The 144,179-nt window shown below is 44.2% G+C and overlaps 6 protein-coding genes across 6 annotated transcripts in view; 4 read left to right on the forward strand and 2 right to left on the reverse strand.

Moving 5' to 3' along the window:
• Positions 1–11,252, forward strand: part of lrrc3ca (leucine rich repeat containing 3Ca) — a 14,864-nt gene extending 3,612 nt beyond the window's left edge. Inside the window, exon 2 of the mRNA XM_072667818.1 lies at positions 8,336–11,252. Within this exon, the coding sequence (XP_072523919.1) occupies positions 8,417–9,217 (801 nt within the window). The 5' untranslated portion in view covers positions 8,336–8,416 and the 3' untranslated portion in view covers positions 9,218–11,252. The remainder of the gene's footprint in view (positions 1–8,335) is intronic.
• A 19,881-nt stretch (positions 11,253–31,133) lies between these two features.
• On the forward strand, positions 31,134–33,757 carry csf3a (colony stimulating factor 3 (granulocyte) a). The gene is made up of 5 exons (XM_072667819.1): positions 31,134–31,270; positions 31,617–31,789; positions 32,021–32,128; positions 32,282–32,425; positions 32,768–33,757. The coding sequence occupies exons 1-5, from the start codon at positions 31,255–31,257 to the stop codon at positions 32,999–33,001; spliced, it is 675 nt and encodes a 224-aa protein (XP_072523920.1). The 5' UTR covers positions 31,134–31,254; the 3' UTR covers positions 33,002–33,757.
• A 3,658-nt stretch (positions 33,758–37,415) lies between these two features.
• med24 (mediator complex subunit 24) lies at positions 37,416–66,413 on the reverse strand. The gene is made up of 26 exons (XM_072667476.1): positions 66,331–66,413; positions 65,274–65,404; positions 65,015–65,097; positions 63,611–63,649; positions 61,976–62,049; positions 61,604–61,827; positions 60,496–60,607; positions 59,775–59,925; positions 59,012–59,125; positions 58,859–58,906; positions 58,375–58,457; positions 57,775–57,861; positions 57,379–57,490; positions 56,079–56,221; positions 55,825–55,862; positions 55,627–55,709; positions 52,328–52,506; positions 49,969–50,068; positions 49,699–49,874; positions 48,163–48,427; positions 47,853–48,034; positions 44,884–44,977; positions 43,559–43,658; positions 40,498–40,578; positions 39,630–39,778; positions 37,416–38,073 (listed from the first exon to the last, which is right to left on the reverse strand). Exons 2-26 carry the CDS (start codon positions 65,401–65,403, stop codon positions 37,957–37,959), a joined length of 2,964 nt encoding a protein of 987 aa, XP_072523577.1. The 5' UTR covers position 65,404; positions 66,331–66,413; the 3' UTR covers positions 37,416–37,956.
• A 2,033-nt stretch (positions 66,414–68,446) lies between these two features.
• samd14 (sterile alpha motif domain containing 14) lies at positions 68,447–80,931 on the reverse strand. The gene is made up of 10 exons (XM_072667686.1): positions 80,916–80,931; positions 80,497–80,556; positions 76,416–76,470; positions 72,215–72,372; positions 71,728–72,085; positions 71,390–71,477; positions 71,227–71,295; positions 71,005–71,143; positions 70,325–70,441; positions 68,447–68,644 (listed from the first exon to the last, which is right to left on the reverse strand). The coding sequence occupies exons 3-10, from the start codon at positions 76,456–76,458 to the stop codon at positions 68,486–68,488; spliced, it is 1,131 nt and encodes a 376-aa protein (XP_072523787.1). The 5' UTR covers positions 76,459–76,470; positions 80,497–80,556; positions 80,916–80,931; the 3' UTR covers positions 68,447–68,485.
• Positions 80,932–83,726: 2,795 nt separating this feature from the next.
• top2a (DNA topoisomerase II alpha) lies at positions 83,727–100,174 on the forward strand. The gene is made up of 35 exons (XM_072666993.1): positions 83,727–83,925; positions 84,820–84,966; positions 85,805–85,895; positions 86,581–86,644; positions 86,762–86,907; positions 87,032–87,129; positions 87,224–87,436; positions 88,315–88,488; positions 88,592–88,693; positions 88,838–88,975; positions 89,981–90,119; positions 90,237–90,394; positions 90,486–90,611; positions 90,705–90,815; positions 90,921–91,026; positions 91,219–91,328; positions 91,996–92,088; positions 92,186–92,300; positions 92,707–92,828; positions 92,928–93,076; positions 93,199–93,430; positions 94,069–94,203; positions 94,297–94,497; positions 95,036–95,231; positions 95,412–95,503; positions 95,945–96,088; positions 96,182–96,265; positions 96,657–96,866; positions 97,129–97,252; positions 97,494–97,655; positions 98,050–98,215; positions 98,304–98,365; positions 98,470–98,601; positions 99,450–99,694; positions 99,817–100,174. Exons 1-35 carry the CDS (start codon positions 83,899–83,901, stop codon positions 99,943–99,945), a joined length of 4,743 nt encoding a protein of 1,580 aa, XP_072523094.1. The 5' UTR covers positions 83,727–83,898; the 3' UTR covers positions 99,946–100,174.
• A 2,069-nt stretch (positions 100,175–102,243) lies between these two features.
• On the forward strand, positions 102,244–103,131 carry LOC140544350 (gap junction delta-3 protein-like). Its single transcript, XM_072667863.1, has one exon. It carries the CDS (start codon positions 102,244–102,246, stop codon positions 103,129–103,131), a length of 888 nt encoding a protein of 295 aa, XP_072523964.1.
• Positions 103,132–144,179: the final 41,048 nt, after the last annotated feature.

A 144,179-nucleotide genomic window follows, 5' to 3' on the forward strand; every position in this document is an offset into this window, starting at 1 on the left:
AACCCTGATTAGATGTTGACCGCCAGTCTTGAAATGTGGTGTCCAAAGTAAAAGACGTTAAGCAACCTGAAGCAGTTAGGTAACGTGTAGTTTGGACAGGGATTCTAATGGATTGACCTGGACTCACCTTCCTAAAGACTCGAGACTTCACTTTTACTTGGATCTCAGAGCCTGGAGAATACACTTGAGCTAGCAGCACAGATCATTTGCTCAAGTTGTCAGTCACACCACAGCGACTCAAGACTTAACTCAAACCCGCAGAACATTAAATCAAAACTCGACGAGATCTGTCACTGCATGTACTTAAGATTTTGACTTGAGACTCGAGGCTCAACTTAGACTTGTACCCCAGAAACTCAAGACTATCCACAATCTCACACTACAAAGCTTTGCCTCAAACTTGCATCCGGAATACTTAAGGTTGGACTTGGACTCAAGACTAACTCAGACTCAGATCTCAGAGACTTAAGACTGGATATTTTACTGTGGCTCGCACCCAAGAAACTTAAAATGTAACTCAGACTTGCATTCCAGAGGCACGATGTTCAAGACTACACTTGATTTTGCATGGCATGTGGCACAACAGAGACTTAAAATTAGTCTAGGACCCCCACCTCAGAGACTTGAGACTGCACTCGATCTCACACTCCAAAGACTGGATATTTGACTCGGACTCTCATCCCAGAGACTCAAAATTTGCATTCCAGAGGCACAAGATTCAGGTTGGATTCACACCTTAGAGACTCGTGACTTCATTTGACTTCAAATGGCAGAGATTCAAGACTACACTTGATCTTGCACCACAGAGACACCAAGATTTGACTTTAACTCGCATCCTAGAGACTCAGACTCCCACCTCACTCAGACTCCCATCTCACTCAAACTGCTTAATCTCATAGTGCAGAGAATCAAGACTACACTCGATCTCGCAGGGCAGAGACTCAAGACTACACCTGATCTTGCTAGGCAGATACTCAAGACTACACTCGATCTCGCAAGGCAAAGCCTCAAGACTACTCTTGATCTTGCATGGCAGATATTTGTCTCTGATGGCTCGAGATTTGACTCATAGCCCAGAAATGCCAGACTACACTTAATTTTGTTTTGCAGAGACGTGAGACTACACTTGAACTTACACCTCTAAGGATTAAGCAAAGCTCTGTAGTGACATTTATCAAGATCAGTCATTCTCAGATTAAACTACTATTCGCTTTAGCAATGGACAGGGCGTGTTTAGCAGGGAAATTAAGGCAGTAGTTCAATATTCTGCTTAGAGCTGTTTAGGGCTGCACAATATGGATAAATATATGGACTGTATTGAATTGAGTGCTCATTGAATCAAAGTGTCTGGTTTCATTTCGCTCAGTTGAGCTCAGATAGGCATTAAGGGACTGCAAATGATTGAGCTTTGTATCTGATTTCCACTTCAGAATATCCTCCCTTTCCTGCAGGCCATGCTTACAAATCTTTTTGGACGTAGGGTGCCCTTGGTGGCATTAAAAGCTCGGAGCTCTCAGAGGGACAGTAAAAGCTTCGTGACATCAGCAGATTAGTGTGCGGTTTTGAAAGAGGTTAGTCATGACCTCACCAAAGGAGTGTGTATTTTGATGGAGGTTGGTTGTGATATAACCAGGCGTCAGATGTACCATCGCACAAAAGGCCTCTAGCAGGTGCACAGCAAAGCACAACAATAACACGCAAAAAAGGTGAATTTCTTCATTTGAAAAATGTAGGGGTGTCCCAATCTGATTAAGCAATATTGCAATGGATCTAATCCAAGCATATTTTAATGGATCAGGTATTGGCTATTTTAATCCCAGTCCGGGTCTGAATCTTTGTTTTAACCACAGTGTTTAAAACGCCACCTGGTGTCCTTGAGGTGCCATCACCGGACATTATAGCCCAGCCGGCAGCAGCTGTGTGGACTGTGCAGATGCTCTTTTTGTTGAAAGGCGAGACTTTCTCCATTTACAGACGCTGTGTTGGATGTAAGGGATGTAACAATAGAACACACTGTATTGTATCTAACAACACTGGGTCTTATAGCCGCGTTCACATGACAAGTCTTGTTTATTAAATTCCGATTTTCTTCAGAATTTGGAAACAAACCTGTTCCTGAAACTGGCTGATGGTGACAGCACTAAGCGCATGCATACAGGCAAATCCAGTTTGAATGTTTATGTCTATGAATCAGCTATGTATCCGATCTAGGACAACATATGAAAGTGAGTCAAATCTGATTTGAAAGGATTGGATTTGACATGTCCATATATGTGTTACATTAGGGCAAAAATCTCTTCATCTCTGAAAGTCATTTCAGCCTGGTAAACATAGCACATAAAGCCCAGCTTTTGTTTCAGAACTTGAATAATGTGAGATTTTAACTCTAATAAACTGAACCTGGAAACAGACAATTTAACGTACTTCGTCAGAAATCACTTTGTTTTGCTGTATTGGATAATGCATCAAATCCAGATACCACTGTTGATTGATCATGAAAGTCTATGTTTAGATGCTTCAATTAAACAACGGCTCATTTTTAAAGAAAGTATCTCCTATCAGTATTGACAGATCCTCAAGATCAGTGTCGGAAAAGAGAAAGTGATATAGTGCCATCTCTGGTTCCACTTTTAAACTGTGCTGAAGGTATGTCGTTACGGGTTACGCTGACGGCTCATTCCGAGGATCACACCTTGCTCGTTCCTCCACTTCCAAAAAGCTTTTCCCTGAAGCTCTTAACTTCATTTTCGTCTGCCTCTTCTTTCACTGTAATGTAAGCTTCTCTCCTCAGATTCTCCCGTCTCCTCTCTCGGCCTCTCGCTTGACCCTTGAGTTCATCTCCTTTTGTATTCCCTTCATCGCTGTCCGCCCTGCAGCTTTTGTATCTCCTCGTTCTAGAGTGATCTGAGCAGAAAAGCAGATTCGGAGATGTGCATTAGGTATCATTTTGATGCTTAATTAGCTGTGACTATATCCGAGCTAACTGGTGACCTGGTGAACCACTAGAGGATAAAAAGAAATACAATTGGAAATTCGAAGGTCGTATGCTTATAATTTGGGTGACCGTACAGGTGTTAGGGGTCAAAGGCATTCAGTGGCACAATAGTTCAGCGACACAGAGATGAATGCATGTGTAAAAAAATAGCAGAGGGAAATCAGTAGGTTTGTGGATTGGATTAGTAACACTTAACGTAGGTGTCCACTTCAGATGAGCTACTGAGCTTATAGGTATGGGGTTGGATTCTAATCAGGACTTGGTATTATTACCGCAGTTAATGATATGCCATAGATAGGTTTGTCAGAGAGCTGTATTTTTGAGCTTTCTGAACCCAACTAACATCAGCTAGAGTAGCATCTAGCTAATCAGCCACAGTAAGTAATATCTAGTTAACATCAGCTACACTACTTCTAACCAACATCATCTATAGTAGTTCACATCTTGCTAACATCAGTTAGAATACATAGAATTATTCAACAGAATTATTTTAAAAAATAAACTCATGAAACAGGCCTGGACAGAAATGATGGTACCCATAACTTAATATTTTGTTGCACAACCTTTTGAAGTATTCACTGCAATCAAATGATTCCTGTAAATGTCAATGGGACTTATTTTGGCCCACTCCTCATGAGAAGACTGCTCCAGTTGTTTTAGGTTTGAAGGGTGCCTTTTCCAGACGGCATGTTTCAGCTCCTTCCAGGGCTTATAGAAGGCCACTTCAGAATAGTCCAATGTTTTCCTCTTAGCCATTCTTGGGTGTTTTAGCTGTGTGTTGGTCATTATCCTGTTGCAAGACCCATGACCTGCGACTGAGACCAAGCTTTCTGACACTGGGCAGAGATTTCATTGTACCCTGCACAGATTTAAGACACCCTGTGCCAGATGCAGCAAAACAGCCCCAGAACATAACAGAGCCATGTTTCCATGTTTCACAGTAGGGACAGGGTTCCCAGGGTACTTTTCTTGATATGCTTCATTTTTTCACCTGTGAACATAGAGCTGATGTGCCTTGGCAAAAAGTTTCATTTTTGTCTCATCTGTCCATAGGACATTCTCCCAGAAGCTTTGAGGCTTGTCAACATGTAGTTTGGCAAATTCCAGTCTGGCTTTTTTATGATTTGTTTTCAACAATGGTGTCCTCCCTGGTCGTCTCCCATGAAGTCCACTTTGGCTCAAACAACGACGGATGGTGCGACCTGACACTGATGTTCCTTGAGCTAGAAGCTCACCTTTAATCTCTTTAGACGTTTTTCTGGGCTCTTTTGTTACCATTCGTATTTTCTGTCTCTTTGATTTGTCATCTATTTTCCTCCTGCGGCCACGTCCAGGGAGGTTGGCTACAGTCCCATGAATCTTAAATTTCTGAATAATATGTGCAACTGTAGTCACAGGAAAATCAAACTGCTTGGAAATGATCTTATAAGCTTTACCTTTAACATGCTTGTCTATAATTTTCTTTCCAATCACCTGAGATAACTTTTCTTCGCTTCCTCTGGTCCATGTTGAGTATCGTACACACCATGTCACCAAACAGCACAGTGACTACCTGTAGCCCTAAATATAGGCCCACTGACTGATTACAAGATTGTAGACACTTGTGATGATTTTTATGTTGAACGGACCAATAGAAATGCTTTTCCCATTGACTTCCATTGAAAGGTGCCGTGGCTCTTTTCGCAGAGGCCTTGTTTCGTCTTTGGCTTATGTGCTTTCATCACCTCTCTACCTTCCCCCCCTCTCCATCTCTCTCTCTCTTTCTCGCTCGCTCGCTCTCTCCCCATCTCCTTATGTGGCCAGCCCACACTATCACTTGCAAAAATGTCATGACAGCACCCTGTTGTGTATTCATGAGTGTCACTTCTTTGCGGAGCGGGATGATGTTACCCTTTCAATTTATCAGGCCCTTCCGCACCCCCCTCCACCTCGCTCCTTTCCCCTCAGCCACCCGTTACCACCTATTCGCCACAGCTCTGCGGCGGCCCTCGGTGGGCCCAGGCCTGCCGGTACGACGTCTTTTGTTTATGTCTTAATGAAAAACGAGAGGCGATAAACATTTTGGCTCGTTTCCTGGCGGACCTTTGGCAGTGGCTGATACGCTAGTCCGTAAGGAGCTATAAGGTCGGGCCCTTGCTTTTCTGTCTGTCTCTCTCTCTCTCTCTCTCTCTCTCTCTCTCTCACTTCTTCTTTAGGCTTCATTACAGGGCCCATTTCCCTGGCATTCCATCAGTCGCTGTAGCACAATGCGTCTTATTAGCTCCCCCTCCTCCGTGCACAATGCTCCGCTTTAGACGACTCCCACTCGTTATGTGATACTAAGAGGTACTTAGAGATCGATTTCATTTTTAATCTGCGTGAGTGGATCTTGGGCCGGGTCTGGGGCCATTTTTGGTCCTTTTTTTTTTTACTTTGTCTCTTTCTTGCTCTTCCAAGATGTCATGGGACTTTGAATGATGCGGTAGCTAACTGTTTTTTGTGGCAGTAATTAGATTAAATGTGGGCGTAGAGTTCCAGTGCTTACCATCCTGTCTTCCAGTTCTGTTTTATCTGTGAAATCCGCCGTCATGTCATTCTCTGAGACCAGTGTAGATGATTCAAGCTGCATGCTGACCTGAAAAGAGAAATGTAACAATTGCTAAAGATGTGTACAGACGTGATTACTATCCTTTATGGCCTAGCAGTGCCCGTTTCACCTTTTTGGGGTTCTTCTGCCGGTTTCTGTTAGTAGTGGTTGAACCAAAACAAATGGCGTCCAGCTTTAAGGCGTTTTGCTGTTTTTTGGTGCCACAACCTGGAACAGAAACCATGGCGTCCCAATTGTCGAGTAAATGCTGGTGTTCTGCTACTGATTGCTAAATGCTATCTATTCAGCGGCTCTGTAAATGCACAGACCCACTGTTTTTTGTGTTTTCCATAATAATTCTGTTCTCCTTGGGTTCAATGATACCATCTTAGCTTATTACATTACAAACAACAGATGCTAGTTTAAGGCCAGGATGTCCCATTAGCTTAACAATGGAGTAGAGGAAGCTAGGCTTAGGTTGTAGTGCAATGTACAGGGGATTCATCAGGAAGCACAAGGGGTACATTAGGGTTCCTGGGATTAGTTTGAGCACACTTGTTATAATCTGCTTGAGCAGTAATGAGATCAGGTGGAAGCAGCTATTGGGATGTTATCTACACTTGGAGCAAGTCTTGTCTGGAGTGAAGCGATTATCAGAGATTACAGCTGGGCCTGCACTGCAAACAAAGTCTTGAATTAAGTCTAAATAAGTAATTTCCTATTATGCATCCATTTCGACACGCTAGTATCCAGCAAAAGTGCCTTATCCCATGGGGAAATCATATTTTAATATGCTTACAACCATCTCACAAATATGACATTTTAGGAATAGAAGAATTTTTGGGGAACCAATTTTGATCATTACTCTGTAGAGGGTATGAACAGGACGTTATCAGCAGCGGGTGTGGGGGTGTGTTCCTGCGGGAACATGACAAATACATGCTCTATATTTTGTGTATTCATGTACCTGCCCCCTAAAATCGCACTACTGCATGTACTAGTCACGTGACAGAGCCAACTCAAGCAGCTTATATAGTCGCTCGTCAATCGTCTTTCTCATCGGACCATAAAACCTTCCTCTAGGAGCATTCAGGCTTCCTTCTTGGATGGCAGCCTCTATGGATAATTGACTGGACTGAAACTAATTGATTTAAGGATTTACCGATCCGATCAAGTGGATCAGGATCAGGATATTTTAATGGATTGGATATTGGTTATTTTAATCCCAAACCAGTTTTGAGTCTTTGTTTTACCCACGCTGTTCAGAGCGCCATCTGGTGTCCTCAAGGCACCATTACCTGACATTACTCCCAGACATTTTCAGAAGGTAAATAAAATAGTTGAGGTTCTGCAATGTGGAACTATTTCACAATGGAACATGAAAACAGACCATAATATCTGACCCTTTCTCCCCAGTGGGAGAACCGGAGAACCGCTTGCCTTTCTCTGTTTTTAAACCAATGCTGAAGAACCCATTCAGAACTAAGTGGAAGCTAACCCTAATGCTAACACACACACATTTGCGAGAGAGACCCAAATCACATACAGCACATTTACAAACTATAAACCAGTTATTACACATCAGTAGACAACCACAGATATCAGTCCACTACACACACACACACACACACACACACACACACACAGGAAGTGATTAGACTGCTGATTGGTCAGGGAGGAGAATCAGACAGTTTAATCATTTTAAGAAAAGTCTCAACTAAACTAAATCAATCAGTCCAAAATGTCATTATTATAGAAACTGAAAATTGTGAAAACCTTAAACCCATTAATCAGCAGCTCATCTGATCTAAACTGTGTGACTAGATTATTTATACACCCAAAGATCAGATCTGATCAGTATCGGCTGATACTCAGCAATAAGAAACTCAGATCGGATCAGGGGGCCAAAAAGCCTGATCGGGACGTCCCCTCAATTGATCTCAAGACCTCGGCATCTCCTCAAACTAGATCCAGTATGTTTGCGGCCCCTGCCATCTCTCGTCAGACCTGGATAAACCTAACGCCTGTAGCAGAGTTGTGAATTAGGCCAGCACGGCAGGGATTTCAATCAGCCGACGACTCACTGGGAGAAAGTGCAACTTCGCACCCTGTTATCAACAAAAATGGATGTTCTTCTCATGCTCTTACACATCTTTTTTTTTTTAATGCTTTGCATGAAACCTTGTAGACCCAGCTTCCTCTCTGGCAGATGTTTGGTACCAGAACAGAAAGCAGACAGAGAGAGCAGATGAAAAAAAGGCAGTGCGAGAGAGAGTGAGAGAAGCAGGGAGAGAAATCCCTATTGCTTACAGCAATTAGAGCAGCTAGCCTCCATCTGTGCATGAAATAACACACTCCAGCTCGCAGGACATTTCAGCCATCAATCAGCAGCTTGTTATTCGGTGTGTGTGCGTGTGTGTGCGCTAGTAGGTATAAGGGATGTAATTTATTCTGTGTTAATTAGAGGGCAATCGAAGTAGGTTATGTACACACACACACACTCACACGCTCACCAAAAGAGATGCAAGACTGCCTGGTGGAATAACCGGCAATAGAAGGGCATCACTGCCCGCATACGAAAGTGGACGAGCACTGATCAGACTGCACGAATAGGCACTTATGATGCCAGGATTAGGGGCTAAACAGGTGGAAATACCAAGCAGGTTAATCAAATACTGTGACCTTTGGAGCAATTGATGTTCCGGCCCTTTAGTCTTCTCCTTGAACCGCCATATTCCACTTTAACCCATCATATTCTTCTTGCTTCTCCCCAGGCTTGGCAGTCGTAGGGGAGGTTGACATCCTCTCCCCCTACCAAGGTGGCGCTCTGAAGGGAGTATGCCCTCCATCTCACCATGCCGCTGTCGTCCTACTGGCTGCTCCGGCACTCCGTGGTCATGTGCTTGCTGCTACACAGCCTGGTGCTGATGACACTGTGCTTCCACCATGCAGCTACGTCCTGCTCGAAGCGATGCTACTGCTCCGAGAGCGAGGGCCCCTCCGGGGGCAAGACCATGCGCTGCAGCAACCTGCGCCTCACCGAAATCCCGCGAGACATCCCCAATGACACACGGCGCCTCTACCTGGACTACAACCTGCTAACCAGCATTCCTGCCAACGCCTTCCAGGAGCTTCCCCTGCTGGCCGAGCTCGATCTGTCCCACAACGAGCTGGCCCTCCTCGAGTCTGGAGCTTTCCGAGGCCTGGGTGCCTCCCTGCAATTCCTGGACCTCTCCTCCAACCAGCTGACTACACTCGACCCGGAAGCTTTCGAAGGCTTGAAGGCTCGTTCCAATCTGACAGGCAACCCCTGGCACTGTGACTGCCCACTACAGACAGCACTTCCGCGCCTTGATTTGGAGCCTGTGTCTCTGACTGGCATTGTTTGCCAGACTTCAGAGCCTGAGGACTCTGGTGCCCAAGGTGTGCCCTTCCTGCTGGCCAAAGACCTGGACCTGTGTGTGGTGCTCAAAAAGACCACTGACGTGGCCATGCTAGTGACCATGTTTGGCTGGTTCACAATGGTCATCTCCTACCTGGTCTACTACGTGAGGCATAACCAGGAGGATGCCAGGCGCCACCTGGAGTATCTCAAGTCTCTGCCCAGCAGGCAGGGCAAGTCTGAGGAGTCTTCCACCATTAGCACAGTGGTTTGACAGCAGACCACATGCTGAACACTACAGGCGGAAGCTCCTCAGGCACCCAAAGGGCAATGGGCACACCCAGCAAATGGGGTCACCAGGCAGTCTGGCCTGGTAGGGCATCTAGCCAGTAAGCAGATTAATGTCTGTGGAAAGGGCATGTCTGGTGGCCTGCTGATGCTCAACTACACACCCTCCAAGGTTCAGTTCAGCTTTGCAAAGCAGTCAAAGTAACCAAGCTCAATGACTGAACAAGAACGGAGACCTAGCAGCCAACGAACAACTCTGCAACCTACTGCAAGTCCTTCAACTCAGGCACCTAGGTAACACAGAGTCCTCCCCAGCATTCCTGGGGGATCTGCAGGCCAGCATTCAGGGTCTCCTCCAGGAATTGCGCAGCAGCAGGAGAACTGCTGGGCCATCTAATCTCGTCTAGATAAATAATTGATCCAGGAGCGGCCAGGCTCTGAGTCCGTGGCAGCTGAGTGGTCTGCCTGCACTGGACGCTTTTAAAGGAGGAGTGGTTGTTGCTTTCCTCGTCAAACCCAGCAGTCTTTTTTCGGAAAGGTCCCCATTTAGTTGCAGGAGCATGTAGCGTAAAGCACTCTCTTCCTTTCTTCAGGGTATTAACAAGACGAGTCCTGGTGTATTTCTCTGCAGGCTGCTAAATCAACGCTTACACCAGAGCCACACAAGCTCCCACATCAGTCATCTAAAAGGCATTCTCTATAATTAATAGCACCCTACTGTGCAAAAGTCCAAACGTGGACGTTTACAGTATTTTGTTCTGATATGTATTGTAATGGTTGTCAAGAGAAAGACCTGTAAGTGCTTTTATTTTTCCAAGGTCACAAACCCAACGGAGCTAATGATGTTGAAACGAGTGAGAGAGACCCACTGGTTCATTCTTTTCCTGATTATAGGCTATTTTTAAAGACTAATACCATGGGTGGCAGTTTTGATGATGTTAAAAAAAATGATTCCATTGAAGAAGCCTACATGTTTTGTGATGGTGACTTTTGCACTGTAGAGGACGACTTGACAACGTGAGCTCATGTAAAACATCCAACAGGGCATTTTATAGTTTCTTAATTTTGGTCACCATTTGAAAACGCCTCCATTCAGAACCCACCTGATTCAAACTCAGTGTCAGTCTACATTCTGGAGTGCTTTTTGGCTTCTGTAGTGTTGGTTGATATGTCATCTGTCCTACCTGGTATCACACCCGAAGTGTAAGCATGCTATTAAAACACTGTACCCGCTGAAACTCCATACCTACTACATGTATAAATGGCACTGCCGCTTAACTCACCTGTTCGTAACTCCACCTAGCACTAGCAAGGCTCCTGACAACTTGCGGATAAGGACTTCTCCTTCGATACATGCGAATCCAGCTACCTCCTCATTCAAAATGCAGCCGATGTGGCATCGCAGAGTCCTTCGGTTTATTGGAAAGCTAGCTTTGGCTACCTAATATGCTTGCTAATACGCGTGGTATGTTTGTTTGTCGCTTACAACGACTTGTCACATGTGTTCTTTGGACCCCATATCAAATGTGCAGTAAAGCAAAGAGAATTATGTGCTGACAACATACTAATTTTAGCTACAGTGACTGTGAACTACATTTCCCACAGTGCTGATCTCTGATCTTATGAAGTCACCTTCATGGCCACGGGCAAGTTTAACATAGGTAAGCGCACATTTCAGCCCGGTGCAGCATTTAGGTAGCGTGGTTCCATTTCGGAGTCGTGATACCAGGTTGCATCTATACCCGTATACCACAATAATAAAATATCATGACACTGGTTTTCAAATGTAACAATATTTTTAGCTATATATATATATATATTTTTAATAGATAACAAGCATTACATCCATGATATAGCATTGTCCTGTTTGCCAAGCGGTTTGTTTTTAGGTTTTTTAACTTTATTTTGCATTCACCCAGGACCTGTCAATCGATTGCAATGTATGTCATCCACTGCTTCAGATGATTTTGAAAAACCCATCAAAACCTTACTAAATAAATAGTAAGTTTTCTTTCTGAAAATCTGCCTGCTGTGTAACGTTAAACAAGATTCAGTCAACAAAGGCTGCTTTGGTCAATTTTGAGGTTACTTCACCCTTACCATCTGTGGCAGTAAATGCACTCCAATAATAATGAGGGGATGTGAGCACATGCACACCTGGGGCAGTAGGCAGCCACCTCAGCACCCAGGCAGAACAGTAATTAGGGGGTTAAGTGCCTTGCTCAAAGTACCTCAGCCACTAATGTACACTACTAGTTCGGGGATATTGAGCCAGCAACCTTTTACTCCTAAGCTTGAAGCTCTAACCTTTAGGCCACAGCTACCTGGATAAACATGTGATTTTTGTCAGTTGCCATAAATGGTGTCTTGCTGCCTTATAAAGTTGGGGTGGGGAGGAGGAGTGGCAGTTTAGTGGACGTGGGAATCGAACCCACAACCCACTATATTTATTGTCATTATAACTGTATAGTTCCACAGAATTATTTTATGTATATATCCCAGTTTGAAAAAGCTTAGGGTCCGCAACCCTGGAACAGAGAAAGTTAAAGGTCTTGCTCAAAAGCCCAACACTAGCAGTTTAGCTGGCATGGGTATTGAACCCACAACCCAACAGATGTATTGTCATTTCACCTACACAGTACAACAAATTGTTCTCATATATCCAAGCTTGAAAAAAGCTCAGGTTCAGCACTCCTGGAACAGAGAGAGTTCAGGGCAGTTAAGCGGCAGTTTCGCAGACCTGGGTGTCAAACCCATAACGCTGTGAACAGCAATCCAGCACTCTTACCATTAAACTACCACTGATGAGCATTGCTGCCACTAATTTTCCTTGTACGTTTCGTGGCGAGTTGCGCATACATAAACCTAGACCTCACACTAATCCTCCAAAGACTGTGATGAAGAATTTGCACTGCAAGACCACCTACATGCACTTATCTCAAATCAGAGCCTGTTGAGAATAAATTTGACTCAGGACTCGAGAGCAGTGGCTTATGAAAGGAATTAATTGAATTTTGCATGCGCTCGTGCTGGGGCTATGTACGCCTGACTGACAGAGACCTTTACTCTTGTAAAAAAAAAAAAAAAAACAGAGGACTACTCCAGCAGTATGGGATGTTATAGTTACTGTGGCGGGTTGCAGTTACTCAATGCACATGTCCTGACCTTTTTCCATTTGCTTAAAGCTTGTCAGCAGATTAGGACTAAGCAGAAGAACTACATTGTTTTAGGGTTCGTCAGATGAATGTGAGGGACATCAATACTTCAAAATCCCAATTATTATTATTAGGGCTGCCTCCTGAAAGTCAGGAGTCCCAAAGTTGGGATCCAGTCATTCATGCTACACAAGGCACAACCCAGCTCTCAGGCAGCAATTAGGGGGTTAGGTGCTTTGCTCAAGGTACCTCAGCCACAAATGTTCCCTTTGAAGGGGTGGGGGAAGCCCGAAGCACTAACCTTTAGGCCACGGCCATCACTCACATAAACATGTCAATTTGTGCCATGAAAGGTGTCCTGAAGCCTTACTTCCGAATCCCAATTCTTATTAATAGAGCTGCCCCCTGAAAATCGTCTGATCAATCGAGTCATCAGTCGGAGACCAGTCATTCTTTTTTGTAAAATGATATAATGATATAAATGGGGATGTGAGCACATAGACACCTGGGGCTGTAGGCAGCCACCTCGTATATAGCACCCAGCTCTCAGGCAACAATTAGGGGTTAGGTGCTTTGCCCAAGGTACCTCAGCCACAAATGTTCACTCCCCACCCCCTGCCAGTTCAGGGAATTGAGCCAGCAACCTCCTACTCCCAAGTTCGAAACTCTAATCTTTAGGCCACAACCGCTACTCATATCATGTCAATCGTTAGTTGGAGACCAGTCATTCGACTGAGATACTTCAAGTCAAGAAAGTCTTTTTTGTATAAAAAAGGGGAATTGAACCGGCAACCTTCTACTTCCAAGCCCGAAGGTCAAGGCCAAGGCCGCCCCACGTAACCAGATGGATTTGTGTCAGTTGCCATAAAAGGGGCCTTGTAGTTTTATAAAGATGAAGAGGGATCTACTGGGTTTCTGGGCAGCACAACAGTGTCAGATTACCTGGAACCATGGCGAATCGAACCCATAACCCAACAATGGCCAATTCCATTTCAACTGTCAAAATTCTTGAGTCGGGTACAGCCCTACTCAGTTTCCTCTCAAAGTGACAACAACAAAGGCTAACAGAGAAAAGTGCGCATATATTTCTGCAAGACAAAGTTTGCTACGGTGGTTCTGTTCCCGAGAACTGTTCTGCTTCCCAGCCCAGAGAGTTCCTGCTGAGGAAACTCCTTCTGTGCTGGCACGGAGATTTTCACACCGCACACACTCATACACAGACACATGCACACATTCGTCAGGGCCTGGAGCTGAGCATAAAGCTGTGAAAGTCAACCCCAAGACTTGTTAACTTGGTGCAAACACAGACACGGCAAACATTGCACACAGCCATCTGATAAGAACAGCAGAGAAGACGGTCTGGCCTCTTATTCGCAAGTACAGAAACTGACGTCCTGAACTGGGGTCAGAACCTCCAGCATCAAACGACTGCTGTGTCGTTTTAGACGAAGAAGGAATTCATTCTGGTCTAAGCTGTTTATTTTAGCTTCAGCTTGTTTAGGAGATCAGGTTTTGCTCCAGCAGTGATGGTATATATAATTTATTAGACAGGGGATTTGCTTCATGTGGAGATGAGGTTTGGAATTCAGTGTAGACACACTGGACTGTTTAATGTGTATTTATGTATTTTTCTTGAGTCTTTATTTGAAAATGTGGTTTTGAAAAAGACAAGTAATCCAAAAGTAATTGGAAGTAATCACCTTATATTACATTAATATTGTAATGGATTAGGTTCCATTTACATTTTGAACAGGTAATCAGTAATCTGTGACTGGATACAATTATAAAGTAGTCCCCCCAAACCTGGACACTGCCAATTACAATCTAGCTCTTCCAAACTCACCAGTCACTCACGCCATTAAGGCCATTGTGGCACCTGGTCCAGCATGTTATTATAATGCCTGAGTTTTACCATCGAAGAAAGGCAGGTTTACCTAGAATCTGTATAGTTTTTGGTCTTGTTCTCTATCTGGCTAGATATTTTTCTGGTCAGGGGTAATCAATCTGATGACCTTGTGATGTGCCCTACAATTAAGGCAACCATCCCGGAAACTGGAAACACCCTCAACCATACTGTAAAAGTTTAATTTTACATTGTTCTGGTACACTATTGTACCAAAGTAATGGAATCTGTCTTTTTCATGAAATACATGATGAATGCCATACACTTCACCTATGTCCTTTTTCCATTTCCCAGTGAGTCTCAAAATCTGACAAAGAAAGAATAAGAAGTTTTGGAAAGAATAAGAAAGATCTTTTATTGATCCACATGCAGTATTTTAGCCTTTTATAAAAATGAGTCAAATAAATAAATTTCAGGCTTCTGCAGATGGCGCTGCACGAGGGTGATGCGGCTATAAATAACAGCGGGTGTGCAACGTGACTCAGACATTGAGAATAGTGCTGTACATTGCAGTGAGTGTCTCGTTGGATGTGTGGAAAATAGGTCATAAAGCAGATGTTAATGACTGGCTAAAAGGCCATAGTGTGAATCTGCAGGTGTATGGAAGCATATGGTCATACAGGTCTACCAGCAGTGGCAGAAATCCCAGCCTACAGAACATTCTCCTCAGAATTTTGGCCGAAAGACGAAACTGACGGACAGGGACCGCTGACAGGTTCCACAGCTCGTGATTAAACATCGCTTCGTTTCTTAACAAGTATTGCTTCTAGAAATCAGAGCAGGTTCTTCACTACCAACATCTGAAAGAACTCCACAGGGAGCTGCAGATCAACATATGGAGCAGAGTGGCTCACAAGAAGCCTTCACTTCACTGCACTGTACTGCACTCTTCTCAATCTCTGTGTCCCATCGCACACACCGCAGGTATTTATAGCACGAGCATCCTTGTGCAGCGACATCTGCAGGAGCCTGAAGTTACTACCTCCTTGAAAATGCAAGGTGACTAATTTTATATTCGGGGAGCTTATTTATTTGTAGACTGAGTAACACAGTTCTCTTCAAGCCAGTGTTCAGGAACCTACAGAGTTTTGCTCCAACCCCCCTGGCAAGACGAAGGGTTGACGCATATGTCTGAACCATCTGAGAATCCCTGAGGATCAGTTTGAGAACCACTGACAAAAAAAAAGTAAAATGATTAGCATGTCAGTTTTTAAATGGTAAATTAGTGTATCACAGTATTCCAGTGGCTTAAAGCACACGGCCATCGCTGCTCTGACTTCAACTTGCCTAAGGTGTCCTCGTCTAACCAACACCAAGGAGGAGCTGCCTGTTAAGTGTGGCACGCTAATGCGTTTTTTATGCAGTCTCCAGGGAAGGAGCCTTTTACTGCGACTAAATTTGCTCCCTTTGACCCTCCCGCTGCTCTCCATAGCAACCCCTGAAGCTGACAGGCATCGGTGGATGTTAATCTGGGTCATGGCATCTGGCTCTGACGGGCTCGCTTCTGCTTCCGAGGAAAGCAGCCCTCGCCCTTCGAGTCGGCGGCCCTTTTTACCATTACCAACTTCCACTAATTACACCTGTCTTGGGCGTGTTGAGGACTGGCGTTTTGGTGTTAGCTCAAGGCTAAAAATAACGTAGCCTATCCCAAGCAGCATAACCCCTCCTCCAGCATGGTAGCACCACCTACCTTTGAGCCTTTGAGAGGTTGATGTGCTTTTCCTGAGGAAGCTAATTAAACATCATCAGCAGATCATTTATACTCGCCCCCGTGAAAAAAAGGGGACTCTTACAATGCAGGTCTATCCCCGGCACAACTTCAGGAACGGAACAACCGCCAGGCACTGTTCTGTTGGGCACAAGAAACCTTGTATGGAGCAATCATTTGGCTGGCAGCCACCGATTCAGTTGCCCAGACTACAGGCTAAGAGTCGGCGTGCCAAGACAAGCCGTCTGCTCAGGATTCGGCCCTCCCGGGTCTCCACGAGAGAGAGATTCCCTCAGCCCTAGAATGGATCTTCTCCCAGCAAACCTTTGGGGTCACCCTGTTGGCTATGGCCGTCTGGCAAGGCCATTCCCATGGGAACTGGAAACTGAAGCGGCAGAGGAAAGAAACATGACCTAGTCTAGTTACAGCGCTCGAAATAGAACCAGTTCCATCTACCAGGCTGTGCAAGGAAAGAAGCTAAGTGCTCGTGTATCAATTAGAGATTACTTAGGAGACGCTAAATGGAAGCAACAGGACATAATTGGGGGGGAAGGATGAATCTTGAATAAGGCTCAGGACGATCGGGCAGACGGTGTTTATCCGTGTCTGCCTGAGCGTGAATATCCAGTGGAGCGCAACCGACTTAAAAACAACAGACCGAGACGTCGTGAAATTATGATGAAGTAGCTGCCCTTTCAGAGGGGAGGCTCCGACTTCAGGCGTAAAGAAGGACTTGGCGACTCCTCTTGGAGATACACTATGTGTCCAAATGTTTGTGGACACCCCTTCTAATGAATGCATTCCGCTACTTCAAGTCACACCCATTGCTCACACAGATGCATAGGCACACAGCTTGTCTAGTCTCTGTAGAGCCCAGGAGAGGAGGGGTATAAAGCCCCCCAGCATTGAGCAACCACCTCGAATACCATAGCAACCTGATAGCAACCATATGGTGTACCACTGCAACCACTGCAACACCAAAGCATCTGCCTAACAAAACTATAGCAACCACCTGGAATACCATAGCAACCACCTAGCAAAACCATAGCAACCATCTGGAATACCATAGCAACCACATATCAAAACCATAGCAACCACATAGCAGCCATATGGGGTACCATAGCAACCACATAACACCACCACAACAGGGAACCACTTAAGATGCTTAACCATTCTGTACATCTTTAAAGAAATTCACTTTTCCAGTTTAATCAGTTGTTCCTTTTTCCTTCCACATTTCAAACACCCATTTCCTCTCCATCCCCCTCCACCTTTTTCCTTCTGCTCTCCTTCTTTCCTTATCCTTCCAAAGCTGCTATTACTCTCATTTTGTTAGATGCTCCCTGAAGTGTCTCACAGCGGATGTAAAAACATAGCAATAGCGTTTCTCATCTTCAGGCATCGGAAGCCCTGAAATCGCTAATTGCGTGAGCAGTCGGCCCTCGGATCCGAGCTGCCTCGGTGGAGTCAAGCCCATATAAAATGACACTTTAATGCCTTGCCGCAATATCAGACCATTTACGAGATGACAGCGTTGGGTGCAGCAGATGAAAATGGTTACATTTTAAAGAGTGTAATGTGCAAACAAATCTCAAAGTGATGATGGTGGTGGCCAATAACCTCAGCTGATTAGAGACGAGGCCCTGGCAGAAATGACAAATGGCTTTCATAACTGAGATTATTATCCAGGGATGTATTTACTTTGTTTGGAGTGGGAGCATCCCGAGGCTCAATTGCTAAAATGAAGGGAAACAAATCACTTGGTGAAAATATTGCTACAGAAGGTTAAGAGGATTCTCTTGACTCTGTGTATCAGCTTTGTAGTTGGTTATGTAAAATTGGTTCTGCCATCGGGAAGTTGCAGGTTCAGTCATCCGTGTTCGGGAATCCCAGAGAATGTAACTGGCCTCATTCTCTCTGGGTGGGTGGGAGGGTAGGATGACCCTCCTTCTCTCCCCATCACTCAGCATGGTGCTAGCCAGCTTAGCTGACATGACAGGCTTCAAGTGATTTGGTCGAAGCACATGGTAGCCTTCACCCTTCCAGTTCTGGTAATGACCTCTTGTCATAGGGGGGTCCTACCCACTGGGTGGGAAGTGGAAATGACCAAAAATTGGGGTGAATCTCTAGAATGAGTTGGAGTGTGAGAACTAATCATCCATCATTAATACCTGAACCTCTCTGAAGCTCTTGTGGGGCTGAAAACAATGAAATCGTCCACATAATGTTCTACAATCTTCCCAGAAGAAAACACCACAGCAACACTACAGCCACCATCTAGCCATCACTTAGCAACCACCTAGCAACAACTCAAAAAAAGCTGACAGTATACAGCTGTTGTTTACATCAGATGGTCGTTTCAGAGCTGTGTTCCAATTGGTTGGTCAGTTTTTAGTGTGTCAGAATGGACAGAAGTATTGGGACACCTGCTCATCCAAGGTTTCTTCTGAAATCTGCTTTTGTTGGAGTAACTGTCTCTACTGTTCAGGGAAGAAGGATTTCTACTAGATTTGGAGGAGCATTGCTGTGAGGATTTGATTGCATTCAGTGACAGGAGTGTTAGTGAGGTCAGGATGTAGGATGATCACCATCCCACCTCATCCCAAAATGGAGCCAAGACCCCAGGACCCCATGTACATTTAATCCCATCTGAATCAGGCAGTTCATATTGCCAGCATGCGAACGATGGCTTCGAAAGCTCTGAACTGCTCTGCAGTAAGAGAACGAGCGGCTTCGCTGCTGTCAGAGTCTTGCCGTGGGGGCTTCTGAACTTAAACGGCACTGCTGTACCGGCAGTCTGTCGCAGCACAGTGCAGCAAAGGAAGCTAAAACAAACAGAGCCGCCTGCATGTGACAAGCGAGAGCTTCAGCGCTGCTGAAATATAGATGGTAAGCCTTCCCTTGCTGACATCTCACTCTCTCTCGCACACACATACACACACACACACACACACACACTGGAACACATATGGCAAGGCAGCCAGGAGCAGAGGGAGACATGCTCAAGTGGAAACATGCCAACACACCCCAAACCAAACCTAACCTTTAGACACCCACATCTAACCCACCTTAACCTAAAAACACCCACATCTAACCCACCTTAACCTAAAAACACCCACATCTAACCCACCCTAACCTGAAATCACCCACATCTAACCCACCCTAACCTAAAAACACCCACATCTAACCCACCCTAACCTAAAAACACCCACATCTAACCCACCCTAACCTGAAATCACCCACATCTAACCCACCCTAACCTGAAATCACCCACATCTAACCCACCTTAACCTTTAGACCCCCACATCAAACCCAACCTAACCTGAAGACACCCACATCAAACCCACCCTAACCTGAAATCACCCACATCTAACCCACCTTAACCTTTAGACCCCCACATCAAACACAACCTAACCTGAAGACACCCACATCAAACCCACCCTGACCTGAAATCACCCACATCTAACCCACCCTAACCTGAAATCACTCACATCTAACCCACCCTAACCTGAAAACACCAACATCTAACCCACCCTAACCTAAAAACACCCACATCTAACCCACCCTAACCTGAAATCACCCACATCTAACCCACCCTAACCTGAAATCACCCACATCTAACCCACTCTAACCTAAAAACACCCACATCTAACCCACTCTAACCTAAAAACACCCACATCTAACCCACCCTAACCTAAAAACACCAACATCTAACCCACCCTAACCTGAAATCACCCACATTTAACCCACCTTAACCTTTAGACCCCCACATCTAACCCACCTTAACCTTTAGACCCCCACATCTAACCCACCCTAACCTGAAGACACCCACATCTAACCCACCCTAACCTAAAAACACCAACATCTAACCCACCCTAACCTGAAATCACCCACATTTAACCCACCTTAACCTTTAGACCCCCACATCTAACCCACCTTAACCTTTAGACCCCCACATCTAACCCACCCTAACCTGAAGACACCCACATCAAACCCACCCTAACCTGAAATCACCCACATCTAACCCACTCTAAACCTTTAGACCCCCACAATGTACCCACCCTAACCTGAAATCACCCACATCTAACCCACCCTAACCTGAAATCACCCACATCTAACCCACCCTAACCTGAAATCACCCACATCTAACCCACCCTAACCTGAAACCACCCACATCTAACCCACCCTAACCTGTACTTCAGCAACCAGGAGATCAGCTTTGGCCGGTATTACTGTTTTTGAAAAAAAGGAATAATTTATCCATGACAACAAAATGCCCATATTCTCATCAGCCTGGGGTGGCTTTGGTCCCCACAAAGAGCTGAACACCAGCACACACTTGCGCACACACACACACACACACACACACACAATCTCAACATGTACATCTTGTATTTGTGGCCAAGAAACATTAGTCTGTGATCCAGACAGCTGAATGAAAGAGTAAGCTAAGAGGCCTGAGTGTGTGTGTGTGTGTGTGTGTGTGTGTGTGTGTACGTGTCTGGGGGAGGGGAATGTTAGGACAGGTAATGTTACACCCCGCTACCAAACACACACCTGTTGCATCAGTTTCATTTACATTTTAGGGCAGCTCACCTTGCACAGAGAGCAGGTGGGGGGGCGGAGTAGAGTTCAGAAGCTGTGTGTGTTTGACTCTTGGCTGAGGGTTATATGACAGTGAGTGGTTGTTAGAATGTCTACTTAAGATCAACAGGACTTTTTCTCAACTGGTCACTTAAATACCCCCCCAACACCCCTCCTAACTCTGGCACATGTGAAGGACTGGGACATCTGTTAGTGCATTGGTTTCCAACCCTGGTCCTGGAGGACCCCCTGCCCTGCACATTTTAGTGTTGACCCTGCTCCCACCACACTTGATCCAGATAATCTGCTGATTAATAACAAGGCAGGACCAGGGATGGGTTGGGAATTGCTTCGTTAGACGGTGACTGAACAGTCGGTTTTTCTAGTCGAGGTGTTGGATGTGCAAGTATTAGGCAGTGTGGAGACCTGAGACACTTTGACGGGGGTCAAATCGTGGCCTGGAGACAGGGTTGCCCAGTCGGCAAGACTTGCAGGAGCTTGTTTAGCAGTGGTGAGTACCTACGTATGGTAGTCCAAGGAGGGGCAGACCACCAACCCGTGACCCAAGGTGCATCAATAACCACGGCTATTCTATTTGGGCAGACTTGACCGAAGCACTTCTGTGCGACTGTTGGAACATCACTGGAGCTCAACACGCTTGGAGGAGAACAGTATCTGGCTAATTCTGTTACATCAGTTAACAAAGGTAGCACTATGCTCAGTGATGGAGGAAAATGAATAATCCACCTAGACAGCACTGGGCTAGTTATGCGTACTGGGACTCCATTGGAGGGAGTGAGATGTTCTGTACTCCCCTGGGTTAGGGCATTCACGCAATTTTGGAGACATCATTTAGGACCAGGTAAACACTTTGGTAACGTGGTAACTGTATTCCCTCATGGCCCTTTATTCCCTTTATGTCCCTTATTACAGATTAAATTATTTTCAGGAGATGTCAGTTCCTCTGCAGAGAATTTTTTTCACACCCCCAACCTTCAGTCTTACAAGTCTTCTTCAGTCTTACAAAATTTTTATTCAGTCTTTAGTCTTACATGTCTTCTTAAGTCTCCAGTCTTTCAAGCCTTCTTCAGTCTTCAGTCTCAAGTCTTCTCCAGTCTTACAGGTCTTTTCCAGTCTTCAGTTTTACAAGTCTTCTTCAGTCTTACAGGTCTTCTCCAGTCTTACAGGTCTTCTCCAGTCTTACAGGTCTTCTCCAGTCTTCAGTTTTACAAGTCTTCTCCAGTCTTCAGTTTTACAAGTCTTCTTCAGTCTTACAGGTCTTCTTCAGTCTTACAGGTCTTCTTCAGTTTTACAAGTCTTCTCCAGTCTTCAGTTTTACAAGTCTTCTCCAGTCTTCAGTTTTACAAGTCTTCTCCAGTCTTCAGTTTTACAAGTCTTCTCCAGTCTTACGGGTCTTGTCCAGTCTTACAGGTCTTCTCCAGTCTTCAGTTTTACAAGTCTCCTTGGTTGGTGAGAAACATTTTCCTCTGGACTGAGGTATGGTGGTTGGTCCATGGTCAGTAGTAAATTGTTCTAAGGACAGCAGCAGCTTGATTGTTAAATTTGTGTTAGCTTTCTCAGCTTCTTCCTGATCAGCTCCACAACCGTTAATCTTCTCATGGTGGAAAGGTAGACACAAACACCTCAGATCTGTGTTGTGAAGCAAAAGTGGAGCTTGATCTTCTCTGTCTCCATGATGAACGCTTTGTGTTGTTTATCAGATGGCTGTAATTTTGGTGGTCTGCTGGGCCTTGCAAGAGATTGTTGGGGTATCTTTCAATCATTTTCTGAACTCTGGTTCTGTAAATCCTTGTTTTTTTCCCCACCTGATGATGAAGATCTTCCTTTATGGCCAGTGCACATGAGTGCAATTGCTCTCTAAAGGTCTATTCAACCCATCCTTAAACATTCTGTCTCAAAGAATGCCTCAGTTTCCAGAACCAACAGCACCCCCTACTGGACTGGACCTTAAATAAGCACCAAAGCCACATGGAGCAACCACCAGGGCTTTCTTTCCATCTCGGTCTCCCTCTCTTGCTGTCTTCTCAGAATGTGTACCATACATCGATCAGCCATAACATTAATAGTGAAGTTGGACACATTGATTCATCTGTGGTGGCATTCTGTCATGGTGCAGATACATTAGGCAGCAAGTGAACAGTTAGGTCTTGAAGATAAAGGCTGCTAACGTTAGTCTTGGTGCCAGATATTACAGGGCACCTTCTTTTGTGGAGTCCATGCCTCAAATGGTCAGATCTGTGTTGGCGACACAAGGGGGACCAATACAAGATTATGCAGGTGGTACCCATATGTAACAATGATATATATATATATATATACATACATACATACATACATACACACACACCCCATGTATTATGTTCACAATATTTTTACATAACATTTTTAGCTGGTTCTTAAAATGTATCCACCCACACCCTTATCCCGCATGGCTGATCGCAATTACAAACTTCAAAGGTCTCTTGAAGACTCTTGAAGTCTTTTACGAGGCCGCCTTTTTTATGAGCCAATTTTTTTGACCACAAAAATAACAGACGAGTGCCTGGTGGTCAAGCGGAGCCCAGACCACTGAAGCAGAGTCAGGTAGAGCAAGCTTTCAGAAGCCTAATGAGAAACTGCAGCACACCGCTCAGTGAGAGCCATCATAACAGTGCCATTTTTCCCATGCATATACAACAAATCTCATTGCAAATGAATAAGACTCTAATGCTCGCTTGTTCTTCCTAGCAACGGTAGCTATGGAAGAGCACGTTTGCAGATAGAACACGAACAGGTCAATTAGAGCTTCCCTGTGGCTCAGACCGGGTGGGAGTGGACAGCACTGGACATTGACCAAGGGCCCGGAGACACTCATTAATCTCAGGCCAGGGGTGGTCAGACTGGCCGTGGACCGGAAGCACTCCCCCTCGTGCTCTCATGTGTTGCACATGTGGATGCAGGTTACCATGGCAACCTCTGGACCCCTTCCTCCCCTCACTATTGTCTCACCATCGCTGCTTCCTTTGAAGAGAAGCCGTGTCTGAAGTGTTATGTCACACACACACACACTCACACACAGTCATAATGACAAAGCAGAAGACAGTGTCTACTTCTGTTGCCCCACACACACACACACACACAGCTCCTCCTCTGTGTGTGTGTGTCTTTCTCCTCTGGTCTGCGCTGAATTGATCTGCAGTAAATCCATCATCAGGCAGCACTGACCACTGCAATAAAACACTCTGAAACAAACACACACACACACACACACACACACAGCAGGTACAGTTTCATTAGGAGCTGTGTTTACCGTCTGCTTTCTGTTATTAAATTCAGCCCTGTTTCATCCAGTCTTGACTGAGGACCACCTGCTCCTATTATACCCTTAATATATAATAATAATGAAGGGAAGGGGAATGCAGACTTGCGGAGTCTAAAGGATCTTTTATGCTCAACATTAAATAAAGATGGGGCATTCTGTTCATATTCCACGTTTTCTGAAAGCTTATGGATAAAGACAGAACGGAGCAGTACCACTGGGTGAGGTACTGGCAGAGTAGCCAGTAGTCCATGCAAAATAACCCGACCTCTGTCATATAGACATGAAAAAGAAGAAACGTATAGCAGAATCTTTTTTACACCTTTTTTTTTAGCAGTTTTTGTAGTTTTTTGTAGTAAGCACATTATCGCCACCTCCGCCACAATTATGCTCTACTGGATTGCCATTGCAGGGGACAGAACTCTTAACCTCCTGACAGTGTCCAAGATTAAACAGTTGCACCACTCAGGAGCATCATCATCAGGCAGCACGGCGGTACCGCAGGTAAGCTACACAGCTCCAGGGGCCTAGGGTCATGGTTTAATTCTTATTCTGGGATAGAACTTACAACATTCTGATCACGTCAAAGCCTAGACAGTTGCACCACTCAGGAGCCCATCATCATGATCAGGCCTTTACTATACTGGGATAGAACTCACAACCTTCTGTTTATGCAAAACCTTACCATGACCCTAAGCAGGAAGAAATGGATAAAAATGCTACACATCCATTGCACAACTGACCTCTTGTGGACGCTCAGCCACTAATGACTGAGGCACCACCTGGGCTGGAACTCACAACCGTCCAACACAGTCAGAGGTGCACTGGACACAGATACAGGAGCAAATATTATAATAGTAAATAGGGCAGCAATGAGGCCCAGCTGCCACACAGCTCAAAAGGCCTAGGGTCGTGGGTTCGATTCAGATACCTTTAATGTACCCCCCGTCAGTAAAAACTTGGTAGGTGAGGTGAGGTGACCATTCAAAACTGCCCCTAGTTGTGAGTGTGAATGAGCTTGTACCTAGAGATTCCCGGAAGGGGTTTGGACCCACCGCCACTCTGACCCTAGAAAGATGATACATGCATTGCATGATGTCACATTTTGGGCACAGCCTACACAATCTGTAGCTGATACATACTTAATGGGAATCCCAGCCTGTTTAAATTCCTCATTAACCAACATATGGCCTAGACAACACTAGAGGGCGACAACAAGCAAGTCGTCGATGTATAGGTGAGAATGGAGATGACTAAAATAGTGAATTTAATGACAATTTTCCAGCCTTTCATGCAGGAATTTCCTTTCTGATTAAATTATTTGTTACCAACAGCCAGAACAGGCTTTATTTAGTTTTAGGCATGTTTAAACGCTGGCAGTGAAACTAAAGCTGTTCTATAATTAAGGAAGGAAGGCTTAACTTTTGGACCATCAGGCTAACCTCATTGCTGTAGCTGATGATGAAATAGCAGCGTCAGATCCCCAGGGTGTGGGACACCCTGTACTTCTAATGAAAAGATGTTCGGTTGGTGTAGTAAAGAACTGATTGGCTAAGTAAAGACACACGTCATTAGAAAGTCCCACAACTAAAGTTGACGACTAGCATCCGATCGACCTAGACGTTGGAATGGAGCGTCAGTTCTTCTCACTACAAGCGCTCTAATGACTCTGCAAATTGTGATGGAACTTTCTTAAAGGGCTCAAAGTATTTGCTCTCCCTGACCGGTCAGTGGTGTGACAACTCTGACTGACTCAACAGCCAAATAAAGAACAAATGCGGTCATCTTGGTTTCCGGGTCACACTAAATATAACAAGTACTCCCATAAGCCAATGAGCACTTGTGTTTAGAGATAGAGCTTTAGCTAAAATTCCATCTAAACGGACAGTGGTCTTTATCTCACATAACGATTAATGGTGAGAACGTTCTGAACAGACAACCTCGACAGTGACTAAGCAATCAGACAGAAAATTTCAATATCGCTTGCTTCTTTGCTTTGCCAAAAGCACCACAATATGAAATTCATGGGATCCATTGGCCACTTTATTAGAAACACCTACCTTGTGCTTTCACCCACTGGCCACTGTATTAGAAACCACAACCTTGTTCCTTCACCCACTGGCCACTTTATTAGAAACCCCTACTTTGCACTTGAGTGGACAGACATTGTAGCTGTTGCTAATTAAAGTGGCCAGTGGGTGGATGGACATTGCAAGTATTTCTAAAACAAATGAGCCAGTGAGTATACAGACATTGCAGGTGTCTAAAACGGCCACCGAATGGACAGTGTAGGTGTTTCTAATAAAGTGGCCAGTGAATGGAGGTAAGTTCACACTTGTGTTCTTTTCAAACAAGTTTCGTCAGATTATATGTTTAAAAGACTGTAATCTTTTAATCTAAATGTAATGACCTTTGCAGTGTCTCAAATAGATCTGATGACCTCATCATGCCCTGGGGGCGGGACAATAAAATATTAACCAATAACCTCACATAGTGCCTACCTCTTCCAACACCCCCACCTATTACTGTGATTTGAGAAAATGCTCAGCTAGCATGGGAATTCCTCTGAGACACATGGAAACTGCGTTACGGTGTGGTAGGAAAATTCGTAATTGATCACGACACCTACCTCCACATCTGACGGCGTGTATTACTGCTCCAGTTCCATGACATGCCTCCAATACGCCTGCAGAAACTAGGTGATTGTGAGAAGTGCCGTTGGTCATTGTTTCATGTGGTCTATTTGGTTGTTTCCAACACCACCAGGGGGCAGTGATAAGATTCACAGTATGTCCAACAGTGCCAGTGAATACAACAGCTGGGTGAATGACTTTTTACCGAGACGGATCATTGAGTCACGTTTCTCCAGCAATAACAGGCTTACAAATTCCAACAGCAGCAAGTGGGCCATTCTGTAGTGCAGCTTCACAGGAAGGCAAGAAAAATACTAGCTACGATTTCCAGGAATGGACCCTTCTGGGCTTCATAATCATTGGATTACTTTCGCACGCCGGAAGGCGATTGATTGAGCCAAGTCCGAATTCCGGAGTTAAGCTCTCCAGTTAAGAAGAATTCTCAGCTCAGTGCGGAGGAGGGGCAGGGTGTACAGGCCTGTTGTGTCTGGGCCAGTGAGACAAATGTGCACATATGAGATTGATAGATGCAAAACAATGTTGGAAAAATCCTCTATTATACATTTTACATTATTTATTTTAATATTTATTTTAAAACCAAGAATCAATCTATTGTCAGGTCCATTTATACAGTATTTAGACAGATTTTTCCAGCATTTTACTTCTGTACACCACCTCATTATATGTGATACGATGTGATGTTGAAGTGCAGATGTTGAGGTTTAAGTCAAGGAATTTCTTACTTGAGAATCAGTGAAGTGCCATCCTATCGGCTTTATTGCAGATTCGATGGAATCTGAGCAGGAAGCAGAGCTCTATACATCTGAGTAGAGCTCTGCTGAAAAAGCCTGTGAAAATGGCTTTAATTCCTAAACAGTTAATGTACTACTTTTTGCTTAGCCCCTCGGTTTAAAGCTGAAGGCCTGCCGTTCAATTGCATCTCGATTGCTTCATTTCAGATCCATCGAAGTGGTGTAGTGGGGCAACATGACAAATTGTGACACTGTCCAAATACTTATGGCCCTGACCATATCTATTGTTGATCAGTTAATATTTTCTCGCTGTTCCGAGAAGTCAGAGATAGCAGCCTAAGGCGCTACAACTATGCCCTGGGGGTCGCGAGTCTGAATCCCTAACCATGCCACTTTGCCATCAGCGGCCGGAATCTGAGAGGGCACAATTGGCCGTGCTCTCTCTGAGTGGGTAGAGGGCGCTCTTTTCGTTTTGAAGTTTTAAAATGACATTGGATGGCACTGACGGCTGTTAACTGGTACCAGCCCATTCCTCAGAGTGTTTCAGCTTCCCAGAAATGCCTTATTTGAAAAATTTATAAAAGGAAATTTGACAAACCTGTAATTAAATTATTTTACATTATAACATTTTTTTTTAATTCAAATGAAAAATTGTATAGTGCATACTGAGAAAAACATACGCATGATATAATGCTAAGGGCATCATTGAGGGCAAAGTCATTAGACCACAAGTTTCCTCAATGTGGGCATTTCTGAGCTATTTTCACCCTGAAGTACGTCACTGCTCTGAAAATGAAAGGAAGTTCAGTTGACATAGATAACCATGTGCAAATCTGAGACTTTTTGGCGAGACTCAAATTCTGCCTGACTCATCCAGAAACACAATCAGAAAATCTGAATATTTTAATTGCTATTTATGTCAATAATCTCAATTGTCCATGTAGAAAAATCATTTTTACAGTGGGAGATGGAACAGAACCTCAACCTCAGCAAGGTGAAAGCTGTCGGGGCCAGATAAGGTCAAATTATAGCAAAATACACATTTCACTCCAGTTCCATGGAGTAGGGCTACAATTCAGACCAAGTTAATTTCCATTTCCATTAAAGATGCTCTTCTACAGAGCGACTTACAAAAGCTTCACCTTAAGCTAGTTTGCATTGGTTAGGATACAGAAGATCCCTCTAAGCTTAGATACTACTAAATACAGAAGTCAGTATGGAGACCACAATACTCTACATACTCTATACTCTGCCTAAGTACTCCTGGAAGAGGAGGGTCTTGAGTCTGGGTTTGAAGACAGCGAGCAACTATGGACGCTCATCTTCCATGGATCTTAAAGGATGGTGGGTTGAGCCAAGTCGCACTTGAAGCTGGAAGGGTTCTTGGTAAAGAAGTTGTCCATGCAGATGAATTATTTATATCAGACTTTATCTGACAAACAACCATCTGAATGTTGGACGGCCAAAAAAATCCACAAACTCTTGTAGAGTTCCCGAAAGTCAGCACCAAGAATCCGCTTATTACAGTCCTGTACAGTCATAGGCTCAAGCAGCTTTCATTTTTCAACTCCACATGCAGTGGACCACCAACTGCTCTTCTACTTCCACAGAAGACTTCCACACCAGATCAAAGCAGTTTCCAGCAGACGTAGGCAGATTCAGTTGTCCTCTTGCAGCAGCTCAGCCTCAAGGCTCAAGACATCGATCAGAATCTGTCTCTGAACAACGCATCGTTGAATTCCTAAAAATCTAGGAGCCACCTCGGCAGAAATGGGCCACTCTTCCAGAAGAAGGACTGAGTCAATCTGGGTGGCTAAAACTGTTTAAGCAAGCTCTTGAGGTTGAAGCAACGGGACCTTAATGTGACTTGATTCAATTCATCATCCATCATCTCATCTGGTCCATTTGCTTGACCAGCATAATCAGAATAAGCATGAGTTTCCACAGAGTAGCTAGCCATCCTCCATCACCCAATGCCACCAGTAAGCAAACCTCCTCCAAGAGGGTTCAGATGTCCAGTGATGTGGATGTTGAACACTGACAGCCAGTTCAGTTGCATCAGCTAACAGATGCCAGCACTGGCTAGCACTGTCTGGAATGATGGTAGGAGGAGGGACATCCTAGCCACCCAGAGAGGACATGGCTACTAAACGGTGATTCCTGGAACTCCCAGCAACGGATGGCTGTGGGATTACCAGAGGTTGAACAAGCAACCTCCTGATTTGCTCTGGTTTTGATTTTGTCTGGCAAGACTTTAATACATTGAAGGCAAGATGAGCAAATCTCAGATAACCCAGAGCAAACCTCCCAACTGCTCCCAGTACCTGATCCATCATTTTCTCAAAGGTGGTACAAAAGCATACCCTGCTGGAAAATTCCACTCAAGACCAGCTTTTGCTGGTTGCTGGTCTTTGATGGTCAAGGTGGGTGAAAAGCTAATCATCCAGGTGAAAACATACACTAGCTAGTTTACCAGCATAGGTTATGTAGCATTGAAGTTGACCAAATGCTGGCCGACCAGCTTGGTGATGCTGGGCATACTGGTGAACCAGCATGGTTAAAGCTTGGCCATACTGGTTGTCTAGGTTGTTTAGGTCGGGCATATTTGTCACCCAGTTAAACCATCAAACTAAAACAAAAACAAAATCATATGTTGGTTAAAAGCTGAGCTGGTCAAACAGCTTGACCAATTTATCCCCTCCTGGAAACAGGGAAGACCGAGCTAATTTACTGGTACTGCTCGGACAGGATTTCCAGAATCCAAGCAGAACCTATTTACTGGAGTAATTAAAGAACCGGCTTCCCCCGTTATCTCTATGAGGTACTTACTCTGCAAACAGTCCAAAAGCTGCCTTCTCTCCTTAAACAGATACCCTCACAGAGGCAAACTCACTCCCTTGCTGGGAGGGTAAGTACTGCTCAGCTAGAAGTCCTGACTTTTCTCTTCAGTGGATCCAAAAAGCAGGTTATTGGTTCACTGGCACTGGTATTTTTTGCTGTTCCACATCCAAGCTAGGCAGGCAGTTCTCTTTAGCTTGTGTATTTGTTTAGGTGCCACTATGGGATTTGTTCAGCAGGGTGGAATACTTGCAGTCTTATCTACTGCTTGATCAGGTAAGGTTCATTCTGCCACATGGGTTTATTGTCAGCAGCTGCCAAAAGCAAATTATCTTATGCAGCACACATCTGCATGTCCTGACAGCTCTACCGGGATTAGAACTTCAGCAGTAGCTAACATGGGACATACAAGACGCTATATTTGCTTTTTAACTAATCCATTTAAGAACAATTGAGGCCAATATGGTCCTCAGGAACCCCTATGAGATAGGACACTTGATGTCTTAGGTGACTCAGAAGGTATATGTCCTAGTCATTAAGCCCTTCCCTAGTTATGTCTAGCTCAGAACCAAAAAAAAAAAGTGTCTAGAACAATGAACTACTCTCAGTTCTCAAAAATGTGAGAAAAGTTATTGAATGGTTACTTTGAAAAGAATACTACCGTATTTTAGAGTATAATTTCTTTGACTATATTTCAATGAAAGTAATGGCTATTTTTCTAACTTCAGCTATGTTCGTAAAATTGTGATTATAAGCCTTAAAAATGTAGCATTCTAATAAAAAAAAGACTCTAGAATGACAGCATATGAACTGAATGAGAAATTAGAGAAGTAGAGAAGAATAGTAAGTTTTTTAAAATAGTATTTTAAAATCAGACACTTAAAAAAAAGAAAAGGAAAAATTAACTAAACCACTTGGTTTGCTATTTGTTATATCTCACATTAATAATGATGACCCACTGGACAGAAATGCAATACTTTATCAATAACCTCAAGAAGGGAAAGAAAAAAGGTTGTTTCATCACTATGACATCAGGGAGTTTCCGCAGGATGGCTACTTAAACAACCACTCATCTTTACTCAGCCAGTATCTCGCCTGTCACTGAAACTTTAACAAGTCAGCCAAGCTGATATGCATCTCTTCCTCGGTGAGTATTTGATTTGAATTTGAAGTTTTCTGAACTTGTCCATTTTCTACCAAAGCTGGCACAAACTTTTACAGGGAAAACATCATTTTACTGGGTGTTCAGTTTTAATTCCTCCAACTATAAAAACTCTACTTTGAGAACTTTGAAAAAAAAAACTTACCATAGAAAAGACAGCAACGAGGACTTCTCCGCTAATGGAAGAAAGCACTTCACTCTATAACCCCAGCTGGAGATTCCAGATTCCAGACGAGTGTAGAGTGCCCCCTGCTGGAAGCCGTCTGGGCCTGGAGTGGGCAGGGCTCCTGCTCAACCAATAGTCATTGTGTCTCTGTCCTACATTTCTCAGGACTCCCCCTGACCTTGTGTGTCTTGAGCCTTGCGAGCTCTGCACCCGTATTGGAATCAAGGAGAGACATGCAGGATCCGAAATTTGAGGACGCTGTGGAAAACGGGCACAGCCTTATCAGCAAGATTCTCAGCAACCTTCCCGCGGTGCACAAGTCGTGGATCCACTCAGAGGTAAGAGAAACGTGGCGTGAGGTCCATAGTTATGATCCGTAGTTACGGCTTCGCAAAGCAGATATTCCTGTCAAGCTGGAGCGCGTCAGCCTTAAGGGAGGACTGACCGTCCCCTGCCCCTTCCATGAGACAGGGCTGGGATTTTGACTGGTTATCTGAGAAACTATGCTTTGGGGAAACCCTCCTCGAGTCCTGCCTAAACATGTTTTTTTTCCCCCCATTCGTTTACAGAGTCTGTCTCTGGACAGAAATGACTCAGGCAAACTCCAGTACCTGAAAGACATCCTCAACTTACCCACAGCGCCTGCTCTTAAGCCCCTCTCGGACGACTTCACACTGGTATGTGCACATTTTTCTTCGGTGAGGAAAGAATAACGCAGTCCCTGGATTAGCAGGTCGTTTGATCTGAATGCTTTAGGACATAATTACTTCAAAGTGTGTGTGACCTTTACTGCCCCATCCTGAACCTCGTGCCCGCCTCTCTCCCTGCAGGCTGCTTGCTTGGGTCAGATAGCTGAAGGTCTCAGGTTGCACCAAACCACTCTGACAGTGGTCAACAAGCTAGCGCTCGTCAAGTCAGAGAAGGTGGACGGACTTCTGTACGACATCCGAGATCTTCTAACGCAGGTTCAAAAGGTAAGACACCATTCAGGAGTTCCTTGCTTGGGATAAATTTAGAGACGTACAAGAATAGAACCAACCAAGCTACTGTTTCACAGTTCTGCACCTGCAACATTCAGACAGTCCTGCAGTAAATAGTAGCGTTTCTCTCCGAAACCAGCAGACATCCGCCTCAGGCACCTTCAAGAATTTAAGGGACAGTCGTTAAAGGCTTCCTAATCTTGTCCGTGAAACCCACTGCAGCAGAGGAACGGGGAACTGCCCTACATAAAATACTTTTATGGGACCATGAACATTCAGAAAGTATATTGTTCTGCGAATATACAAGTAAACCCTTTGTCCTCTGTAATGTTCCAGATGCAGAAGTTGACAGGAACAACGAGCGCCCCAGAAACCCAGGCAGTAGCAGAGAACCAGCTGCAGACGAACTTGGCTCCTCGACTACAAGATGAATATACGTCCCAGGTGGCAGCGCACCTGGTCCTGCTCCAACTGCGGGACTTCAGCCAGGACGTCAGCCGCAGCTTCCGGAGCATCATCTCCCTCTTATTTGCTGACCCGGACAGCCAGACCACAGTGGGATGGAACTAATGAACGCTTGTTAGAAGCTGCAGACGAAGGACGGTGAAGGATGTACAGGAGAGACCACGTTACTTACCGTTATTTGCCAAGCCGACCTGTGTCGGGCTGGTTTACTTAACACGTTCAGATACACAGCGAGAACCCTGCTGAAAGAAATACACTGTATCTTTGTTTTGATGTTTACTGGGAGAAATGCATGACACGTTGCGCAAAACTGTGAGCAAAGGAAAGGACAATGAGCTCATAGTCATTAGATGGCCACTGATGATCTCCGGGGGAAGGAACCTATGGCTTTATCATGTGACGATGAATGTTTGCACTGTTGCATTTTCTCGGCTCCAATCCACCTGATGCAGCTCAAGCCCTTCTTGATCTCCTACTTATTTATTGATGCACTGGTATTTATTTATTTTTAGAAACGTATGTGTACATGTATTTATTTATTGAATTAATTAAGAATGTTACCAGATTTCGTATTTATCAGATTATAAATGTAATTATTGATGTTATTTATTTCAACTTGACCATGACAGTGACTCATTTTTTTAGGAGTTCCTGCTGTGTCACTTCCTAAAATGTTCTATTTATGAGAACACTGATTGCACAACATTGACTACATTCAGGAGTTTTGTTTCTGGGGAAATTGACGCAATGGTTTTATTAAACACTTTGAAATGATCATGAAGTTTTTCTTAAGTTTGCTACATTCATTTGATAACGTCATATTGTAAGTATTGTTATTTTTGTTATTAAAAACTAAATAAATGGACAAATACCTATAATGCAATGTTACTTTGGTCATTGTGATTTTCTCTTGATGTTCACTTAGCTCTGGGTAACCATATAAGGCAGGGGTTCTTATGGGCAGCAATGTAGTAATTATGGGTAGTAATAAGAAGCCCAAAGTGGCAATATTTCATTCATTAGGATTAAAGATTACAACTATAAAAGCTTCTGAAGAGGAAGACGATATTTAGTACATTTCGCAAACTGACAGGAGTTGAGTAGTAACAGATCTTTTAGTACAAATAGGGAATAAATCTCAAGTCCACAACTGTTACAAGTTCTGTATTTTTTTTTTTTTTATCTAAATCTTTTGGCCGCCAACCTGAAGACCTGAGTCCTACTGATGCCAAAGCTTCTCTCTCTCAAAACTGTTCTAATTTTAAATAGGGGAAAAGAACAAGTTTCGTTTTCCAAAGATACTGCTGACGTATATTTGAAGAAAAGGTGGAAGCCGGATGGCATCCCCAGCATAGTACACATCCTTGTGACACTGACGTGCATAGGTCTTCTCCTTGATGTCCGTCAGCAAGAACATTTCGTCACAGGACTTGGCCGTGGATTTGGCAACTCCAGAGCTGGTATTTTTACGCCGTCCTTTTACCCTTTTTCATTAGGGTCATTTTCCACACAAGTCACCGAGTGCGGTCATGTGTTGTTCAGATGCCACTCACTTTCCTCCTGCTTTGGGGAAATCCCACAAAACCTTCTTAAGCTTTCCAAGATTTTGATAAATCGCATGACATTTTCATTGAAGGCCCTTCAGCCCAAGAAATGCTCATCTGTATAAATACTTGGTCTCAGAAGCAAAAATTTGGTCATTAATCAAATGCACAGTTTCACACTTTCCCCGAACATAATCCAACGGTCAAGATCCAGAGATCCGGGATACAGATGGAGATCTCGGTCCATACCCTATGTTCATTTCAGTTGTATTTGTGTTCTCTGAAATCTTATGGACACGGAGAGAAGGGAAGCGTCCCACTGGAAACCGTAGGGGCAGTGTAGCCAATAGTCCAAGCAAAACATGCCCACTGCCTTCACAACACAACACTCCTCCACCGTCGCCATGTTCGTTGCTGGTTATGGATCCCAGTCCTGTGTGTTCAATACCCTGGTCCACTGACCAGTCCCATAACCTTTTCTGCTCCAAGGGTGCCACAGCATGGCTTTCTCAGCTGGGATGTGTGAAGACTTCTCAAGCCAATTGGCTAGTGTCCCTCTACCATACTCATCAAGACAGGTTTCAGTTTGACTAACAGCAGTATTATCTACTCTTGGTCCGATCTGGTCACTTGTTCAGAACCGCTGCAATGTCACAAGATCTACTTCCCGGTTCTTTTTCCGCATGGCAGTCAGAAAAACCAAGGGTTTCCTCTGATGGAACACATTTTAAGGGCTTTATGGTAAATGGATGAGTCATGTCAGAGATGTAATATTAATGAGGCTCTCAAGACTGACTGATCAACGGGCTTTAAGAAATCTTCACACTGTAGAAAGTGTAAGATCCTTCAGGATCTTAAACTCAAAACTGTGAAGGTTTTTAGAAGAAAAAGGTTCATTGAAGGTTCCTCAAAGTACATTAAGAGGTTCCACCACAGTTATAAACTGAAGAAACCTCATCAATGATCTTTCACTTTGTAACAGTGTATGGCACTGGCATTGTCAGCGGTTCCCTTACATCAACCTCATCCTAACTTGACTTGCTTGTCTTGCTAGGAGACAAACCGATGAAGGATTTTAAGGCGACTGGGAAAACGATGGTCCAAGAAATCTCTGACATCAGCCTCTTCCTAGCTTTCATCTTCTGCTTTTAAAAGGTCATGAAAAAGCTTAAAAAACATGGTCTTAAGAGGTGTCCTTTCAAAATACCATTCCTATATATGAATAGAGGTGCTTTGGCTTTGTGCTATATGGACAGAAATATTGGGACATCTGCCCATTCCCTGTTTCTTCTGAAATTAAGGGTTTTAAAAGGAGCTGATCCTGGTTTTCTTGGAGTAACTGTCCCTACTGGCTTTCAGGACATTGACAGGACACTGGATAATCACCCATCATCCCCAACTCCCCAACTCTTTCAAGTTATTTGATGGTGCACCATCCATTATTCTAGAGGACACAGTTCTTCCAGTGCTCCACAGCTCAATCCTGAGGGGCTTTATACCCCTATAGCCCACGCCTGGCATTAGGCAGCATGGTGCCAATAGGTTCATGATGCTGATCTGCTCCAGAGAGTTCTATTCTATTGGCAGTGCATCTCTACAGGACATTTGCACATATACACATATATACACACACAAACACGTACATGCTACAGGTTACAGACAACACATGGTGAGTTTTTGGCAATGTTTCTAAGCTTCTACTTACCTTCAAAGGCAACTCATTCGTTGAGCAGTTTCACTACACATCATTTACCACCCTATTTACTTCTAGTAGGATTAGTCATTTTTTTGGCTTTTGCTAAACTTTACATCATATGAAAGTTTAATACAGTAACACAGTTTATTCAAACTACACTATTCATGAATAAGCTGAGTCAGCAACTACAAGTAAATGACTCATTAATTGGCTGAATTCCTTACAGGCATTCTTGCTCAACCACACTCGTCAACGTAGCACAAGATCTTAGACTAAATGGTTTCTAAGAACAGGTGGAATGAAGCAAGAACGCTTGCTTTACAGACATAATCAGTAAGTGTAAGTGTCAGTGCAAGCTAATCTCTCTGGTCTCATCTTTATACAATCTTCCATGGAAAGTCACATGTGGTGAACAAGCAACACAATTTCCACTGTCTTCAAAGCCTTTTATGACTAATGGATGAAAAATTGTACTTTAGCATAACAATATACAAAATTAGGATTCCTTTTTAAGACCCTTTAAAAATAAAAGAAAACTGTTACATCAGTGCTGAATGAGACAGTGTGAAAACTTCTCAGATAAAGTTATGTTTGAACCGATATTTGAACTGGTATTTTTGATTGACAAATGTTTTTTTTATGAAATTCATGTGATAAATTTGGTTAATATGAAGTTCTTTAGTTTTTGATTAACTAGTTTAAACTGATTTTTAAGATATATTAAGAAATTTGTTTTATTTTGACAATATTTGAACTAAAATGTATAATAAATGATTTAAACTGATATAATATTTTGAACAGAATTGCATGATTTTGACAGATACATTTGTTTAATTTGAAATTAGTTTGATTTATTTATGATTTAGTTTGAACCGATAAATGTATATTTGTGATTGATGAAATGCATGTTTAATCTGAAATTAGTTTTTGATTGACACATTTGAACCTTTGATTACTGTCACACAGCTAAATAGGTGACATAACTCATATCTTCAGAGGAGGTCGTGCTATAAACTCTTAAAATTGCTCTTTAAATGAGGCCATAAAAGAACAACAACAAAAAAAAAAACTTTTCTATACTTATTTACTATAGTTCTATACATTTTTTTATACTTATTTATTATACTTCTATACATATTTTTTTTATTAAATACCGATACAACCATCAATCGGGTTCTAGTACTGAATATATAAATTCAAGTCACAGAAAGTTAGTCAAATAGTCAAAAGAATAAATAAATAAAATGAAGGGAAAAAAACGAAAACTGAAGAACCCAAATATTAATAATTCCTCATGATTTATTGAATACAAAAAGCACAAAAAAAGAAATATATACAAAGATGAACCAGTTTTTAGTTTTGTTTCTTCTTCTGGTTGACAGTAAGCACTAGCTACTGCTGCCAAAAAACACATGAAACTCATCTCTCTTCACAAACGCGACCACATCCTTCAAATCAGAATGAGCTGTGAATCCACACCTTATGCACTGCCATGGGTGACTAAGCAGACCAGAAAAAATATGCTGATTAATTGAATCTACGCTTGCAAAACAAGTCAAAATTTAATATAAGGCAAGAGCAAGTAGGCTCAGCATCTTGTTCAACCACTCCTTGAAGCCTCCTGAAGCCATGACTGTTCTGACTGATATGCAGGCCGTCCCACCGAACGTTGGAAGCAGCTGAACAGGGGCTAAAAGGGTGTCTGAAGACAGATTGCGACTGTCTACGATAAGGGCTTGAAGGTTGCACCCAGTAAGGAATGAAGAAGACTGTGTGTGAGTGAGTGTGGGAGTGTTTGTAAGTATGTGTGTGTGTCCATACTACAGAGCAGCAATGGCTTTGGCTGCCACTCTCCTGCCCAGCGGAAGCGTCAGATCCGTGATCGACAGGACGACTTTAGGTTTAGCCAAGGCGCGCAGCTTCATGAGCTCGGACACCTACAGAAGATACAAAGAGAAAAGCTTAAAGATGATCCTCTGCTTGGTCATAAACATCTGACCTCTTTGCCAGGTCACACTTTGCAGACTCGTACGCTACTTTATCAGTAGCCTCACTCCCACTCAGTGTTGCTGAAGTTTTAAATGATACATTATAAACAAAAAAACATTCTTTATAACATTTTAAGCATGAAAAGTGTTAATAATAATAATATTAATAATAATAATATTATTCACAATTATCATTAGGAAAGAGTAGCCTGGTGTTCTAGTTAGACCCCTGGTTAACTGACCTCTACGATTATCAGAACTTAACCAGAAGAAACATAAATAATACTATTATTTGTTTTATATTTTCAGTTAAATCTCTTTATAATTCTATAGATAATAAATAATATTTGGTTTAATTATGTGTTTTTATCAAAATGGTTGTTACAATATGTTCAATTCAGCAGATAAATAGAAATTATGTCAATTAAATATTTCTTCAAAATTAACAAACCAGGTGGGGGTCCCAGTTCATATTTGCATAAAAACTATACACACACACACACACACTGCACAACTAATGTGTGTTTTCAACATTTCTAAGTTCAGCCATGTTCAGATCCTCCACTGCTGTGTTCTCTCTTCACTGGCTTCCAGTAGCTGCTGCCCAGGACATCAGATTCAGACCCCTGACTCTGGTCTACAAAGCAGAGTCTGGACCAGCCAGCCCCTCCGTACTTGATGGCGGTGGTCAAAAGTCCATCTGCAACAAGAGCCCTTCCAGCTTCAAGTACGGCTCGGCCATCCTTTAAGATCCCCTGGGTGTCCGAACAGCAGAGTCCAACGCTCGCTGTCCTCAAACCCAGACTGAAGACCCTCCTCTTCTGAGAGGACTTGGGTGAAGGTGAGTTTTGTGTCTACAGACTGACTTCTGTATTTTGTAGTAGCTAAGCTTAGAGGGATCTTTTGAATTCTAGCCGATACAAACTAGATACGGGTATTTTCTGAGTAATAGTGAAGCACTTCTGTACGCTTGCTAAATGCCTTAATGTAACTATAACTATAACTGTAACTAAATGTAACTAGTTATTTTACAGGTTTAATCCCTGAAAAAGCCTATGATGGACTGGAAAGCATTATTACAAACTTTTATTACCAAAAAATAACCGCACCAGTTTGTACAGAAGTCCCTGTAGGTTCTGTAAGTGTAATAAGCCTTTCTGCATTAAAGTGTTAAACATACAGGCAAACTGGTTCATTTTCTTGGGTACTTTTTGCTTTTTCTCCTGTAAGCATAATAAAAATGTCATAATTTCCATTTGGCAGAAGCAGTTAACCACATCCACAACTTACAGTAGGGGGAGGGGAGGGAGAGGCCAACAGTCAGCATTTTCTACTGTCATTTACTAAGGCCTTCTGGTAGTGCTGCGAGATGCAGAGAAGTAAAAGACACCTAGAAAGTCCCACTTCCACCTCTACCCAATGAGAAGAGGGTGGGTGCTGGAACACAGATGACTCAAGAGGGCATGTCTAAAAGGGGCGGGTGATGTGCACGGCAGCTCTCTCACCATAGTAAAAGGCATGAACTGCAGGATGCTGCCGCGGCTGCCCTGCTCAGAGCACTCCACGCACTCTTCGATGAAGCTCTGCACGAACTGAGTGTGGGGACCCGCCGACTTGGACCCCAGGATGGAGGAGATCAGCAGGAACAGATTTGCTATAGGCAGCGAGAGAGCGAGAGATAGAGAGAGAGAGTAGGAATGAGAAACATTCAAAAACAGACATCAGCACACAAAAAAAAACGAAGGTTGCAGGACACTGCTGATGCTGTTTGGACATGAATTAAGGCTAGTCTAGGACTAAACTGCAATGCCAATGGTGACTGACCAGTGAAAAACCTGGGATTAGTCTGGGAAGTCTGGGATTAGGAGGACAATATACACCAATCAGCCACAACATTAGCACCACCTGATACTGCAGTTCCCCCTCATACAGTCCCTGCACATCTGACCATTCCATGAACTCTACAAGACCTCAGGTGGTGTCCTGGGGTATCTGGCACCAAGACCAAGCAGATCCTTTAATCCTTTAAGTCTTTTAAGTTGTGAGGTGGGACTTCCATGGACTACATCAATAAGCCTATAAGGTGCCCAGCACCCTGTCTGTCGCTGGTATCCTTCCTGGCTGTCCTTTCTTGGTACCCACTGCCGCGTACCGGGAACACCCCACAAGACCTGCAAGATGTTCTGGCCAAGTCGTCTAGAACTCCACAGTGGCTCAGATCCTTGCCCTGTTCACTGGCTACCCCTTGACTGGTACTAATGTTATGGCTGATCGGTGTTCATCACAAATCTGTTTCTCTGAGAACTCTTCAAAGTGGATAAACACACATGTTGAGATACATACAAAAGCACACACTACATCTACAGAACTGACCTAGGACGCGGTTGAGGGGATCTCTCATGTTGACAGTGTGGAGCTGAGAGGCTGAGAGTGAGCTGCTCATCGTCCGGTCTCCTAGAAAAGAGCAGAATAAACTGTTGTGAGCAAACCAAAGCCTCCAGAGGAGCACCACGAACATTATGGCCCAATTTACCTCTACCAGCTCTCAGGAGGTGGCGTCTAGGGGAGCCAGAATCAAGCCGTCTCGTTTCCTAGCATCGCTAGGCGGCCAGAGCACTTGGACCTTGGACCACATTACCCTGGGAGAGGACCACTCGGAGCCCTTACGCTTTCAACAGCGGCATGTTTAACAGTTGGGAGTGGTTCTTTCCATCAAATGCTGCTCATTTCCCCCAAGCATTCTGTGCGGCAACTGTGCCCAACAGCTCCAGTACCAATTCAGCAGCCGACAGCACCTGATTCCAAAAGGGCCACTGGCTGATCTAGCCATTATTTCGCAGGCTTTAGAGGAGGTGGCATAAAAGCTTTTCTTCGGACAATGCTTCCATGCAGATCATGCACAGCAGAAGAGGTATGCCACCATGCCTTCCGACTGAGGGATTGGCATTTCTGGACAACATGCTGGCAAGTTGTATCTTCCAGATCTTGGCTACACCTCCACAACTCCATTTCTAGACTTGCCATTTCAGACAGTGGAGAAAGTCTTTCTGTTGCCCAGTGGCAGCAGGCCTGGAGTAATTGCACAGCTAACTGGATGATGAACTAGTGTTAAGTGCCAGTTAATAAGGCAATATGATGGGGAGGGGTCTAGAAGGGGGGTCTAATGTCTTCAGTCAATGTCTTGAGGTGCTTGCTAACAGAAGTAGAAGTAAAAAAATACAAAAGTAATGGGAGCAGGAAGCGGAAAAGAAGCCGAGGGCAGGGAGGTTTTGCACCATCAATAAGGACACTTTTATTGTTAAACAAGGACCAACCGGTGAGGATGCAGAAGATGCTCACCGCACAACAAAGTATTGAGCATTAACAATACGAGCAATACCCACAACAGCAGCCCCTCCACGTACTCAACATGGCATACTCTCAAAGTCCGCACCAAGCGAGGGGCTCCATGACTTCCGTGGAAGTAAGAGCATGGTGTGGTCACTGACGGCTGTCGAATTCAAGCTTGTTGGGCACAAAGGACGACTCTCGACCTGCATTCTTGTCTGTACTTGTGTTCCTGCGTTCCGGTGAAGTGTCATCAGTTGCAGCTCCAAGTACTGCTTCATTAAAAACTCCCATCTAGCCAAGTACAGTCGCCCGAACGCCCAGATGAGTTCTTGTTCCGCATCAGGACGTGACTTCTCTGCACTTGGCACAGTTAAGTATCCCAAAATTCATCACGCATCACACTACTGTTCCAACTGAGATGTCCCCATCCTCGGGAGTTTGTACTCGAGAGTTGACCTTGCAGAGTCGGTTCCACCAAGCACACAAGTCTGAGCTTGATATTTGGCCACGTTTTATCTGAACAGCTAGTGCATATGACTGTTAGACACAGCAATTATCTGGCTGCTACATAAATGCTACATAAAAGCTACATAGGGGCCCACTGCATGTCTGTGCCCAGGGGCCTATAGTTTGATGATCTGGGCCCACTAGTGAGCAGTTCAAAAATGGAACTGCTGCGACTTTCAACTAATTAGTGACAGAATTGCCAGGAACTTAAAGATCTTACTGAAGAACCTCTAAAAGTTCCCCAATGATACTTTCAACAGTGGCATGTTTTGGAAGGAACCTTTTTTCTCGTTTCTCGTTCTCATTTATAAGACGTATTTGGAGGGTGGCGGGCCGACGGCCGGATGACTGGCATCAATTCTTTCTTCCCTGTACTTCCTCTGTACCCTCCCCTCATTCCAGTTAAGGAACAGTGCTGGATATGTAAAGACATAGGGTTCCGAGAACCAGAAGTCATTGAGACAAGCTTCAACGAAAGTGCCTCCATGCTAAACCCTCGTCTCACTTGCATTATTTAGAACCGTGAACCAGCTGCCCAGTGCATGCAGTCCCTGAGGGAGAATGAACAGCAGTGAAATGCAGGGATTCAGTGGTACATGGTGATAAAACGATGAGTCAGTGATTCTGAGGCTTGTATTCTCTTGTAAACTATTTGTCCAAATGTTTGTGGACACCCCTTCTACTGAATTCATTCAGCTATGTTTGAGTTGCACCCATTGCTGACGCAGATGTGCACACACATGCACAGCTCGTCTCGTCCCTGTAGAGAAGTCTTGCCAACAGAATAGGAATTCCTGGAGCCGATAAGCATAAACCTATTAGTACTAGGCCTAATGCCAGCATGTGTGGAGCAGTGGAACTGCGGACTGTGTTCTCTGGAACGATGGTTGGTGCCCCGGCTAATACTTTTCGGATGAGTTGGGGATGATGAGGATGGGTGGTGGACTTCCAACATTCGGTCTGAATTTTGCTGTCTTTTTCTGAGTACATATGAAGGTGTATTACAGCAGGGCTCCAGTTCTGGAACCCATTATTACAAAGACAAATGACCACCAGAGAGGTCATGGTGTCAAAACCATAGCCACTGCTCTACAGGGATAAGAAATACGGTGATCCAATCAGACGAGTCTCGGTTTTCCTTACAAGTGGGCAAGTGCACGTGTGGCGTACTCCAAGAAAACAGAATAAGGTACGGCTCTGGGGGTTCTACCATACCGTGGGTGCACCCTCATTCACATCCACAAGATCTGAGGGCTCCCTGAATGGTCTAATGAGTATGAACATGATGCAAGACCTTCATGGTCACCAAATCTCAACTGATGAAGAGCTATGGGAGAATCTGGAGAAGCGTTTAAAGAGTGCGATCTCCATGCAACTCCTTCAGGTGCACTGAAGCTGTTCACCATTTTTCCCTCCATTAATTTCTCACCAGCCTGTGGTCATACACATCTGTAAATGCACATCTTCACAACCGGATTTATCCTTTATTATTTAATCATTTAAGATCTGTTCTGGTGCTAAATACGCATTTACGTCCATGCTTACTACGAGCAGTCTCTGGGAGGGAAGCTCATTGCATCACATTATTTAAACTGACCTGGACTAGATAACACCACCGGCTCGTCCTCATTGGAGCTCAGCAGACGCATCAGCTTCGACGGCTGGGTATCATCCAGTGGAAACAGATTGCTGTAGTCCTGATGAGCAATGAAAGACACTGTAAGGGCCAGGGTTAATCTTGTAAAATAATAATAATAATAATAATAATAATAATTAACAATGAAAGTTGCAATTTCATCAACGATTTTGAGAGGGATTTTTTTTAATTCGCGAAACTGACCATTTTCATTTCTTACGAATGACGAAAATGTGAAAAAACTAAATCAGCAAAAGACTGACCCATTCTGCCCTGTGGGTTCTGTAGTAAATACAGCCTCTGTAGCTCTGAGTTGTCTCAGGAGATTAGAAAGAAAATTATAGACAAGCATGTGAAAGGTAAAGGTTATAAGACCATCTCCAAGCAGCTTGATGTTCCTGTGACTACAGTTGCACATATTATTCAGAAATTTAAGATCCATGGGACTGTAGCCAACCTCTCTGGACATGGCCGCAGGAGGAAAACTGATGACAAATCAAAAAGACGGATAATACGAATGGTAACAAAAGAGCCTATAAAAACTTCTAAAGAGATTAAAGGTAAACTTCAAGCTCAAGGAACATCAGTGTCAGACCAAGGATTAGCATTGTTGAAAACAAATCATCAAAAAGCCAGACTGGAATTTGCCAAATTACATGTTGACCAGCCTCAAAGCTTTTGGGAGAATGTCCTATGGACAGATGAGACAAAAATTGAATGTTTTGCCAAAGTACATCAGCTCTATGTTCACAGATGAAAAAATGAAGCATATCAAGAAAAGAACACTGTCCCTACTGTGAAACATGGAGGAGTCTCTGTTATGTTCTGGGGCTGCTTTGCTGCATCTGGCACAGGGTGTCTTAAATCTGTGCAGGGTACAATCTCTGCCCAGTGTCAGAAAGCTTGGTCTCAGTCGCAGGTCATGGGTCTTGCAACAGGATAATGACCGAAAACACACAGCTAAAACACCCAAGAATGGCTAAGAGGAAATCACTGGACTATTCTGAAGTGGCCTTCTTTGGAAGGAGCTGAAACATGCCGTCTGGAAAAGGCATCCTTCAAACCTGAGACAACTGGAGCAGTTTGCTCATGAGGAGTGGGCCAAAATACCTGCTGAGAGGTGCAAAAGTCTCATTGACAGTTTCAGGAATCGTTTGATTCCAATGAAAGCGATTCATTGGTTAATTTTCATAGACTGCTACTATTAAAATAAATAAATATATACTTGAAATTTCAGGAGGTGAGATGATCCAGAAGCAGGAGAGTGAGGAGCCCTCTGTACTAACCTCAATATCTTCTCGTTGTCTTTTGCGCTGCCGGGCCAAGGCGTGGACTTTAAGATGAGATGAGTAGGAGCTGAGAGCACACCACACAGACAACCTAACACACACACACACACACACACACACACACACACACACACACGTATAAAAATGCATGGTATTTGCACTCTGCCTGGGAAATGTCAATCCATGACATTTTGCCCACTTATCTGCAGAGTTCATCAGGGGTTTCAACACAAATCACTCAAGCGCAGATAAAACGTCTTCTGTTGAAACATTCACCTGCATGAAGCAGGACATGTGTTTATTAGAGGAGTGCGGGTGCTTACATAACAGAGGAGTGCATCTCCTCTCCTTTCTGTAGCTTCAGCAGCCAAAACCTTTCACAACAAATCTGTGGTTAAACTTGTGCAGAATCTGCAGTTCAAGTAAAGTCATGAAAAATCTGCGGTTACAGCTGAACCAAACCTGCAGTCAAGCTGCTTTAGAACTGAGGGTAAAAGTCCCTTGGTACTAATATCGCTGTTTGCAGATGTTTTGCGCTCTGTGCCTCTTGTGTGTAGACAGTGTGCCGTCCTGCGATTGGCCGCTCCACTATGAAGCAGCCTGAGAATGCATGAGGCAGGAATACCACGTTCAGGGCTCAATGCAGACAGGCGGTGAAACACCTGTCCAAATCGACGTTTGAGGCTCTAGTCGAATGGCATCCAGGGTTCAAACTGCACCATGTTTGAGGTTCAACTCCCACAAATTGAGTCTTTAAGGTCACATAAGATTCGAGGTTAAAATCTGTGGTTAAAGATGCAACAATTTGAAGTTAGAATGATCCTCACACCTGAGGTCCAAGTGCTCTGCCTGGGATATTATTGGTTCCGCACCGGAGGTCCAAATGCACCAGAAGTTGAAGTGGTCTACCTGGAAAATAGTGGCGCCGCACCGGAGGTCAAAGTGATCTGCCTGGCAAATTGGGGCGCCGCACCGGAGGTCCAAGTGGTTTACCCGGGAAATGGTGGCACCGCACCGGAAGTCCAAGTGCTCTAGCCGATAAATGATGGCGCCGCACAGAAGGTCCAAGTGCTCTGTCCAGGAAATGGGGGCGCCGCACCAGAAGTTGAAGTGGTCTACCCGGAAAATAGTGGCGCCGCACCGGAGGTCCAAGTGGTCTTCCCGGGAAATGTGGGCGCCGCACCGGAGGTCCAAGTGAACGGCCTGGCCATATGGGGCGCCGCACCGGAGGTCCAAGTGGTTTACCCGATAAATGATGGCGCCGCACCGAAGGTCCAAGTGGTCTTCCCGGGAAATGGTGGTGCCGCACCGGAGGTCCAAGTGGTCTACCCAATGAATTATGGCACCGCACCGAAGGTCCAAGTGCTCTGCCCGGGAAATGGGGGCACTGCACCGGAGGTCCAAGTGCTCTGCCCAGGAAATGGGGGCACCGCACCGGAGGTCCAAGTGCTCTGCCCAGGAAATGGGGGCACCGCACCGGAGGTCCAAGTGCTCTGCCTGGGAAATGGGGGCACCGCACCGGAGGTCCAAGTGCTCTGCCTGGGAAATGGGGGCACCGCACCGGAAGTCCAAGTGATCTGCCTGGCAAATTGGGGCGTCGCACCGGAGGTCCAAGTGGTTTACCCGGGAAATGGTGGCACCGCACCGGAAGTCCAAGTGCTCTAGCCGATAAATGATGGCGCCGCACAGAAGGTCCAAGTGCTCTGTCCAGGAAATGGGGGCGCCGCACCAGAAGTTGAAGTGGTCTACCCGGAAAATAGTGGCGCCGCACTGGAGGTCCAAGTGGTCTACCCGGAAAATAGTGGCGCCGCACTGGAGGTCCAATGTGGTCTTCCCGGGAAATGTGGGCGCCGCACCGGAGGTCCAAGTGAACGGCCTGGCCATATGGGGCGCCGCACCGGAGGTCCAAGTGGTTTACCCGATAAATGATGGTGCCGCACCGGAGGTCCAAGTGGTCTACCCGATAAATGATGGTGCCACACCGGAGGTCCAAGTGGTCTACCCAATGAATTATGGCGCCGCACCGGAGGTCCAAGTGCTCTGCCCGGGAAATGGGGGCACCGCACCGGAGGTCCAAGTGCTCTGCCCGGGAAATGGGGGCACCGCACCGGAGGTCCAAGTGCTCTGCCCGGGAAATGGGGGCACCGCACCGGAGGTCCAAGTGCTCTGCCCGGGAAATGGGGGCACCGCACCGGAGGTCCAAGTGCTCTGCCCGGGAAATGGGGGCACCGCACCGGAAGTCGAAGTGGTCTACCTGGAAAATGGTGGCGCCGTACCAAAGGTCCAAGTGCTCTGCCCGGGAAATGGTGGCACCGCACCAGAGGTCCAAGTGAGGGCCCAGGCTGCAACAATCACATTTTTTGAGGTTTGAGGTTCCAACTTGAGGTTAAAGTCACACCAAATTTGAGGTTCGAGTTGCAACAAATATGAGGCATCAATCTGGAGTTTCAAGCCGCAACAATTTTATTTCTGATGACATCTGCGAGAGTGATCCTTATTAGCAATGCATGAGTTTTGGCTTTCATTCAGAAAGTAGAAACGAAGCTGTAGAATGACAGAAAATGAGGAACAGACGGGCAGGGTCTACACATAGTAAAAATTCAGATGACACGAGGGCAAAGCTGAAAAAGTGAAAACTAAGAGAGGAAGCGAAAAGGAGACAAGAAAGACGGCACATCAGCTATTTTCTGGTTTCAGGACAGAGCAATCTGACCGTTTCAGAAATGCCACTTCTGCTCTTTCGCAAGACCATCATTGACCATGAACCCATTTTAAGGACCTGGGATTCTTTATTGCTCATGCAAAGGCTTCCATGGTAAAATGACAGTAGTCTATTAGGATGTGGACGTAAGGACAATGCTTGATAGAATCAAGGAAAGACTGTCTGCCTCTGTCAGATCAGAACGGAGCGCCGACTGTATAGAGAAAGAAGGAGGCAGGCCTGTGGAGGAAGAGGAGGGGCTTACTTGGCAAGAGCTCTGCCTGGTGGGTCTGCTAGGCTGTGCCAGTGTGCAGGGTCGGTCAGCAAGTTGGGGAGAATGTGGCCCAGCAGTGTGAGAGTGACCTGCTGTAGGTCCAGGCAGAATATGCTGTAGAGGAGTTCCACCACACGGAAGGCCCACTCCTTACGGGTCTCCTTCAGGAGCTCCTGGAGAACACGGAGTGTAGAAACAATGTTATTGGATGATCGTGTGTGTGTGTGTGTCTGTGTTGTGATGCGATGCGATGCAATAGGTTCTGTGCCCAAATTGGGATCAAAACCCCACCCTTACTCACCTTCACGAGGTTGTTGGTGAACCAGAAGACTCCACCCATGTGCAGCAGACTCTCGAGCAGGTGCAGCGTGCGGGAGTCAACCCAGCCTTTCGCCAGAACCTGGCGGAACTGAGCCTGCAAGGCCTGGTGGATGGGCTGGCGGGGAGGCAGGAGGCAACGGTAGGGGATCGGCTCTTGACCCTCCACAGCTGGACGCAGGGACACACCTGTTTGCTGGAACACGTCTGCGCACATGTGCTCCAAGATGGAGCTCATAATGACCACGCTAGAAAGCCAACAGTGGGGAGAGAGAGAGAGAGAGAAAGACTTTTAATAAACAAGCAAAAACATGTCAGGCCTACAGATAACAGGGCAAACGCAACTGGGCTTCCTGGTCTTGCACACCAGGAGCTTCAAACAGTGCTTCCACATGCAGCTCATGAAACTTTGCCAATTGGCTCCTGTCATCATCAACTGGCATATTGGCCGTGCCTCTGCACCCCTTCACTCATCGTCAGTAATCGTTCCCCTTAGGCTACCTTCTCCTAGGTACGCAGGTGTCTTGTATATATACGGTCGACTGTCTGGCTTAAGTGTTGATGGCTGTAAGAGCGAGTTGCCATTTTTATGGATTGCTGAGTGTGATTGTGCTATGCTAAGTACTGCAGTGATTGTTTTTGGTAGATTAACACTACAACTGCAACCGAGTGGTCCAGTGAAATAAGGCGCGGTCAGCGGATCGTTAGTTCGAATCCCAGTCATGCTGCAAGCCATCAGCAGCCGGGGCCCCCGAGAGAGCACAACTGGCCATGCTCTCTCCAGGGCCATGCTGGCTGGCACTGCCATCTGCTAGCCCATGCATCAGAGCCGGGTACACAGCGCTGACCTCAGAGCGCATTGGCTCAGGAAAGGAGGTGCTAGCTGGCTGTGCTGGTGTCAGAGGACATGCATGTCGGCCTTTATCCTCCCAGTTTCGAGAGCATTGCATGTGATAGGGGAAGGATATGCATGGGTTGTGTAACTGATAATAGATAATATTGATAATAAAATTTAAAATTTTTAGTGCATCATGTTGCCTTACTTTGACACTGTTTACAGTGGCCATGAGCTTATGTATCAGTTTAAGTAGATGGACGGGACTCTGATGCAGACCTCAAATGAAGGCTCTCAATAAGGACGACCGTAGTGCCCAACTTCACAAAGGATCGGTTTCACAATTTCGCACAACTGAAACTGGGAAGTGGAAGAACTACAGAGGGGGTTCAAATGAAGTGCCTAGTGCAGAAGCACAAGGTAGGCGGTTTCTAATATAGCATCTATTGTCTCCACACTAGTGATCAGTGCAGCTGAAGAATGGAAGAACAGCAGTTCCTGTACTTATTAGATCCAGTCTCCCCACCGGTTACTATACTGGAAATGAAGAGACCCAGGATCTTGCAGCACTGCGACTGTTTGACCCGGCAGTGGAAAACAGGCTGAAGGGTTTTTCCCAGAGGTACTGTGAAGAGACCCTGTGTGGTGTGTACTGCTCGGCCCAGGCGTGGGTGTGTTACACACCGTTCGTTGTAAAACTGCAGGGTGTTCTCTCCATACAGAGGAGTCATGAGCTGCCGAATCATAGTCTGAGGTTTCTCCCTCTCGTCCAGTCCCAGCATCCGAACGTGAGCCACCAACCAGGCCACGGCACAAATGGCCATACTGCACACCTTTCCTTTGATGTTATCGGTGATCTTCTGCACAGATGGCGAGAAAGACCGAAATGAGAAAGAATTACAACAGTTATTCGTACACACACCAGTAAACAAGCCTGTGGATGAATGAGCGTACCTGTACGGCCTCCACAGACAAGACGCCGTTCTCCCACGCATTCAGAACCTCCAGGATGGCGGCTGGCGTGCTGAGGCAGATCTCGTGCCATTTCATCTGACTGGCAGGTAAAGAAACAAGAAACTGTTCATTTTGATAATTGAATGAGTCCAGGGACAATACACGAGGTCACAGAAGATCCTGACAGGTAAGGAGGACTTGTCAGGAAGCCAATGAGAACCACAGATCCACGTGAGCCATGAGAGACCACTGAACAAATCCTCGCAGTTTGAGACCATGTGTGATGATGGTGACACATGGTGAGGTATAAGCCTCCACGACCTGTTAGCTACATGAGCTGTACCGTATTCAAGGATTTTTAATAAAGTGTCCAGTGAGTGAAATCACAAAAAAAAGGGTTTCTAATAAAGTGGTCAACGAATGGACGCCCAAGGTAGGGGGTTCCTAATAAAGTGGCCAGCGAGTGGAAGCCCAAGGTAGGGGGTTCCTAATTAGTGGCCAGTGGGTAGAAATATAAGGTAGGGGGTTCTAAGAATAGTGGGCTATGCCATCATTTACAAGAAAGTGAGGTCACTAAGATAATCATTCAGTTGGTGAGGTCACTGCTTGTGGTTTCTATAAAGCTCCTGTATACATCAGAGTTTCCATCAGGTAACAACACATGTCTGACTAAGCCTATTTCCACAGCAAGATCAGAACCAAGTTTGCGTGGCGCACACAAAGCGTTATGCTATGATTCAACAGCAAGAAATATAACGGTCACACCTACTATTTTATCCAGGCTCTGATGGAATTATGATTTTTTTTTTTCCCATCTTACAGTCTGACGAAGCGCATCATTAGTGAAGCATTGTGAACCTCATGAAAAGGCCTGAAGGCTTTTCCTGGCAAACAATTTATGTAATACTGATTTGTACGGGAGGGGATGAGAAACACACTGCTCGATTTATAGTCTTTTTTACAGTAAATTTATAGTCAGGACTCAGACATTGAGAATAGTGCAGCACAGTGCAGTGTGGGTCTCGCTGGATGTGTGGAAAATTGGTTGCAAAGCACATAAGTTAATGATTGGACAAATGGAGTCACTGCATTTGGGCGTGGCCAAAGGCCACAGTGTGAAAGAAGTAGCTAAATCTGCAGGTGTATGGAAGCTTACGGTCATACAGGTCTACCAGCAGTGGCAGAAACCCCAGCCTACTGGAAATTCACCCTTAGAATTGTGACCCGATGGACAGGGACCCCCACCGTGTTCACAGTTTGCGAGTGATCGAGTTCTAAATCTTGACTGATGATTGATTCATTGATGAATGATACATAAAGGTTAGTCTGCCAATCAGTTGCGCTCTACTGGCTCCATATTGGCGCACAGTGCTTGATCCCCGCCGATTGCCGTTTCCACTGTAATTTGCAGAGCGATGCTCAGACAGCAAAGCGTTTCACATCACTTTCAAACAAAAGCCAAACATTAGATGGTCGTTATGGTTGCAGACAACAATCATTTATACCTTAAAAACCACACGACATGTCCAAATGTTTGTGGACACTGTTCTAATAAATGCATTCAGCTACTTTGGAGCAGATCAAGCTATTGCTATGCTGTTTAGAGCATATTACCATGCAGCCTAATGCCAGGCGTGGGCGAGAGGGGTATACAGCTCCCCAGCATTGAGCTGTGGAGCAGTGGAAGAACTGGATTTTTTGGAACGACGGAATGATGCTCAATCCAATACTTTCGGGATGAGTAGGGGAGTTAGGGATGAGGTAGGTTGGTGATGATCCAACATCCTGACCGCACTAACACTCTTATTGCAGGTTTGGTGAGTTGGGTGAGTAATGCCATGAGCTACTGTTGTGCTGTGCACCTCGGAATGCCTTTTTGGCAGCTTTCTACTACCAGTCTGAAACCTGTACTAGAGGCTATTAAAACCCTGATTCACAGTTCTATGGGTTTATAGGACTGAATGTGTATTTTAGATCTTTGCTCGAGTTATATGAGTTATATGGTGAACTAAACAAACAAAAAAAATAAAAAAAAAAAGGTGTCAGACTGATGTCAAAGCTGCAAGCTGCAATTCTGCTGATTCATGTGCCCTCAGAGACCTTTCAAAGAAACCGAGAGACTTCTAGTCAGACAACAAAGCAAAACTAACACAAGAATGAGGGCAAGCGCAAAGGGTGTGTGTGTGTGTGGGGGGGGGGGGTATGACATTATGGTGAGTGCAGGTGCAATCAGGGAGGTGGGTTTTTCTCCACCAAGTGTTTTGAGGTCTGGGGAAGTTGTATTAGAGGCATTTGTTTTGGACACAGTGGGTGGACACAGGAAGTGACCAAACTGGGGAGAAAAACTATGATCACTTACACCAACTTCATCTCGGACGAAGTGTTGAGCAGGGCCACGAGGCTCTCCACTTTGCCCGATTCGGGGCGGAAGCAGGGGTGGTCTGGGTTGAGAGTTTTACCTTCCTCTGGCATGCACATCTGCAGCCACGTCTCAAAGAACGGCGTCTCCCCCGACGGACTGGGCTCCGATAGGATGACCTGGCAGAGAGAGGTACAGGCAAAGAGATATTAGGATCAGGAAGAAATCACTTCACCTTAAGTGCAGCAGCAACTGAATTCTGCTGCCTGTACGGACTGCTCGCAAAAAGACCTCCGGTCCGTCTGTAACACCTACTGCACCATCCACTACATCCAACCAGCAGAAAACACAGTGGAAAACCCTCCTGGGACCGTTTCCTCGACTCTGTGCTCTCAGATGAGGCTTCATCCCCTAAACAGCTGGGATTTGAGCCTCAATTAGCAGGAACACGGCCTGCACTGTGTTGTTTAGCCTGCTAGCTAACTTATCTAAGCCTAGCTAGCCGGCTACGAGTCCAAACCCAGCAGAACCAGCCCCTCATGTCTCCTTTCTGTTCCTTCCAACAGCAGTCGCATGACTTCGCTCTCAGAAACGAGTTTTTATTGTCAACACTTGTGTCGGTAGCTCAGCAGTTAGTCAGTAGCAGCTGCTTGATTAGATCTCTGACAATAATCTCGGCATCCTGCCCCGAGCCACAAGTTCTTTCACACCACTCTTTAAAAAACTGTGCACAAACTTCTGAGCTAAATGATATGCCTGCCGCGGCAGGCCAAAGTGAAAGCTATGAGTCAATGTACCGATGTGGGCTGCTTTTATCTCTACTGCAAATCTGTTAATCTGATCGGATGTTCGCTGGTTTATACCAACCTTCAAGAGCTGGTTAGCACTCCTGATTTCAGATGACAGATCTTTCCAAAACAACACAGGCCCTAGCGCTTGCAGTGCTCAGCGGTGTAACACTTTCCTGGCGTTTTAAGAGCTTATCCGCTAACCAGATTCCAAAATGACGCAAAAAGATTGGACTGCTGTGGTGCACCACAGACAAATAAGAAGTGGTTGAAGGTGTCAAGTTTAAAACATCCACCCAAGCGCCCTGCATCTGCTCTTCCCATTTTGTAGAGGGGAAAGCGGGTTATGAAGCTCCGGTAAAGCTCCGGACGTGTCAGGTGTTCGTGGGGCCATCAGGCAGGACGTTAGCCTAGGAGCTGACCTAGCTAGCCAAGAGCCTCACAAGCACCCGTAAGGATCTTCTGTTGTAGAAGATCCTTACGGAATCTTACCACCAAAATGGTAAGACGTATGGAAATTTGGGTGGATGCAGGACCTCTTCTTTGGAAGGCGGTGGATAGGAGTTCCCACAATCACTAGAAATGCCCCCAACACTAGGAGGGTGAAGACTAGGTCAGCTCTGATTCAACAGTTAACAGACGCCTGTGCTGACTGACATGACACGAGGAGGGATGTGGGGAGGAAGTGCCATCAACCATCAACCCACCCCTGAGACAGCAAGGCCAGTTGTGCTCTATCTGACTCCGGCTGCTGATAGCGAGCAGCATGGCCCGGGATGTGCAGGAATACAATTATTTTACTGGTTTATTTTGGTTGTTGCATCCAAATTGGTATAGAGAATTGTAGAGTTTTATTGGTGTTGGTATCGCTATTGAGAAAAAAAATTATATTACGATATTGAGAGACATTTTTTCAGATACTTATACGATATTATTCGTAATATTTTGTCATGAACACTAAATGTACCAATAGTGTGGAATGTTTAAAAACCACTATTAAAGTACTCTCACGTACTGAGCACTGTAATCATTACTCAAAATATGCTGCACTCCATTCAACTAAAGAAGACTGATTTCACTAATGAAACATGCAGATAATCAGTGCTCTAAGTGCTGGTGATATCCACTATACACTCAAAGGCCCATTGTGTACCACCATTGACCATGATACGATAAAATATTGACATCTTGCCCAGATCTAGTACCGACCACCAACTTTCTGGTATTGTGCAACATTTTAACGCCTATGCAAAAGGTCCAGTTGCTGGAGTTTATGGTGAAATGACGTTCTTTTCACTTCCAGATTATGGCCCCAACAGTGCTCAGTGGAAGCTTGAGTAGTTTAGAAATTCTGCTGTAACCAGTGCCATCAGTATGTTTTGCAACAATCAGGTTAAGATGGTCTAGAGAGAGCTCACCAGTTTTCCTCATCGTGAGAAGTTTCCTGTGTGGCACCATGGTAATGAGACACCTTTTTACAGGCTTTTTGCACTTCTCTTTCTTCATGTTTACAATACTTTTTCCCCTGTGTTTCTGTGCATGTGTGGATTGTATGGGTTGTTACCAACATCTGGTGAGACAAGTGTCCAGGCTTTTTTCTGTTCTGGCACCGAAGTGGTGGAACGAACTTCCTCTGGGTGTCCGAACACCAGAGTGGCTCGCTGTCTTCAAACCTAGACTGAAGACCCTCCTCTTCCGAGAGTACTTGGGTGAAGAGTAGTGTATTATGGTCTCCATATTGACTTTGTGTTTAGTAGAGTCTAAGATTAGAGGTATCTTAGAATTTTTAGTCTATTTAAACTAGCTGAGGTTGTTTATTAGTAAATAGTGAAGCACTTTTGATTTAGTGAAGTCACTCTGGATATGAGCGTCTGCTAAATGACTTAAATGTAAATTCAAGTCAATAAGAAACATATTTACTTAGAAAATTGGTGACGTGTTTAATCCCACTATATTTCTTAATGAAGTCAAGGAACACTGAAGTGAAAGAACTTGAACTAATGTCAGAAGTGGAACGGTGCTCATTTTTCACCCACGGCCCGCAGGCTGGCTTATGGCTGGTATGATGCTGTTCTATATGGAGGGCGTGGGTGGGGATATGCCAGGTTAATAGTTAATAGTCTCTTAGCGAGCAACAATAAATAAAAAAAACAACAAAATATCTGACCACTCTTCTTGGCTGAATGGGTAGAGGTCAATGAACCTAACTGGTTTCCTTTCCGCGTCGAAACAAACCTTGGTCACTATGGCAACTTTCTTCCAGAAGACAATTTTGCAGCCAAAAGAGCATCTACCCGGATTCCAGAAACCTCGGCTCAGCATTTTCTTACAACGTCAAGAAAAACCGAAGTGAAAGAACTTGCACTGATGCCAGATGTTGAACGGCCCCTGCGTTTCACCCACGACTCGGAAATGATCTCCCGACTACCGCACTATTTCAGTATACTGACTTCTACTGATCGATTTTCGGTATACTGAAGGGCACGAGGGCATGTGTGGCGATATACCGACCTCTGATCCATATGTCTGGACGACATGGCAGAGCATGAGGAAGGAGATGTCAAACAGCAGCGCTCTCACGGATGCAGATTTAGCTGAAAGAACAGGAACACAGGGCAGATTACACTTCTGGCCAAAGCTAAACTTGTCTTCTGCTACAACATGAGCTTGACTTCTACTTTTCATGAGTAAGACTGGCCAACGACTTACATCCTTCACCACTGATGTGTTTCGGGAACTCATTCAACCTGTAAAACAATCAAACAAACTAAATCAACCAATGGGTCCCCAGCACCACATCCCAACTAATCAGACTCCAGCTGTCAATCTCAACCAATCAGAGCACCGAAACCAAAACAGGTCTTTAGTGCTGATCCCTGACGACTCAAGTCTACACTACTGGGTCATAAACAATCAGCCCTCAGCACTCAATTCCACCAAACCAGTCATTAAACTGAGCTTACTTAATAAACTTGCGAGCAAACGACTTAAGCTTCCCCGTTGCCGCAGCAGCCGCCAGCAAAAGGTCCAGACTCTTCCCCGACAGCATGTGCCCCAAAACTCCCAGCAACCCCTCTGGAGACTTTGAGTGATCTGCATCCACAGTCTACAGACGGAGATAGACAGCAGAGGAGAGAGGAAAAAACAAAACAAACAAATAAAAGTTATCAAAGTCACATGATTCAACTACACCCAGAGGTCTGAACTTCCCTTCAGGCACTTAAATAGCCCAATGACATTCTTCAGAAGTCTGATTCACCACATCAGAGCATTCCAGTGTTTCCCAACACTGCTCCTCAGGTCTGGCACAACTTCACTGATTTCATTATTTAATGAATTGCTGAACGGGCCCCGGCAGAAAGCAAGTGATTGTGAATCACGTAAGTGACCGGTAAATGCACTGTTACTGGCTGGAGGGTGAAATGCACCTTCTCGCCGTGCGGGTACTTCTTCAGCCTTAGCAAAACACGGGGAATGTGAGATCAGAAAAGAGGGACAAGAACAGGGAAACTGCCTAAAGTCGTTATTAATCAACGACTAAATAAACTAAACAAACATGCAGAACAGAAATACTGGAGTTCGAAAACAGTTTGTAGTTTTCACTGGAATTTTAGCACATTGAGTAAATCGAGCTAAAGCAGTGTGTAATATTTTGAAATGTACAAAAATATTTAATGAAACTGTAATATATTTCAATGTAACTGAATTATATTTACATTTTAAAAATTAACTAAAAGTATTGTATTAACCTTTATAATTTAATTAAATATTACAATTATTCTTATTACTAATTGCTTTCATTCTTTTAAAGTCAGTGTATTATAAAGATAACTTATTTTAATGTTTTTCATAATGTTATTTTATGATAGTTGGTAGTTTTTTTTTTTAAATAATTGAGTTTATATTTACCATGTTATGAATATTTTATAGTATTTTTGATACACTTCATTAACAGCAACATATATTAGAATATGTACCACTACATATAACAAGCTGTGAAAAACGGACTGCCCTTTCTTTTCTCTAATGAGTTTATAACCTGCTGGCTCATGGTGATACAGCGTGTCATTCTAATGACTCCTAATCAGAGTCGAGTGCAGTGAGTTGACTAGAGACTCGCAGATAAAGAGCTTGGGCTTGGGAGCTTTGGGCAGAGGTTAGGAAACAGAGGAAAGTCCAGACAGACGTTCCTTTTGTATTTCAATGATGTAACTTATCAGTGATGTAATGTTATGGTCATGTAATACAGATTTGGACACCCACCTTTAGTATGTTGGTAACAGTGGGCTCTGCCCGTAGTATGAGGCCCGGGTTGGGCTGGATGTTGGCGTTCTCTGCAGTCTTCAGCTTCGGGGCGTACTCCCGGTCCTCGGCCCTGCAGAAAAATAGGCAGACGCACAAAAAAAAAAAGACCTTCATCCACTTCATTTCGAGGTGTCATTCTAGTTAACGGAGGAGGACAGCATGTGCAGTAGTGTGCAGTGATACAATGGCAGCACCGTAAAAATGCCAAACAGCGTTCATTTTTAACTGAGAAAAACTGAGAGTGATTGAGGTAGAGAGAAGTCAGGACTGCAGGAATTAGCGGCAGAAGCAGGTCTGAGCAAAGTGGAAGTTTAAACTGTCCATCATGGATAAATCATTTTAAAAAGGGCGTACCGTTTGGCAGTGAGAGCAGCCGTGTTGGACTCAGACAGCAGGCCCAGCTTATTACACTCCTGAAGCAGCAGACTCAGGCAGTCACAACTATACACACATACACACACATACAGTAAACACAGTAAAGACTGCATGAATATATTAGGACACTGACAATATTTATATTAGGATAAATTATGCCACAGTATATTTCTGGATTATGAATAAATTAATACAAAAATAATAATATTTTGTTTCATGGTATACAACAAACACACAATAAATGAATCTCAGATAACCCCATATTATTATTATTTATATTATTATTTAAAAACATATAGATATATTTATTTTATTTTATTTATTTATTTATTCTAAAAATGTTATAAGAAGCAATCTACAACAACACTAAATATATGTGTAAATACCCAATTTTTTCCCCATTCCCAAACAATTCTAATGCAGGTTTTTACAACCTTTCTAGATTTCTATAAACTTACGAGACAAATATTTAGTTTATTCATTAAATATTGCAGAAAATCTTTGCTTCCATATCTCCATTCACAAACTTATTATTATTAATTTTTTTTTATGTTAAAAGGTATGGATCAAGAGACATACTTGCATCTCTGGTCTGCTTTGTCCAGCAGTGGCGTCAGCTTCAGCAGAAATTCAAACGCCATGTTCACGTCCTCCATGAAGTCCTGATAAGGCAAAAGTCCAAAAGCAGCTTTTAGAAAGGTGAGCGGCTGTAATTACTCCTTTTAGTTATTACTAACAGCTCTACACAGTTCTGGCAGCGACACCTGCGGTGTCTTAAATAAGGTCAATCTAAAAACACTGCCCATCATCATTTGTGCTCTATTGGCCGTTTAATGGAGGACGGTGCTTGGTCCCCGGAGATTGCCACTTGCAATGCAACTTAAAAACACTTGATTTCAGTCAGATTCCTCTTTCATCAGGACCGAACTCGTAACATCCACGTGTAGCCACCCGGTGAGTGGTGGCAGCTGGGTGTTTGAAGGTGCTGGGTTTTCACATCAGTTGCCATGGTGACGGATGCAAACTGTGATTACATGGTTACCAGCTGGAGGGTGAAACGTACCTTCTCCCCCTGTGGGTACTTCTTCAGCCTCAGCAAAACCTGGGGAATCTGAGAGCAGAAAAGAGGGACAGGAAACACACATTAGGACACAAGTGGCAGCTATGTATGCGTCTTTAGTTTTTAATGCATGACAGTAGAAGCGTACACGCAAACCTTGAGGAAGGTGAAGGCGGTCCATTTGAGCTCCTCTGTGCCCTCAGGGGACTCGATGAGTCCAGTAAAGCAGGCCTTCCAGATCTCCAGAACAAACAGGGGAGCAGGAATACGCTACAGAGGATACAGAGGTAGGGGATAAATGGAAGCTTTAAGAAGGCTTAAACTTGTGTACTGGGGGGGTGGTTACTATAACATAACTTTCAATATTATGAATTATTCATTATTATGATGAACAAACATGTATAGTATGACGAAGTTTGTTTGCAGATCTGAAGTGACTTCTGCACTTTCCAATTAATGTTAACATATTTCTAAATATTAATAATAATACAAAATATGATTTATAGTCATAGTAGTATGATGACACTTTGCTTTATATTTTCCAGTCGATTAGATTCAATCAATATTATTATTTTAGTTTAACATTGTATTAACAATATTTTATTTAAATTAATATATATTAATTTCACTGCACCTTAATAATAGATGGTAACTGCATTAGAACTACCCTCTCAATTCAGGATAATATTAACTGAATTATATTAATTTGATTTGAACTTAATTTAGTATATTCAGTATACTTATTTTTACTAAAATGACGCACAGTCATTATTTTGGACACTGTTTTTTTCTAGAATTATTACTAGTGTATTATTATTTAATACATTTAACCGCAGCTAAAATTCGTTCAGCTTCATTCCGTAATTAAAACAGTTATTAATCACAGCTATGAACGCTGGGTGCTGCAGTCCGGCCCCACCTGCATCCTCTTGATCATCATGAGCTGGTCCACCAGCGGCTGTGTCTCACCCGTCAGGTTCATGGTCCCCTCCAGCATGATGAAGGCGTGAACTGAAGGGAAGGAGGTCTGGACTGGAGGGTCACACTGAACACACACCATCTGAGGGATACTGGCCAATCAGAGAGGAGCGCCAGATTATTGTCACTGCTGTGTCGAGAACCGCTCGCCACCACAATAATATAATAATATCTGGTCAACAGTGGTTCTGTGGACTGATCAACTGGGCATGGACAGATGTCAGCAGTCTATAATCGACCCAAACCCGAATCACAAAGACAAAGCCCACGTCTCCAGCTTGTGCTACATAGTGGTTTTTAGAGCCAGTCATCATGTAAGCCACTGGGCACTACAGTTTTCTACTGTAAAAGATTAGCTAGTGGAGCCTGGACAGGGCAACTGTACACGTAACAAAGATGGCGGACCACAAAAAGCCATGTATCAAAAAAAAAAAAAAAAAAATACTGAAGTGGAAACCAGACTAAAAGCCCACTCGTTACTGTCTATTACAGGTTCACGCCCACACCAGCTGAACATCTGTATCACACTTCCAGAAAAGCAACACACGACGGTCATTTCTGGGTAGTCTGCGTCGGCTCATAGGCGGGGGAGTTACACGCAAGCCGCCTGAGCTCTCACCGAGCCGAGCCCTTCGCCGGCGAGACGGCCTCCTCCTGCTTACCTCTTCACCAGTGAGACGCACTCCTCCAGCTTGTTGCTCAGCGTCTGATTGCTCAAGCTGCCGAGGTTCTCCACCAGTTTGATCAAAGCCTGCTCCACGTTTGTCCACGAGGCTGTGCAGAGATGTGGGAGGGGAACGGTATTACAGTGCAACACATTTACGGCTAAATCATCCCACGCACATCTGTTTTGCTATACTTGTGAGGACCCTTCCCAATACAAGAACGTACAAAAACGTCAGGCACTCCTAACACTTGTGGGGACATCTGATCCACGGTACACGCTCCACAAACAGATTCGTCAACTGAACTTCAGTTCGGTTTCAATTTCAGTCGAGAACGCTACCTTTTTAACCCCTTAAACAGCCCAGGGTCCGGCAGCAGGCCCCTGGGTTTCTACAGCCCGAGTGAGTTTGGGATAAGCAGCTTTTGTGTGTAATAAACCCTTCTACGTTAACAAGGGGTTAACAAATCTATTAAGATAAGAAAATTACAAATATATACATAATATAATCAATAAATGTAAAAAGCAATGACAATATTATTTACAGATTATTTACAGGCCATTGCAAATGACTCTTAACTGCACGTGGGGGGGGGGTATTGCACATTGTATTTTTGTACTGTATTATTCATTGTATTGTATTTTTAGTTTAATTATATAATATTAACTTCTCTTTTTTGATTTACAAACATCCAGTAATTGTTGAGTTTAACAACGCTAAAATGTGTCATTCAGAGGACCCACTTCACTGCCCATCAATTGTGCTCTACTGGCTCCATACTACTGCGCAGTACTTGTATGCGGTACGATAATTGCCACTTATGGCAATATTAGATTATATATATTTAAATTATATCTAATATCTAATAATATCTCATATTTAAATGTATCTGTTGCTTTTCAGCCTCAATTTCACGAAGGTCTCACTTTAATGGCTGAATTTTCTGTTCTTAATTCTTAATAGTACAGATTATTATATATAATTAGTATATCCTATAGCTATATTTTACATAATGAAAAAAATAAAATAAATAAATATATATATACACACATCGTTGACCACACTGCTCTGCTTCCAGCTTCACATTGCCACCACTCACACTCACCTTGTTCCTCGAGGCGTGCGATGTGCACCAGGGCTCGGTTCTTGGTCCGCTGCAGAATACTCTCCAGGCGCTCCTCACAGGCAATGAGGCTGGCCTCGCCTGTGGGCAGCGCCCCGGGCTCTCGAAGCCTTTCGCAGTACCAGGCACAGCCCTGCAGGAGCCACACCACGATGCCCAGCAGGGCACGGCACAGGCCGATGCACTCCTCCGCTTTCCCTTGACAGCTAAGGACGGAAATGAGCGACCAGAAGAAAAAATCAGCTGCAAAGAAGTGTGATCCTTATATAATATATTATGATGCGTTATATTAATAATCAGGAATCCAGGGTTACAGTTCTGACAGTGTCTCCAGGCTGGCTCTGTGCATAGTACCTGAGTGAGTGGGAGAACATGTCCATGATCTCCAGCAGGGATTTCACGCAGAGCTCTCTGGAGAAATCATCAAACTACAGACAAACAAAAACATTGTTATTAGTTATTAATCAGTAAGAAATCAACTGAATTACTAAACAACGTCGAATTACTGAATGATTTACCGCAGTTGCTGAATAAGCAGACACTGACGTGTAGTAGTTACTGAAAACACTAATCATTCATAGCAGATACTGAATTACGGTAGATATGGAATTATTCAGAAGCGTTACTGAACTATTAATAGTAGTTGCTGATTTATAGTACAGTACAGGACAGTAAAATATTAGTTACTGCTTTATAGTAAATACTGAAACATTTACAGCAGATACTGAATTATAGAACTTACTAAATTATTTGAAGTACTTACTGAACTATTTATAGTACATACTGAAATATGTATAGTACATAAAACGTTTATTAGTTCCGGAAATATTTAAAGTAGTTGCTAAGTTATAGTAGATATGGAATTATTTATTATATATTCCAGCGTTGCAGAACTATTTACAGTAGATACTGAACTATTTATAGCAGTTACTAAAAGAATAATAGTAGATACTAATTTATTTATCATAGATACTGAAATAATTGTAGTTACTGAATTATTTATAGTAGTTGCTGACTACTAAACTATTCTGATACTAAACTATTCTGAGTAGTTACTAAATTATTTATACGAGATACTGATTTGTTTATTAGTAGATATTGAAATATTTGTAGTACTGATTTATTTATAGTAGTTACTGAAATAATAGTAGTATTATTTGTTTATATTATTAACTAAAATATTTAATACTGAATTATTTATAGTAAACAATTATAGAAGATATGGAATAAATGTAAATATAAATATAATATAAATAAGTGTTGAACTATTTTCAGTAGATAATGAACTATTTATTGTAGATTCTGAATTATAGTAGATATGGAATTATTTAAGAGCATTGAACTATTTATTTAAGATACTGAACTACTTATAGTAGTTACGGAATGATTTAGGAGATACCAATTTATTTATAATACATCCTGAATTTTTTTATAGTAGTTACTGAAGTAATAGTAGTTACTGAAATATTTATAGTAGATACTGAATTAGTTATAGTTAGTACAGAATAATTAGTAGTTACTAAATAATAGGTCTTGCAGTGTTAATAAAAGGCATGTAGTGTTTAGGGGGTTAATATAACCTGGCTTTATTTCTACAATTAGTCTCATAGCTGGTGAAGCTGCAGGAAATATGTGCAGTCTGCAAGAAATACTGGCATGGGAGCAGCACTTGGTACTAAAACTTGAGGAACACTTCGCATGACCCCACCTGCCAAATGTTTCTGCATTTATGGTCCAATTATGTCATATTTATGGTTGTATGGACCAAAACCAGTCAGGATTCAGGGTTTTTGACTGTAAACGCAGTTGCAGTCATTTTCTCACTGTTGCACCAACATTCAGATTCAAAGCTTCAGGTTGACTCAGGCATGTTTGAGCAGGAAGAAGTCAGAAATTTCACAACGCTACCTCAGGGCAAAGACTGAGAGGCTCTGAGTGAAGCAGTAATTCTGAACTACACTGGAAATGATTCAGTGGATGAACACCAACCTTGCTGACTGCCGTGAGAACACTGGAGCAGGACACCATCTACAGGACAAAGACAGACAGAGGAAAACATCAACACTGACTCCTACTGACTGAGGTGAGAGCTTCTGAAGTCTAATATCATTTTTTAATATGTAACAAAGGAGCCTTCCTGAGCTCCCAGAACCTCCACTAACAAATTCACACATGACATCCAATCACAAGAGCTGGACGAATTTGTACAAAAGACAAATCTCAAACAAACATCCTTAAGACAAAACACCAAATCACACAAGAGCTATCAAAATGTGTTTTGTTAAAAAACAAACTGCAGGTTCTACAAATCATCATCTTCAAATCATGCTGTGCTGTCATTTCTCTGGATCATTCAGTAATTCTTCTGGATTCTTCTGGATTATTCTATAATTAATTACAGATTATTCAGTATATACCCTGAATTATGTGGTAATAATTTATTCAGTAATGATCTTGGATCATTCAGTAATTCCTCTGGATCATTCGGAATGTATAGAATATCCAGTAAATATTTTGGATTATTACATAACCATATATTATGTAGTAATTGTTCTGGATTCTTACATAAATATAGCTTATTCAGTGATTTTTCTGGATTACTACATAACTATAGATTATTCAGTAACAATCTAAGAGCGCTCAGTAAATCTTCTGTATAATTACGTAATTACAGATTATTCAGTATTAATAGATTATTCAGTAACTACTCTGGATCGTTCAGTAACAATCTTAGATCATTCAGTAATTATTCTGGATTATTGTATAACTATAGATAATTTAGTATTTCTAGATTATTTAGGAACTACTCTGGATCATTCAGTAATTCCTCTGGATTGTCCAATAAATTATAGATTATTCAGTAATTATTCCGGATTATTCAGCAACTACTGTGACCTATTTAGTAACTACTATGGAATATTCAACAATGTCTAAGGATATTCAATACCTATTCATTACAAATTACTATTGAGAGTCTCTCAGTAACTACTATCAGTGATCGAGTAGCTACAGTGAATCTAAACTACATTATGCGGTATCAGTACTGACAGCATAGCATTCATTAAATGTAAAGCATGTACATTATGCTGGCGTGCTGCATATAGCTGGCAGCAAACCCACCTCGACCAGTCTGTGTTACCTTAAAGAGGTACCTGGATGCAGTTTGAGCAGGCTGAGAGAAGTGTGTGGGCATATATTTAGTGGTTTGGATGACTTCTTGGATTGACTTCTAGTAATAAAAGCTAGTGTTTCCCATAGTGAATGTGGGGGGCAATGATCCATGTATTTGTTTAAAACTTCTGGGCCTGGACCACATTAGACAGAACGTTGCTTGGGAAATAACTCCAGTGCCTGGCGATATGATGAGACTGTGTGCTTCTGTAAGGGACTAACCTGAGAACTGATGGCATACTTCAAATAGGAGAGAATTAGAGGGTTTGGAGAAGGTCCGATCATCGCCTGCTCCAGCAAAGCTTCTACATCAGGGAAGAAACACATCAGTTAGGTTAAAAGAAGGTCATGTGTCCTATAGTAGTAGTATAGTTCTGATGGAGCCTGTGACCTGCAACTACTCATTTAAAAACACCCTCAGCAGACTACTCTGGACATTCTCATGAACGTCCTGCTGCAACTGCATCAGCGCCAACCCCACCTGCCAGATTAAGGTAATCCCACGTGGCTCCTTTGGGGCAGTTTTTCTTTATGTTGATGGCCCACTGATAGTCGCTCCAGCGCTCCTTCCAGGCCTGCAGGATGGCCTGCTTCAAATTTACCACCTTCATCCTGCAAAGATAGAAAACACCACCCGTGTTGAGACTGACACACCAATGACAGCATCTCATATAACAGAGTAAGAACCGTCCACCATCCACAGTCTCTAAAAGCTTCCTCGTCGAAAGCTAGTAAGGCTGATGCTTGAGACTCTTGTTTTGCCAGAGTTTTAAGGAGGACGCGGGTATAAAACACACTTTCAAAACCAAACACTATGGCAGCGGCATGACAGAGGCGTCCCAGGGCAAATAATAATCCCCAACGAAGAACTCTGATCCAGATTTGCAGATTTAGACAGCAAGGAAAATGGCTAGATTTCTGTTGTCGCCAGTTCTGCGGCCTGGAAAGTCTACGGTAAAGAAATCTGAGTATTTACAGTTCAATTTTAGTCAAACCCAGACACTAAACATGCAGAAAGTTTGGGAAATCACTGGAGTTCCACTTAAATGATACTAAATCAACTAAAGCAAAGGTTTCTGCTGATGCTAATGCACAAATATATAATCATACCATCTAAAGTTTAGAAATTGTTGATTATTTCTTTAATTCAACCTTTTCAACTCTCAGGTAACCTTCCAGAGGCTCTATCTTGGAGCCCATGTCCCCTCAGGCAGGGTGCCTTCATAGTTAGCTAGCTAGCCAACTTAGCTTAGCTACTGTTTACATTACATCAGTGGTCCCATTAATAAACAGCAAAGGGGACTTTGCTGTCTTTAACTGGACACAGTCCAGAGTCTGTCCATAAGTTTACACCCCCAGCAATAATTCAGCTCATATCTGCTCATATCTAAATATCCCACATTAATATGTTTACAAATAAGAGCTTCACCTCCAGCCTCCAGAAACTCACACACAGCGCGCGGAATAACGACGAAATGCACACACGTGACGTTTATTAAATATTAAATATTAAATAAAAAGCAACGTGGTGTTTTTACCTGATAATAACACCCTTTATTTAGGGGTTAAAGGGAGGATGGCGCCGGCTTTCTTTACACCTCGCTCACCTACAACCCACAGCCAGCGCCATACTGGAAACAGCAACACGCTCCGTGATTGGACAAGCCTGCTGAGTGTGCTCAGACGCGATTGGTTGGCTCGTGCCGGGCTCGTCCAATCGAGGTATGAGCTGGAAATTCAAACGCGAAGGCGACCGTTAGTCGTTTGGCGGGTTCATGGGAGGTTTGAATCAATGGAGCTGTCCGTGAACCGAGTCACTCGAAATCGACCGAAATCGATTCATTGAGTGTCGAGCCGGGGTGTTAAAGGAGGCGTTAAAGGAGGTAAAAATATATATATATATATATTAATTTATGATTTTATGTAATTTCATTGCATTTCAGAGCGCGTGTGCTTTTTATAATGTAGTGTTCAGTTTGGGACTCGGTTCAAAAGATTCAGAGTTTACGAGTCAAGCCTCATGGACAGGTAGCTACTATTACCACAGAATAACAATACTAATATAACTACTTTTAAAGGTCTAAAAAGGCTACTTTTACATGTTCTACAGTGAAATACAGTTAATTATGAGCTACCCCCAAAAAATGAAAGCTTACTTGCAATATACTGCAACACAAACAGACAATTTTGCAGCCCCATGAATGTGTATATATATAATAATATGATCCGCCATTATGAGCGTTCTCCTCAGCACTGATGTAGGACAGCCTGGCCGGGCCAGCTACGGTCAAGCTGGCTAAGCTACCCAGCCAAACATGCTCAATGTTACAATGTTACCACCTTAATCTCACATGGGTCCCATATAGGGGACCAATATGCAGTGTCCAACCAAGGTGGGGCCCATGTTTCTCCTGATCCCATCACTGAACCTGGTGGACAACCATCTGTGGGGCCAACGTGGAACCCGAGGACAAAACATTCTGGTTCCCAGTTGGGCTTCTTCTTATGCAGGCCCCACGTGGACATGTTATCTGGTACGTTGACCAGTTTGACCATGCTAGTCAATCAGCATGACTAGCTGGACCACGCTGGTTCACCAGCAGCTCAACCAGCCTTCTTCAGGTCATAAACTACGCTGGTCAACCAACCTGCTGGTTAACCAAATGTCATATGATCACTGACCACCACAAGAACTGTTTTGCTAAGGTCATGCCAGGTCAGTATCTGGGTTTTTGGTATGTTTTGGGAGTGATGGTATCCATGATCATGCCCAGTGGGACACTCGTGCCCCCCGCCACATGGCTCACATGGGCACCTGTTAGCTGATGTACCACAAGTAGTTCGCATTCTCCTCCAAGCGTGTAGAGCTCCAGTAGTTGGAAATGACTACATCTGGGAGCTAATTACAGGTGGGGGCCGGATCTTCTAACATCATCTCTAAGCCTGACCTTTTCTGACATAATGCTAAAGCTTCTAATGTGTCCAACAAGGCAGTGGTCATTAAAACCAAGTCTGACTACCCCTACCGAAGCCATTTGGGCCGATCTGCTGGATGAAATTAAGCCAGTTAAGGAGGTTAAGTTCTGGAGGTCTCAGAAGTTGGCCTTGTTGGTTCTGACAGTTTCTCATCATATAAGCCCTTTACAAGACTGTTCACTTATGCTTGTTAACAATCAGCCATAACATTAGAACCACTGGCAGGTGTAGTGGATGACACCAAATATCTGGTTGCAGTGGATCTATTAGGCAGCAAGTGAACAGTCCGTTTCTGAGGGGTCAGAACATCTCCCAAACATCAGGCAGGTCTCGTGGGGTCTTCCTCTCCCGGTATGCAGTGGTCAGTACCTACCAGAAATACTGCAAGGAAGGAGAACCAATGATACTGATGCTCTTGGAGGCCCCACCTCACTACCTACTGCTAAATGCTAGCATTGGTGCCAGATACCACAGCAGGACACCGTCAGAGGTCTTGTGGAGTCCATGCTTTGACAGGTCAGAGGGGCCTCTACAGAATATTAGGCAGGTGGTACTAATGTTCTGGTCTTCAGAATTAATTGGCAGTTCATCATTTTTCCAAAAATGGTTTATTAGGCCACCGTTCAATCACACAGACTCGGTAACAACCACAGCTACAGTATTTACATCTGGAAAAACGTCTGAGCAGAAGGATCTGAGCGCAGGGGCACACTGCCATCAAGTGGTCAGTAATTTTTGTCCATCTCCATTTTGATCGCTGTCCTTATTGCTGTGCACCCCGTTCTGCTTGTCTGTCCTGTCTCGTCCACCTGTTGAAAACGGCAGGATGGCCTTCTTCCTCACGTGACAGGAGTCCGCACCCCTGCTGTCACAGCCCTGAAACACAACACTGGGGTTAAAGAGGAATTCTAGAGAGGTTTCAACATCTCATGGTGTCGGCTGCCATGGCAGCAACACAGATATAGCCCTTTTATTTACACTTTTATTTATATGGATTTTAGATGATGGTAAAAAAAAAATCTGACAAATTTGTATTTATAATTTTTTGGGGGGGACTATTTTGCGTTAAAGCACCTTGCATGTATCCGTCCGCCAGGAATCAGGTTAAAAATATCCTCTATAGGTAAAATTTTTTAATACATACTATAGTAAAACTGTGTCTCGGGAATCAGGCAGTGTATTCATAACCATTTAACAACAACAACAACAATAATAATATTAATAATAACAACAATAATACATTTAATTAATATAGCGATTTTCATACAGCGAATGCAGCTGAAAGTGCTTCATAATATAAGAATTGAAAAAATGGAATAAATAAATTTAAGGAAAATATTAATAATAGTAGTAAAAATATATATAACACAAATTAATAAAATATTATTACAATTATACAAAAATAATAAAATATTTAAAAAAGAAAAACTAAACATTCTCTTTAATATTATGTTTTTTCTATGTTGTACTTAATATATTTTTAATAAAACATTATTAAAATTATAAAAACAAATAAATAAAATATATTAATACAATCTAAAATTGGAAAACATTATACTAAACATTCAGTTTAGTATTATCTACTTTTTCTATTTTATTAATATATTTGTAATAAAATATTATATATATTAAGATGGTATAACTGAAACAAAATATATCAAATCATTTCGAATCTTTTTTATGGAAACACTCATCTAAATAGATTTGTTTTTATTTGCTTTTTTAAATTTTTAAGTAAATTTGAGCATGTAATGGCAAAAAGTTTACCAAATTTCCCCAAAAAGAATGAAACTTCATCGACAGGCTGATTGTTTATTTAATTAACTGGGATAATTTGGCTTTATTAATAAACATGATTGTGTTTCATCTGCATAACTATGAAATCTGACTGCATACTCTTTAACAATTTGTCCCAGCAGTATCAGGTATAAAGGAAATAAGACTGGGCCCAGTACTGAGCCCTGTGGTACACCACAAAGAATTTCACGCTCTCTAGAGCCATGTTTTCCTAAACTAACAAAATATTTTTTTCCGAGAGGTTTCAAACCATTTCAACATATTTCCCAGAACGCCAACCCAATTTTTAGGCTGCAATATTAAACTGTTACGGTCAATAACGGCCAATTATTGTGAGCGTGCTTTTAGAGGCACGGAAACATTTAAAAGATTTTGACTTCCTATTTAATCATATATAATGTAATTATTAATAATGATTATTAATAAGAACTATTTAATAATGAAGATTTAAAAAAATATCTGTACAGAAATTCATCTATAATCTGTAATCTATTTGGTCCATTAGCAGTTAAAGGCTATATGCTAATGTAAGATTTGTATAGTTTTTACAGTAGTTAGCTTGGTTGTATTTAGACTATATCATCACAAGACCTCCATCAAAACACCACTCATGTTCAAGCTGATAAAATCTCAGTCCATCTATAATCCTGGAAGCGTACACTGATCCATTAGGCCAGCCATTAGCATTGCTAACAGACTCAGGCCTGACATTTGAACCCGTTAGGATTTTCCTTGCTGTGACTTCTAACATGTCCTGACCTCATCGGAGTGCTCGGACAGGCTGCGGTACGGCTGGGAGGACTCGGGTTTGCTGGACCTGCTGCGGTTTTCCAGAAGACCAGCAGACGAGTCTAGCTCTTCGTCCTGACTGGAACCCTTCCAAAGGGAGAACAGGGGGTTCGTCAGCAGGTTAAAGCCACGGCTCAAAGCACTGGAATCTTAAAACAGATTGATTAGCATCATGCTAACACCCTGAATCAAACATTTTTGGAGCTAGCCTGCCAGTGTTACATATGAATATAGCAACAGAATGATTCTGACATTCCCATCTGAGCCACTAGGGGGCACTGGCTACCAAGGCTATTATGTAATTTTTGTATGATTTTTTTGTAGCTTGCAAAATGCTAACTGGTGGGTTAGGTGTCAGGGTCCAGGTCATGGGCAACTAAGGCTCACTGATGTGATCCATGGAGGCCCCACCTCACAACTTCCTGGATTTAAAAGATCTGCTGCTAACGTCCAGGTGCCAGATACCACAGGACACCTTCAGAGGTCTTATGGAGTCCATGCCCCGACAGGTCAGATCTGTTGTGGCATCACAAAGGGGGCCCTACTCAATGTTAGGCAGGTGGTACTAATGTTATGGCCGACAAAGCCATGACGTCTCTTAATGGATGGCAGCCCACCAGCTGAAGGTGAACCCAGACAGTCTGTGCTACCTTAGCCGGCGACTTGGTGAGAGACTGGCTGGAGGATTTGGGGGAGCTGGACCCTCGGATTCGGTCGCTGAACCAGGAGAAAGGCACGAACGGTGGTCCGGAGGAACGCGAGGTCCGTCCTTCTGCTCTCTCTGGCTCCCTGTATGAAAGTGACCCGAATGAATTCATTTACATATGAATGAAGGTGGAAATACAGCACACACACACACACTCCGCCCATACCGACTCTGTGCTGATAACCTGTTGGCTCGGTCCTTCCTGACCCTCCCATATGTGCGGCGCAAAGTGACCCTGTCCGAGGAAACACATCAGGCTGTGAATACGTCTGTAAAAGCGAGTGGCTTTCAAGTGGAGAGGAGAATAAGCTGACCCCACGTAGACTGACCCCAGATCGAGGAACCGCCTCCTGGTCTTCTTGTCCAGGAGTACCGTTGGGCTGCCCGGCTCGTCTGAACCCACGTCATGCCCGTCATCTGGGGACACAACGGAATTAAATACCGATTAAATTTGACCTTGAAGTCCAGAATACTTCCTCTCTTAGGCTGAATTCACAAGGTAGGTGTTTCTGATAAAGTGGCCAGTGAGTGGAAGCACAAGGTAGGTGTTTCTAATAAAGTGGCCAGCAAGCAGAAGCACAAGGTAGGTGTTTCTAATAAAGTGGCCAGCGTGTGGAAGCGCAAGGTTCTAATAAATTGGCACAGTCAGTAAATGAGTAGCTTCTACCTTCACTCTGAGAGTGGTCCCTCTGGCGCAGTAGGGAATGGTCCTCCTCATGCAGGTGGACATGGTCCCCCTGCCGCAGGTGAGCTGGGGACGAGGTTTCAGACCTGCTGCAGGGTTTGAGGGAGTTTATTCTGGATGGGGTCACCAGCAGGGTCTCCTGAGAGGAGGTGTCCAGCAAATGTTTGTACCGGCCTTTCCGCTCTGGAGTCTCGGGGAAGGGGTCTAGGGTGAAGGCTCGGTCCCTCCATGCAGGAGAAGAAGAGGAGGAGGAGGAGAGCTGGAGGTCAGTGGAGGGCGAGGAGCAGCGGTGGGGTGCGTGGAGAGGAGAGTAGGTGCTGTGAGGAGGGCTGCTGAAGCTCTGGAACAAGAGCATACACACTCCTCCAAGTGAAAAGGACAGCTACTGTGTTTGTAACACCACCCTCATCCCAGGTGAAGCTCTGCTCTGCGCTGGAGCTACAAGGCTAATCTGCACATGCGCACTCACCTTTCCGTCAAGACTGTCGTCCCCATCTGTCGAGCTCAGGCTGTCTCGGAGGCGGGATCTGGAGGGCCGGTGCCTTCTGGTTTTGATTGACAGCTGGGCTTTTGCTTTTTGCAGACTGCTGTCCAGTCGCTCCGTCTCGGGCACTGCCTCCGTCAGGTCTGAGCCCGAGGTTAAGATAAAAAAATATATTGTTATTATTTATATTATTACAGAACAGGACTGAGCGGAGACCAGCCAGTGAGTGGAAGCACATGATAAGGGCCAGGTGGTGAAAAAATACGAATGGGAGTCTGTTTACCCTAACAAAATAAGAGCCAATCAGCTTGCAGGTTATGAATGAAATCCTGCCCTTTAACAAAAAGAGCCAATCAGCTTGCTGGGTACAGATAAAGTCCCGCCCTTTTGATGGCTGGTGCTCCATCCAGTACTTTTGTGGGGAAGTGGGGGAGTTGGGGATGATGAGGTGGGTAATGATGATCATGTAGGTAACATCCTGGCCTCACTAATGCTTTTGTCGCTGAATGCAATCAAATCCTTACAGCAGTGTTCCTCCAACTAGAAATCTAGTAGAAATCCTTCTCAAGACAGTAGAGACAAAAGCATGTATTTTCATACCCTTGATTTCAAAGGAAACAATGAATGACGAGCAGGTGTCCCAATACTTTTGTCCAAACTAGCAGCATGGCCGCCAATTACCAAATCGCACACAATGCCGCTGACACTACTGAGGGCTTACCAGGACACGCCCCCTCTGGCTCGTGCACAGTCAAGCCTCTCATTTTTCGAACTGCAGCCGATGCGACATCACCAGGCAACCAACCAACGTGCCTGGAGGGAAGCGCCGCATACCCGGCACCGACGCACCAGCCTGCAGATGCCAGCGACGGCCAGCGCCGATGTGCTCTCTCTGGGCCTCTGCTGCCAATGTCTAGCAGCATGACCCTGCCGCATCAAAAATCCCGATGTGTCCGACTTCAGCGTCCGACTTCAGAGGGAAAACCGTTTCCTGATGAAACCGACGCCCCTTGAATGCAGCATCTGCTACACGCAGTAAAACGCTGCGGCACGATAAAGCTGTCAGCAGCCACAGATTACCTGCTTGAGTGATGTGATGCTGGGTGAGGCCACTCATTCTGTATGGGTGTCTGCGCGCTGGCGTTGACCCCTACAGGGTGATAGAGGCGTCTAGCGCGGTAGCGCAGTGCAGGCCGGCTTGCCATCTGCTCGCAACCCTCAGGGTTCGAGCCTGCAATTGCTCGTGACTGCGTAAGTCTACCCTCGCAAGCCAGCGAGATTCCCACTCGGCCTCGTCGAGGCTACGCGAAGTGACCGGGGCTTGGAGGGACCCTGGAGATGCCGTGGCCTCGGTCAACGATTTGGGACCAAAGCAAAGAATGCACAGAGACACACCTAGCTGCGGTGGCAGGTTCCGAGGCAGTATGCGGGATACTGGATGTCTCTTCTGGGAGTACCAATAGCATGGAGGGCAGGTCTAGTAATCATGGGCTCAGCAGGGGTCAGGCATTCATGACATTGGTTGTATTTGAGAGCCCATCCTGAACAGCGTGATGATAAACCGTCAGTGAGTGTGAAGCCCATCCGTTGTGGTCTCTGTTTTGATCCTCTGTTGACTGGGGCAGTGTAAGCAGCCGTAACTCTAGCCTGTCTCAGACGCAGTAGCCTGCAGTGCCTGAGGAGAAAAGGCCTGGCATCCATTTCTGCGAGGCACATTAGAGGAACACTCCACTCCCTCCACTCGCCCCAACCCAATTTCCACTCGATTACACTCAGTACATGATGAATGACAGAACCTGATCCCCTGCCCGCCTGCAAAGACACAGCCATGGGCGAGGTGAGCCCGCTAAAAGAGGTGGACCATATAATTCACAGCGAACATCTGAGCGTGGCTGGATCAGGGCTCGGAAATCACGTGCATGAGCTCGAACTGTAGATCCGGCTGTAGAGATCACGCCGGATGGGTTGTTCCCACTGCCGGACAGTCGCCAGGCAGTCGCTGCATGGTCAAAAGGGTGTCAGCAGGCTGTGTTTTGCTAACTGGTTGCTCAAGTATTTCTGGAGGTTGCCAGGAGGTTGATTTGCAGTTGCTATGGTAAACCAGGTGGTTGCTATGGTATGCCACATGGTTGCTAGAGTGGGTGCTAAGGTGTTCCAGGTGTTTGCTATGGTCCTCAGAAGTGGTTGCTAAAGTGTTCCTAGGTGGTTGCTATTGTATACCACATGGTTGCTAGGGTGGGTGCTAAGGTGTTCCAGGTGTTTGCTATGGTGCCAGAGGTGGTCTCTAAAGTGTTCCTAGGTGGTTGCTAGGGTGGGTGCGAAGGTGTTCAAAGTGTTTGCTATGGTGTTTGCTAAGGTATTTCAGGTGCTCGCACCGCTGGTGCCAGAGGTGGTCGCTAAAGTGTTCCTAGGTGGCTGTTACGGTAAACTACGTGGTTGCTAGGGTGGTGTGGTAAGGTGTTTCAGGTGTTTGCTAAACTGTTCCTAGGTGGCTGCTATGGTAAACTACATGGCTGCTAGGGTGGCTGATAAAGTATCCCAAGTGTTTGCTAGGGTATTTCAGGGGCTTTCTAGGTTGGTTGCTATGATATTTCAGGTGGCTGCTTAACGGTTCCAGGTGCTTGCTATGGGGGTTACTATGGTATTTTAAGTGGCCGCTGTGAAGTGCAGATTTTTGTAAATGTATTTTTTTATATATTTATTTAAAATTATATCAAAATATTAATTATATATAATTTTTCCCTGCTGATTTTTATTTGTACTCTACTCTCTTTACGTCTACCCGCTAAACCTTTAATTTTTCCCAAAAGAAAGGAGCTAAGGCACAGAATGGTGGGAAATGTTGACTCTGTTACTGGTTTAAATGGTTTAAACCGTTCAGCAGTTACAGAATTGACTGATATATTTAGTAAATCTGAATTTGATGAAAAATAAGGTCCTTTTCTAAAAGCATCCGTGACTCTAGTCGAGCATAGAGACGTGTCTCTAAGCAGAGTGGACACCGCCTTCCCACTCGTCCGCAGAAAACGAGCTAACAAACCAGGGGGACGTCCTGCGTAGATGGCGGAATCAATATCCAGCAATTGCTCGCTGTCAGAAGCGCCGTTCGCTCGCGGCACAACCCCAGGCCATCGATCGGACGCGTCCGTGCAGGGCGCTGTAGTGCCGCCGTGTGCTGTTTGCCTCATTAGTAGAGAACAAATGGAGCTGTTTCAGTGAGAAGGTGCGGTCAGCCCGGCCAAAAACTTCATTATCCACACTTTCCCCAGCTCGCCTCAACTGGTGTTCATCTGCCAGGAAAACTTTGGCGTCCGTAGTCTGGCTCTGTAGCGCTGTACGAGGCTGAAGTAGCTAAGAATTAGCATGGTGCTAACTGCAGGCCTCAGGCAGTCCCTGCCCTGCTGATGGCGATCCAGGATCTGCTTCCCTTCCATTTCCCTTCATATCCATTTCTGTTCCATTTAGCGCTTACAGGGTTAAGCCTACCTGCTAAAACCTGCGTTAGCGAGCTCCACATCCAGCTGGGGCCAGGATGGAAAGAGCTGGTCAGCACCTCTGACCCCCGCCCTGCTCCGGTGACCTCATGAGATCAGTCGATAATAAGGAATGAATGAATGCTAGGGTGATTTTTGGCAATGCTAGCTTGATGACAGTGAAGCGTACAGCGTCAGATAACACTGCCACTAAGGCCTTAGGCCTGCAGTTAGCACCATGCTAATTCTTAGCTGCTTCAGCCTCGTGCAGCGCTACAGAGACAGTGGCGGTGGTTTCTGACGCTGGACGATTCACTGTATCAAGCTAGCATCGCCAAAAATCACCCTAGCATTCATCCCGAGGCCTGACTGTGTCCTCAAAGAGGTTCCTTATTATCAACTGATCTCATGAGGTCACCGAAGCAGGGCGGGGGTCAGAGGTGCTGACCAGCTCTTTCCATCCTGGCCCCAGCTGGATGTGGAGCTCGCTAACGCAGGTTTTAGCAGGTAGGCTAAACCCTGTAAGCGCTAAATGGAACAGAAATGGATATGGAGGGAAATGGAAGGGAAGCAGATCCTGTTTCCCGACTGGATCATCATCAGCAGGGCAGGAGCTGGGGGATGCCGGCTGCTCGCTGCCCATAATGCACTCTGAGTGCGTATAAATTAGGGGCTAATGGAGCGGGGGATGGGAGGGTGAAGAGGTCACTTACCGAACACGCTTTCTTCCGTCTCGGCCAGCGGAGTGGACGACATGACCGCACAAATCTGGAGGAAAAGAAATGGCTTAGATGTGTCCACACAGGACCAGACACTGTAAACATGGCCAATACTTTTACTAATTATTATCATTATTATTATTATTATTATTATTATTTAATGTTTTTTGTTTGTTTGTTTTTTAATAGATTGACACAAATAATCTGCCTAAATGCTCTTATTTAAATATCAAAAACAAAAATTAAAAAAATAATAACATTAAAAAACTAAAAACCCCAGGAACATGTTTAGCAATTATTTTAATTCTGTATCATTTTTGTTGTATTTATTAATATGTATTAACAACAATTTAAAATCTCAAATAATATCAATTAAATTAATCAATTAACTTGAAATTATATGAAATAATAAAACGAATATAATAAACCAAAAAGAAAAAATATACTATTATTTTTTTCTTTTTAATTGTATTTTCTATCATGTAAAATGTGTTTAATTATATATAATCTGAATTTGAATTTATGCAAAAATCAAGTTTCATAAAAAAATAATTGTTTATAGTTTATAGGTTTATAGTAAATGTTTTTAAATACATTCAAATTTAATGCATTTTTATAAAAGATGACAATTAGTTCTTTGAATATCAGACAAAAATGTGATGCATTAAATTTGCATAATTCAGAAGTGTACATCATTTTTACATCACAATTTTATCATTTCTCTTTTTATATTATTAATCTTTATAAGTTTAATATATCTTTTACATTTGTATTATTTAGTATTTTAAATTATAAAACATTTAATAGTTTAGCATTTTTGTTTATACTTTTTATCCTTTTAGTTTTTATCTTTTTATATAGAATTGATTTTATTAATATTATTACTTATTATATTTTCACAGTAAATCCATTGCAGACACTTTTCTTAGAGATTGGAACTTCCATATCCATATGTTTTGAGTCCACTTGATTTTCTTCAAGTGTCTCTCTCTCTCTCTCTCTCTCTCTCTCTCTCTCTCTCTCTCTCTCTCTCTCTCTCTCTGAGTGTTGACCAGTTGGTCAGATCGAGAGCATTCGGAGGGCCTGCTGTGCCCAGGCTGAGGGGCGTGCCAGGACCGAGTCTCTAAGCCATCTGCTGCCCGGCACCTTCACCGGCGTGGGTCGAGCTGACAGCGCCCCTAACACACACTACACACACACACACACACTACGAGAACGGCAGAACACACACCGACGCTCAGTTCTGCTAATAGGAGGACCTGTTTGTGTGAGGAGCTCTGTCCTCAGTGCCGGCTGGTTTGGCCTCTCAGCTCGTGGTCAGAGCTTTTAGAGGAGTTCAGTGCTAATGGATCGGTTCTGCAGACGCTGCTGAAAAATTAATGACCACAACAGTCTGATGACTTTCATCACAGACACGCTGCAGAACCGCCACCCTTACAGGAAACAATGACATGTCTGTCTGTCTGTCTGTCTGTCTATGTATATATATCTACTGTCTGTCTGACTACCTGTTTATTTATCTGTATAGCTTTCTATCTGTCTATCTATCTAACTGTCTACCTCTCTGTCTATCTATCTGTCTATCTATTTAACTGTCTACCTCTCTGTCTATCTATCTGTCTGTCTATCTATCTGTCTATCTGTCTGAGGAGGGCACCCCGAAGCACAGCGACCCGCTGACCTGTCACAGGGTACGGTTGGACTGCACACTTGGTTACAGCACACGTCAGGGAGGACAATAAAGTTCTCTTTGATCTAGATCTTCATCTATTGTCCACGTTGTCTGCCTCCCTGACAGCTGCCTGCTCTGATCCACAGGGGACCCCGCGTCTCCCCCATAGCTGAGGGCAAAGTCAGTAATCACAGCCTCAGCAGGGGTTAAACATTCATGAAATTCATTACAACACATGTGCACACGCCCCCTCACCCCCTCACCCACTCTCAGATATACACCCCACCACACACACACACACACACACACACACACGACATGGCTGCTAGCACCACTAGCTTGTTGTTATTGCTAGCCATGTATTTCTGACTGTCTTGGGGACTGACTCCATATGTATTACAATGAGACGTCCAGTCTCTCCAAAGGCCTGATACGGAGCTAATGGCCATAAAAGCACACACACACACACACACACACACACGCTCACACACATCTATAAGTATCGGTGGGGCAGGGCCGCTAAGTAGCTGACAGGCAGGGGAAAAAGCACTCGCAAACAGATCAATATGGAAATGAGCGAAGATAAAACTGAGCTCTGCGAGCATCAGCAGATCTGTGGACGTTTGCGAAAGCTGACGTCAGGTCAGTTTTATCTGTAAGCTGTCTTCCACAATTCGAGAATTTGGCGTTCGGTGAAGAATCCAATGTTTAGGCCCGAATCGAGCCCGGATACAGTCGATCAGCCCAGACGCGGAGATGCTAGGCTAACGTTGCTAACAAACACTGAACTTCCCACCAGTCACCAATCTCTGACAATTGACCATTTCTCTCAATATGCCCAAAATCTGTCAATCAAGTCTACACCAAATAGACAAAAGTATTGGGACACCTGCTCATTCACTATTCCATCTGAAATCGAGGTTATTAAGAGAGTTTCTCCTGCTTTTGCTGGAGTCACTGTCTCTACTGTCCAGGAAAGAAGGTCTTCTACTAGATTTTGGAGGTGGAGCATTGCACTGAGGATTTGATTGATTGCATTCAGCGACAAGAGTGTTGGTGATGTCAGGACTTTGGATGATGATCACCACCCGCATCATTCCAGAGGTATTGGATAAAGCACCATCCATCACTTCAGAGAACACAGTTCTTCCACTGCTCCACAGCTCAATGCTGCTGGGGGCTTTATACCCCTCCTCTAGCCCACGTCTGGCATTAGGTTCATGATGTTGATCTGCTCCAGAGAGTCCTATTATTTTGGCAGTACTTCGGTACGAACAGTGTGAATTGGTTCATGCCATCAGCAGCCGGAGTCAGAGGGAGCACAATAGGCCTGGCTCTCAGAGGGCGGTGGGTCGATGGTTGATGCCGTATCACTCCTAGAGCGATGTCGGTCAGCACAGGCGTCTGTTAGCTGACGTATCGGAGCTGGGGGAGGCAGGGGGGGCACATTTCCTCTGAGCTTGCTAGGCTACCTAGCGATGCTGCATCAGCGGCAGCAGGATAAGAGGCAGTGGCTGGCTTCACATGTGTCGGAGGAGTGTTGGGGGCATTGCTAGTGAAGGGGTGGGGGTTCACATGAACAGGAATTGGGTAGAAAACGGGCAAAACTAAATAAAAAAATTTAATAAATAATAAAAATCTTAATTTTCCTCTATTTTACCACCATCATCATCATCATTTCATATATAACTCACTGGTGGGTTTGGATAGGAAATAAAATCACAATATTTATGTTGGAGATGTGAGGACACCTGTTTCTATTCACCGCCAACTTTTAAATACATCGAATAAAACAAATTCAATCATTTATTTATTTATTTAATTTGTAATATTTCCAGTATTTATATTTGCAATATCTGTGCATATATTTCAGCCAAAATACTGTTACAATTATATACACAAAGACATATATATATATATATATATATATATATATATATATATATATATATATATGTTTATATTTAATATATTACATGTGCCTTACATTTCCATATTGGTCTGTTTGTTTGTTTACATAATGTTACAATTATAACAATACATTAACTTGAAAATGATTATATAATTAGATAGACCTCCCTCTCTCCCTCTCTTTCTCCGTGTGTATTTATATATGTATATATAGAATCACTCACTCATTTATATTGTATATTTTGGGCCCACTTCTCTTGCATATATACGAGAGGGCAGCATATCTCAACTCGTCCACCTCTGTGGTCAATCGAATCGCTACGGACAACTGAGCAGCCTGTCTGAGGGGTCCGTCTACTCCCAGTAAAAGTGATGTTCAGTAAACAAAGAAAAAGCAGCAATCTTTCATTAAATACAGAGAGAGAGAGAGAGGGAGAGAGAGGGAGAGAGGTGGGGAGAGAGAGAGGGAGAGAGGGAGGGACGGTCACTCACCTTCTATCTGGAGCCTCAGCTGATGGGATAGGGGCTCATGCTGCTCCTCTCACTGCCGACCTGCTGGAGGACGAGTTGTAATGTAACAGTGTCACCGTACTCATACACACACACACACACACACACACACACACACTCCCACACACACACAGACACACACACACTCCCACACACACTTACATTTACACATGTACACACTCTGTCTAAGACAAGTGTGTTAGATGGCACTGCCTGCACCCGAGAGCAATGATGAAATGAATGGGACGAGAGATACAGAGAGAGAGAGAGAGAGAGAGAGGGAGTTGCCGTGAGGATGGAGGAGGGGTGAAATGTCTGTGGGTGGGGGGGTCAAATACACACACACACACACACACACATGCATACGTACATGAATCACGTGTCAGTCTTGCCTTTATTACCTGCACAAAACCGCCTGGAGGAGCAGAGCTGTGGGTGTGGTGCGGCCCGTTTGGGGAAAGGTTGCAAATACAGGCGGGTCAGTTTCCTATAGCGAGTGACCACAGAGCTGGACACAGAGGTGAGATTACCTGCCCGCTCTCATATGGAGGAAAACTGTGCTTTTATATGAGTAAAAGTCCACAACACTCAAATACAGCCTCAGATATCCTGAATATTAATACTGACATAAACTTTAAATATTTAAATTGCAAAAATATATTAAAAATAACCGGTTGAAATACAGTACACGTACATCAATGTAACTCTATATCAAATTTATTGCTAACATATGTTATAACTACTTGAAAGCTGTTACTCCAATAAATGTATAAATATATGTAACTAAAACACTGGCTGAAATATTTGTTGAATTTTTAAATATATGTAAAATATATAGTGTAAAAATGTATTCTGAAAAGCAGTGAATGAAGCACAGTACAACAAACGTACAGTAAATATGGATGTGGACATATATATATATGTATGGACATATATATGGACATTTTATTTGCAAAATAAAAGAAATATTAAATAGAAATATATATTCAAAACATATGTCTAAATATATTTATTTGTATATGTTGAAATGTATCCAAACATAAAGACAGACAATATATTTGAAATTAATATGTACAATGCATATGCAAATTTGAAATTGGCACAAAAAATATTGAATTGTCTAAAATATGTAAATTAAATGTTTGCAATATGTGTGCATATATATATATATATATATATATATATATATATATATATATATATAGTAATTTTTTAAGTATATAGTAGTTTTAATTTGTTAATCAAATTATCTGTGGTGTGTTTTATAAAATCTATTTTTACAAATTTTCTCTCTCTCTATATATATATATAATGCGGACAGGCTAGAAAATAATTAGAAATATATATATTGTGGACAGGCTAGAAAATAGTTAGAAATATACATATGTACAAATATATAAATATGCTGAATATATATACTGAATTATATATTTAAAAATACAGATTTTGTTTTTGTTTTTTTGCTCCTGGGCTCCCCTTACAGTCAAGAAGGCTGAATCCCAATTGCGTACTACACACTACTACTACTATAAGGTCTAAACTACATACTAACTTTAATGGGGCGAGTTGGGCTAGTTAGTACACAATCACAATCACAATGATTTTATTAACAGGAAGTGATGATGCATTGCTATGCTAACATACAACACTGCAAGTTCTCCAGCACTGCCGTTACGCTTGTATCGTTATCCATCATTTTTTCTAATTGGTTCAGACGTGAGTAGCTCCTCCTTGTCTGGATTGCATTGCATTGTAGGACAATGGCACCCATCTAAACCACACTCAAAAACCGACCAGTTGTACGTGTGTATTGTGGACATGTGAGTATTCTCAACTTTGACACTTTTTCTTATATTCACTCTACACCCTCCGAAACGGGTCAGTGTTACTAGGGTTAGTGCTTTGAGCCACCACTAAAGGACACAGTTTTCTGGACAAGCTAAGAGATACAGAAGCGTTACTAAAAGCTTAATGAGTTCAAATAGTGTCTGACCACTTGTCTGGGGTCTTCCTGTAATTTTGTACAATGAAAGTAGAATTAAAACGTACCAGTATTTACGATTTTCTACAGCAAACGGCTTTTGGGCAAAAGAGATGCTAGCATTTCTGCTACTGAGCGCTGACTGGTTGGCGAGCTGACGCTGGAGTTGTCTTCTAACTGGATTCGTAAAGCCTTAAAATGAGAAAATTATGCGTTTTTCATTATGAAAATCATCAAACACTTATAAACGTAAAAATTCGAACTCACTCTGGAGCGCCCTCTAGTGTCTGACAAACCCAAAAGACAATCTAACGTGGTAATTCTCCTCCTGTAAGTTCTCTGATATTACAGGATCTTACACAAGTATTACTTGGTTTTGCAGCGTTCGCATGTCCAGCGTTATCCCGTCGGTTCACCTAAACTACATAGTGCAGTGAGCAGCAGGAGAGCCGGGAGTAGCGATGTCGGCGGCCCTGTTTTCCCTATTACAAGTCAGTGGAGCGTCAACGTGATCTCACAAAAGTGGTGTGGAGCTGTGATGATGTTTGGATGGATTTATGTACGAAACTCAACCGGACAGTCATTTCACACGGCCATGTCCAGCCTCTCTTCATCATCCCTTGGAAGTGAACTGTTACTGTGTCTTTAAGGGTGATATATGCAAATATATCTGCTGTAATTGGCTGTCCGGTGTTGTTCCTGCATGAGTGGGCGGGGCTAATAGACGACTATTTTGTATATTGTATATTTTAATGACGTCAAAAAACAACAACAACAACAACAACAATCAGTTTAAGCTATTGATTTTCAGCAACAGATGCCATTCCTGCCATGAATATTTGTAAAAATTGTAATTGAAATGTATTATTACGATAATAATTATAACTGAAAAGACCGAACGTTTCAATCTGCTATATTTAAATAGTATTTAAACACGTATTATTACTTTAAAAAAAAAACTAAAAATAACAACAAACAATAAAACTAATGTTTATTTTAAAAAAATATTATTTTTTTTATTTTATATTTGTTTTAAAGGTCTTCAGCGCTCCACTCGGCTCGTCCCGCCTTCTCTTCGTCGCGATTGGTTACTACGTCTCGTCTAAGCGTTCTGATTGGTTTCTCCGGCCTCATCCGTATTCTGATTGGCTCTCTCCGTTGGCGGGAGGCTGTGCTGCACAGGTTTGAATTTTGAAAGCGGTGCGCGAGGTCGTTAGCCGGTAGTGGGGCAGTTAGCGGGGCAGTCAGGCAGCGCGAAGTCAGGCTCGGTTAAACAGGGCAAAAGTGGGTTTTTAGAGTTATTGACCTTCCTGCACGTTAGTAAAGTGTTACAAAATACTTCAGGAAGAGTTTTAGCCGTGTTTCTTTTATAGAGAGCGAGTTAACGGAGAGCTGAGGGGAATATGGCTGAGGCGGACGGAGTGCTGAAGGTAATAACCTGTGGCTCAGCTTCTGTTTCTATATTTGTGTCGTTTAATCGTGTCAAACTTTCAATTATATTCTATTTTTTTAATAAAACAACTTATTTATCCTCTCTGTTGTAGATAAAGCACTTATTTTATCGGCGCGTTACAACGTATTTGTAGCGAACTGAAGTTAGTTAGCCAGCCAGCTAACATTAGCTTTGTGCTAGCTAGCTAGCTAACTAGCTAACTTTAATAATTCTTTAAGTCATAATTTAACGAAATTCTACATTTCTAATGACCCCTATCTGCGTTTTGAACCTCAGACCCTTCATTAGGCCGCAAAAAGGATGCAACGGAAATGTGCGCATAAATTGACAAAAGTTTTGGGACACCTGTTCCTTCGTTCGTTCGTTTATTCATTCATTGTTCCTCCCGAAATCCTTCCAGGGTGTCACTTAGCCAGAGTTTAACTAGCTGTCTTGTTTTGGTTGGAGTAGCTATCCCTGCTTGATTAGTGTGCTGGTGTGCTGCAACCTGGATGCCTTCGTTAAAAGGGGTGTCCGCAAACATATGGACACATGGTGTGTGTGTGTGTGTGTGTGTGCAGTAGTTGACTGGGGTAGTGTAAAGTAGTGTAGTCCTGGCTGATGTTGTGATGGGCAGTTCCTGCTTAACTTTAGCCTTCTGTATTCCTTGTTTTGGAAAGCTGGATCTGTGTGGTCATCAGTTCACCGCCCTGTACCTCTGGCCATGTCAGCGGCTAGAGAGCGCCCAGCCTGTGAAATCTGCTGTGATGGGACCCAGCGTAGATAGCCACCAGCTTCAGGAGCTCTCCAGAATCCCACCAGTTACACCCCTCCTAAATCTGCTTTCCACCTACTCAGCGTCTGACTGCTTTACTCTTTCTCCTCTTTTCAGTCTTACTTTGAGAACAAGGCCCTGAGCAAGCCCAAGAAAGATGACAAGAGGCTTTCCGTGGAGCGGATCTACCAGAAGAAGACCCAGCTGGAGCACATTCTGCTCCGGCCCGACACCTACATCGGTTCTGTGGAGCCTCTCACGCAGGTGGGTCGACACACTGGGATCATGTGCTTTGGGGTTGGGGTTCATTGACTGGAGATTCTCGTTCCTTATAAGGTGCGACACCATAACGATGTCTGTTTTGGCCGCTGGGTCGGCGCACTGGCCGGCTTCTACTGTGGTTGGTGTGGCGCAACAGATAACGCCACTAGTTGCCACTGAGCTACCACACCATGTTGGAGACTGGGGTTCGAAGAGTCCTTGGGCAAGACTCCTAACACTACACTGGTATTACACCTCTGTAATACGAGTAACCTTGTAAGTCGCTCTGGATAAGAGCGTCAGCTAAATGCCATAAATGTAAATGTACTTAAGCTTGACGTTACCACGTAAACAGACAGTAAGAGCTGTATAATAAACCATATGACCAAAGTTGTGGTGCAAGAAAGTATCCATTGATTCTCAAGCACAGTATAAATTAGGGATGGGTGTGATATATAACATATGGGCTTATCTAGTGTCTGTACTTAAAGAACACTGACCGACTGCACTTTTCGTTTTGGGGAGCATAATTAATGTTTATTTAGATTAAGTGCAGCAGAGTTCTGTATTAAGGTATTTGAATAGGAGTGTTTAAGGATTTATCACGGATTTATTGTGTCTGCGTGTCAAAATATCGCAGTAAATATGATGTCTTGTATAAATTGTCTTTAAAGATGAGATTTTTTGATGCGTTCCTGAAATGTGATTGAAAAATCATCTCCTTGCAGTACAGTTGTATGTGGAATTGTAACCCCTGTATGGTGCTACTTATCGAGTCACCAGGTTCTTGCCCTGGACCACGGTTTTATTTATTAACACTATTTTCTTCTTCCCTCTTCAGCAAATGTGGGTGTTTGACGAGGACGTAGGGATGAACTGTCGGGACATCACGTTCGTGCCCGGCCTCTATAAGATCTTCGATGAAATCTTGGGTATGTTGATAAACCACTGTTGCAGGATATTGTAAGCAGTGGCGGAACTGATGAGGGATCATTTGCTTTGGGTTTGGGGTTCACTACGATTATAACTGAGGCTTAGGTTGATTGTACTGCTCTTACAGTCTACACTGTTTGTTCACTGAAGCACTTTGACAGATATGTTCTGATATTATTTGAATTACTACTAGATTCTCATTACTTACATATGATTATTTTTGTTGGGTGTGACACAATAATGGCATCTGGTTTTGGTGTTACCTAGAAAGGTTGTGCATTCCCACTAATTCTTATCTGGAAGAGTTCGTTAGTTGATGTATTTATTATAATCCGCTAATTATTATATAATTAGTTCATTTGCTTTGCAATGTCATTTGTTTTTGGCATGTATTATAATAGACGTTGATCATATCAGTGTGTTAATTATTACACAATAATTATGGGAATTATGAAGATCACGTAATAAACACATTGCATAATTTTTATGGAAGTGTTATGGTAAAATCAGGGCTGTGTGATGTAATCTGATGTGCGTGTAACAGCACAGGACTTATTTTTTTGTAATATCAGTGTTATGATTCATGGTGATGACAAACTGTCATATCTGCGTATTGTATCTTTAGTTTGGTTAATATCTGAACCTAATCCTGCTCTTTAATCTAATGATCGTTTTCTTTGACAGTCAACGCTGCGGATAACAAGCAGAGGGACAGCAGCATGAACTGCATCAAGATCAACGTTGACCCGTGAGTATTTGAGGTCGACCCTTTGTCTTGGCGCTTAGTATGAACATGTAAGGGTGATGTGTAGTTCTAGGCATGTCTGTCCGTACGCTGATCTGTCTGCCTGTCTGGGTCCCGCAGTGAGAACAACTCCATCAGTGTTTGGAACAACGGTAAGGGTATTCCTGTGGTGGAGCACAAAGTGGAGAAAGTCTTTGTGCCTGCGCTCATCTTCGGCCAGCTGCTGACATCCAGCAATTACGATGACGACCAGAAAAAGGTCACAGGTGAGGTGTTTGGGTTCCTCTCGATACATTCTGAGCAAAGTGGGTTGAACTGGCCGCTTCTACCCACAAAGTGCCAGGCTTTTAAAAGCTTTGTCCGTTTTTCACCCATTTTGGTTCGACATAGGTGGCCGAAATGGTTACGGTGCCAAGCTGTGTAACATCTTCAGCACCAAGTTCACCGTGGAGACCGCCTGTAAAGAGTCCAAGTCCTCCTTCAAGCAGGTGAGAAGTTTTTCGCTTGTGATGTACTTAAGGGGTTTTGAGAAGTTGAACCGGGTTCAGGGAGGCTGTGATGACTGACCCGCTCTTTCTGCAGACCTGGTTTGACAACATGGGCCGTGCTGGCGAGGCGAAGATCAAGCCGTTCAGCGGGGACGACTACACCTGCATCACTTTCCAGCCGGACCTGGCCAAGTTCAAAATGCAGACTCTAGACAGAGACACCGTGGCACTCATGACCAGACGAGCGTATGACATCGCTGGGTCTACCAAGGGTGTGCGCGTCGTCCTCAACGGCACCAGGCTCCCGGTGAGTAGTTCTCGGGTTAAACTGTCCCAGTCAGCGTTCAGTTAGCGGGATTATCTGCTTTTAATGGTGTTTTTGCTAATGCGTTTGGATTATGCAATTGTGTAATTGTCGTTTGTGCTGAGCTATTATTTAAGTTGTTGTAATAAAGACTGTGATGTTTAACAGCAGCAGCAGTTTGCATAATTGTCTTTGACTAATGACCAATCACTTGCTTTGTTCTACCACCTTTGCATTGCATGTTTTTAAAGACGCTCTCTGTAAAACTAGCTGCTGGCCACTTTAAGATAAGATAAGATAGTCCTTTATTAGTCCCGCAGTGGGGAAATTAGTCTTCATGCGTCCTTCACTGGACCAAGCATTCAGCTTAATTAGGTTGCAGACTCTGATCTGCACTGCCCTCTCGAGGGTTGTAGACTTCAGTGTCTTGGTTCTGCAGTATCTGCTAATATGTTTGTCAAAGTTCAAAGGTGCTCACACCTACCTTGTTTGGGCCACAACAAGATGGCAGGTGTCAAAGGTGTCTCTCAACCATGGTCCTCGGAAGGTGGCCTCGGTCTGGATCTTGGTTTGTTTATTTTATGGGTGGGTAGTGTGGTTTGGACTTGGGACCAAATATAGGAAGTTGAGGCAGTCTTTAGTGACCCATAAAACATCAAAATAAAAAAACTCAACTAGCTTTATGCTGAAATTGCAGAAACTAATGTGAGCACACGCCATGCAGCAGTACCTGTAACTGTAGCATAACCCTTCTTTATAAGCAAAGGTGTTTCTCTCATCCTGCTGCTTGATGCGTGTTCACTAGATTCTGGCAGGTAGGCAGAATTTGGCACAACTCTTCTCATTGACGATACACAAACGCTTCACCTTCTTTCTTTCAGGTGAACAGTTTCCGTAGTTACGTGGACCTGTATTTGAAGGATAAAGTGGATGAGACGGGCTCTCCTCTCACTGTAGTGCATGAGGCGGTGAACCCGCGCTGGGAAGTGTGCCTCACCATGAGCGAAAAGGGCTTCCAGCAAGTCAGTTTCGTCAACAGCATCGCTACCACAAAGGTACACCCTGTCCCGCGTGTGTCCAGTTGCAAATGAAGGTTATACCCATACCGTCTTTTTCCGTTCCATTTTGAAATATCTTAATTTGCTTGTCTTTTTTTAGGGTGGTAGACACACAGACTACGTGGCAGATCAGATCGTGTCGAAACTGATCGAGGTGGTGAAAAAGAAGAACAAAGCCGGCGTGACTGTCAAACCGTTCCAGGTAACGCAGTGCATTCAGGGTTCAGATTTTCTGCTTATGAGGATGAGTATTATGAGGGTTACTAATGTAACCTTGCCTAACATTAAGGTAACCTGAGCACCAGAAGAATGCAGTCCGTACACTTACAACCGTATTCTCCCTCAGGTCAAGAACCACATGTGGCTGTTTGTGAACTGCCTGATCGAGAATCCAAGCTTTGACTCTCAGACCAAAGAGAACATGACCCTGCAGCAGAAGAGCTTCGGATCTACCTGTTCCCTCAGCGACAAGTTCGTTAAGCAGGTTAGATGGATGCACATGCATGCACACATGATTATTTTTGCTTTTCTTTAGCTTTTTATTCATTTAATTTCAGTGCTTCACAAGAAATTGACTAAACTGAGTAAGAACGTCCTTTGCAGCCTTTCAAATATTCCTAAATATTTGACCAAAATGTAATTAGGTAGTCTGTTAAGTTACATAGAAATACTCGTGATCCTACATAGTACATATGGCACATAGCTCCAGGGGCCTGGCATTGTTGGGTTGAGCCCTCACTCCAGGTTCTCTCTGTGAGGACACATGGTAGATGAAGTGGCCATGCTACATGAGGGGTGTGTGGTACCCAGTGACTATCCCAGTTGGGCTTTCGGACATGCCTCTGACAAGGAAGAAATGGATGGATGGGTTTATTTAGTTAAAACACTTTTTCGAGATTCCACTTTAACCCACACATGGTTAATTTAACAGTATTTAATAGCTCCCCCAGGTGGACTGTCTACAAACCTTAATCACCCATGTGTGCCATCCATGTTGAGACTGCTAGAATTTGGCCTCCGACTTTAACCTGTGCTGTGAAAATGGACAGTGATTGTGAGCACTCATGTCAGGAGCGGTGGGTAGCTGCGGTGCCGTGGGACCAGCTCAAGGGCCCAACACATTGAGCCACCCCTGCCACTATGATTTATTAAAAAAAAACACCAGTAGCAAAAAAGACCCATAAATCTGGATCTGTGATCATAATTCCCACAGCAATTATTGCATATTTAAGCTTTCTTCGATATCCATACACACTGGAGTGCACTTCCTTTTTCAGTTTTTTCCATATAGGACCATTTTTACAGTGTTTTACCTGGATCCTTCTGTATTTCACATTTCAGTGTTTTCCCTCCTCCAACATGCCTGTTTGAACTCTGAATAAGCTCTTTAGGTCCCTTAATGAGATGGACTCGGTGTTCGTAGTGGAGTTTGACTAGAAGTTAGTAACAAGATTTGAGTCGAATGTCCTTTTCTCTGATTTTCTCACAGGCCAATGGTTGTGGTATTGTGGAGAGCGTAATGAACTGGGTGAAGTTTAAGGCTCAGACTCAGCTCAACAAGAAGTGCTCCGCCGTCAAACACACCAAGATCAAGGGAGTGCCTAAGCTGGATGACGCCAACGATGCAGGTAGGACCGTCCCAGTACTCAATAAGTATGCGTAATTACCCATCTTACATAATAGGGATGTCGGACGTACAGTTATCACCTGGGCGGTAAAGGTTTGTGTGCATGTTTGCTGTCTAGGTGGCAAGAACTCCGCCAGCTGCACGCTGATCCTCACCGAGGGAGATTCGGCCAAAACCCTGGCCGTGTCTGGACTGGGTGTAGTGGGCCGCGATCGCTACGGGGTCTTCCCCCTGAGGGGTAAAATGCTAAACGTGCGGGAGGCCTCTCATAAACAGGTCTGTCGACGCAAACGGTTCTTCTGGACTCAGACTTGCGCTTCGTTTCAGACTTGCCCCTCAACAGTTTGCACTGATGTATGTGTTGCAGATCATGGAGAATGTTGAGATCAATAACGTCATTAAGATCCTGGGTCTGCAGTACCGGAAGAACTACAGCGACCCCGAGTCGCTCAAGACGCTCCGATACGGAAAACTGATGATCATGACAGATCAGGTCAGCCTCTGGTTTGTGCAGTGTGTTATTGGGAAGTGTGTGCAGCGTCAGAGTGGGTTGTAATGCGTTTGTGTTGATTTATATCTCCTGCAGGATCAGGATGGGTCTCATATTAAAGGGCTTCTGATCAACTTCATCCACCATAACTGGCCATCGCTGCTGCACCACAACTTTCTGGAGGAGTTTATCACTCCCATCATTAAGGTGGGGATCAACATATATTGGCTGTATTCAACTGTCGTTGCCACCACTAGTAGTAGTAGTAGTAGTAGTAGTAGTAACCCCCCTCTCTTTTTCTTGTGACCGCAGGTGACCAATAAGAGCCAGGAGCTTTCTTTTTACAGTATCCCAGAGTTCTCTGAATGGAAAGAAAAGCAGAGCAACATCAAATCATGGAAAATCAAATACTACAAAGGTTTGTCCCAAACACCTGTGGTAGTACCTCGTCAAACGTAAGCAGACGATTTCTCTTAAATAGCAGTAGTCTTTGCTGTGTGTTTGTCTCAGGTGATGGGTTCAAAATTAAGTTGGGATATTAAGTTTCATTTCGCACTTGCATCCTATTGTTCCTGCTGGGAAGTTGATTGAGCTTGTCCCTCCTCTCCAGGTTTGGGTACCAGCACAGCCAAAGAGGCCAAGGAGTATTTCTCGGACATGGCGAGGCATCGCATCCCGTTTAAGTACTCCGGGCCTGCAGATGACGAGGCTATCACCCTGGTAAACAGCCTTTATTTGGATAATTTGACATAGCTGGACAGTTAAAGAGCAACGGCAGCAGCTTTTTAACCCATACTTTGTGGCTCTGGGGGGGGATTTAATCACGGTCAGGCTGTTTTGTGGACAAATGCTACTGGAGTAGCCATTAAGTTACTGCCCTGCCTGTTTTGCTGCATTTCCTGCTTTAAAACGCCCATATTAGCTCCGTAATGGGTTGCTAATGAGCACGGTAACATTAGCCGCATTAAACAACCACGGTAATAGCTGGAGTTAGCCTGCAGTGTGTCCACCTGGTGTCCTCTGTTTGGGCCAGCAGGCTCGTGTAACGCTGTGGACTATAGCAAGCCTAGCGCACAGCTCCTCATGCAGTCCAGTAGGGACTGTGGCGGATTTCTCAGTGTTGGCAAGGGCTTGAGATGGAATATGTTAGTTGGGCTAGAAGCAAGGAAAACACTAATGTGCCACTGATTCACATTAGTTTAAACTAATGCTATACTGAGACTTTTCTTAGATTCGTTGTCAAGCAGACATTATTTTTGTGAAGTCATATACTACCAAAAGAACGTCCACAACCAGCTACCAGACTCTCTTACATTTTTCAGTAATTCTGCTGGTACACCTGTATGCTCCTTTTCTGGTTCCTTACCCTTTGATTGTTTCTCTCCAGGCCTTTAGTAAGAAGAAAGTGGAGGAAAGAAAGGAGTGGCTCACCAGCTTCATGGTCAACAGACGCCAGCGAAGAGAGCATAACCTGCCGGAGGTCTGAACACAGACTGTGCCGATGATGGGAAATCTGTTTTCTTAATTTACACGGAATTGCATTTTTATGGGTTTGTGTGCTTTCTCTGTGTGATCAGGAGTACCTGTATGGTAAGGAGACGGCGTCCCTCACCTACCATGACTTCGTCAACAAGGAGCTGGTGCTGTTTTCCAACTCTGACAATGAGCGCTCCATCCCTTGCCTGGTGGACGGTGAGGCACACTTTACATTAGACGGCACACGTGTGTGTGTGTGTGTGTGTGTGTGTGTGTGTGTGTGTGTGCTGCCTTTATACGGCCAGTGAAAAGTTTAGAAATGACTCCATAGTCAGTAAATGTGGCAGAGTTCTGGCATTCCAGCAATCCAGCATATTTGTGGTTAATTGCCAGGTTTCCAAGTAGGGAAGCCTAGTACCTCCAAGATTGGCAATGTGGAACCCCCCTGATTTAGAGCTGTCAGTTCTATTGGGGTGGTTTACTTGATTATACAGGCAGTAGCAGGGTGTTTTGGTGGCAGGTGATCCGAGTGTTATTTTATGGAAGTTGAGCTTTGTGCTGTCTCAGGACTGGACGAGCTGATTTAGGTGAAGGATATAAAGAGTTGGTGTGTATCCATCAGGTCTGAAGCCAGGCCAGAGGAAGGTGTTGTTCTGCTGCTTCAAACGAAACGATAAGAGGGAGGTCAAAGTGGCTCAGCTGGCTGGTTCTGTGGCAGAGATGTCTGCCTACCACCATGGGGAGGTTTGTTTGCCTAATGATTTATTAGCATTAATATTAATTCTACATTTTTAGGTAACTTTCTTTGACCAAGTACATTTGTTGAATTTTTTTGGCTGCTAGATGTCATTGATGATGACCATCGTGGGCCTGGCGCAGAACTTCGTGGGCAGCAACAATCTGAACCTGCTTCAGCCTTTGGGTCAGTTTGGTACACGCCTACACGGAGGCAAAGACTCTGCCAGTCCCAGATACATCTTCACCATGCTCAGGTACTAATTTAGCAAATTTCCTTGTACTGTTTTAAAAGAATGAGCTGTATCTTCTGCTGTCCTTCTAAACCCAGCTGTGCTCCACCTCCTCACTGTCGATTTTGTCTCCTGTATTTCTGCAGCTCTCTCACCCGACTGCTGTTCCCTGCTGTGGACGATAACCTGCTCAAGTATAACTACGATGACAACATCAGGGTAGAGCCTGAGTGGTACATTCCCATCATCCCTGTGGTGCTGGCCAACGGCGCTGATGGCATCGGCACTGGCTGGGCCAGCCGCCTCCCCAACTATGACGTCCGAGAGATCGTTAACAACATCCGTCGAATGCTCAACGGTGACGAGCCGCTGCCTATGGTATGGGAAGATGGCCTGATTGTAGGGTCCAAACTGCCTACTAAGCCCAGTTGAGGGGTTGGATTTATTTATTTATTTTAATTTATGCAAAAGATCTCATAGACCTAGAATCCAATGACTTGGCTTAGATTTCAAGTGGGATCTTGGGTATAAACCCACACAAGCAGGTTCTCACAGGGTGTAAAGAAACAGTGGTGCCTAGTATGAGTCACACTGCCTGTTCTGTCCTGCACTTTGCTTATAGATCAAATGGTGGTATTTTAGCTTGTAGATAACACAATGGGTTAGGCCTCAGCTTTTCCCATTACGTTCTCACGAATTACAGTAATCCTTCCTAGGTAGCTATTATTCAACAGTCCACCAAAACTCTACTCTATCCATCTTAAAGGGTAGTTCTGAGGGGCAGAACCCAGAGGGAATGTAATCCTATGGAAAAGATTTGCATGTAGTAACTGGTGTTTGGTTTCACACGTACTGGACGTGCTCCTGTTTTGTACTGATAGTCTCCCAATATACTTATTGTGCATATGTTGTCATATTTCAAGGTCATTAATTAAAAAAAAAATAGTCCAGGTTGAGACACCTATTTCTAGGTTTCACAGACTGTATTTCCTTACCTGCATATTTTCTTTTGTCAGCTGCCCAGCTATAAGGGTTTCAAGGGAACCATTGAGGAGTTGACAACCAACCAGTACATGAACAGCGGAGAGGTGGCGATCATCGACTCCACCACTATCGAGATCTCGGAGTTGCCAGTGAAAACCTGGACTCAGGTCAGCAGAAACGATAAGCCATGTGTTGTGTCCGGTGTAGAACATGGTTTATTGAAAGCCTGTTGACTGACTAACTGTGTCCACCTCCCTCAGACGTACAAAGAGAACGTGCTGGAGGTGATGCTGAACGGCTCTGAGAAAGTCCCTGCCCTGATCACGGACTACAAGGAGTACCACACTGACTCCACGGTGCGCTTTGTGGTCAAAATGACTGAGGAGAGGCTCCAAGAGGCTGAGGCTGCAGGTCTGCACAAGGTCTTCAAACTGCAGAACCCGCTCACCTGCAACTCCATGGTAAGGACGAGGCCAAATGTAGACACCTACACACCATGTAGTAGAGCATCGTAACAGTTTTTGCTCCCCAAATATCCAAATCTTTTAAACATGCCCCTCAATGCAACTTATTTGTAAGGTTAACAAATGTCATCCAAACCTGTTAAAGCTACAGTAGTTGCTTTAAAAGGCAAAAAGGAGAACCATCATTGCTCCCTAGAGTTAACCTCACTCTGTAACTCCGGTGAAGTGTGCAGGACCATGCTCACGAGGACTGCCTAACCCAAGTTATTCGTATAACGTCCTGTAATACTCCACTGCCACATGCTGCTTTCACGTTCAGTGACTGTTCTGTGTATATATCAGCTTGTCCAGGAAAGCATGTGTGCAGCATGTTCTTTAGTGGAAGTTCAAAGTGCGAACTACACTTCCCAGCTGTAGGGGGGCCCCCAAGACCTAGAAATATTGCATAATGCTGCTTTAACACCAAATTAAACTGTATAGGCACATATGGGAACCACCTGCTCACTGTAACCCACTGTTTACCCCACCCCTTCAGGTGTTGTTTGACCATGTGGGCAGTTTAAAGAAGTATGAGGTGGTGCAGGACATCCTGAAGGACTTCTTTGAGCTGCGGTTGAAATACTACGTCCTGAGGAAGGACTGGCTGCTCGGCATGCTGGGAGCGGAGAGCTCCAAGCTGTCTAACCAGGCCCGTTTCATTCTCGAGAAAATTGAAGGCACTCTGGTCATCGGTGAGCAAGGACTCCAAGCCACCTTCTGTCCTATTAATTGATTTCTTTAGTTAATTGTATTCATCTTCTCATGTAATTCAGTGTCGTGTACTTTAGATATACTGGTCTGGCTGTAGAGTGTGGGGATGTTGAGTAAGTCTAAGCACAGCTAACTTGTCTTTGTGATTGATTGTGTTGTAGAAAATAAACCTAAGAAGGAGTTGATCCGCATGCTGCAGGAGATGGGTTACGACTCGGACCCTGTTAAAGCGTGGAAACAAGCCCAGGAGAAGGTATGATGTGAGGCACAGCTGTGTATAAGAAGTAGAGCTGGGCAATATGAGGATATTTTATCGTATCGTGATAATATACTTTTCTAATCATATGAAGGAGACTGTTGGTACTATAATAAACACTGATTAGCTGCAGGTTTCTAACTTTACTAACAGTGTAAGAGCAGCATATGTTATGTTGGAGTATAAATCACTGTATTCAGTACGGGAGAGGATCTTAATAGTAGTATATAAGAATCGCCCAGCTCTAAAAAGAAGTCTGTCTTTTGTGTACTAGCTCGCTTGCAGTCATATTAGTGGGATTTAGGGTGCAGACAACGAGGTAACGGAGTCACCTGTAAGTGGGTATGCATTAGAATAGCCAGTGCATGTGGACCCAGTAACTCCCAGATGGTTATTAGTGTTGGTGCTTTAATCAGTGTCCTTCTTTTCGTGCTGTAGGAGCAGGAGGAAGAGGCAGCAGTGGAGGATGAACAAAAGGAGGAACAGACCTCAGGACCGGACTATAACTACCTGCTCAGCATGCCCATGTGGTTCCTCACCAAGGAGAAGAAAGATGAGCTTTGCAAGCAGAGGGATGCCAAGGTAACAGTGGAGCGAGGTGGAACCTGTTCGCGCGTGGAGGAGAAACTCATTTCGCACGTTTCTAAACAGGATTGCTTTTCCTTTCTGTTTTAGCTCGGGGAGTTGAACCTGCTGAAGAAAAAGGCCCCTTCAGATTTGTGGAGGGAGGATCTAGCCGCGTTCACGGAGGAGCTGGAGGTAACGAGCACACCCAGAACCTCACACACTCCTGTTTTACTGAGTCCTTGAACACGTCTTCTGTTGGACTTTGGGCACAGCTTATTTTACTGAGCTTTACTGAGAAATCCTGCTTTGGCTTTTCTTCAATTGCTGGTTTTTATGGTTCAAAACATTAGTATTAAAGCTGAGCATTAGAAAATGCAGCAGTTTGCCCAGCGCTACTTTTTGATGCTGCTTATGTTTAACTGCAGCAAAGGCCATTTAACTATCAAAATATGGTTCTATGGTCTTGTTTAGATCGACCCTTAGCCAAAGGACCATCCCAAAACACTCTCTTCGCTGTTTATAGTCTATTGTACTTTTCCCCTTGAGTTCCCCTGGCCTAATTCATTGCTTTTTAAACCCAAAGCGTGTGGAGCAGGCTGAAAAGGATTCCTTGACCACGGTCACCCAGGTGAAGGGAAAAGGGGGCAGGGCCAAAGTGGTAAAGATGAAAGACGAGACCAGGCCGACCCCTCAAGGCCGCAGAGTCATCCCCCGCGTCACCAGCACCATGAAGGACCAGGCGGCCAAGAAGGCAGACAACAAGAAGGCAGGAGGCAGGAGAGGCGCGGTCAAGGTGTGTAAGAGAGTCCCGGTGACCCTTTATTTTTTCTTTTCTGAGAATACGTGCTTCTGCTGAAGTGTGGGTGAGGAGAATCCTACGCTGGTTAGGGATTAAGCTTGCTAATCCTCGATTCATTAAAATATACCTGGATCGGAATCGGCACATCCCTAGTGCCAACTGTGTCAATCTAGGGAACTGCTCGGGTACCTATTTGTTCCTGTGTTTGTGAATCTCCACAGTTGCTTACATCTCTCTTGCGTCTTTCTTTCTTCAGTCTGAGAGTGATGGAAGTGTAGTGATGAAGATGGAGTTTGAAGATGAGGACGCAGAGCCTCATGAGGTGGGGCTGGCTGCACGTCTTACCAAGAAGGGTAAAAAGGAGTCCACTAAAGAGAAAGGTATTGAATGCACGTACTGACCCATTAAACCCCCCCCCCCAAAATTTTAAAGCTGAAATGTAACTAATGGTTTTGCTATTTATTTATTTATAGCTAATAAACTTACTGAATTCAGTTCTAAAAGAAATACTCAGTCAGGGACTTTTGTCAGCACTATTTACTGTCAGTCTTTACTCTAATTTTCATGTTTAATGTTGCCTTTTTTGGAAACCCTGAGAGCTGAAAGCATTTTCTGTTTCAGCCTCCAAGTCAGGGAAGCAGACCACACTGCAGTTTAAACCTGTGAAGGAGAAGAAGAAAAACCCTTGGTCTGATGAGGAAGAGGAGGGGTTTTCTGCCTCCGACAAGTCAACAAGCCCAGTGGAAGTGGCCCCTAGAGAGAAATCGGGCAGAAAAGCTGCTGGTGAGGGCGTTTTCCACACGCTGGGACATGAAAAAGCTCCTGACACCCTCGGATTGACCTCTGCGTGTTTCCCTGAAGGCATTTGTTTGTTCTGCTGTGCTAAATTGAGAAAATCAGTGATCAAGCATGACATGATCAAACGTGGCCTATTATCGGCGCTGCCTTTGATCTGTAACATCTTACTGACTGACTGGATACAGCCAGCCTGCTGTTTTTAACTGCATACTGATTGCGCAGGTCTCCTGCTGATTATCTGTATTGGCTCTAGTTATGTGGAGTCAGCAAGTATGTAAATTCTGAGGGCGTTTTGTTGTATCTATTCCATTGAAAACCATTATTCCTTCATTCTGTTTATAGTAGAATAATTGTTTGCACTTATTTTGTCTCGTTTCAGCTGCTGTTAAATACAGCCTAGACGACAGCATGGAGGAGTCTGAGAACTGGGAAAGCTTGGGCAAAAAGAAAGCTCCGGTAATTGACAGCGATGATGATGATATGTTTGCTCCAGCTCCCACCGTTGATTCAGACAGTGAACAGGAGACTCCCTTCCAGCCACCACCGTGAGTTTTACCTCCATCTCTCTCCCACCCATCTTGCCTTTTCCTGTGTGCTCCAATGTGTGATAAAGCTACCAAAACTCCCTTTTAGGAAAAAAGCAGCAGCCAAACCTAAACCGAAGGAGAAAGAGGTCGTCACCAGCACGGATACCTGTAAGCACATTCACATACTTCAAATGGTAGAGTAGAGCCAAATAGTCCAGTACACTTAATCAGTCCTGAGACGTTTGCTTACTGGTGTTTTTGTGTGTTTCCAGCTGAAAGTGCTGCTCCGAAACCTGCAGCCAAGCCTAAAGAAAAGGCTGTGAAAAAAGCAGCAGATGGAGGCGCCAAGAAACCTGCAGCTAAGAAGACTGCTGCTGCCCCCAAGAAGAAAGGAACAACCGCTGGTACGTCCCCACACAGCCTCACACTCGCCCACACTTCTTTAGCAATGACTGCAGCGCTTCAAGCCACTTTATCGAAACGCTGATCTTAAAAGGCGTTACTACTTCCTAAGTTCATTCCGAATTGATGGAAGGCCATTAAGCGTTCCTTCAGTGCTCACGTTAACCCTGTAGGAGTTTGAATGACAGAATTTGCAAGCATTTTTTGTTCCCGTATGAAATAACTGAATATTAGGAGGACTTGCCTGCCTGAAGCTCCTCCTCTGTATCAAAAAACAAACACCAGAGCCACCAAAGATTCCAGCCCAGAGTTCTCACCTCTCTTACAGTATCTTCCTGGATTATATGTCGATGGCATGGGCTTGCAGACTTCTAGGCTTCTAGTTCTAGTCTCTCGAGTCAACACTCCATATCTGTGTTCTTGCAGCGGCACTATGCAGCTTTTTCTAACCTAAAATGACGACAGCTTCAGAATCCTGTTGATGCTTCACTGACTTATAAGGGGACAGTAGCGTCTCCAGTTGCTACTTCGGGCTCGGCCTGCTGCTAACTGCAGTATGTAACTTGTAAAATGGGCAGGAAATCGATTGTGAGGACACTACAGGATTTTACAGCGATTACGCTCTACCGCATCAGTCCACAGGGTTCTTTAATTTTCAGCGACTGCCCTTTGACTCTCAGCTTGTCCAGAAATGCTTGGGTAAGGGAGGTTTAAAGCTCAAATTACTCTTCCCGACACTAGGACGAGCCCAGCGTCTAGGAGTACCAATTCTCGTATAATGGTGCTTCAAGTCGAGCTCAAACAGCAGAAAACCTGATGTTTCCTAAACCTGATGCTCGTTTCTTAATAGACGTGAAGCAGCCATCCATCCTCGCCGCACTGTCCAAACCCTCTGCTAAACCAACCCCAGCCAAAAAGACTACTGTTGCAAGGGCGACCTCCAGCGATTCAGAGAGCTCCGCTCCTGCCCCGGCGGCCAAAAAAGCAGCCGTGCGCAAGAGGAAGGCTGCTCTGAGCAGCGAGGACTCGGACAGCGATTCTGACGGCGGAAACCTCATGGCCCGCCTCAAGGGCAAAGCCACTGCTGCAGGAAAGGTACGTCCTCACAGACCAGCTGCGCTGAAAACCTGGTCCTCGGACCATTGGGATGGATTTTTTTAACAGTCTTGTTTGTTTGTCTGACAAATAAGTCAAAGTATTTTCCTTTTCTCTCTCAGAAAAGTAAGTGGGAGAAGGACGATAGCTTCACGCTGGATGTGTCTTCGCCTCCTGTGGCCCCCAGGACGAAAACTGCACGCACCACAAAACCAGTCACCTATGCTCTGGATTCTGACTCTGACTTTTAGGTGGCTTTCCTCACCCTGTTAGTTATGATCTAGTGACATTTATTTTTAGTACTTGAGTTAGGGGGAACCTTGTCTGATCCTAGAGTGAACCTGTATTTTTACTGTTTTATTAACGGCCCCACACGGTTTTAAAGTGAGATTTTTTCTAATTCATCATTATAGAAGGTTTCTGAAGATATATTGTATTTGGTAAATCTTGAATTCTGATTTTCTGAAGTGTTTTTTTTTTTTTTTATACGACTGCTTCTTTGACTTTGTATGTTGTGCTGTCTTGTAAATATTTTCTATTGGCTTTTTCCACTTGAAAATATTCCTAAATAAACTTTGTCAATTGTATTTGTTTCTGCATCTTTCATATCTAAAATATGGGAGCCTGGGAGCTCCTGTAATTACAAACGCTGATGATACTTTAATATTGTCATTTTTTTTCTGTCTATCTAGCACACAGACAAATTAACTCATTCCCCAATGTGCTTTTAAAAGAGCCACAGGGAGGAGGTGCTGTAGAAGCTCACTGATCTGAAACCAGGTGGAGGAAAAACTGACAAGCCTGCTGTAGCGTAGTTCGACTGAAAGCCAGAACAAGCAAACCTGGATGATCCAGTTTAGTAACGGAGTCTGAAACCAGTGGAGAACCCTCATAAGACCTTTCCCTCGACTCTGCACTCTCAGATATGAGGCTTTATCCTCTAAACAGGTGGGGTTTGAGGCTCGGTTAGCTGGAACACAGCCTGTGCTGTGGTGTTTAGTCTGCTAGCTAACGTATCTAAGCCTTTTCTGTTCCTCCCAACACCGGTCGCTCTACTCCACTCTCAGGCACGTCAAGTTTTTATGGTCAGCACTTGTGCCGTTTAAGAGGCTAGCCTAGCGAGTGGCTACAGAACCAAACCCATGTACTTCCCGCAGCAGCAGCTCGAGTCGGAGCTTACATTTGCGGCATTTAGCAGACGCTCTTCTCCAGAGCGACTTACAAAAGTGCTTTGCTATTAAACCAAGAAAGACCTCAGCTAGTTTAAATAGACTAATAGTTCAAAGACCCTCTTAGTTTAAACTCTACTAAACAGTCAGTAAGGAGACCACTCTGCTATTCACCCAAGTCCTCTCAGAAGAGGAGGGTCTTCAGTCTGCGTTTGAGGACAGCGAGCGATTCTGCTGTTTGGACACCCAGGGGAAGCTCGTTCCACCACTTTGGTGCAGGACAGTAAAAAGTCTGGACGCTCGTCTTCCGTGGATCTTAAAGGATGGCGGGTCGAGCAGAGCCGTACTTGAAGCTGAAAGGGCTCTTGGTGCAGATCGGCTTTTGACCATTGCTATCAAGTACAGAGGGGCTGGCTGGTCCCGTCTTGGCTTTGTAGGCCAGAGTCAGGGTCCTGAATCTGATGCGAGCAGCAGCTACCAGCCACGTCTTAATCCGATAAGCCTCTACTCCCGATTCTTCTACTTCATGAAAAGAAAGTGAGGAGAAGGAAGCCGTTCCTGATGACTGCAATTAGTCTTAAGTGAGGGAGTGCATTCAGAGCACGGACGTAACGGTCATATCTTTTGATCAGGGTTCGAACAGCGAAACAAAACTTGTTTATCCAGCTTAATGAGGTGCTTAAACTGGTTGGGTAATGGCCGGAAATGTGCGTAGACGCAACAGCCTTAGCGCAGGAGAACAGCCATGGTTCCTAAGGGACACGGCCCCTCCTCAAGATTCATAAACGTCGTTCAAGGGACGGGCAGTGCGCATTCTTTTGGCATTTTTGAGGGTATTGGTCATTGTTTTTACACTTTCTAATCTGTGGTAAGCGAGTGCAGTCATTAGGAACTGCTTCCTGCCCTTTCTTTCTCTGAGGTAGAAGAAATGGGGACGTCTCTGGGACGGAGTTGCTGGGAGGTCTCGCACTGGAGAGCGTTTTGGAGTCCTCCACTGCCTTTGAGGGGTTTCAGTCTTTCGGAGTCTGAGCATCATGGATTGGACATTCTGGTGTTCATGACTCTTCTTGGAATACATGCAAATGGACGTTGGTTTCCCGCGTTTGTACGGCGGGGCATTTAGGTACGTTTTTGTGGACAATGAGACCTAGCCATTATATTTTCTTCTCTTCTGGAAGTATCCTGACCGGAATAGATCATTTCAGTCCTTTCCGTAGTGGATTTGAACTGGGCATGACTTGAGATCGGACAGAATCATGGATGTGTGACTTCACCACACCGTTGTCTCCAGCCAGTAAATACACAATCGTCCTGAGGTCAAAGGAAGAAGTTTGTTCTTGGCTTGCTTGGACCGGGAACCTTCCATTTCCACCGTCCGTCATGACTGACTTCGGTTTCCTGAGCGGACTCTTTGAGTCCCTCCAGGCGAATTCGCCCATGCTAGGCCGTTTCTGGCTGCTCCTCATGCTGGTCTTCAGGATGCTAATCTTGGGGACGGTGGCCAGCGACATGTTCGAAGACGAACAAGAGGAGTTTTCCTGCAACACCTTGCAGCCAGGATGCAAACAGGTGTGCTACGACCAGGCTTTCCCAATCTCCCAGTATCGCTTCTGGGTCTTCCACATTGTGCTCCTCTCCACGCCTCCTCTGGTGTTTCTCATGTACACGATGCACCACCGCAACAAGCACCTAGACCTTCGGCAAGGTTCTGTTTCCAGCGTGTTGGAAGCAAAGCAGCGGCGTCACCTTAAACTTCTCTACATGGTCAACGTGGGCTTCCGCTTGCTGTCTGAGATGGGCTTTCTGATTGGCCAGTGGCTGCTCTACGGCTTCCGCGTGGAGGCGCAGTTCCCCTGCAGTCGCTTTCCTTGTCCGTACACCGTGGACTGCTTCACCTCCAGACCTATGGAGAAGACCGTCTTCCTGGTCTTTTACTTCGCCGTGGGAGTCCTCTCAGCCTTTTCCAGCCTGGTTGAGCTCGCTCACGTCATCCGAAAGTGGTTTATGGCACGTAGGGATGAGTTGGTACCTTGGGAGGATGTGAAACACAGGGGAGGGACTGGTGAGGGGAATCCGACGGCGAATTTACAAAACCTTGCACCGGAGAGCGGTACGGGGTCAAGCAGAGGCAGGCAGCCACTTTTGTTTCCTGGAAGGAGTGGTAGAAACCACTGGAGGTCAAAAGGAACTGTGCGAAATACAAGGTACCCCAGTATCAAGAGTCTCAAAAGCATCCAAAGTCAGAAAAGTGCCTCGCTGGTCGTGTAAGGACCAGAGAAAACACAGGTGAGGCAAGTGGCACGCTTTTGAAAAGAAACGTGCCAAAAAGAGCTGTTTGCTTCCAGCCAGATACCGGCATGAACCATCTAGAGTCCAAAACACCGGCCAAGAAACTGTGGTCTACTGGAAAGATGTTCGGTGGTGGAGCTTCAGCACAAAGAGGCAATGAACCTCTTAACCTCCTAAAACCAGAGGTGGTCTTTCAGTTGTCATGGTTGAAGGTAGAACTGCTGCCTTTACTACAGTACCTTAAATAAAGGATCCTATGAACTGACTAAGCTGAGTTAACAGGGGTGTGTGGGGTACCCTGTGATAGACCGGTGCCCTGTCCAGGGGGTATTCCTGCCATGCCGTCCATAATTTCAGGTAGATGTTGAATAAAAAAAAAGGTGGGAGGTGGGAGGCCTGTATCTGCGTTCAGTTGTTTGGGTTTTGTTATGATGGTTTATGCGCTGTCGGGTTTTGCAGTGTTCTAAAGGATTGCCTCCAGAGGTTGGAGTTGGGACCAGATGAGTCCATTCAATTCAGTGTCTAGAGTGAAAACAAAGGTCTGGTTTATAGGTTATAAAACTATTAAAAATGTTGAAGTGCCTGTGTTCTATTGCTTGTTGTAATTTTGTGTTATTAAAAGAAGACACTTGACTATTGTCTACAATATTGGAGCATTAAATTTCTTTATTTAATTCTTTGTTTACATGTTTTATTTATTAATTGCAAAATTTTTAAAATCTGATTTAGATCTGCAAACAATTTATCAGCTAGACGGACTATTTTCCCCTAAAACTGTGGAGGAACCTCTAAAGGTTCTTTGAGGAATGATGTTCTTCTAAAAAAAACCTTTATCTTGAAGGTTCCTCAAAGAGGTTCCTGCATAGTTCTAAATAGAAGAACATCCAGATGTCCCTCAAGGACTCTGATGGTTCTCTAAAGAACCCTTTAGGGAGCAACCATTTAGACAGTCATAGGATTCTTTGAGCTGCATTTGCAGAACCCCAGTTTTTTTAAAGGAAGCACCACTGAGATCAAGACCCTTCAAAAGTGAAAGGCTATGAATCACAGCTGACAATGCATGTCTTTTTCGCCGATTTCCCTTAAATTGTCAGAGGTGTGTGTGTGTGTGTGTGTGTGTGTGTGTGTATGCAGAACGGTGATGAAAACCAGAGATGGAAAGAATTTGCTGTAAGTGTGAAAAGTGGAGACCATCGCACTTCGTCGTAATCCTGCCAGGACGTGGGCAGAATATGATATGATGTGTTTACCAAAACACTCTGGAAACAAAGATGACAAAGATGACCGCCATCAAATCCTGACTGAACTGAAGCAAATGACCACCTGTTGGCTCTGTCCAGCCTGGATGTCCAAAGTAATCTTGTTGTAATGATCTTAGAAACTGGTGAGTAAGTCATGGCTGAGCCCTGGTCCTGGAGGCCTACTGCCCTCTTCCTGCTTTAACACACTGGCTCTAAGCTGATTAGTTGGCTCAGGTGTGTTGGGAGCAGAGACTACTGGTTTTTAGGCCACACTTTAACAGTGTAACAGAACTGAGCCTCCACGTTTAATCCATCCACGGCCTTGCTTATGGTCACTTTAGCCATGGACCAAACCACTGACCTTCCAATCCCAAGCTGACTTTGGTAACCTTGGTAACCAACAGTGGCTGGAGAACTTGCAGTGACATATGTTGACATAGCAACGCTTCATTAGTTCCTGTTAGTATGCTAATATTGTATTATCACCTACCAAATCCGCAGCAATTATAATAGTATAATAATAATAATAATTATAATAATAATAATAATAATATAGTAATAGTATAATAATAATAGTATGGTATAGTAATGGTATAATAATAATAATAATAGTATAGTAATCGTGTAATAGTATGGTATAGTAATGGTATAATAATAATAGTATAGTAATAGTATAAGAATAATAATAGTATAATAATAATGTATAGTAATAGTGTAATAGTATGGTATAGTAATGGTATAATAATAATACTATGGTATAGTAATGGTATAATAATGATAATAATAATAATAATAGTAATAGTATAATAATAATAATAGTATAGTAATAGTGTAATAGTATGGTATAGTAATGGTATAACAATAGTAGTAGTATAATAATAATAGTATAGTAATAATAATAGTATAATAATAATGTATAGTAATAGTGTAATAGTATGGTATAGTAATGGTATAATAATAATAATAGTATAGTAATAATATAAGAATATTAATAGTATAATAATAATGTATAGTAATAGTGTAATAGTATGGTATAGTAATGGTATAATAATAATAATAATACTATGGTATAGTAATGGTATAATAATGATAATAGTATAGTAATAGTATAATAATAATAATAATAATATAGTAATAGTATAATAATAATAATAGTATAGTAATGGTATAATAATAATAATATAGTAATAGTATAATAATAATAATAATAGTATATTATGTATACTTAATTGTATTAATGTGTGTTAGGCTATTGGGACATCATGTTTAGCTTGATTGTCCACAAGGGGGTGCTACTATTATAGGGGGTGCTACTTTAATAGTTTCTGGTGCTTTGCATCCATGTCACTATGTTTCTTTTGACTGTATTAAGCTGATAATCTGGACCGGTTCCAAACATTTGGAGGCTCTAAGCTCTATTTTCCATCTCGGTAATATTCATATTCAGTCAAATAAGTCAAACAGTTCTGTTATCTTTGTGACTTGATGGCCTAAAGCAGAGCTGCTCAATTCTGGTCCTGGAGATCCACCACCCTGAAGAGTTCAGATCCAACACAGCTGACTCTAATGTTCAGTTGCTCCTGAAGGCCTTCATTACCTGGATCAGGTGTGTTAGATTTGGGGTGGAGCTAAACACTCTGGTCTCCAGGACCAGGATTGAGCAGCCCTGGCCTAAAGCAACTGCTCATCGTCGCCGACACGCAAAAAACTTTGTGTCTCTGTGTCTCTGGCAGCTGTTCTTTACACTGTGTTAAAAGCTTGTGATGAATGGACCAATAGAAATGCTCCAAAGTGACGTTTGATAAAATCCTTTTACGTCAACATCCGTTGAAGGTTAGGAAGGTTCTGTAATTACAGCCCTTGTATGAGTGGCATTTTGAAGATAAAAGGCCCAAAGTTTGTGGACACCTGCTCATCCAGTGTTCCTTCTGAAATCACGAAGGTTCAAAAGGACTAACCCAAGTGACCCTGTGAGGTCAGGTACTGATGTTGGATGATTGTCTTGGCAGCTCCATCACTGCCCCATCACTCCAGAGAAGCCCACAGCGGTACTCCTCTAAGCTGACTCTTGGCACTGGGCATTGTGACCTGGCTCCTGGGCAGCTTCTCCAGAGCGCCCAATGCTTTTGACAGTGGTCAGTGTATTTAAGTGGACATTAATACAGCTTGAAGCCGGTGTCCACCGGCCTTTGGACATGTAGTGTAATTGGAAATGAAGTTTCAGCATTTAAAAACACAGCTCAGGGATGGCCACCAGGGGGCAGGAGTGTATCAGCGTTGCATGAGATGCTTTTTTAGTGGTTACAATGCTGTATGTTTGTGGTAATATAGCTCTGCTGGTCCATTATGTAGCTTCCCTGAACCTGCCAGAGCTGGTGTTCCTCTTCAACTGCTTCTTTGAGGGCTTTCATACATACTTAATGTGGAAACTCTTCGCCATGACCTATGACAGGATACGAGTATTTCTAATTATTCTCCATAATCTTCATTTATTTGTATACAGTTTTTAAACGTCAGCTTGTCTCACATCTATTACCCAACCCACCCCTATCACATGTAATGCCCCCGACACTGGGGGAGTTGAAGACACATGCGCAACCAGACGATGCAACCTACAAGCCTTGGGAGAAATCGCTGAGTACCCAGCTCTGATGCATCCACTAGCAGACAGCCGGCTTCACGCTGAGGCCCATCGTGCTCTCTCTGGCTCCGGCAGGTGATCACCGTGCCTTAGACCCCTCGTAGACCCTATTATAGCAATACTGTGATGATATGGTATTTCTCTACATCTTTTCCATCTTCTCCAGATCTTCTACCTTCTATCCACTGGCTTCAGACTCTTCTACACAGTTTCACTTCCATTGCCTTCCACAAGCTTTGCCCCTCCAGGGTCTGACTGGACTTATCAGACCAGGGCACCTTCTTCCACTGCTCCAAAGTCCAGTTCTGATCCTTGCATGTCCATTATTGGTCAGTATGGGCCTTCTGATAAGTCTACTGCTCTTCAGCCCCATCCGCAGGAGGGGGCGCTGCACTGTGTTGTGATGCAAGCTACAGAAGCTCTTTAGTAGGTTCCCCCCAGACAGGAAAGCCTTGGGCGCCCGACACCCTGTCTCCGGTCTGCGGTTTATCCCTCCTTGGACCACTCTCAGTAGGTGCTCTTCACTGCTGACCAGGGGAGCCACCTGCAGGCCTTGCCGTTTACGAGTCGCTCGTCAAAATCTCCAAGGTCTCAGGCTGCACTTTTCTCTATATCCAACACATCGACTACGAGAACCGAGTGTGACCGATCAGTGACCACCTAAGATAGATCCCATACGTTCGTATCTTTGGAGCATCCTTGATGTCCCACTGCTTCTCTGCTTGAGCGTTTCCTTCATTTCCTAACCCACCCACTTCAGTAGTTTGCCAAGGCTCACCAGTGTGAATGAAATGACTATGTTGTTGTTGTTGTTCTTGACGGATTTGTTCTGAACGCTCAGCCCCGTGGCGGTCCGTTTCATCGTCTGGAATGTAGGAACGCTATGAGATCGCAGAAGAAGTTATGCAATAGCTGAAAGAACGGGACAAGACCATGCTGGAATCTTTGGGGGCCAGTGAAGCGGCAACTGGGGGCACCAGCAATCTGACCTCTTTGGATCTCTGCAAGTTGCCTCAAGCTGCTTTCAAAACCCACCGTTCCAGAGTGCTGAGTAATTGTGACTTAGCTACTTCAGCTTTTCTAATCTTTGTAGTGTTTCTGTTATTTTGTCCACTCAGAATCTAGCAGGCGAGTCAGGGTAGATTCCTGTCAAAGCAATTGTCTGGCAGTGGAGGTGTTTAGTAATGGACTCTAATAGACTTGCTCATGCGGTTTCTGCCACTGTACGACTCACAGTCAGCAGTAAACATGGGCCAGAGTACATTAGCATAAAAAAAAGCTACGAAACAACGACATGGGGCCATAGTCGGAAAGGGATAAGAGCAAATGGTAAGTTCAATTTGTTTGATCTGTACTTTTTATTGGAATTTACTGTAATTTTATTTGATATTTTTATTTATTTACACTTTTCTCCCCAAATCAGCTGAGCCAGTTAACCCACCCACCCACTCACTACGACTCCCCCTACCACTCGCAATGATCCCGACGCTAGGAGGGTGAGGAGACGCACATGCCTCCGCGTCTTTTCGAACTGCCCCCGACGCAGCATCACTAGGCAGCCATCAACACGCTCTGCCGAAAGCCCACCCACCCAGAGCAAGCATGGCCAATTGTGCTCTCCCCGGCTCTGACTGCTGAAGGCTGATGGCGGTTCTCTGGATCTCCAGTGAGTCGCTTCGTGTCAAAAACCAGAGATTACTGAACATCTCCGCAGGCTTTGAGAAGAGTGTGTGGTGATGTTCAGACCCTCAGTTTGGACGAAACTTACGGCTACATACACTAGTTGTCCCAACATTTGTGGACACCCCTTCTAATGAATGCATTCAGCCACTTGACCTATTGTTTACTTGACCTTCTAGTCTAGTTCTCAACTTCCTCGTAGAGAAGTGCTGCCAATAGAATAGGACTCTCTGGAGCAGACCAACTGTTGCCTAATGCCAGGCATAGTGGGCTAGAGGAGGGGTATAAAGCCCCCCCCAGCATTGAGCTGTGGAGCAGTGGAGGAACTGTGTTCTCTGGAATGACGGATGATGCTCCATGCAGTACTTTTGGGATGAGCTGGGGCGGTGATCATCGTCCCAACGTCCTGCACTCACTAAACGCTCAGCAATGCTGCAGCGAAATCTAGTAGACAGCCTTCTTCCCTGGACAGAAGAGACTCTTTCTTTTTCTCTCTTCGTTTCCAGGAGAAGCAATGAATGAGCAGGTGTCCCAATACTTTTGTCCTAATATGAACTGACTGATCAGCTACGATTGGGAGAACGATGTTCGCCGGTGTTCTCCGTGTTCTAGAGCTCGTAACTGACTGTGAAGCTGGATTTAGGTTGCGGTGATGGCTATATTTAATGTGGGCTAATTCATTTCTTAAGATGGCTGGGAAGAAACTGGGACTTACCCACACACACACACACACACACACTCTCACACACTCCCCAAGGGCTTCAGCGGCTCATATGCAGATTGTGAGGCCTTGTTCTCCTTTGATCTGCATGGAAGGGAATTATAGATGCCTTTTACGTAACTGTTCTGCTGCCCAGAGAGGAAAAAAAGATTAACAGCTCAAACTTTTCTCTCTCCTTTCTCTCTCTCTCTCTCTCTCTCTCTCTCTCTCTCTCTCTCGCTCTCTCTTTTGCTCTCGCGCTGTCTCTTAATCCTTGCAGGCCTGTGTGCTGTCTGGAGGAGAATTTAGGTCATCTCAGCCAGTGATTCCCTTCATAGGAGAGGGAAGAAAACCCCCCCCCCCACCCCCCTTTTCTCTCTCTCTCTCTCTCTCTCTCTCTCTCTCTCTCGCACTCGTTCCCACAGTGGTTTCCCCTCGTTTGTTCTCTCTGGGGTCTTCACGCAGGCTTTTTAGATAATTTGACTTCTCTCTCTCTCTCTCTCTCTCGTTTTATCCTCATCCCTCCCCCCGACCACTTCCCTCTGCTTTAACTCTCCACCTCTTCCCATCTCGCTTTACCTTTAGTCTGTCTCTCTCGCTCTCTCTATTGTTTCTCTCTGCCTGGTTGACTTCTTGACATGACAAATTCATACCTCTATTGTCTTTATATGATTTCATTTTTCTTTATTTGATTATTTGCGTTATTTCATTTTTACCCAATTTCCCCTCCCCAATTTTACATTTACATTTACATTTTATGGCATTTAGCAGACGCTCTTATCCAGAGCGACTTACAAGGTTACTCATATTACAGAGGTGGGCCAATGTAGTGTTAGGAGTCTTGCCCAAGGACTCTTATTGGTGTAGCGCAGCATAGTCACCCCGACTGGGAATCGAACCCCAGTCTCCCACATGGTGTGGTTGCTCACTTGCAGGTAGCGGTGTTATCTGTTGCGCCACACCAACCAATTTTAGCCTACCCAATCCCCTGGAAACCGGGAGGGTGAGGACTGACGCGAGCCTCCTATGACACAATCAGCTCAACCCTCCGCCGCCTCTTTTTCAGTTGATGTGGAAAAGGAGAGCAAGGCCAGTTGTGCTCCCTCAGGCTCCGGCTGCTGATGGCAGGCAGCATGAGCCAGGATTCGTACCAGTGATCTATGGGTCATAGTGGCAGCGTTTCGGCCCGCTGGACCCTGCTCAGAGCCCACATGTGAGTGGTCAAAGCACTGCATTTATATACAGTATTGTGAAAAACACAGTACACCCTCTTTGGATTTTATGGATAGCACAATAAACGACAGAACAACAAGAATAAAAATCTACAACAAAAAACACTAGTGAATTACAGTTAAGGGTAAATAAACAGTAAAAACATCCTCAGATGAACAATGTGTGTCATTGTTAATGTTTTTTTAACATATCCTAAATAAGTACAGAAATATGCTAGTATATATTTACCGCATTATTTCACCAATGTGGGAATAACCACCCTGGGCTCAGATGACACTATTGAGACACTGTGGCATGGACTGTATTAACAGGTATGATAAAAGGTGGTCATTATAAGGGTCAACTGCTCTACAGCGGCGCATTGATTGTTCTGTACCACTAGCTGAAGTGGTCGTTCCCCTCTGGCATCAGTGGCCTGTGGGGCACCGCTGTTATACTGTTGGGAGGTGCTCAGTGTATGAGAATAGTGCTCTCAGTAGACAGGACAGGATCTTCACTACAACAGCTCTAGAACATCCCACAAAGTTAGCGGTTTCCAGGATGCTACCATCCTCCTCCCACCGTCACAGTCATATCAGAACATTATGACCAACCCTTTTGGAATGAACCCCCGGGCCCCGGACGTCACAGATGCCACGTGACCGGCTGGTAGCATCTCGGAAAGCCCTAACTTTTGCCCTCTCTTTCTCTTTTAGAGTTGAGCTGAAGGCACAGAGTATTCCTCAGAGTATTCCGAAAGTCTGGAAGGAGGCCTTCGGTGATGTGTCTGTGTATGGTGCCCTCATCCTAATATGTAATATGTGAGTGTGTGTGTTTGTGTGTGTGTGTGTGTTATCCTTTGCATTACATTGCATGCTCTAATATGATCTGACAGACCAAATGCCAACATACCATTAGTGCCTATGCACACACACACACACATATGCAGCCTACCAATGAATGAACTCACTTCTCAAGTCTGCTTGGATACAGAACGACCACTTGTGTGTGTGTGTGTGTGTGTGTGTGTAAGGGCATGCAATACACTCACTGACATAAGATCCCCCACACACACCGGCACAATGCAGTGAATCAGTGCAGAAAAAGCAAAGGCGTGTAAACACCAGCAGATGTTTACTCAGTGGTACAAAACCAGTCCATAAAAACAGAGTAGTCAAATTGCAGGAACTACAGTAGGTTACCTGAGCCCGAATGTTGGACTGGTTTGGGCTGGGTCCAACTGGGTCGGAGTTCATATCCATCCAGTCGAATGGTGATTGTTTTGGGGTTTTTTCATTTTTTATCTCTGCATGGTTGAATAATAAGAGGTCTGTACATGGAAGTGACAAACCATTCATCTCCAGCTCTGCTGTTCTTCCTTCAAAAGAAAAGACAGGCCAGTTCCAAAACCCCAAAACTGTTACATTAAAGTCTTAAGTTATATTTACAGCCCCAAATTTACATAAACTTACATAAACTCCGCCCACTAAAGTCAAGGCAAAGTCAAATTTATTTGTATAGTGCTTTTTACAACTGTTGTTGTCACAAAGCAGCTTTACATAATTAGTAAGAAATGACATAAGAAGACAGTCAATGGCAACAGTGGCAAGAAAAAAAACCCTCAGAGCTGGAGGAAGTTACCTTGGGAGGAACCAAGACTCACAAGGGGGACCCATCTATCCTCCTCTGGATCTATAAATTATGTTACCAAACCATCTATACTGTTAAACTGCTCTGATCATAATCATAATATAATAATCATGGTGTAGTAGAACTTAATGGTCAGAGTAATGGGGGTAATGATGGCTAATATTGATGATATTAATAGTTAACAGATAGTTAAGAGTCCATTTAGGTTTAAACATGGTCATTAGCAGTGGTAGGAGGGTGTGCCGCTGGTCTGGTATGGGTGGTGGTGGGTGGGGGACCTGCTGGTTGTACTGGTAGGTGGCAGCTGGTCTGACGCACGTGGAGGGGACCTCAGCGGGCAATCTTCCAGCAGATCGGGCTGGCCCGTTAAAGCAATCCCCAGTTAAAGCTGGTGAAACGGTCAAACACACAATGGCACACAATGAAGCGAAAGCCAGGGGGAACCAAAACCGATCGTCGATAGGCTTTTACTACTACTCCTCTCCTGCTGTCGCTCGCTCCCTCAGCTGCACCAAACTGGAGCTAAACCCACATCAGAAGGTACAGAACTGTCTCATTTGTTTTGCAGGTGAGACTCGGGAAGGCCAAATCCAGGGAAGCGAGTGAGGGCTAGGCTAAAGCCTAACTCTGTACAGTCTCTTCAGCTTGCTAACAGCACACTGCGCTAAGAGGACAGAATGGGAGGACAGCATCACTATCCAGTAAGACTCTGCAATACTTTCAGTGTTTTTGTTTCAGTGTTAAAATGATGTGTATAATACTATATGTGGGTTCTGTGAGCCATCACCAGAAACAAGGCTTATTTTCTGGAAATATTAACAAACAATATTAAGTTGAAATACAATTTTCTAAAAATTCTTAAATTCTTAAAAATATAAAACAATTACCTTTTTCTCTAAAATTTCTTTATAGAAATAAAAAATCAAGAAATAATAATTCTGAGAATTTTGACCTTTTTGTATGTTAAAATAATGACTTCTGATTGAGTGGAAATATGATCCCAAAATGATCACTTACTTTCTTGAAGTGTTATAACTCATATATAATAAGCAAGTAAACTCTGACATTTGGTTCAATATTAATATCTCTACACAAAAAGTAATTGTATTGAGCTATTATATGTGTTAAAATGTCAAGACAATTAAGTTATTTTCCAACAAGATTACACTATGAACCTAACTTAATTACATTTTTGAGTTAAGCTTTGTTGGACAAATGGAAAAAGTTTAGGCTGAATGTAATTAAGATACTAAGCATTGTATGTTAGAACAACATAAATATATTATGTAAGAAGAACACTGACAGAGTCTGAAAATTCAGGTCTATAAAGTAAAAATCTGCCGCAGCTAAAACAAAATCCTGGGGTAGATTCTTTTATTTTAATTTTTTTTACTTTCTGGATCATTTTGAACACTGCAGTTCCAGCATAGAGTCACTCATCAGTACATAAAATAGCCTTATTATAGCCTTCAACACTAAGGCCAGGCAGGCAACCATTATATCACATATAAATGTACACCTACGAGAATGTAGCCTAGGGGGACGACTACACACTGACTGTGAGTGAAAGGGGAAAGACACACCCAGTATGCTAATATGTGATGCTAGGAACCAATGAGAAAGTTGAGCTTTAGTCAAATAGGTTGTATACACACAAACCCCCTATATCTAATTAAACCAGTGCAGCTGACTCTGGACTACTGGACTTGTTGAGAAACATCAGTGTGGAAGAAATAAGTTCATACAACATCAGTAAAGTTTGTGCTTTTTCAATTACTGATCATTTGCCAGTGGTGACAGATCTGGAAAATGATCCCAGATGTTCATTCCACTTAAAATACTTCAGTGATAGGCGGGACGTTTCCAGTTTTACATACTACAGACAAACTTACGGCATGAGAAATAAACCTGACGCTGCCCCCACCTCCCAGCACGAAACCCATTTTCAAGGAGGAAAAAACACAATGTCTGTGGTGGTCTCGTGTTGGTCGCTGAAGTGGGACCCTTAGGCAGTTGTTCATTTCTTAAGCTGCACTGCCCCTGTACACTCTGCCCTGACACCCGACAGTGTTGACACCTTACCTTTAAGGTACACTAGAGGACTATGTTGTATCTGATGAGGGTACACTTGCATTGCTTGTACCTTCAGGAACCTTGAGAACCTGCACAGTACCTCAAGTTCTGGGTTCTTACAGTGTACCTGGAGGGAATGTGCTTCTATCCGCATGCCATCCCAAAGGTGGTGGTGGAGTCATACAAATGGCACCATACAAATGAAACCGAAGTGATCTGAATTGACTGGGACTTGCAGTGTTGACCTTCTGCTGGAAGTTCCTCTGCAGAAGATCATTCAGTCGAAGAGCTGCTGATGGCGCTCTGAAGAAAGAGAACATGCAGCGGAAAACCCTATGTGGGCCCAGATCAAGGCCTGTGTGATCATGATGAAAAGAAGTCATGTTCAAAACATCGGAGAGAAAGAAGGTCGTGGTTTCTGTGTCTTGAAGGTCATTGAATAATTTAGTGGATATGACCGACTTCATACAGGGAGCTTTGCGATATCAGCTTTTCCTTGTTCCTCAAGGGTCTGGGCCTGGAGTCTATAAAGAAACCCTGTTACAGCGCCTGCTGTGAAAAAGGCTTAACAAATCAAACTCTACTGAATTATTTTCTCCGCCCAGTTTTAATGAAGGAACCGATGGAGCTGCCAGTAGAACGAGACGTCACTTAGAATGTTGCCACATGAGGTCTTCAGTAGTCTCTCTGTTTGGACGTACAGTATATGTGCATGTTTAAATGTCTGTATGTGTAAGAGAACGATGTGTAAGAGTCTGGATGATTACACATAGAATGACAGAGCTTCAGGGAACCGGATTTGATGTAGCTCAGGGAACCCCTGAGGCCAGCTCCCCTCTCCACAAGCCTCTGCACCCTCCATTACACGATTTAAAAACATGACAAATTACAGAACAGACAGTGAAGGGCTTAGAAAAGGTGCCTCATAAGCAAGACATAGGAACCAACAGAGCCATAGAAGCCAACAACAAAACCATCAGACACTTGGAGAACCATGAAGTCATGAAGACCATCTTCCATTCCTAAAAACCACACCCCAACAACCCATACGCCTCAGACAAAGGGAGAGCCATCACCCATACAACTAAATCAGTAGAAGAACATTACCAATACCTCAACATAGAACCATGAATCATACCCCATTTAATGAATCATCCCTCAGGCCCCAATCAAAGAACCTTTACCCAAATCCTTATACAAGGAGGCTTCCCCAAACCCTAATTACAGAATAATAACCCATGAACCAACCGCAGAACCATCACTAATAACCTAATTACAGAACTATCACTCATAAGTTACCCACAGAACCACCATCTTTACTCTAATTATAGAACTATGACCAATAACCCAATCACAGAACCTGCACTGATACCCCAATTACACACCTATCACTCATAAACTACCCACAGAACCACCACCTATACACTAATTAAAGAGCCATGACCCATAAACCAATCACAGAACCATCACCTATACCCCAACCACAGAACCACCACTCACACCCCAATTAAGAACCTATCACTCATATACCAATCAGAGAACCATCACTGATACCCCAATTACACCCCTATCACTCATAAACTACCCACAGAACCACCACCTATACACTAATTAAAGAGCCATGACCCATAAACCAACCACAGAACCACCACTCACACCCCAATTAAGAACCTATCACTCATATACCAATCAGAGAACCATCACTGATACCCCAATTACACCCCTATCACTCATAAACTACCCACAGAACCACCACCTATACACTAATTATAGAGCCATGACCCATGAACCAACCACAGAACCACCACTCACACCCCAATTAAGGAACTATCACATACCAATCAGAGAACCATCACTGATACCCCAATTACACCCCTATCACTCATAAACTACCCACAGAACCACCACCTATACACTAATTATAGAGCCATGACCCATAAACCAACCACAGAACCATCACATATACCCCAACCACAGAACCATCACTCAGAAACCAACCACAGAACCACCACTCACACCCCAATTAAGGAACTATCATTCATATACCAATCAGAGAACCATCACTGATACCCCAATGACATCCCTATCACTCACCTATCACACATGAACTACCCACAGAACCACCACCTATACACTAATTACAGAACCATAATCCCGTAAACCAGAACCTCTACTGATACCCAACCACAGAACCATCACTCAGAACCTTCACTCATGCCCAAATTAAAGAACTAGTACTCATAAACTACCCCCAGAACCATTACTGATATCCCAATTGCAGAACCATGGCCCATGTCCTAATTTTAGACACGCAATCCATAAACCAATCACTTAATAGCCTACCCACAGAACCATAACCCATAAACCAACCACAAAACAAGGCACCCATATTCCGATTAACCATCACCCATAAATCAAAAACATAGTCGACCACACCAACACCCAAAACAATAGGAACATCACACAACCCCCAATACGGCTTACGACCATCACCAATCACTTCAGAATCACCATCTTTCCAGGGTTCTCCCTGTCCACCCTGCATTGATTAAGTAAAACACTGAAGCAGTATAACACAGAGTCAGGCACTGCAGAGACCTTTCTGACCTTTAGGTGGTGGTGTTGGCTATGCAGCCTCGGGCCAACGCTTGACTCACTGGATCTAACGGAGTCTACTCACTGTCAACTTTTCATTAACTATGTAAGCATGACTGACTTAAATATTAAAAAATATTAAAGCTGTGGGGATGAAGAAAAGGTGCAGACACCTCGGCGGTTGCTGAGGACAGTGCTGTACCCCTGTCAGCTGGGGTCTTCCCTTTGCCCTTTTTTATTTGAAATGAACGTGATTAGCGTTGAAATCTGTTCATATTGTAATTGTCTTCTGTTTTTGTGATCGCCGGTGAGGCAAGAGAACAACCAGAGCGAAAACACGCTGACCAGGATGGGACGTTCTCAGGTTCTTTGTGTTCATTCTAGCGTGTATGCGTGCACCTGTCTAGCAAGCATGCTGCTTTGGCTTTTGTGTGTGCATCCGCGTCGGTACAGTCCAAGTTTCTAGGTGCATGAACAGGTGAGCTTGTGACGAGTGGAGGAGTGACGGCTGGTCCTCCAGGGGGAAGCAGGCAAGTGCGGCATGACAGCCCAGCCAGAGGCCCCCCTCCCTGGGTAACCTTTACAACGGGCCTGCCTGTCAGGCTGGAGCTCTGAGTCATCGGCAGCCACTCTGCCCTTTTCCCCACAAGCACTGCCAAATCTAATGTGACACAGAAGGATCGGAGAGAAAGATACAAGGAGAGGAGGGAGGAAGGAACAGGAAATAAGGCAAAGATACTGATTTGGGACTTTTCTGACTCGACCCAACAGGTTGGCCTACGTCAAGGTTCTGTCTATGTTCTGTGTCAGCTCGGGATTCCCAATGTCATCCGAAATGCAATTTCTTTATGAACTTTCTTAAATCCAGCTCCCGGTTCTGGAGGGCCTTGGTTCATCACATCTTAGCAGATATGAGGTTACTACGATTAGTAGGTGTTTGAGCTGGGGCCTCCAGGACCAGAACTAGACCCTTCTGGGCTAGGTATGCTTCTACGGGACCTCCAGATCCTCCCATTCTACTACCGCCGCTCGTGCATGCATACGGTCCTGCAAGTATTCACAAGCAAACATTCCAAAGCCCTGCAGGCACAGGATATGGATCTCCGTGACGGACAGGTAGGCGGTCCGTGGCCCTCATCGCAGGTCCAAGCTTTGCACCCAGCCACTGCTGGAGAGGAGAGAAGGCGGTGTACGTCTGGCTCAGATCAGGCCGGGAACAAAGCCAAGAAATCTGTTACACCTTCAGTCAATCGGTCCTCCAGAGATCGAGGGAGAATAGGAGCAAGCGAGCGAGAGACAGAAAGATTCATGTTCGGCCATGTGGGAGCACACAAAACAACCAAAGAGGGGAATTCTTAGGGGAGGGATATCAAGAAAACGAGTGAGCGAGAGCTAGAGAAAGAGAGTTGTGCAGATACCTCCACTCAGATTAACTGGGGGTGATCCAAACTCTAGTGGAACCAGTGACTAAGTAGCCTAAATCGCTCCCAAAATGAGGAAAAGGTGAACAGATACCTTCAGGAAAATGGAATCCTCACACTAGCGGGTCTTGATATAACCATACGTGATATAACAACTAAGGGATTTGAACCTTTACTGCCCCTCAGCACAGCAATTCTGACAGATCTTCGGTCAGATTATACCACTGTCCCTCAGACTATGAGAAGAGTACCCTGTTCCACCAAACCAAACCCCTGCGACTGCCACTGCAGGAAAGATTTCTAAGAGGACGTAGAGCCAAACATGTGACTTACGTTCCTGCTAGGTCAACACTTGTTCGACCTGTTTCCATTGCCGTCCTTTTTTATTATTATTATTTTAAAGTTGCCTAAAAGAAGTGGATGGAAACCTCTACACTGCAGACCCATCTCTGCAGAACAGCGCAAGAACACCGCAGACCTAGACACCCTTTTTTCCCCCTCAGTGCTTGTTATCTATGATCACGATCTCTCATTTCCTGCCGGTCCTTGTTGTTTCTACACTAAACGTAGCGGCTTAACGGAGAGAGAGGCCATTGGGAGTCAGGGAGGTGGGGGAGGCAGTCTGAAAACTTTCAGCCTCGACCGCCTGAAACGTCTCGTCCTCCGCTTTCCACATTCTTCTCGTTCTCGACTTTCATTCGCACCCCGTCTACTGATCAAGCTCTACGTCCAGAAAGGGATTCTTTTACACGTGGAAAAAAAAGAACCTGTCAAAACTATCCCTCCCCCTTTCCCTGTGTTGATTTCTCCTTTCTGGGCCTAAGGTCAGATTCTACAATCAGCTACGAAGGCAGTTCCTGCTTTGGTTTCTGGTTTTACTACGATACGAAGGTTTCGGTATTCAGAGATATGCGTGCTCGCTGCTCTGGTGTCGTCAGATGGTGGTTCACCACTTCCCTTACTAAGAGCAACACTCTCATCCTCATCACACGAACACGCTGCCGATAAGTCTTATCTCCTCGAATAGCCCTTGGGTTCCTCACAGTCTCCCATAAATAACTCAAGAAAAGAGACCTCAAAATACACCCTGACCTGTCTAAAAATAGCACCTTCTTTAAGAAAGACATAAGAAATAGTGTTTGCTGTTTTAGCAGCTGCAGCTAACAGGGTTTTTTGGGGGGGGGCGCAGTGCCATCTGGGGGGTCATAAGGGAAGCCCCGGTCTTGCTTTTGCACTTTCTTGTCGAATGACAAAGAAAACGGCCCGTCAGCAGACCTCGTCAAGGCACTTGCGCTCCACTTTCACTTCTGTCTTTGCTAAAACCACACGCATACCTGCTACCACAACAACTTCTTCAAACATCTTCCGGCCCGGGTTTCCGCTCTGCTCGCCGCTCTCACTGTAAACAGAGTTCACTGTCTAAACCGGAGGCCTCAACCTTTGCCTTGGAGGAAAACCCAGCGCCAACAGAAGCCCTGGGTAGATGCGAACCCGAATGCGAGCTAGCGTTGCGCAAACAATGCAAGCTCCGGTTGCTGCTGAGTGAAGATTCGGAGTGATGTACTCTCACGGTTGTCAGCAGATAGCTAATCCAGATTGGCAAAAGCCGCCTTCTGATATCTAAGAACCACATCTTAGTGCGTGAGCCTGTGTAAAATTTGCGATTGTCACTAAGGTTCTCTGTAGGTCTGCAAACATAAGCAGTCGTTAGCGGTGTGTGTGTGTGTGGGGGGGGGGGGGGGGGTCTGCTGAATTACGATTGCACCTCTGATTTATATTTTTTATTAATTTTCTGCATAGCAACAAATTTATCCCCATGTTTCTGCCATATCTCAATGAATGGGGTATGTGCCAATGATATAGAGCAACTTCCTAGCAACTCCCTAGATACCACTGAGCAACTCCATAGCAGCCAACTTGCAACACTATAGCACCCATCTAGCAACCACCTAACAAACACTTGGCAACACTATAGCAACTGCATAACAACAATAGCAACTACCTAACAACATCCTTGCAAGCACATAGCAACGCCATAGCAACTACCTGAAAGACTAGAGCAACTGCCTAGCAACTGCATAGCAACAAATACTAGAGCAACTGCCAATTAACACCATAACAACCATTAGGCAACTATACAGCAGCCAACTTGCAACACTATAGCACCCATCTAGCAACCACCGAACAGCAGAATAGCAACCGCCTAACAAACACTTAGCAACACAATAGAAACTGCCTAACAACAAGAGCAACTACCTAACAACATCCTTGCAAGCACATACCATCACCATAGCAACCTCCTGGGATACAAGAGAAACTGCTTAACAACATTCTTGCAAGCACATAGCAACGCCATAGCAACTACCTGAAAGACTAGAGCAACTGCCTAGCAACTGCATAGCAACAACCTGGGATAAAAGAGAAACTGCCTACCAACACCGTAACAACCATTAGACAACTGTACAGCCGCCAACTTGCAACACTATAGTACCCATGTAGTACCACTGAGCAACGCCATAGCAACCACCTGGGATACAATAGAAACTGCCTAGCAACATTCTTGCAACCACCTAGCAACACCATAACAACCAACTGGGATAAGAGAGCAACCACCAAGCAACACCATAGCAACTACCTGAAATACTAGAGCAACTGCCTACCAACACCATAGCAACCATTAGGCAATTATAATAGCAGCCAACTTGCAGCACCATAGCAACCACCTGGGATATAAGAGAAACTGCCTTACAACATCCTTGCCCACCAACACCATAAAACCACCCAGCAAAACCATAAAAGCCACCTAGCAACCACTCAGCAAAACCGTAGCAACCTCCTAAAATCGTGATGAAATATCGAACATATTCCGATTCTAACGGTATTGTGTGAAAATGAACAGAACCCCCCCCCCCCCCCAGTCCCCCCCAAATCCCCCCCACCCCCCGCACACATCTGTCCGCACAGCAGCTTGTGTGGCCCGAGATCTGTCACCTCATCTGTGTTTAAACTTTTAATACTCTCTCTCTTCCTCACACACACACACACATTGTCAGTTACCCAGGAAACGCGAGGACACACACACACACACACACACACACACACACACACACACACACACATTGCGTGACTGCGGTTTCACACTCCTTCCTCATCTTGTCCGTTAGTGCCACTAGAGGGATGCACCCCAGCGTGTCATGTGTGAAGTTAACACTCCCAAGCAACCAGAGTGACACGACTGCCCTCACCTCAGCTCTCTCTCTCTCTCTCTCTCTCTCTCTCGCCCATCCTGTCAGACTCATGATTTACACCTTGCATTTATTCATCATACTGCTAAATAGCATGCGTGCACACACACACACACACACACACACACACTGTATTCATGGCTTTGTGGCGGTTTCTATGTCTGTAACATCTCTCATGTACTAGTTACTACTGTTAACCCTACGTACTGTATAAAGCACATATGTGACATCACACACACACACATATTATATCATATATGTATATATATATATATATATATATATGATATACATATACTAACAACAACGTATCCCATATGTAATATATATAAATACCTATATGTAACATTTAGTAACGTATATATTACTAGTTATTAGTATATTATTAGTTAATTACTATATTATTAATATATATATATATACAGATATAGGGAAAAAAGTATTTAGTCAGTCACCAATTGTGCAAGTTCTCCCACTTAAAAAGATGAGAGAGGCTGTAAATATATAAATAAAAATATTCTGAAAATCACATTGCCTGATTTTTAAAGAATTTATTTGCAAATAATGGTGGAAAATAAGTATTTGGTCGCCTACAAACAAGCAAGATTTCTAACTGTCACCGACCTGCAACTTCTTCTTTAAGAGGCCTTTCTGTCCTCCACTCATTACCTGTATTAATGGCACCTGTTTGAACTGGTTAACATTATAAAAGACACCTGCCCACAACCTCAAACAGTCACACTCCAAACTCCACTATGGTGAAGACCAAAGAGCTGTCGAAGGACACCAGAAACAAAATAGAGACCTGTAGACCTGTACCAGGCTGGGAAGACTGAATCTGCAATAGGCAGCAGCTTGGTGTGAAGAAATCTACTGTGGGAGCAATAATCAGAAAATGGGAGACCTACAAGACCACTGCTAATCTCCCTCGATCAGGGGCTCCACGCAAGATCTAGTGAATGACCTGCAGAAAGCTGGGACCACCGTTACAAAGGCTACGGTCAGTAACACACTACGCCGCCAGGGACTCAGATCTCGCAGTGCCAGACATGTTCCCCTGCTTAAGCCAGTACATATCCGGCCCGTCTGAAGTTTGCTAGAGAGCATTTGGATGTTCTGGAAGAGTTTTGGGAGAATGTCTTATGGTCAGATGAAACCAAAGTAGAACTGTTTGGTACAAACACAACTCGCTGTGTTTGTAGGAGAGAGAATGCTGAGTTGCATCCAAAGAACACCATACCAACTGTGAAGCATGGGGGTGGCAACATCATGCTTTGGGGCTGTTTCACTGCAAAGGGACTAGGACGACTGGTCCGTGTACATGAAAGAATGAATGGGGCAGAGTATTGTGAGATTTTGAGTGCAAACCTCCTTCCATCAGCAAGGGCATTGAAGATGAAACGTGGCTGGGTCTTTCAGCATGACGATGATCCCAAGTACACTGCCAGGGCAACAAAGGAGTGGCTTCGTCAGAAGCATTTCAAGATCCTGGAGTGGCCTAGCCAGTCTCCAGATCTCAACCCCATAGAAAACCTTTGGAGGGAGTTGAAAGTCTGTGTTGCCGCCGACAGCCCCAAAACATCACTGTTCTAGAGGAGATCTGCATGGAGGAATGGGCCAACATACCAGCAACGGTGTGTGCCAACCTTGTTAAGACTTACAGAAAACATTTGACCTCTGTCATTGCCAACAAAGGATATATAACAAGGTATTGAGATGAACTTTTGTTATTGACCAAATACTTATTTTCCACCATTATTTGCAAATAAATTCTTTAAAAATCAGACAATGTGATTTTCAGAATTGTTTTTCTCATTTTGTCTCTCATAGTTGAGTCTACCTATGATGTCAATTACAGCCTCTCTCATCTTTTTAAGTGGGAGAACTTGCACAATTGGTGACTGACTGTATGTATATATATATATATATATATATATATATATATATGTACTCTTCATATCCCATATATGTATATGTAAGACATAGTACCCATATGTAATATTATATGTGTATATCATATATATATTAAATATGTACGCCATGGTGGGTGGCACGGTTGCCTCTCAGCGCTGGGGTCTTGGGTTCAGAAAGTGGAGCTGACAGAATGGACAGTGAGTGCCGAAACAAGGAGGTGGTGTTAATGTTGTGGCTGGTCTAAATGTATCCCATATGTATTAAATGTGTAAGTTCCTAGAGGTGGAGATTTATGTAAACACACCCGTATACACACACACATACACACACCGTGCTGAAACAGAGACAGACTTTAGGTTTAGGTTTATGGGGGTACAGGTTCATTTTGCTGTGTGTGTGTGTGTGTGTGTGTGTGTGTGTGTCTATGATTTATTCTCCACTGTCGGAAAACTTTGACCCCAGAGTTGTAAATCTGTCAGAGGAGTCTAGCCAACCCAACAGGAAGCGGGGCGTGGGGGGCGTTCAAAAGAGAGAGAGAGAGAGAGAGATGTTTACAATCCCCCCTACACACTCTCTCTCTCTCTCTCTCTCTCACACACACACACACAGTGCTCCCCCACCTGATTGAAATACATGTTCTCCCCATCCCTCTCTCTACATCCTTTCAAGTCTAATGCGAGTAACCCTAGGAGGGAAGTGTGTGTGTGTGTGTGTGTGTGTGTGTGTGTTAGCAGTTTTTGTGGTTTGTGAAAAGAATGTGGGACATTGTTCTTGAACCATAAAGACCAGCGGATCACATTTCAATCATGATCTCTCCCTCCCTCCCTCCCTCCCTCCCTCTCTCTCTCTCTCTCTCTCTGTTGTTGTGGTAGAGGAAGTGGACGGACAACATAAGACCAGTGAGGCCACATTGTCAGGCTGTGGTGTACTGCAGTACTGTACACTGTATGTTACTGCGTTACACTAACACACAGCTTAAAGTAACACACAGCTTAAAGTAACACACAGTGTAAAGTAATACAGTAACAGCGCAACGTAACACGGTATACAGTAACACACAGCGTAAAATAACACAGTATACAGTTGTTACACTCACTCACACACACACACACACACACACACACACACTCAGGGCAGTGGATCGATAGGTTTGATAAAGCTGGCCTACATTTCACCTGCTGTGTGCTCAACACACACTGCTCCTTCACTCTGTGTGTGTGTTGATTGATTAAACGCCTGTGTGTATCAGCCTGCATCTCACGTCCAGTGAGAAGCATCAGTCAAGCAGAAGTGTGTGAGTGTGAGTGTGTGTGTGTGTGTGTGTGTGTGTGTGTGTGTGTGTGAGAGAGAGAGAGAGAGAGAAAAAACTTTGTATCTGAGCAGCATCCTAAACACACACACACACACACACACACACACACACATGGTGGGGTAGTCCTGTCTCGTCTGCTATTTTTTTACCCTCTCTTATTTTTTATCACCCAACAAACATCTCTCCAGAGAGAGATAGAGAGAGAGAGGGAGGGAGGGAGGGAGGCAGGGAGGGAGAGAGAGAGGGAGGGAGGGAGGGAGTATAAGAGAGAGTGAGGGAGAGAAGGAGCTAAACAGATGAAAGACATCAAGATAAAGAGTGAGAGAGAGTATAAACTATATATAATTAGAAAGGGAATGAAAGTGCATACAGTATATAAAGGGAAATAGAGCAATTATATATAGTATGTGTATATAGATATACATATATATATATATAGAGAGAGAGAAAAAGATATATATATAAAGGGAGAGATAGTATATACAGTAAATAAAGAGAAATATAGCTAGTATATAAAGAGATATACAGTATGTACAGTATATATAGAGAGAAAGATGGTATATACAGTAAATAAAGGGAGGGAGAGACAGTTTATACAGTATATAAAGGGAGAGAGACAGTTTATAAAGGGAAATCCATATAATATAAACAGTATATAAGGAAATAAATGGTATATACAGTCATATACAGGTAGAGACATACAGTATAAACAGTATATAAAGAAAGTAATAGTAAATAAAGGGAGAGATATAATATAAACAGTATATATGGAAAGAAATGGTAAATACAGTATATAAAGGTAGAGACATACAGTATAAACAGTATATAAAGAAAGTAATAGTATATACAGTATATAAAGGGAAAGACATATCATATAAACAGTATATAAGGAAGGAAATAGTATATACAGTCTATAAAGGTAGAGACATACAGTATAAACAGTATATAAAGAAAGTCATAGTATATACAGTATATGAAGGGAGAGACATATGATATAAACAATATATAAGGAAAGAAATGGTATATACAGTCTATAAAGGTAGAGACATACAGTATAAACAGTATATAAAGAAAGTAATAGTATATACAGTATATGAAGGGAGAGACATATGATATAAACAATATATAAGGAAAGAAATGGTATATACAGTCTATAAAGGTAGAGACATACAGTATAAACAGTATATAAAGAAAGTAATAGTATATACAGTATATAAAGGGAGAGATAGACAGTATATACAGTACATAAAGAACTTGTATGTAGATTATATAATGTGTTAGCGCTAGTATATACAGTACATAAAGGGATAGAGAGACACTGGATATGTACAGTCTAGAAGGAGGAGAGATAGATGGTATATACAGTAAATAAATGGAGAGAGAGTGTGTACACAGTTTATAAAGAGAAATAATACATACATTATATAAAGCAAAAGACAGAGAGTATATAAAGAGAGAGGTTTAGTGTGTAAAGGCAGTGCGGGTTGACCTGCTGCCTGTATCTTCACTGCAGCTTGACTGTCTCTCTGCCGGGAGGACCACGTTAAACTTTAACAGCTCTGTGTGTGTGTGTGTGTGTGTGTGTGTGTGTGTGAAAGTAGGACAGAGTCCTGTTGCAGTTCAGTATCTGAGCTGTGAGAACACTGCAGTCGCATCTACTACTCACATCACACACTCATCAGTATCCCTGTGTTTAATGGAGTCTCCCATTAATGTCCCATTAATACAGTAATACTAGCTTTCCTTAAAGGGGAAGTCCACCCAGTTTCAAAAATTCTAGATAATGAAGAGGTTAAGGTGTCAACAAAGTCAGTCAGAGTGGATTTGCTGTAAAACGCTCCGTTCTAGAGAAACCTACCAGTCAGACTTGTTCACAGTGGTGGTGAATGGAACCAGACGTCTGTTTAAAGAATTTAAAGGGCTTGTAAACATCCGGAGACATTTGAAATATGTATTGGAGCCTGTTTTGAATATACTGTATATTTACATGCAGGATGTGAAAAGCTTGGTATTCGTTGTTTTCTGGAAAATCTGGACACCATGAATCCACTGAAAAACGACCGACTGATCTGAGTGCGTGTTCTCTATTCATTACCGCCATCAGCCCAGAGCTCATTACATTACCAAGGACTCCAATCTCAGCACCTTCTCACTGCCCACACACAAACACACACACACACACACCATCAATACACCACGATCCATAAGCAATCTCTTACCTGCGCCCATTAACCTGCCGCCGCTCTCCGCGGTGTTAACTACCGCCTGCGCTCCAGCGCATCGACAACACGCACCGATTCCCCGGTCTCAGCCAGCAATGATTTCCCATTAGCTGACAAGAGTGGAACATTGGACATTAGCACATTATGCTATCTGATAGCAAGAACTCACCATCCACATAGTGACAGGTCGTTCTGAATGACCCCTGGTTAAAGCCCAGGGTCTCGCGCCTTCTGTGCTAATTTGTATCAATCCAGCTTTACTTCTGGAATTTGGATTTGGACATAACTCTGATCATGTGAAATTGCAGGCACCTGACTGGCTGGTAGGACACACAGTGGAATGGCTGGGACTGGGGAGCCTCTTACTACCCTGTTACTCAGTGTGATGCTAGTCAGTTTGGACACCTGTTAGATGATATAACACAATTAGCCGTTAGCATTTACCTGCAGTCTATAGGGCTTCCACCTGTGTCTCCTTGGTATCCCTGCCCTCTCATGATTAGCGAGTGATGTTTGGGCCAGCATTCCTTCCACCGGACTTCGTTTGGCATGACCTTCGTGCTTCATGGAGGCTCTGTTCAGTAGAAACCTCGAGCCAGCAATAAAAGGCTGATGGTGGTGCATTGTGGGAGGATACTGGTTCATGGGACGTAATGGACTTCCTCCACTGAAGCCCCTCACAGCAACACTAAGTAGCCAGCAGGGGAGTCCAGAGTGCTGCTGAGCACCCAGGACAAAGCCAGCAAGATCACTAGGCCAGCCCTGCTCAAGGCCTCCAGGTCTACAGTGCCGGCTCACAGACCCTCTGCTCCCAGGCCGCCAGCTCCAGTTCCCTCCTGGGTACACTGGATTCCTTCCAAGTGGCAAGTGGTGACTCTGGGTGAGTTACCTTCTGAACAAGAAAAGCCGAATAGCTCCAAAAAAAGATTCGCTATGACCTGATACTCCTGTGGATCCACGAGCTAGTCAGCTCAGCCAGGATTTCTAGAAGCCCCAAGCTACAGATCAAGCAAAGTTAAGGAAAGCACCCTGTACCCTGTAGATATACACAAGCCAGAGGTATGTGACATATTTATAGCCTGTGAGGAAATGTGGGTAAGAATTATACAGTGAGCTCTCTAGAGGTATGGCTATGTCCTGAAATGGGCTTAGTAATGTGATTGAGTCACCATTTTAATCTTGACCATCAGAAGGTCAATGCAGAGCAAATCACATCGGACACACTTAATGTCCCAGGCCTTCTCCTCATTACAGCCGCCATCATTAACCTCCAGTGGAGAAAATTGTGGGGGGATTCTGAGGCTTTGAGCAAAACAGAGCTTTTGGCTTTTTTTGGCCTTCTTGGCCTTGGCCTTGGCCTGTTTGGGGCACGATCAAATGTCCATGTGGTGCTGGGCTCGTTTCCTCTTAACGCATTTGAAAGTGACAGTCATGTCCTGTTTGGCAGGTGGGTGGTTCAGTGTAGATTACCTTGCGTTAGCTAGCTAGCTATTCAGCCAGCCAGCTACCTGCTGCACTAACTGTTATAGCTGTTTATGATCTAGAATATGTTATAAGTGAAGCTGAAAAGCTCAGGATGTCGAAACGCTGGTTGATACGTCTGACTCATGTTTTGAGGCAGATAAACAAAAAGTCACACTTGCTACATGCGAACTCAGGGCTAGCATTAGCCTCCTAGCCAGTGAGATAAACTAGTGTATACGCTAAAATAGCTAGTTTAGGTTGGCTAGCTAAAATCTTCAATCAGAACCGATCAATATTATCAGTATTCATTAGGAAACTGAACATTTTCAGGTCATAAATGTTTTCTTTACCTCAGAGGCAGTGATTAGCTGCCTGTTGGAATGGCCAGAGGCTTATGCTTGTGCGTCCTCCTGGTTGGCTATAACTCAATGTAGCTATATATAATATACACGTGAAGACGAAAAGCTCGTTTTGAGGCAGATAAACAAACAGTCAAGGCTAGCTACTCATAGTCACACACTTACTGCCATACTGATGCTGGCTAACATGCTAATTCATTAGTGTAAGTCTACTAGCCAGTGAGATAAACTGATGAATACGCTGCAGTAGCCTGAAATTAGGTGAGCAATAAAAGTAACACAACCAGGTCACAACCAGGCATTTTGCCACAGTAATAATGTAAAGGTAATCAGGTAATCAGTTTTCAGTTAAAACTGACCAAGAATTAACAAGAATCTCTAGGAAATGTAACATATTTGAGGCAGATAATCAAACCAAGCCAAGGCTAGCTACCCATAGTCACACACTTGCTGCCATATTGATGCTAGCTAAACATGCTAACCCAGTGCTAGTGTTAGCCTGCTTGCCAGCAAGGAGTAGGGAGGTTGAGTTAGCAGGCAAGGATGACACTGTTTTTTTTTGTTTTTTTTTTACCTTTTTAACATTTATTGTCTTGACATTTTTTGAAGCCATAAAGACTTTCATCAGTTCTCGGGTCAGCAGCGAACTGTCTCCTAGCGCCCATCGCTGCAAGAAGGATAGCCGAGCCGAGGCGAGCTGGGCAATGTTGCGTGAGCACCTGGGTTTTTTGCAGAAAGGAGGTCAAAGAGGGGAAACCGCGAATGAGCTTGATGTCCACATCTGTCCATCCTCTTTTTTTTTGTTTGTTTTTTTTATTGTCAGTGAGTCAGACCATTAAGCTCATGTTGCTCCTGGAGCTCATCCAAGCGAGACAAGGCAGCGCTAGTTGCTAGCACGCTAGTGCCTCTCTTTCTCTGTCTTGCACTCCCTGTCCTGACTCTTGTCTCCTGGACCATGACCAGGAGGACTGATGGAAATCTCTGTGCACCTCCCTCTTCTCATCCCTTCCCATCCTGACATTCCTCGTCCTCCCACTCTTTCCTCTCCGGTCCTCCTCACACTATTTTGGTGTTCATCTCATCCAGTTCCACCTCCCTGCACATCCCTACCTCCAAACGGCAAACCCATCAAGCCTCAGCTGCATGGAGGTCTTTTGGGTCCGCTGAAGCACACAGCACAAATCAGTGGCTCTTGTCTAACATCAATATTGACACACTACAGAAATGATGGCATGCAAGCAATGTCAGCGTGAAGGCTTGCAAACGTTCGGCCTTAGAAGACCTACGTCTAAAATCATTATCTCCATTATCGTTCTGTAGATAACTACAATTATCCACATTATCGATCTGCTGATAACCATGATATCCACATTATTGTTCTGTAGGTAACCACATTATAGTCTGTAGATAACCACAATTATCTGCATTATCATTCTGTAGATAACCACAATTATCTGCATTATTGTTCTGTAGATAACCACAATTATCCGCATTATCATTCTGTAGAAAACCACAATTATCTGCATTATCATTCTGTAGATAACCACAATTATCTGCATTATCGTTCTGTAGATAACCACAATTATCTGCATTATCATTCTGTAGATAACCACAATTATCTGCATTATTGTTCTGTAGATAACCACAATTATCCGCATTATTGTTCTGTAGATAACCACAATTATCTGCATTATCATTCTGCATGTAACCACAATTATTCGCATTATAAGCCTCAGCTGCATGGAGGTCTTTGGGGTCCGCTGAAGCACACAGCACAAATCAGTGTCTTTTGTCTAACATCAATATTGACATACTACAGAAATGATGGCGTGCAAGCAATGTCAGAATGAAGGCTTGCAAACGTTCGGCCTTAGATGACCTAAGTCTAAAAGCAGGCACTCCAGGACCTGGGTTCCCACTCCTGATCTAAATGCCCACGGTTCTTCACAGTTCTCCACACATTTCCCAACACAGTTCCATTACCTTCAGACTGTCCCAACACAGTGTCTAAAGTTCAAACTTCAAAAGCCGAAACATCCAAGACATGTTTGATACACTGTATGTCCAAATGTTTGAGGACGTCCCTTCTAAGCTATTGCTAACACAAGCCCCAATGTTCACACCTGGTATTAACGGGGTACAGTGTGTCTCAAGGACGTGACTCTGGCGTGACTCAGAGACGCATGTGACCACATTATTCTTGCAGGGTGAACCTGTCCCCTGTCCCCTGTCCCCGACAGCAAAGCACCACCCACATCAACCGCATCATCGACCACAGCACTAATAACCGCGAGACCACGCCACCTAGCGTACGTTCAGCATGAGTTAGCTGATGGCTGGTGTGCAAGTGTAATTAGGTGCCTCGTCTCGGTCAGGTCAACTCTCTTGAGCCGACAGAGCAAACACAGAAGCTGCTGCCACTCTTAGAACAACAGACTGACCATCCTCACCCAGAGTCCAGGCCTCAACATCATTGAACGTGCTTGGGAGAGGACTTGGATGGTGCGAGGCAGAAAACACTCACCTCTGACACTGAACTTTGAAGGTGTGGAGAAACCTCCTTGCAGATTTCAGAGCACTCCCACCACCATGTTTAACAGATGAGGTGGCCTGCTTTGGATCTTGCGCAGGAGGTGAGGAGGAATCTCTTGGAGACTTTCAGCCTCCTGAAAAGAACGGAAGCTGTAATAGAAGTAAAGACCACCGAGGCAATGATAGCTCTCCCATTTCTGCATGTAACACACACACACACTTAGATTAGTGTGTTCCCCTGACTTGGCCCAGCCTGCACCATCTGCTAGCCCCAGGAGCAGCGGAGATGTGGCTCTAGCGCAGGGATTAGCCTTGTACTGCAGGACGTCCCGCCTGGCTCACTCTGTGCCAGGCTGTGTACCCATCTCACCCACCCGCTCGCTCTCTCCTTTCCCATACCATCCTGCAAAACCGAACAGCAGAAAGTCTGGCAGCAGTGAGACCGAGAATCACTCAGATTTCTGTTGTTGTCCAGTAAATTTACCATAGCTACTGAAGATAAAACACTGTGCACATGCTGACCATGACATCAGATCAGAGTGCCCCTATTTCTAGATACAACCACTGAAAATAATGAATGGCCATCAAAGAAACATTATATGAAAATTGGTATTTCTTGCTCCTGAGCTCCCCCAACAGTAAGGAAGTGTAATTCATGTCTTTCTGGAAAAGCTGTATGTAACCGCGATAATCTGCATTATCATTGTGTTGATAACCACAATTCTCTGCAATATCATTCTGTAGATAACCACAATTATCTGCATTATCATTCTGTAGATAACCACAATTATCTGCATTATCATTCTGTAGATAACCACCATTATCCGCATTATCATTCTGTAGATAACCACAATTATCCGCATTATCGTTCTGTAGATAACCACAATTATCTGCATTATCATTCTGTAGATAACCACAATTATCCGCATTATCGTTCTGTAGATAACCACAATTATCTGCATTATCATTCTGTAGGTAACCACGATTATCCGCATTATCGTTCTGTAGATAACCACAATTATCTGCATTATCATTCTGTAGATAACCACAATTATCCGCATTATCGTTCTGTAGATAACCACAATTATCCGCATTATCATTCTGTTGATAACTACCATTATCCGCATTATCATTCTGTAGATAACCACAATTATCCCCATTATCATTCTGCAGATAACCATGATTATCCACATTGTCATTCTGTTGATAACCACGATTATCCACACTGTCATTCTGCAGATAACCATGATTATCTGCATTATTGTTCTGTAGATAACCACAATTATCTACATTATCATTCTGTAGATAACCACAATTATCTACATTATCATTCTGTAGATAACCACAATTATCTGCATTATCGTTCTGTAGATAACCACAATTATCTGCATTATCGTCCTATAGATAACCACAATTATTTGCATTATCGTTCTGTAGAGAACCACAATTATCCGCATTATCAATCTGTAGATAACCACAATTATCTGCATTATCGATCTGCTGATAACCATGATATCCGCATTATCATTCTGTAGGTAACCACATTATAGTCTGTAGATAACCACTTTTATCTGCAATATCGTTCTGTAGATAACCACAATTATCCGCATTATCGTTTTGCATGTAACCACAATTATTTGCATTATAATTCTGTAGATAACCATGATTATAATGCATTACCATTACAACTATTAATGGCATTATTGTTCTGTAGTTAATTGTGCAGTCTTGCGCAGTTAATTGTGATTAATCACATATTTTGCAGGCATCTTGTGCTGTTTTATTTGTGATTATTTACATTATCTTGTGCAATTAATCAGGATGAATTGCTTCTCAAGGGGAACCGAAGCTCACGGAACACAGAACTGGTCGCCAGTAGCTCCTTCATTCTAGATCAAGTGGAATATGTAATCAACTGCATGTCCAATATCTCCACCCATTTTTATGCATATATGCATCAGTGAGAAAAAGACTATTTGCATTTTTCCACTGTCCCACACTGAGCATATTTAGGCTTGCGCCTGATTTGCACCTGAAACCGGTGTAAGAGAGTGCATCAGCACCCTCTGATTTCTTTAAGAGGTGCACATTACTCATCCACTCCCTCTCCTCCCAACGCCATGCCAGTCTCCGCTCCGGCGCCCGTATCCGTCTGCAGTCATACCCGGGCCGGTGCCAATGAGCTTGCATGCCCTGTCTGCCTGGTCTAATCCTGCCAACATGTCCGAGTGACACTGCTGAAAGCGGTCAAGTGTTTATTTAGTTGGTAACTTCTTTGTAACCAAACAGAGGTTCTTTTCCTGCCATGTTGGACTTGTGTTTGGGTTATGGATTGCCTCGTGCTTTCCTTGTTTTTCATCACCTTTAACTCAACCAGACTTTAGTAAACATCTCCCTTGCCTGGCCCTGCATTACCATTCCTACTTCAATCAAACTCGGAGGGCCGGAACAGTTTGTCTAGACTCCACCAACGTCGAACCCAAACCATAATGGCTTGCCTGCTAGCTGTAATTAATCACAAGAGCAATCATAAGAGCCCTCAAATTGGATTGTAAGGTTTGTCTCACTGGGAAAATAACAGCGGCCTCTTGTAACGACCATGTGGTCAATCAGTTCGCAATGGGATTCCTCTGTTCAAACAGATCCACTGAAGGAACGAGAAGCTAAGCTTTTCTGGCACTGAATAGCAGCCGGTAGAGCTCATGGGGGAGAAAAACAAGAGCCAGAGACTCAGTGGTCCGGATCTAGGTATCCCTTATGGACAGGGGGGTGTAGAACAACTGTCCTCACTGGAGTTAGCCAGGCATTTCGCTAAGCTAACAGACTCCCGGGAAATATCCAGGTAAATTCCTATTATGAGGCAGATATTAGCATATCGTAGCAGGGCTAACATGTAAACAAAAGAGTAAACTAGCTTTAAAAGTCAAACCTTGCGTCTAATGGTGCATTCCATTTGAACTGGGATGAAGGACATTTCAACTGGAACGCGTCCACAAGTCGGATTTCCTATTTGGAAAGTTGGAAGAGCCTCACCCACATTTCCATTAACATTTAAGACAAGAAAATCCACTCAGCAAGAAAAGCCAATTATGCTCTCTGTGAGTCCCAGCCACAGATAACTGTGGCATTGCCAGGTATGGAGCTCACAACCTCCTGATGTGGAACCACCAGGGATCCAATTCCCAACCTCCTGATGTGGCATCACCAGGGAGTGAACTCACAACTCCCTGAACTCACAATCTCTTGATGTGGCACCACCAGGGATCCAACTCCCAACCTCCTGATGTAGTATCACCAGGGATCGAACCCACAACCTTCTGATGTGGCACCACCCGGAATTGTTAGCCCTCCTGAAATGGTATCTCCAGGGATTGAAGCCACAACTTCCTGAACTCACAATATCCTGATGTGGCACCACTAGGAATTGAACTCACAAACCTTTTGAAGTGGCATCTCCAGGGATCGAAACCTCAACTTCCTGATGTAGCATTGTCGGGAATTAAACTCCCAACCCTTTTAAAATGGCTTTGCCACACAACTCCCACAACTCACAACCTCCTTATGTGGCACCACCAGGGATTGACCTCAGTATGTCCTGGTGTAGCATCGGCCAGGATACAACCCACAATTTTCTGTTGCGGCATCACTGGGTCTGCACCTGCTGATGATGGGGCGAAGGCTTAGATGGTTGTGCCTGGTTCAACTTCAATGTGTTCATTGCCAAGTTGAGAAGAGGAAGCCCCAGTCTGTGCTGGACTGCAGCTCTCTATGACAGAGTCAATACCCTTGCTGCAAAATGCTAATTCTTTGATCCACACACCTTATGTTTAGTTAGCGTGTGAGGCAGTGGGTTCTAAAGCTTTGTGAGGGAGTAATACAGGGGTCAGGAGGAAGGTCAGGGTTGAGTTCGCTGAAGGGAGCGGCTCTCCAGAAACGGAAACACAGATATTCTTGCACAGATATTGAACCTCAGAGTGAAAACACCAAAACCACATACACACACACACACACACACACATACACATACACACACACCGGTGTTTTTGTAACACCTTCAGGGCAAACACAGGGCTGATGATATGATGTGGATTTAGCGCCCATACCGCCCTCTGCCTTGACTTCCTGTCTTGCATGTCAACCTTTAGAAGTAGGTGTTGTTGAGGGTGTTTTGCTATAATATGTAAATGGACTTATTCTAATGATTAGTTTGTGTTATGTTATGTTGTTAATGTTTGATTGAACATGTAATGTCACACCTACCTAGAATTACAAAGTCCAAAACTGGAAACTGAATTCAAGGTCCAGATTTGAAGACCTCCAACATGGTAAGTTATACAACAATACAGCAAATTCCTGATCTCCCGATGTGGCACCCTTCTGATGTAGTATCAACAGGGATTGAACTTAAGAGATTGAACTCATAACCTTTTGATGTGACACTACCAGGAATTGAACTCTCAACCCTCTTGAACTGACATCTCCAGACAACCAAGCCATAACTTCCTGAACATCTCCTGAATCCACCACTGGGGATTGAATTCACAGCCTCCTGATGTAGTGTCACCAGGCATCGAACCCACAACCTTCTGATATGGCAGATTTGGTTCACATTTGAAGACCTTCAACATGGTGAGTTATACAACTTCACAATTTCCTGAACTTACAGTCTCCTGACATGGCACCACCAGGGATCGGACTCAGAACCTTCTGATGTGGTATCACCAGTGATTGATCTCATAACCTTTTGATGTAACACCACCAGGAATTGAACTCTCAACCCTCTTGAACTGACATCTCCAGACAACCAAGCCATAACTTCCTGAACATCTGAATCCACCACTGGGGATTGAATTTACAGCCTCCTGATGTAGTGTCACCAGGCATCGAACCCACAACCTTCTGATATGGCAGATTTAGTTCACATTTGAAGACCTTCAACATGGTGAGTTATACAACTTCACAACTTCCTGAATTCACAATTTCCTGACATGGCACCACCAGGGATCGGACTCAGAACCGTGAGATGTGGTATCACCAGTGATTGATCTCACAACCTTCTGATGTGACCCCACCACAAACTGAACTCATAACCCGCTTGAACTCACAACTCCAGACATCTAAGCCATAACTTTTCTCACTTGCATGTTCAAATCTGGCCTTCCAATATTTTTCCCATTTGCTTTGATATCAAGAAAGGCACACATCACAGTGAGTCTGCAGAGTGAAACTATTTTACAGAGGAACCAGAAAACCTAATATAATATCTGTGGGACAAGTAAATGCACTTGAGCTGCTTTTTCTTGGCATTTGTCAATTTATGCCAAATTATTCACATTCTAGTTTCTTAATTTTCAGAGACTGTTTTCTCCAAATGTGGACTTATGTCAAAATAATGACTTAGTATGTCAGAAAATATTGACTTATGTTATAATAATGGCATATTTTATAAAATATTGAGACCCTACAGATTAAAAAAGTACACATTTGTAAAAATGATTATTTTTATGTTAAAATAATTATTATTATTAGCCTCAAAGTTACTTACTTTTCTGAAAATATTGACTGATATTTAAAAACTATTTATTTATTATCTTAAAAGTGACATTCTTGCAAAGGTCTAACTTATGTTAAAATGATGATTTTACATGTTACAATTATGACTTGTCAACATGTCAACACTTTTCGACTCAAAATGTTACCATTTTCATTTAGGATTTAAGAAAAGTCTGGCATGTCAAAATAATGATCTCTTTTAGAGTAAATAATGATTTATTTTGGCCATAATAATGGACTATTTGTCTCAAAATGACTTTTTAAAATATTGACTCAATCTATCAATTCTGTTACATTGTCACAATTCTGACTTATGTCAAAATAATGACTTATTCTTTGAAGATGTTGACTTATGTTGTCAGTTTTCACTTTGTAAATCAAACAGTGACTTCTCAATATTAAACATTTTTTGTTTTAATAATGACTAGTTTCTCAGTAAAATGGCTTATTCAATATTGACTACCTTTCTTGGAACATACACCTAAGACAAGACAAAACGATACTACATCACTATGTCATGAAAACCTAAGTCAAAATAAAGTGCTGAATCACAAACTGGAGAAAATATTAGTTATTTCAATAGTAAACTTAATATAACGTAATTTCGCTAAAACCGGACGCATCAGGGTAGGTTCTTCCACAAACCTTTGTTCAGGATGTAAACAGCGCTGCATTCTTTGAGCAGGCAGATAATAGTCAGAAAGAGGAAGTACGACTGAAGAACACACTTCCCTTTTCTGCGGTGTTCTTTTAAACACCCCACAAACCACACGACAAGCACTTATCAAGCGTTTACAAGCCTTTAACACTGTGCCGAAACAGGTACTCGGGGCGTAGGAGGCACTGCTTTTAAGACTAACCTAAGTAGCTTCTGGTTTTATGAGGCTCCTGCAAGAAACCCTTCGTGAAGCATTCAGACGTGACTCCTTCGAAACCACGCCGCCGTGGTTTAACACGGAGTTTAACTATTTAACCTTCTCAAAAACAAACTCCTGGAAGAACGCTAGCCTTTCGATTTCTCCCATTGTTTTCCTTGGCCACAAGTCCCAGCCCAGCCTGAGGAGGAACTCTGAAAAGGCCTACCAGTCCATCGAAAGTCTGGTGACCCTCAACTTCTCAGAACGCTGGTGTTTATCATTTCGCGGTAGCTTCACTATCTTCACCAAGACCGCAAGAAAGCTGCTTGGACCTTAGATGAACCTGCTAAGAGTTGCAGCTAAAAATATCTGAGGGATTAGCACCTAGCTGCGTCGTGCTAACTTCATTAAAAACTGGCAAACAAATAAAAAAGCGGTGTCCACAAACGTTTTGATACTGATCCCTCCACCACCTTGCTGAAGATGTGGATGGTGTTTTCCTGAAAGCTTCTAGTGTTTGTTAGCAACATTAGCCTCATGCCGCAGCACTACACCTGCTACTGCTACACGTAAAGAAGCAACATTTGGACACCAGACCAGCTTTGTGGGAAGTTGGGAGGACTTTGAGGACATTTGATTTTTGTGCTAAGCTATTCCGTTTCGTTCCCTGGTCTTTCACAGCAGGAGAGCGCTAGCGCTGCAGGCTAGCCCTCTCTCTTCTTTTCCTCCCTCTGGCTTTCCTTCCCTACGTTCCACCCTCCTCCTCCTCACTTTTACAGGCTGTCATTTCCATTAAATTAGTGCCCAGGGTTTTAATTGTACTTTTTACGGACCTCATTTACTGCCGTTCTAGAGAGAGGGCGCATGTGCCTGCTCCCCCCGCCGTCTTGGGCCTGGCCCAGCCTCCCTGTGGTTTAGCGTTGATGTTTTGTTTTTTTTTGCTCTTTGTGTGGATGTTTTTCTCTCACTTCTTCCATTTCACACCACACGACTTGTTGCTCTTAACTGCTGAAGCCACTGTTTTTATAGAGAATTAGCACTTCAGAACCACTTCAATCCCCAGGGGCCTTACCAAGGGCCTGAAGTCACCCTGCTGCCAGTCAGCCTGGCTCCTAACTGAAGAAGAGGATCTTCACCGCTAGTCCAGCTACCCCACATGTAGCACCCCGGGTTAGCCAAGGTGTGTCTGAAGTTGCTTTTTTGTTTTTTGGTAAAAACTCATACCCTTGTGCAGCGCATCCAACCGTTCTTCCCTTCGCTTATCCTGGCCTGGAAAGCTAAGAATCAGAGAGAGAGATCAGAAAGGCTTTAGGTCCTTGCTGAAGGGTCTATCAGTGGCAGCTTAGCGCATGTGGGGTTTGAGCCCACAACCCTGTGATGCTCTAACTACTGAGCGAAATTTGGCTCCGGGCGGTTCAGCAAAATGACCTTGCTGGTTCGAATCCCAGATCATGTTGCTTGCGATCAGAAGCCAGAGCCAATGAGAACACAGTTGGCCTTGCTCTTTCCGGGTTGGGTCCAGACACCAGTGTTGAGTCCAGTGTTGGATTCAGTGTCCAGCGTTGAGTCCAGAGTTGGGTTCAGTGTCCAGTGTTTGGTCCAGACTCAGGTATTGGGACCATTGTCCAGCACTGGGTCCAGACTCCAGTGTTAAGTCCAGTTTTGAATTCAGTGTCCAGCGTTGAGTCCAGTGTCCAGTGTTTGGTCCAGACTCAGGTATTGGGACTAGTGTCCAGCACTGGGTCCAGAATCCAGTGTTGGATTCAGTGTCCAGCGTTGAGTCCAGTGCTGGGTCCAAACTCCAGTGTTGGGTCCAGTATCCAGTGTTTGGTCCAGACTCAGGTGTTGGGACCAGTGTCCGGTGACTTTAGCATTAGGTACTGTGTTCATTGTTGGGTCCAGACTCCAGCGTTGAGTTTAGTGTCCAGTTCTGGATCCAGTGTCCAGTGCTGGGTCCAGTATCGTTGCCACCTGGCTACCCGGGTGGGTAGATGGTTCACTCTCTCCCCCCACATTACTTCAGTGTGGGGCTGGCCGTCACAGGCATCTATTAGCCGATGGATCAGAGCTGGCTACCCGATGCTCGGCTGGTTGCCAGGTGACGTTCGGCAGCAGCTCGGAAAGAGACGAGGTTGGCTGGTTGGCTGCCCATGTGTCGGAGTAGGCATGTGATAGGCCTAACCTTCCAGGTGACGGGAGCGTTGAATGTGATAGGGGGGTAATTGAGGAGGAAAAGGGCCTGTTCTTGTGGTTCTATTAGCATTAGCTATTAGCATTAGCATTGTCTATATATTTTTCTCCAGCATTGAGTCCAATGTCCAGCGTTGAGTCCAGTGTCCAGTATTGAGTCCATTGTCCAGTGTTGGGTCCAGTTTCCTGTGTTGGGTCCAGACTCATTAGCATTAGCATTAGCATTGTCTATATATTTTTCGTTCCTGAAAGAAATTTCGATCTTTCTCTCTCTCTCTCTCTCTTTCTTTCTTTCTGTCTCGGTTACCCGCCCCCTACCCCCACCACCCTCCACCCTCTCACCCCTCCCTCCCTCCATCCCTGCCCTTTCTGAGGCCTCCAGCGCCCCGGGGGCTAATTAATACTTAATTAGATTTGTTGAAATTGATTAGTGATTTCGTCCTGCCACTGATGCTCCGGCTCATTGCTCCCTGCAGAAACGTCTTTAATGTGCCATTACTTCCCCTGGTGGCACGACCGAGTGCACACACACACACACACACACACACACACACACACTCCTAACATCATCCACACAGAGTAGGCAGCACAATGAGACTGAGAATGAAAAAGTGTAAAACAAGAAGTCTGAGACAGAGCAGAGGGACCGAAATGGCTCTTTATATCCCACCGAAGAACCACTTGGGTTCCCTAAAGAACCGTTAAGTGTTTAATCCCATTCTCGTCCGTAATGTTAAGGTTCTGTACCCATTGATTTGTCCAGGCTCCGCCCAAATCACATTCTGATCTTTGCCACCATGCAAAAAAACCTTGCCCATCTCCCTAAATGGAAGCTTTACAGTCCAGACTCCAACATTGGGTCCAATGTCCAGCATTGGGTCCAGTGTTCAGTATTGGGTCCATTGTCCAGTGTTGGGTCAAGTGTTCAGCATTGGGTCCAGTGTCCAGCATTGAGTTTATTATCCAGTGTTGGGTCCAATGTCTAGCATTGGGTCCAATGTCCAGCGTTGGCTCCAGTGTTCAGTATTGGGTCCAGTGTCCTGTGTTGGGTCCAGACTCCAGCATTGGGTCCAGACCCCAGCTTTGGGTCCAATGTCCAGTGTTGGTTTCAGTGTCCAGTGTTGGTTCCAGAGTTCAGTGTTGGGTCCATTGTCCAGTGTTGGGTCCAGACTCCAGCATTGGGTCCATTGTCCAGTGTTGGGTCAAGTGTTCAGCATTGGGTCCAGTGTCCAGCATTGAGTTTATTATCCAGTGTTGGGTCCAATGTCTAGCATTGGGTCCAATGTCCAGCGTTGGCTCCAGTGTTCAGTATTGGGTCCAGTGTCCTGTGTTGGGTCCAGACTCCAGCATTGGGTCCAGACTCCAGCATTGGGTCCAGACCCCAGCTTTGGGTCCAATGTCCAGTGTTGGTTTCAGTGTTCAGTATTGGGTCCATTGTCCAGTGTTGGGTCCAAACTCCAGCATTGGGTCCAGACTCCAGCTTTGGGTCCAATGTCCAGTGTTGGTTCCAGAGTTCAGTGTTGGGTCCATTGTCCAGTGTTGGGTCCAGACTCCAGCATTGGGTCCATTGTCCAGTGTTGGGTCCAGACTTCAGCATTGGATCCAGTGTCCAGCTTTGGGTCTAATGTCCAGCGTTGGGTCCAGTGTTCAGCTTTGGGTCCAGTGTCTTGTGTTTGGTCCAGACTCCAGTGTTGGGTCCAGACTCCAGACTCCTGCATCATGTTCCCTCGGCCGGTACAGGGATGTGTGTGTGGGAGCATCACTGGCCTTTGCTGGGAAATCAGGCGACGACTTCTTGGGTTTTCCTGGAGCGCCGCTCTGACACTTCCGCTCCGAAATTTCACAGCATTCCTGATCCTCCCTTTGAATAAAGGTCGGCTCAACTTTTGTGTTTCCCACCTTGTGAAATTTGTGGAACAAGTGTCGTAGCCTCGCGGCTCCGTATGACAGCTTGTTACACCGCACGGCGCTCTGTGACTCTCCACACGTTTTTTAACACGGATGCTCAGAGGCTGCAGCAAAGGTGCTAATGATGCCTTATCTCTTCTAAAGGTCACAGGAATTTCACACAGCGTCGGGTCCAGACTTAGTTCCAGTGTCCAGTGTTGGGTCCAGACATTAGCGTCGAGTCCAGACTCCAGTGCTAAGTCCAAACTCCAGTGCTGGGTCCAGTGTCCAGTGTTTGGTCCAGACTTAAGTGTTGAGTCCAGTGTCCAGTGCTAGGTCCAGTGTTAAGTTCCGACTCCAGTGCTGGGTCCAAACTCAGGTGTTGGGGCTAGTGTCCAGTGCTGCGTCAAATGTCCAGCATTGGGTCCAGACTTCAGTGTTGAGTCCAGTGTCCAGTGCTAGGTCCAGTACTGGGTCCAGTGTTGAGTTCAGACTGCAGTGCTGGGTCCAAACTCAGGTGTTGGGACCAGTGTCCAGTTCTGGGTCAAATGTCCAGCATTGGGTCCAGGCTCCAGTGTTGGGACCAGGGTCTAGTGACTTCAGCATTGGGTACTGTGTTCATTGTTGGGTCCAGACTTCAGCATTGAGTTTAGTGTCCAGTGCTGGGCCCAGTGTTGGGTCCAGTGTCCAGCTTGCACGTCTGTGTCAGCAATGAATACAACTTAGAGTAGCTGAATGCACTGTTAGAAGGGGTGTCCACAAACATTTGGACAGATAGTGTAAACTGAACTTAATCCAATAGAACATCAATAACATTGAGCCCACTTTGCTCGACCACATCGAAGGTATCTAAATGAACCCCTGATGGTCCCAGGCCTGATGGTATGGATACAGAGTGTGTGTGTGTGTGTGTGTGTGTGTGCTCTCTCTCTCTCTCTCTCTCTCTCTCTCTCTCTCTCTCTCTCCCTCTCTCTCTCTCCAGGACGAGTGTTTTGGACCACCGGCCTTTAAAAGAGGACTGCAGGCTTTTATGAGCTAACTGAGAAGAGACAGGCTGGCGGGAGGAATGGGGTGTGTGTGTGTGTGTGTGTGTGTGTGAGTGTGTGTGAGTGGGAGTAGGACGGAGGTCCAAGTTTTGCTCTCTTTTGGCACTGCATGGCTTCAACGTGGGTACTCACACCCCAAAAAGAGCCCATATACTATATCTACTGGAGCAGACACACACACACACACACACACATACACATATACATGCTCAGGTCCACCCTTATTGCTCATCATCTCTACCATCACTGCTCTATGACGTCCTTCCTCTGCCCCTTAAGTATGTGTATGGGAGTGTGTGTGTGTGTGTGTGTGTGTGTGTGTGTGTGTGTGTTTTCTGGGCCGTAGCGAATTACTCTGTTACCACACACAATAACAGGCCTCGGTCCAGAGAGGCTGGCCGGCTGGCAGGGCTGCTAGCATGTTGGACATCTACTTTACGTGAGCATGAGCCAGAGGGAAAGAGCGAGCGAGCGGATGAGCGAGAGAGAGAGAGAGAGAGAGAGAGCGAGAGAGAGCGAGCGCGAGAGCGAGCGGGGAATGGGGTCACTTGAGTTTGTTGCTCACAGGATATCAGTCAGCTTGTTTGGCTCCGCCTCCCCAGAGCAGTGGCGCTACTCGCGTACCTCTCTCAACTCCTCTTTCTCTCTCTCTCTCTCTCTCGGTCTCTCTCGATCTCTCGCGCTCTGGCAAAACAGCATTTCGACCCCCCCTCCAGGCCCTCGCCCTCGCCTGTCCGCTTGCCTTCCAAGCAGACGCTGCTCCAAACAAACCCCTCCACGTTTCCCAGATACGACGAGATAAATCACGCCGCTGAAAGGCCCTCTCGTCCTCCTCCAGAAAACCACTCCAACATGTGTTCTGAGGGAGGCTTTTTATAGCCAGCTCCTCGTAGCCTGGAACGGCCCCCTTCCTCGCGCTCGCCGCGCTGGAAGACGGCTGGAATGGGAGGCATCCGTACGGGCTAGCAGATGACAAAATAAACGGGCACGTGGACGAAGGGAGGGACTGGGGGGGAGATCAGAACAAGGGTCTCTATAAAGTCCTGTCCTGCCTTACCCACGCCGCACAGGGAGAAAGGAGGCGCCGAACCCAGAATCCCGCTCGGCGCCTCGGGAGCAGCACTGTGCTTGTGCAAGCAGCGGCACCGTTAGCTAGCTAGCTTTCGTTTTCGAGGGTCTGCATGCAAGAAGGGTCCAGACTTTAGCATTTGAGTCCAGACTCCAGTGCTGGGT

Source organism: Salminus brasiliensis, chromosome 22 (genome assembly GCF_030463535.1).
Source record: "Salminus brasiliensis chromosome 22, fSalBra1.hap2, whole genome shotgun sequence".
Lineage (NCBI taxonomy): Eukaryota > Metazoa > Chordata > Actinopteri > Characiformes > Bryconidae > Salminus > Salminus brasiliensis.

Bases quoted from the DNA above. Each gene is read 5' to 3' on its own strand.
- samd14 (XM_072667686.1), bottom strand. From the start codon at position 76,458: ATGTCGTCCACTCCGCTGGCCGAGACGGAAGAAAGCGTGTTCG. The intron at 71,144-71,226 runs GTATGGGCGGAG...ACTTTCATACAG, and splicing joins AGGTTATCAGCACAGAGTCG to GGAGCCAGAGAGAGCAGAAG. The intron at 68,645-70,324 runs GTCAGGACATGT...GTTGTGTTTCAG, and splicing joins TGTCCGAGCACTCCGATGAG to GGCTGTGACAGCAGGGGTGC.
- LOC140544350 (XM_072667863.1), top strand. From the start codon at position 102,244: ATGACTGACTTCGGTTTCCTGAGCGGACTCTTTGAGTCCCTCCAGGCG.
- med24 (XM_072667476.1), bottom strand. From the start codon at position 65,403: ATGAAGGTGGTAAATTTGAAGCAGGCCATCCTGCAGGCCTGGAAGGAG. The intron at 57,862-58,374 runs GTATGTCTCTTG...ATGTGTGTATAG, and splicing joins AAAGCAGACCAGAGATGCAA to TTGTGACTGCCTGAGTCTGC. The intron at 43,659-44,883 runs GTTAGTACAGAG...ATTGCTCATCAG, and splicing joins GACAACGAGAAGATATTGAG to GACTACAGCAATCTGTTTCC.
- csf3a (XM_072667819.1), top strand. The intron at 31,790-32,020 runs GTAAGAGAAACG...ATTCGTTTACAG, and splicing joins AGTCGTGGATCCACTCAGAG to AGTCTGTCTCTGGACAGAAA. The intron at 32,426-32,767 runs GTAAGACACCAT...GTAATGTTCCAG, and splicing joins TTCTAACGCAGGTTCAAAAG to ATGCAGAAGTTGACAGGAAC.
- top2a (XM_072666993.1), top strand. From the start codon at position 83,899: ATGGCTGAGGCGGACGGAGTGCTGAAG. The intron at 88,976-89,980 runs GTTAGATGGATG...ATTTTCTCACAG, and splicing joins GCGACAAGTTCGTTAAGCAG to GCCAATGGTTGTGGTATTGT. The intron at 98,602-99,449 runs GTACGTCCCCAC...GTTTCTTAATAG, and splicing joins GAAGAAAGGAACAACCGCTG to ACGTGAAGCAGCCATCCATC.